Genomic DNA, 144,179 nt, shown 5'->3' with positions numbered 1-144,179 from the left:
GGGAGTTGTAGTGTATGTACTTTGCAGAAGGAACTATATTCTGCAGCCCCTGTATACTGCAGTACCAGTAGTGACCACCCCTGTATATAAGCCTGTGTCGTAACTTTGCATAGTAGTTCCAGTTTTGTCTCCACTCAGTAAACACCTGTTGTAACCAACTCCTACAGTCCATGTCTAAATTACACACGGACATAATACTGGCGACGAGCAGATCCAAACTTACCTACAGTTCTGCACCACCTCATGGGGATCCATCCCTGAAGCGAAGTTGTTAGAGGTCGAGGCCAGAAGGAAGAAAAAAAAACAAACAGAAGAAACGGGCGTCGACCGTGGGCAACCGCCTCTGATTCATCGGAGTTGAAGGTTTGCAGGAGAGGCTGTCGAGAGCGGGGCTTGGTTATCCTGTTTATGGTGTTCCAGCTAATCGGGCTGGTGGCAGGTAGTACACTGATCCTTCCTGGGCTGCGGCGGGCTAGAGCTCGATCGGGTGGCTTTTCAACGGCGCCGAGCAGCGTTGTCGGGAAGAGGAGAGAGAGAGAGAGGGTGGAGCACACAGGGCACGGCCGGTGCTACAAAGCCGGGCAGCGTACAGACCCGAGAAGAGGGAGGAAAGTGTCCCGTAGGGTTTGCTCTGACGACGGGAAAATAAAAGAAATTAGAAGCGCAGGAAGCCGCGAGGAGCTGCAGTTTGCCACGGGGACCGCGGGGAGCGGCGTTAGCAGCAGCGCGAGGGGGAAGTGCGCGAAGACCATAGGGCGTTGCCATCAAGGCATAAAAACGCCAGCAACAGCGCTAGCAGCAGCGGAGAAGACAGAAAGTGCGGGAAGCGCCATCTTAATCCAGCAGGGAAGAAGGCAAAGTGCGGGAGGCGCCATTTTGTTCAATCGGGGAAGAAGGCAAAGCGCCATCTTAGATTTCCAAAATGCCGAAGACTGGCAATATCACTGCCTTCAATAATGCAATAGAAGACTGGACCATGTATGTGGAAAGAGTCGAAGTATATTGCAAGGCAAACGAAGTAGCCGATGAGAAAAAGGCATCGGTACTACTAAACTTAATGGGCGCAAGAACGTACAGCCTATTGCGGAACCTGATCACTCCAGCCAAACCGATGGCGAAGAGTTTTAACGAAATTGTTGATATCCTACAGGAACACCTAAATCCTACACCGCTGCTGATAGCAGAAAGATTTAAATTCCACAAGAGAAATCAGCATAAAGATGAGAGCAATGCTGATTACCTTACGGAACTACGCAAGCTATCAAAGCACTGACAGTTCGGAGCAGGACTGGCAGATACCCTACGGGACAAATTTGTCTGTGGACTCCTGAGTGAAGGAACCCAGAAGAGGTTACTCTCAGAGAAAGAGCTGAAGCTAGATAAGGCTTTCAGCGTGGCAGTATCGTACGAAGCAGCAGCAAGGGGAGCTGCGGAAATACAGCAAAAGCCACAGGAATACGGCACCCATGAAATGACACGGGGATTTGAAAAATGTTATCGGTGTGGCAGAAGGACTGCTGGTCCAAGGACAAAATATGCAGGCAATGCGGAAAGATGGGACACATTGCACGAGTTTGCAGGTCTGGGAAGAAGACTAACAACAACAAAAAGGCTACTAAGGAACAGTACAGGAAAGTACAAAAGATGACGGACAGTAGTTCCGAAGACCAGAAGAGCGATAGTGAATCCGGGAACAAGAGACTAAGCTGTCTCAAACTTCACAACGTAATCGCAAAAGAGGATCACCGAACCATTTGGGTCACCCTCACAATAGCAGGGTCCCAAGTCAAAATGGAATTGGATACAGGATCAGCCCTGACCTTCATGAATCGATGAGACTACGAGCAGCTATTCTCACACATACCCTTGAAAGAGACATCCATTGTCTTGAAGACGTATACAGGGCAGAAAGTATACCCCAGAGGGAAAATAAGGGTGCCTGTCGAATACAACGGCAAGGAAATACAGAAATTGTATCTGTACATACTGCAAGATGGTGGACCACCGTTATTGGAATGTGAATGGATCAGAAAGATAAGTTTAGACTGGCACTCAATTCAGGCACTGACTGTGGCTGGTAAAAAGGATGACGACGTCACACCTAGACGATTGTCAAAAATCTTAGCTAACGCTAAAGAGGTATTTCAACAAGAACTGGGAACTCTTAAAGGCATAACCGCCTCAATAAAAATAGAAGAGAATGCAATTCCCAAGTTTTTCAAAGCAAGACCGGTACCGTATGCAATTCGCCCAGCCGTCGAGGCAGAGCTGGAGAATCTGGAGAATGCAGGTGTGTTATCTAAGGTAGACTGGAGCGAGTGGGCGACAACCATCATTCCTGTCATGAAAAAAACGTTAAACAATAAGTCTGAGGAGCCAAGGAAAGTTCGCATCTGTGGGGACTTCAAGGTGACGGTGAACCCAGTCCTTCACACAGTACAGTATCCCCTCCCGAGGATAGAAGATATTTTCGCCTCACTATCTGGAGGGAAGCATTTTACAAAAATTGACCTAACACAAGCATATTTGCAGATGGAGGTTGAAGAATCCTCTAGGAAGTATCTCACGATAAACACTCACAAAGGTCTTTACCAGTATAATTGACTGGTATTCAGAGTAGCATCAGCTCTGGCGACATGGCAAAGAGCGATGGAACAAGTCCTGCAAGGGATTCCGGGGACTCAGTGTTACTTGGACGACATCCTAGTGACAGGTGAAAATGACAGTGAACACCTTGCCAACCTAGAGCAGGTGCTCACTAGACTAAGAGAACATGGGCTACGAGCCAATCGCCGCAAGTGCGAGTTTTTTAAGAAACAGATATCGTATTGTGGCCACGTGATTGATGAAGAGGGGTTACATAAGTCCCCTGACAAAATTGAAGCGGTAGTTAAGGCTCCAGCGCCTGAAAATGTGTCGCAACTGAGGTCATTCCTCGGATTGGTGAATTACTACCATAAGTTTTTGCCGAATTTGTCCACAATTCTGCACCCACTGAACGCCCTACTACAAACTGGAGTAGCATGGAAATGGAGCGATGAATGTAAGCGGGCCTTTCAGAAGAGTAAAGACCTAATCACTTCAAGAGAAGTATTGGCTCACTACAACCCATCACTACCGATAAGACTGGCATGTGATGCGTCTCCCTATGGCATTGGAGCGGTACTGCCACATAAATTCCTTGATGGTTCAGAGAGGCCGATAGCTTTTGCGTCACGCTCGTTAACTTCAGCCGAGCGTAACTACGCCCAGATTGACAGAGAGGCCCTCAGCCTGGTGTGGGGGGTGAAGAAGTTCAATCACTGCCTGCACGGTCAGAAATTTACTCTACTAACTGATCATCAACCTCTTGTCTCCATTTTCAACCCTCAGAAGGGCGTCCCGATAATGACAGCACAACGGCTACAGAGGTGGTCCCTTTTCCTAGGGGCACACCAATATGACATCAAGTACAAAGGAACTAAACAGCATGGGAATGCTGATGGATTGTCGCGCCTACCGTTGCCGACGGTGGAAGAAGCACCTGCAGTGGATCCTGTGGAGATATTCCACTCGACCATAGTCGAATGTCTACCTGTGACGAATGCAAACATAGAAAAGGAAACACGAAATGACCCGACACTCTCCAGGGTCTATGATTTAACGGTGAAGGGATGGCCAGCACATGGCGAACCACTGTTGCCAGCATTCTCGCCGAGAAGAGAACAGCTGTCAGTGTGCAGAGGAACCTTGATGTGTGGGCCCAGAGTAGTAATTCCACCCAAATTGAAGGATAGAGTGCTCAATGAGCTTCATGAGGGTCATCTGGGAGGGGTAAAAATGAATAACTTAGCCAGAGCGTTTGTGTGGTGGCCGGGAATCGATAGAGAAATCGAAGAGATGACCAAGAGCTGTACAGGATGCCAGAAGGTCCAAAACGCCCCACCACAAGCCCCTCTACATCCATGGGAGTGGCCCTCATCTCCATGGCAAAGGGTACACATTGATTTTGCTGGTCCATTTATGGACTCGATGTTTTTAATTGCGGTGGATGCACATTCAAAGTGGCCAGAGGTAATAAAAATGTCTTCAACCACCACAGAAAAAACTATCACAGTCTTACGAACCATATTCGCCAGAAATGGGCTGCCTGAACAGATTTGCTCCGACAATGGACCACAGTTTGTGTCTGAAGAGTTCCGGAGGTTCTTAAAGAACAATGGTGTTAAGGATTACACATCCGCCCCATATCATCCAGCCACCAATGGATTGGCTGAGAGGTTCGTTCAAACATTGAAGAAGGCTATCAAGGCAATGTGTAATGAAGACATACCCCTACAACACAAGGTGGATAACTTCTTGTTTGCCTACCGGAATGCGACACATGTGGTTACCAACCAAACTCCAGCCATGATGTTCTTCAATCGAAGACTACGATGCCACTTGGATTTGGTTAAGCCAAACATCAGAAGAGATGTGGAGAACAGGCAGTTTCAGAATATGAATGAAAGGCCGACCAGGAGTTTTAAGATAGGTCAACCAGTTTTGGCCCGGGACTACCGCACAGAGAAATGGCAGCCAGGAACGATCTGCACACGGCAAGGACCTCTAATGTATACCGTGGACGTTGGAGAGAGCATTGTAAGACGCCATGCTGACCAGATTCTAGAGTCACTGGAAAACGTCAAATCCACACCACGATCCGATACACCTGGTGATGAAACCGAAGTACCAATTACATCTACCTCAGAATCGGTGATATTGGAAGCAGGCGAACCAAACAACGACGTTGATCCCGAATCAACTTTGCCAGAAGAACCTGATACCCCAAAGAGGCGTTATCCAGACAGAATTAGGAAGCCTCCTCAAAGACTGAACTTATAATTGCTTAACTTCAACTAATGTATCTAGCAACCGTAATTGTAAATATGTTATTTGATTATTAATCGAATGTTATGTACTGTTTAGCTAAAAGGGGAGGAATTGTAGTGTATATACTTTGTAGAAGGAACTATATTCTGCAGCCCCTGTAGTGACCACCCCTGTATATAAGCCTGTGTAGTAACTTTGCATAGTAGTTCCAGTTTTGTCTCCACTCAGTAAACACCTGTTGTAACCAACTCCTGCAGTCCGTGTCTAAATTACACATGGACATAATAGGAATCTCGTATCGGGCATGCGGACGATCGGAGCTGATCGAGTGTGGTCCATCGGAGCTGATCGAGTGTGGTCAAAGCTTCAATGCTGGGGATGTTGGCCTGAGCGAGAACACTGACATTGATGCGCCTATCCTGCCAATGGATTTGCAGGATCTTGCGGAGACAGCATTGGTGGTACCTCTCCAGTGCTTTGAGGTGCCTGCTGTACATGGTCCATGTCTCTGAAGCATACAGGAGGGCGGGTATCATTACTGACCATGAGCTTGGTGCTGGGTTTGAGGTCCTGGTCTGCAAACACTCTCTTCCTCAGGCGACCAATATTTATCCCTCAACCAACATCACTAAAAAAATAATTATATGGTTATTATTATATTGCTGTTTATGGGAGCTTGCTGTGCACAAATTGGCTGCTGCGTTTCCTACATTACAACAGTGACTACACTTCAAAAGTACATCATTGGCTGTAAAGTGCTTTGGGATGTCCTGAGGGTGTGAAAGGCTCTACAGAAATGCAAGTCTTTCTTTTATTACCAGACTGCTTGGAACAGCTGCATTCGGACCACTCGACCACTGAGAATCTGGGCAAATACCACAATCCCACCACAACCAGGATGATGGCGATGGGTTCACCACTAGAAAAAACAAATGCATAACCACCAACCCATTACGGGAAATGAATGAATGACTTACCTTTACATTAACTCCTGGATGTCAATATCTGCCATGGTGGAGGCAAAATGGCACCTTTTTATATAAAAGGGCAGCAATAATTTCTGACTTTTTGAAATAAATTTAAGTTAATGCAGTTTGAAGTTTGTCACTGATTCAAACAGTCTTTTTTTATAGAAACTCTTGGTAAAATGCATCACATCTTTAAACAAAGGGCAGAAAAACCAACTGCAGTTTAAGACCTTAACCTAATTATTTAAATTGGTACATCAGTAGCAGAGCATCGTGGCTGTTCACCGAGACCAGAGCTTGAGTGGGCAGACGTGTACATAATGCACACGTGCAGCCTGTGTGCGCATATGTGGTGAATGAAACTTTGCATTTGAATTTTTTGCATTGCATGTATATTTTGTTCTGGGTGAGCCAGTTGAACCTCTTTTAGTTAATCTGTATTTGTGTGTATTGGAGGGAGAAAAATAACAGCAGAGAAAGGGTTAACTAAAAAGAAGGAAACCCTGGAAGCACTGTACCACCTTTCAGTTTTAGATAATTGGACCGATTTTCCTCCCCCTCTCATATTGGTTGTGCATTAGAAAACCATCTGACTTGAGCGTAGCTAAATCCAGATGAATTTCTAGGTTTGGCTTGTTTGCATATTGTCGCTCTGCTCTGGACAGGATTTCCGTCTGGGATACAGCTCACATCCAATAGTATGAAAAAATTGATGTGCTACATAAAAAGGAGGTTAAAAAGCCCATAAATAAAGCAAACCAAGCACTGGTGTTCATTTCTAGAGGGATAGAATTGAAAAGCAGAGAATTTGTGTTAAACTTGTATCGAACCTTGGTTAGACCACACTTGGAGTACTGTGAACAGTTCTGGTTGCCATATTATAAAAAGGATAAATAGACACTGGAGAAGGTGCATAAAAGATTCACAAGGATAATGCCAGAACTGAGAAGAAATACTTATCAGGGAAGGCTGAAAAGAGAAGACTGAGGGGTGTCCTGATAGAGGTCTTTAAGATTATGAAGGGGTTTGATAGGGTAGACGTAGAGAAGATGTTTCCACTTGCAGGGGAGACCATTTGGCTGTCTTCTCCAACCACAATCACTTGGACTCCACAGCCGCCAAGGACCATTGCATTCTGAGCTGAAAACACTCTTCTCGTAATCTGCTTACAGAAAGCTAAAATCTTTGGTTTTTTTGGTTTTTAGGCCAAAACCATGCTTTCAAATCAACAGTTTGCCTACAGCACAGGTCTTTTAAAATCTGAAAATGTATATTTGTTCTCCTTCAGGGACCAGAGAAATTAATTTTCAAAGTTAAAGCTCAATTTTCATCCAGTTCCGGCAGCCCTATTTAACTTAGCTTATTCTGAAATTCTAAAATTAGAAGTATGGTTCCTTAGAGAATCCACTTAATGCTTTCAACGTGATTTACAGGGACAATGTCAAGTCTGTGTGAAAAAACATCAACCATACTTGTCCAGGTTTGTCAACAATGTGGACTGCATGTGATGATGTTATTAAGTGTCAGAGAGTGTATGATTACATTAAATCACCTCACGTATGCTAGTCCCAGATGGTCCAATAGGTTCCCTCCATCCTGAAAGGAAGTTCCCCATCTCCCATTGTCTGAATCCCTGGTGGTCTCTTTAGAGTTAAATGTTCTGAATAGTAATGAAAATAGATTTATGAAGGAAGCAGTGGGGAACAGCCAGTAAAGTGTTTGCTGTAACATAAGATAACAGCTCTCCAATGATGGTTATAGTGCCTTTTCAGTGCAGGCTCCAACTAACTGGAACAGTCCCCAACAAGATGCCTTCTTAACGTAGGAATTATTAACCCTTTTAGTGCTGAAGGACCTTTGCAGATTATCGGTCACTGGCCCCATGCCTGGGAGCAGTGTGAATTTCCTGCTTTCCTGCATTGAAAACCTCCCGTAGATAGTAGAAACATTGGAATCTAGGAACAGGAGGAGGCCCTTCAGTCCCTCGAGCCTGTTCCACCATTCAGTTAGACCATAGCTGATCTGTATCTTTAACTCCATCTACCCACCTCGGTTCCGTAACCCTTAATCCCCTTGCCTAACAAAAATCTAGCAATCTCAGTTTTGAAATTTTCAATTGACCCCCAGCCTCAACAGTTTTTTGGGGGAGAGAGTTCCAGATTTCCACTACCCTTTGTGTGAAGAGGTGCTTCCTGACATCACCTCTGAACGGCCTAACTCTAATTTTAAGGTTATTCCCCCTTGTTTCGAACTCTCCCCTCCAGAGGAAATAATTTCTCTCTATCTACCTTATCAAATCCTTTAATCATCTTAAACACCTCAATTAGGTCAACCCTTAATCTTCTATACTCGAGGTAATACAAGCCTGGTCTATGCAACCTGTCCTCATAATTTAACCCTTTTAGCCCCGGTATCATTCTGGTATCATTCTGGTGAATCTCCGCTGCACCCACTCCAAGGCCAATAAATCCTTCCTGAGGTGGGCTGAAGCTTGGATTTATGCATGCAAACAATTATAGGTGTGAAACTGCAACCCACTATCCCACAAGGCAATAAACAAGAATTACAAACCGTAAATTTCAGGTGCTAAACTGAAGGTTGACCATGTGGGGAATCATTACTGATAGAATTATTGAAATTTAATATTTAATAATTCCTATAAACAAAAATAGCCACTGTATTGTCTATATTTTTTAATTTCGGTACCAAAAACACTATTATACAAGGCCACCTGCAGCATTTTGTCTACGATAACATTTGGTTAGGTTAGGTTTAAACTAGTATGATCATTATTAGATGCCTTTATACTGTCGAACTCTGGAGTTTAGATGAATGAGTGGTGATCCCGAAACGTGTAAAATAGGCCATTTATGTCTGAGATGAGGAGAAATTTCTTCACTCAGAGGGTGGTGAATCTTTGGAATTCTCTACCCCAGAGGGCTGTGGATGCTCAGTCAATGAGTATATTCAAGACTGAGATCGATAGATTTTTATTAGCCTGTGTCGCTACTTTTAGTGATTTTTGTATCTGTACCCCTAGATCCCTTTGCTCCTCTACCCCATTCGGACTCTTGGGGCACGGTTTTAATAGCCCTGAGGAGGCGGTTTTGGAGGCGGGTCTGTAGTGAAAATCGGAATAAATGGCTTCAACCCAACCCGCTTCCATCCCGCCCCCACCCAATTTTCGTGAGTGTCTGTTCAACCGCTCCCAAACTGACCCGACTGGAACCGGTGGGACAGGTAGTTAAGGCCTGTTAACTGCCTTGCTAATCATATTTTGATAGTGGTTTCCCATTTTCGTGCTTCTGGCTCCTGTTTCCCGTCTTGTCAGAAACAGGCCAGCTTCAAGGAGACGAGTTGCTGGAGGACATGATTTGTACTCATTGGTGGAGCACTTTAAAAGCGCCCTGAAACATGGCTGACACTCAAATGCACTTTGCTGTTGTAGGTATGGGATAAGATTTTGCACATCTACTGACCTTGTGACTGTTCAAGATGACACCCATCTGCAGTGTGACCTGAATGGAGTAATTTCAGGCCACTTCGACTGTGCGCTCGCAAGCTTATTGCTTTCATTGGTGTTCACACAAGATCATTAAACCTTTTTCTGCACTGGATCCATGAGCGTGCATATATGGACCTTGCGCTGACCTCCTCAGCAATGCGCAGCCAGGCTGCCTTGGTCTGCTGAGGAGGCTTCCTCTGGCCATCCGGAGGGAAGAGAATCTCCCTGCGCCCTCTGACAGCATCCACAAGAGCATGGAGGGAGTCAGCATTAAAACGAGGAGCTGCCTTGCCTCTGGAAGAACTCATTGCGTATAAATCAATATCAATGAGTCCAGGAATCCACAAGAGAAAGATTAGGCTGAATGGGAGCTTTAAAAGCAGCAGCTATGATGACGTCATCAGAGGCGGCCAGCCGATCCAATCGCACTCATTGGACCGGCCAGCGTGCCCCAATGAAATCAACAAGCTCATTGAATCAAAATTGGACAACAGCAACTGATCTCCCCAGAAGCGGCTCTGGAACCTGCCCACCACGGAACCCGACTCCAACCCACCTCGGCAATTAAAATTGAGCCCTTGTTATCCAAGCAATAGTAGAAATCATCATGTTAGGGGACACAACAGCAATAGTACTTCCCTTTTAAAATAATATATTTTTATTGCAGTCTATTTTACTGAGATACATGCAGTAAATTTGAAGATTGTCTTTGTTAAAATATTTAATTTAAAGTAACTTCACAATTATGTCATTGGTTCAGTTAGCAAATGCATTCCTGGTGTGGAACTGAGCTGAACAGATCAGTTCGGAGTCTGGTTCAAACCCTAGTTTTTTTTGAGTTAGCTGATTGATGTGCCAAATAACTGCCCGAATCCGTGAAGTTAAAGCTTAAGACTGAAGCCTTTTATTAAGTAAGAATCATGGCAGAGTTAACAGAGTTCATCATCGACCGAGCCCTTGGTAGAACATACCAGAAGAGGGGCGGGGCCAGGGAGGAGCATTAGTGGTTCCCCCCGGTGGAACATTCCAGACATTACAAGTACAAGTACAAATATCAGTACACAGAGTTATTTCATCACATTCACCCCCTGCTATAGATTCAGTCTGTCAGGAGGTCTGATAATCCTCTGGGAATGACGTAACTCTTGCTAAGGCTACTCCCGGAGTACTAACTCCAGTTCATTCGAATTCCCAGAATCATCAGTATTTTCCACACTGAGGGTTTGTGTCTCTGAAGGTCCAATACCACGATTGAAAACTCTACTCTCAGAGTCGAACTCTTTTCGAGCTCCAGCAGGTGCAAGATCTTTAATAGAGACCGTATCCTCTCGCCCATCCGAATATTGAATATACGCATACTGGGGATTAGCATGGAGGAGTTGTACTTCCTCCACCAGTGGATCAGTCTTGTGGCCTCTCACATGTCTGCGCAACAACACAGGGCCCGTGGTCGTCAACCATGTGGGTAACAATACTCCATTAGTAGCTTTTCTTGGAAAACTAAACATCCTTTCATGAGGGGTGGCATTCGTCGTTGTACACAAAAGAGACCTTATGGAATGCAGCACGTCTGGCAGGACATCCTGCCAGCGAGAGGTCGGCAGGCCTCGTGACTTCAGAGACAGTACGATAGCCTTCCACACTGTCGCATTTTCTTTCTCGACCTGCCCATTACCACGAGGGTTATAGCTGGTAGTTCTACTCGTTGCAATCCCCTTCGATAGCAAAAACTGTCGTAATTCTTCACTCATAAAGGAAGAACCCCTATCACTATGTATATAGTTAGGCATGCCGAACAAGGAAAACAGTTGGCAGAGGCATTTAATTACAACAGCACTAGTCACATCCGGACAGGGGATAACAAAAGGGAACCGAGAGTACTCGTCTATAATATTAAGAAAATAGACATTACGGTCGCTCGATGGAAGGGGACCTTTAAAATCGAGACTCAAACGCTCAAATGGTCGAGTTGCTTTAATAAGATGAGCTGGCTCGGACGGCTTATAGAAGCGTGGTTTGCATTCAGCACAAACATGACAGGTTCTGGTCATTGTCCGGGCCTCCTCAATAGAGTAGGGTAGATTGTGGGACTTAATGAAGTGGTTCATTCTGGTTACCCCAGGGTGGCAGAGTGCGTCGTGGAGACTTTGAAGCTTATCTGTACCTAGACTAGCACATACTCCTCGTGACAAAGCATCCGATGGCTCATTAAATACTCCAGGCCTGTACTGAATATCATAGTCATATGTTGACAGTTCTATTCGCCATCTTAAAATCTTATCATTTTTGATCTTGCCTCTCTGCTTAGTGTTGAACATAAAGGCCACGGATCGCTGGTCAGTAATAAACGTAAAACGTTGGCCAGCGACATAATGTCTCCAATACCTGACTGCTTCGATAATTGCCTGTGCCTCCTTTTCCACTGAAGAATGTCGAACTTCTGGTCCTTGCAATGTACGAGAGAAGAAAGCTACTGGTCTACCAGCTTGGTTAAGAGTTGCTGCCAACGCAAAATCAGATGCATCACTTTCCACTTGAAAAGGGATCTTCTCATCCACGGCACATACCACTGCCTTCTCAATGTCCCATTTGATATTAAGGAAAGCCTCCTGAGCTTCCGCCGATAGCGGAAAAGACGTCAACTTAATAAGAGGTCGGACTTTATCTGAGTAGCTAGCCACCCATTGGGCATAGTACGAGAAGAATCCCAGACACCTTCTTAAAGCTTTTACAGTGTGAGGTAAAGGTAATTCCTTAAGTGGGCGTAATCTTTCAGGGTCTGGCCCGATTACCCCATTCTCCACAACGCAACCAAGAATACACAAACGTGTAGTATTGAAGGTACACTTGTTTTCGTTGTAGGTCAGGTTTAACCTCTTTGCAGTCTCTCGGAACTTCGCGAGATTTTGATCATGCTCCCCTTGGTCATGCCCACAGATGGTAACATTGTCCAGGTATGGGAATGTTGCTTCCAACGCGTATTCATCCACCATACGATCCATCTCTCGTTGGAAGACGGATACCCCATTCGTCACTCCAAAGGGCACCCGAAGGAATTGGTACAGGCGCCCATTAGCTTCGAAGGCCGTATAAGGTCGGTCTTCTATTTTGATGGGGAGTTGATGGTAGGCAGACTTTAAATCAATGGTGGAGAACACGCGGTACTGAGCTATCTGGTTCACCATCTCAGAAATACGAGGCAAAGGATAGGCGTCTAATTGGGTATACAAGTTTATAGTCTGGCTATAATCGACCACAAGTCTTTTCTTCTCATTAGTTTTAACCACCACCACCTGGGCACGCCATGGGCTACCACTGTGTTCGATGATTCCCTCCCGTTGAAGCCTTTCCACTTCCTCTTTTATAAATGTTTTATCTTCTGAACTATACCGTCGACTCTTAGTCGCTATAGGTCTACAATTAGGAGCAAGGTTCGCAAACAAAGAAGACGGGCTTACGTTTAAAGTAGAAAGGCCGCAGACTGTGAGCGGAGGCTGGGATCCACCATACTTAAGGGTAACGCTCTCATGCTGACACTGGAAGTCCAAGCCTAATATTAAGTTCACACACAACTGAGGTAATATGAGGAGTTTAAAGTCCTTATACTCCGTATCCTTAACGGTCAATGTGACTTTACAATATCCAGTTACCTCCGAAGTAAGGGATTTGGACGCCATCACAATTTCACTTCGAGTAGGATACACCTTCAATGAACAGGAGTTAACAAGGTTGGGGTGTATAAAACTTTCAGTACTGCCACAGTCTATCAAACACCCAGTAGGACGACCATTAATCTTAATGTCCATCATAGATTTTGACAAGGAACACGGTATGGTCTGGTCAACCGTAGCCGAGGCTAGAGTAAAACGATAGGCGGCAGCAGAGAAGACATCGGGTACAGGATTACCCTTACACACTTTACTAAAATGTCCCCGTTTCTTACATTTAAAACAGGTAGCCTCTCTGGCTGGGCAACTTTGCCTGGGGTGTTTAGATTGTCCACAAAAATAACACTTAGACCCATGGGGCACAGCCGCAACAATAGGATTAAGTGGGGGCTCCATTGGTGTTATGGATGCCTCCATACTCGGAACACACGAGAGAGATGCATGGGCTGATGCATACACTTCTGAATTCTTCTGGGCTACATCTAACGATCGAGCAGCAGCGACGACCGTTTTTAAAACTAACGAGTCGTTCTCGAGGAGTCTCTGTCTAATATAATTAGAGGCCAGATATGAAAGAATCGTGGATGGCTTCTTCCTGATACACTATGGCAGAGACAGCCTTGTAGTTGCAACCCTTAGCCAAAGCCTTAAGGTCCTGCAGGAAATCGTCCAGAGATTCCTCAGGTAATTGCCTGCGAGTAGACAGGAGATACCTGGCGTATACTTCGTTAACCGACTTAAGGCACTGGGCTTTAAGAGCTGTGAGGGCCTCTTCATATGTAGTAATATCTTCAATTATAGAGTAAGTTTGATGACTTACCAAGTTGGTTAGAAGACCCAACCGTCGGATCGGTCGATGATGCGATGAAGTGTTCAAAACATTGGAGCCAATGCGTAAATTTCTTCGACGCGTCTGCCGAATGGGGATCGATATCCAGACGCTCTGGTTTCAAAAATCGATCCATCTTCCAAAAGTTGTTAGTTAATAAAATTGATGTGCCAAATAACTGCCCGAATCCGTGAAGTTAAAGCTTAAGACTGAAGCCTTTTATTTAGTAAGAATCATGGCAGAGTTAACAGAGTTCATCATCGACCGAGCCCTTGGTAGAACATACCAGAAGAGGGGCGGGGCCAGGGAGGAGCATTAGTGGTCCCCCCCGGTGGAACATTCCAGACATTACAAGTACAAGTACAAATATCAGTACACAGAGTTATTTCATCACACTGATCTTAGTGGTTAGCCTTTATTACAAAGGGATTGGAGTATAAGAGTAAAGAAGTCTTACTGCAACTGTACAGGGCCTTGGTGAGACCACACCTGGAGTACTGTGTACAGTTTTGGTCTCCTTAACTAAGGAAGGATATACTTGCCTTAGAGGGAGTGCAACAAAGGTTCACTAGACTGATTCCTGGGATGTGGGGATTGTCCCATGAGGTGAGCTTGAGTAGACTAGGCCTATATTATCTGGAGTTTAGAAGAACAAAAGATGAATTGAAACATATAAAATTCTTAAGGGGCTTGACAGGGTAGATGCTGGGAGGATGTTTTGCCTGACTGGGGAGTCTAGAACGAGGGGGGTCACAGTCTCAGGATAAGGGATCGGCCTCTTAGGACTGAGATGAAGAGGAATTTCTTCATTCAAAGGGTTGTGAATCTTTGGAATTCTCTACCCCAGAGGGCTGTGGATGCTCAGTCGTTGAGTATATTCAAGACTGAGACTGATAGATTTTTGGATATTAAGGGAATCAAAGGATATGGGGATAGTGCGGGAAAGTGGAGTTGAGGTCGAAGGTCAGCCATGATCTTATTGAATGGTGGAGCAGGCTCGAGGGGCCGTATGGCCTACTCCTGCTCCTAATGGGCCAGAAATTCGGGTCGGAGGCTTCCCGCAGGTGCAAGCCCCCGACCTGCGCTTACCTAGCGCGCCTGCCGTTGTGCTGTGGGCCCACGTGGGATTCCGATCCTGGGCCTCCTCCAGGCCTGTCTTCCAGTCAAATCTATGAATAGAGATTGGCCCCAAAACCTAACTAAAACTTCAAATAAATAAAAAAAATCACATTTTTAAAATAACTATAAATTACATAAAAAAACTATTTTAAACAATAATTTAAATTTTTGAAATAATTAATTACAGTTTTTAACGGGGCTAAAAATAAATTTAGCTTTCTTTAAAGTATTTAAAAATAATAAACCTGTGGAAAAAGTGTTTTAATTTTACTTAATTCACCACTTACCTTGTTAAAAGCAGGCCTTGCGACTGCTTTTTAAAAGCGCAGCTGCTAGAAACTTACCCTCCCGGAGAAACCTGTAAAAAAAACGTGAAGTTCCAGGCGTACGTGCTGCCTCTCCAGCACACGCGTTCGACCTGTGAACCCCTTCCTTCAAGGGAACGGAAGTTCCGGTTTCCCATGTATGCGCAGTGCTTGCACGAAACCGGCACTTTCATTGGCCCTATGCGTGAGTACCCAGCGCGTACTCACCCGTGGGGACCCGAATTTCTGGCCCATTATGTTCTTATGTTCGTCTGCTCTTCTGAAAGCACAGACCTCCACAAATGCTGACCACCCTCCAGGAATTCACGCAAGCCGTCGTTACTTTGTGTGAGCCTTGGCAATGAGTTTTGGCAGGATATTGATTGTGGGGGAAAGGGATGCATCATAGCTGAGCACCATTCTATCCTCTCCAGGTGTCCCATACAGGCTTCCAGCAGGAGTCACTAGATAACCATCATAAGTGGAAAACCTTAATCATTTCCCCCCCTCGCTAGACTGGAGGTACTGAGGCCAATGAGAACATAAGAAATAGGAGCAGGAGGAGGCCATTCGGCCTTTCGACATTTAAAAAAAACTTTACGTAGATGTGGACCAGGCCAGAACCATCAACTGGATTTGATCAGCTGCTGCAGTGATTCCAGAATTGTAGTGTATGTGCCTTTAAGAGCCCCATGTGTACTGTAATGCCGGTAATGGCCACTCGGGCTATATAAGCTTGTATATTGTGTTGTATCAGTTAGTTCCCCTCCAGACTTTGTTTAGTAAACACCTATGAAACCAACTCCTGTCTTCAGTGTCTCTATCAACACACAGACACAACAGTGGCGACGAGGATGGGATACGGACTTACCTGCAATTCGGCAGCACCTCAAGGACATCGATTCCTCTGGCGTCCAAAGTTGAAGAAAAATCAAGAAAAAGAAAAAGCTGTGGTTTCACCAGCTAGCCAAGCTGGTGGCAGGTACTGCAATAATCCTTCCTGGGCGTCGGGCTGGGGCTCCAGCGGCTGGCTCTGCAGCTAGGCCAAGCAGCGAAGGCGGAGGCAAGCAGTAACAGATGGGGAGGGAGCACTCGGGAGACGGCCGGCGCTGCAAGCAGGTCGGCGTTCAGACCTAGAGAGAGAGTCCGGCGGGAACGAGTCTCCAACTGTAAATAAATAAATAAAAAGAACGGAAACCGCGGGAAACAGCGTTGTCATCGGCAGCAGCGGCGGGGAAGCATGGGAAGCGCCATATCTTTTCTGCAGAAAAGAAAGAAAAGCGCGGGAAGCGCCATTTTTTTCTAGGATGCCTAAGTCTGGCAATATTGATGCTTTTGATAATGAGATAGAGGATTGGACCACATATGTGGAAAGAGTGGAGGTATATTGCACCGCAAATGGAATAGAAGATGAAAAAAAAGCTTCAGTACTGCTAAATCTAATGGGCGCAAAGACATACGGGCTGTTACGAAATGTAATCACTCCAGCCAAACCAAAGGACAAGAATTTTAAAGAAATTGTTGATACCCTACAGGAGCACTTAAACCCAACGCCGCTGCTGATAGCGGAATGATTCAAATTCTTCAAGAGAAATCAACACAAGAATGAAAGTAACGTTGATTACCTCACCGAATTAAGAAAGCTATCAAAACACTGCCAATTCGGGGCAGGACTAGCAGATTATCTTCGAGACAAATTCGTCTGCGGTCTCTTAAGTGAAGGAACACAGAAAAGGCTGCTTTCTGAAAAAGATTTAACACTGGACAAGGCTTTCAGTATGGCTGTATCATACGAAGCAGCCGCAAGAGGAGCTGCAGAGATACAACAAAAGACACAGGACTTCGGCACCCATGAAATGACACAGGGTTTCGAGAGATGTTATCGCTGCGGCAGATCCACCCATGACCAGAGGGACTGCTGGTTCAAGGACAAAGCGTGCAGGCAATGCGGAAAGGTTGGACACATTGCACGGGTATGCCGATCTGGACAAAAAAAATCCACAGACAGGATAAAAAAAATCAATAAAGAAAAGTACAGAAAGGTACAAATGATGACGGACAGTAGCTCCGAAGACCAGAAGAGCGATAGCGACTCCGGAAACAAGAGACTAAGCTGTCTCAAATTACATAATGTAATTGCCAAAGATGATTACCAGACCATTTGGGTTACCCTCACGATAGCAGGGTTCCCAGTTAAAATGGAGCTAGATACAGGATCAGCTCTGACCGTCATAAATCGACGGGATTACGAGCGGCTATTTCCGCATATACCTTTAAAAGACACATCCATTATCTTGAAAACATATACGGGGCAGAAAGTATATCCCAAAGGAAAAATAAGGGTGCCTGTTGTATACAACGGCAAGGAAATACAGAAGTTGTATTTATACATTCTACAAGATGGTGGTCCACCGCTGTTGGGACGTGAATGGATCAGGAAAATACGTTTAGACTGGCACTCCATTCAGGCACTGACGGTGACCAGTAAGAAAAAAACCGATGATGACGTCATACCTGAACGATTAAAAGACATCTTGGCCAACGCCAAAGAAGTGTTTCAACAGAAACTAGGAACCTTGAAAGGCATCACTACCTCAATAAAAGTGGAAGATGCAGCAATTCCCAAGTTTTTTAAGGCAAGACCGGTGCCATACGCAATTCGTCCAGCAGTCGAGGCAGAGCTGGAGAATTTGGAAAAGGCAGGCGTATTATCCAAAATAGATTGGAGCGAGTGGGCAACACCCATCGTTCCAGTCATGAAGAAAGCATTGAATAATGATAAATCTGAAGAACAGAGAAAAATTCGCATCTGTGGAGACTTCAAGGTGACTGTAAACCCAGTCCTTCACACGGTACAGTATCCTCTTCCGAGGATAGAAGATATTTTCGCCTCACTATCCGGAGGGAAACGTTTCACCAAAATTGACTTGGCACAGGCATATCTACAGATGGAAGTTGAAGAGGCCTCTAAAAAATATCTTACGATAAATACACACAAAGGTCTGTACCAGTACAATCGACTGGTTTTCGGAGTAACATCCGCTCCAGCTATCTGGCAAAGAGCTATGGAGCAAGTCCTCCAAGGGATTCCGGGGACTCAATGCTACCTACACGACATCCTTGTAACAGGAGAAAACGACAACGAGCACCTTGCCAATTTGGAGCAGGTGCTCACTAGGCTGAGAGAACGGGGCCTACGAGCAAATCGCCCCAAGTGCGAATTTTTCCAAAATCAAATATCATATTGTGGCCACATAATTAATAAGGAAGGGTTGCATAAGTCACCTGAAAAAATTGAAGCGGTCATAAAAGCCCCAGCACCTGAAAATGTTTCACAATTAAGGTCGTTCCTGGGATTAATAAATTACTATCATAAATTTTTACCGAACTTATCAACTCTTCTACACCCTCTTAATGAACTGCTACAAACAGGAGTAATTTGGAAATGGAGCGAAGACTGTAAACGTGCCTTCCATAAATGCAAAGACTTAATCACGTCCAAAGAAGTTTTGGCTCATTACAACCCATCACTGCCAATCAGACTGGCGTGAGATGCATCCCCTTACGGCGTAGGAGCAGTATTATCACATAAATTCCCTGATGGCTCGAAACAGCCGATAGCTTTTGCATCACGCTCATTGAACTCAGCTGAGCGTAACTATGCCCAAATCGACAGGGAAGCACTCAGCCTGGTATGGGGAGTGAAGAAATTCAACCATTACCTACACGGACAAAAAGTTACCTTGTTGACTGACCATCAACCCCTCATCTCCATATTCAACCCTAAAAAGGGTGTTCCCATTATGACAGCACAAAGGCTACAGAGGTGGTCCCTTTATCTAGGGGCACACCAATACAACATAGAATACAAAGGATCAAAACAGCATGGGAATGCTGACGGGTTATCGCGCCTACCATTGCCAACGGTAGAAGAAGCACCTACCGTAGACCCAGTGGAGATTTTCCACTCTACCATCGTCGAATGTCTACCAGTAACAAATTCTGCCATTGAAAGGGAAACTAGAAATTACCCGACTCTCTCACGAGTCTACGATTTAACAGTGAAGGGATGGCCAGCACATGGCGAACCACTGTTGCCAGCATTCTCGCAAAGAAGAGAACAGCTGTCAGTGTGCCGAGGAACCTTGATGTGTGGATCCAGAGTGGTGATTCCACCCAAACTCCAGGATAAAGTTCTAAAGGAGCTTCACGAGGGGCATCTGGGTGGAGTGAAAATGAAGAACCTAGCCAGGGCGTTTGTATGGTGGCCAGGTATCGATGGAGACATCGAAGAAATGACCAAGAGCTGCCTAGGATGCCAGAAGGTCCAAAACGCTCCACCCCAAGCCCCTCTACATCCATGGGAGTGGCCCTCATCTCCCTGGCAAAGGGTACACATCGACTTTGCTGGTCCATTTATGGACTCAATGTTCTTAATCACGGTTGATGCACACTCCAAGTGGCTGGAGGTAATAAAGATGGCCTTCGCCACCACGGAAAAAACCATCACAGTATTAAGGACCATATTTGCCAGGAATGGGCTGCCGGAACAGATATGTTCTGATAATGGACCGCAATTTGTGTCCGAAGAATTCAGGAAGTTCTTAAAAAACAATGGGGTTAAGCACTACACGTCCGCCCCATACCATCCCGCCACCAATGGATTGGCTGAAAGGTTTGTCCAGACCTTCAAGAAGGCCATAAAGGCCATGGGTAATGAAGACATAAAACTTCAGCACAAGGTGGATAACTTCTTGTTCGCATACAGGAATGCAACACATATGGTTACAAACCAAACTCCCGCCATGATGTTCTTCAATAGAAGCCTAAGATGCCGGCTGGATTTGATCTAGCCCAACATCAGAAGGGACGTGGAGAACCAGCAATTTCAAGGCATGAATGAAAGGCCAACTAGAACCTTCCAGATAGGTCAACAAGTTTTGGCCCGGGACTACCGTACCGAGAAATGGCAGCCTGGAACTATCTGCACACGACTAGGACCGCTGATGTATACCGTGGACATCGGAGAAAGCATAATAAGGCGCCATGCTGACCAAATCATAGAGTCATCCGAAAAGGGACAACCTACACCACAACTCTATACGCCTAACGATGAAGTAGAGATACCCATATCTACCTCCGATCCGGTGATACTGGAACCCGATGAACCCGACACTGGCATTCAAGCCGAATCAGCCTTGCCAAAAGAACCTACTACACCACCAGAAACTACTACACCACCGAGGCGTTATCCGGACCGAGTCAGGAAGCCTCCAGAGAGACTGACTTATAATTAATTAACTGCAGCAATGTGTAGATTATTTTTCTTGTAACATGTAATTAATAATTACTTAAAATACTATGTACTGGTTGGCTAAAAGGGGAGGAATTGTAGTGTATGTGCCTTTAAGAGCCCCATGTGTACTGTAATGCCGGTAATGGCCACTCGGGCTATATAAGCCTGTATATTGTGTTGTATCAGTTAGTTCCCCTCCAGACTTTGTTTAGTAAACACCTATGAAACCAACTCCTGTCTTCAGTGTCTCTATCAACACACAGACACAACAAGTTTCAGTCATGGATGCAAAGCATTTCATTTTTGCTTTATTTATTTTTACTTAATCAAAGACACGAATGTGACACACTCCAGGGGCTTGATTCTAATCAGCACTTGGGTGTCTTTACTTGGTGTACTCCATCGAAACTTAAACTTAAAGCTAAGGTTGCCCAAAAATTCTATTTTTTTAAGCAGCGAGTTGTTATGATCTGGAATGCACTGCCTGAAAGGGTAGTGGAAGCAGATTCAATAGTGACTTTCAAAAGGGAATTAGATAAATACTTGAAGGGGAAAATTTGCAAGGCTATGGGGAAAGGGCAGGGGGAGTGGGACTAATTGGAGAGCTCTTTCAATGGTGGGCCGAATGGCCGCTTTCTGTGCTGTAGAATTCTATGATTCTATGATTCTTCTGTTTAAACGTGTTATACTCAGAAACCTACCTGCTATAAAACATGATCCATTCTGACGATGCTTTTTTTCTTTGGAGTGGACCACATTTGCAATCCGAGTTTTAGAAGCTAATTATTTTAAATGAATGTACCATTGAAACTATTTCTTTTAAATGAGGCTGTTGTAGGTTCACAACAGCTGAGAGCTCGTCACTAGGTTTCAGTCAAGTAGTTATTAAGTTTTTCCAGATGGCCCTATTGTGAAATACAACATCCGAAAAACAGTTACACTAATGGCTGATGTAATATTACAAATGCAGAAAAATCAAATCATTCAAAATAATAATTCAATAAGAACGACTTAAACAGGGCTGAAGTCAAATCTATGCTGTTTGTGTGGCACTGCATGACAGAGTAACAGTAGGAGCTGTCTAAAACCATTCCATATTTTCTTTATTAACTCAAAGAAATCTCTCCTTTTTGAAACTTGGGGGTATATTCATTTGATATTAATTATCACATGAACATAGCCCCAATATGATATTAATTATAACTAAAATACATAGGTAAACCGGGGTAGTTCAAAAGCACGCTACCTCAATAATTAAAGAGTCATGGATAGAATAGTTTCCTAATTTGTTGAGGAAACAATATAACCATGACTTTTTAATGGGGGAAGCTCTAAACAAGTTCTGTCTTTCGGAAACTAGGACTATATAATTGTTGTGCTGTTAGTAATAGCAGATTTATGAACTATATTAATTTGACTTAATTTATGAATGCAAATGAAATTAATTTGAACAATAGACTTTTCCTTATAATCATATGCCTAATCTGAATGAAACTCTGATTATATTCCATAGATTACTATGGATAAGCTGTTGATAAATTGCAATAATTATATATAATTTGCATATTTATTTCAGACTGCAAAAATAGCTATTCCTCTATAAATCAATACCACCCTTGTTAAACATACCGTGGAATTGGCGCGTTTTAATGCTGAAGACTCTTTTCCAAAAGTTTCTTTTTCCATTTTCTGTCCTCCTTATCTTTAACTTACTGACTCGCGCGGGCATGTGGTTCACCAAACACGAACCATCCTCCAGCGCTGGGTGCAAGTGGCCAATCTCTTCTTCATCTTTCGTATGGTAGTAGCAAAAAACAAATGAAAAATCAATATCCAATGGCCACTCTTCATGTCCAAGCCTGGGCAGGGCAGTCCAGCAGGTTGTTCAAGTGTTGCGTATGCCATAACCCAGGCCAATCCTTTTACCTCCAAGCCCAGGCGTACTGAGGTTTGATTGTAACATTCCCCACCGCTGCCCTGCCTAGGATCAGCCAACTCAACATGGACTGGAAATATAAAGCTGAATTCTTCATTTTAAGGAATATTAAGTAATACTCACAACAATTGTACTGTAGACCTGAGCAAGCGCTTGAACAAATCTGATATTTGCCAGATCCAGAACGAATAGGTAAGGTTTCCATCAGCTCATAGTGGGACAAATACATTTATGTGCATTACGTGAGTTGGTCGTATACTTTGCATGAGGTTGTATGTGTAATCTCACACTAAATGAAGTTGACGGCACTCCAATCATGCCCAGAATATGACACTTTAGATCATGTTTGGGCAATTAAAGTTTCTGGACTGTTCAAAGGTTTGCTTTAACTTTACCCTAGTACTAAATAAACGTATAAAATGAAGACTCACTCTCTCACTCCCTAATGTCTCTGAGGTTGCTACCAATTTTTTTGGGTGTGCGACCCTTTAACAGGCTGTGAGGCCCATTCAGATCTCCGCACATGTGCAGTTTTTCCATTGGAAAGCCGGCAAACGGCCTGCGCGGGACGTCCAGACCGCTGCGCAGCCACGTGGCTGGGCAGCTTAAAGGGAACAATGGTTGTTACCAAACAGAACACATACAGACTGTGTAATGACCTGTGGCAAACAGGTAAATCACCACACTGCTGAGCACAGCAGCTGTTTGTCAAACAAACTGTCTTCAAATCTTTCAAGTGATTTCAAATTTTACATCCTGGTCAAAAGGCCTATTAAATGAAGCACTAAATCAAAGGTAAGATTTGTGAAATGTTCTTTTAATTAGGATCCCTTCTTTAAAGCTTTCACTGACCAAGCCCAATCATGCACATGTTCTGACAATGGCACTAAGTTCTTGGTGTAATGAAATTTTTAACTGATAATAAAAACTTAGTTGGGAGGAGGGGATTTCTTACTTAATTGCTTTCTTTCTATTTAATATTAAAGCTTATTCTTTCAGCAAAAATATTAAGATAATAATGAAAAAAAGTAATTTAGGTTTCTGTATTGTTGTCCTGGATAGATGTACTGGGAGTGGTGGGGGGTGGGTGGAAGCGGTGGTGGGTGTGGAAAGGGTGGATCTGTGTTCATTTGCACTCCCAGCCGTGGCTCAGTGGGTAGCACTCTTGCATCTGAGTCAGAAGGCTCTGGGTTCAAGTTCCATTCTGGAGCCTTGAGCACAATATCTACGCTGACACTTCAGTGCAGTACTGAGGGACAGCTGCATTGTCAGAGGAGCTGCCTCTTCAGATGAGATATTAAACTGAGGCCCCATCTGCCCTCTTAGGTCGATGTGAAAGATCCCATGGTCACTATTTTGAAGAAGAGCAGGGGAGTTATCCCCGGTGTCCTGGCCAATATCTATCCCTCAATACACGTCCTGAGGTCATGAAAGGCGCTATATAAATACAAGTCTTTCTTTCTGGTTTGTTGCTGTAACGTGAAGTTGAAAATCAATATTTTTACCAGTCATAGTACAGTATAAGTGAGTTGTCCTTATACTACCCTTCACCCACATTCCCAGTTCCAGAGATTTTGTCCACCATCCTTTTAGTTCCAACAAAATGGTTAATATAATTTTTTTTTTTTAATCATCCTTTGTTAAAAACAGAGAATAATGCAACTCCACTTTATTTGGAAGCTTTGCTCTTGCTCATGAACTTGAGCCTCATAGAGATTAGCAAACCTTTTTAGCGAACCTAGGACCCACTGAAAATTCACCCAGCAATGTCACAACTCCCCTAAAGATATTTATATGTGTGTGTGTGTGTGTGTGTGTGAGTTCCTGCCTGGGTCAAAGGTCAACACAATGATGCCTAATGATCTGTACATTTTGTCAAATTACATAAAGACAGCTCAATATCTGGTGTAACCCGACACAATTTATGTAATGGTATATTGGATTTTTTTTTTGTAGGCTGAACATTTGACCTGCACTGTTTTTCTCAGTCTTGTGTTCCAGCTACGATAATTCATCGGGGTTTGTTTAACCCAATTTTGTCCACTACATAGGCTAAGTTTTGAAATGGAGTAAATATATATTTATAATGAAAAACACAATACAGTATTATCAGAGCGATTAGAACATTCCCAAGCTTTCATCTACTTAGACTTTCTCGTAGGAAGGCAGGAAAAATGGATTAGTCATTAAAAGATAAAGGGGGAGAAATTCAGTATCGCCACGTTTGGGGCGTTATACTCGAGCGGGCGCGAAATTTAGCGCCCGGCGCAAATTATCGCCACCTACTGCTAAATTGACCTGCTTCGCCCCAGGAGGTGCTTGGAGCACTAAAACAGGCGTTGCACGACTGTCTTAAGGCGCTAAGCCAGAGAAGCGAGGTGCTACCACCGAGGGCGGGCGCAGCGCATGTGCGGCCAGTTAGCGATTGCACGCAGGCACGCTGGCGCCAGTCAGCTCTTAAAGGGGAGGTTCAATCTTGGATTGCAGCCACACCCTGCGCATCGGAGCCCTGATTCTCGGCCTGGACGGACCTGCTGCCACATTCTAACGCCTAGGACCATGGAGAGGGCCAGGGAGCGAGCGCAGCGGTTCAGTGAAGGGGCCCTGGAGGTTCTGGTTGGCGCAGTGGAGCGCAGGCGATCTATTCTCTTTCCGGACAGTGGCAGGAGGCCGCTGCCCAACGACTATCGCAAAGCTTGGAGGGAGGTGGCTCACAGAGTGACCTCCAGCAGCATGGTGCCTAGGACCCCTGTGCAATGCAGGAAGAAGTTCAACGACCTCACTCGGGTCGTCAGGTTGAGTACCCTTTTCAGTATCCTCTTCATCCCTGCATTTCCACCTCACTTTATGGCCAAAGGGTCCTGAAAGCCTCAATGCCCTCATCCAACACCTATGGGCCTTTCATGAAACTCACATGCACATTCAGCACTTTACACACTGTAAGGGTTAATCGACCATGGGAGGCAGTGCAGCCAAGATCAGGGCTACACACTGTAAGGGCTAATCGACCATGGGAGGCAGTGCAGCCAAGATCAGGGCTACACACTGTAAGGGCTAATCAACCATGGGAGGCAGTGCAGCCAAGATCAGGGCTACACACTATAAGGGCTAATCGACCATGGGAGGTAGTGCAGCCAAAATCAGGGCTACACACTGTAAGGGCTATTCGACCATGGGAGGCAGTGCAGCCAAGATCAGTGCTTCACACTGTAAGGGCTATTCCACCATGGGAGGCAGTGCAGCCAAGATCAGGGCTTCACACTGTACTCAGAGCCCGTCCTTTCTCTTGCAGGGCAAGCTGGCCCATAACAGGAGGCAGCAGCAATGGACCGGGGGAGGCCGGCCTCACCTTCAAGACCTCAGCGATCTGGAGCATTGAGTCCAGCGGATTATAGCAGGCCGGATGATTGGCCCCGTCGCCACTGGAGATGCCGACCCCGTTCTGGACAGCAATGGTAAGGTCATCACCTTTTTGACCTCTCTCCTTCCACTTGTGCCTCACACCAGCATCATTTGCCACTATCGAACCAATGCAGTGCATTGCAGCACTCATGCCTCCCTCGCTGCCGCCCTGTCCTCACGCTAAAGCAACTCTTGTACCTCCCTGCTTTCAGATGCTGATTCGCCAGGTGAGGAGGCGGGCCCTCAAGCTGCCACTGTGAATGATTCTGAAGGCGAGGAGGAAGAGGAAGCCGGACCATCAGTGCCACCCTCAGCTGAGGCAGCCCATGGCCATAATGGGGACACGTCTTCCCTGGAGGGGAGCAGGGGGGAAGGGTCTGAGGAGGGTGAAGCTCCGGGGCCCAGCGGCCTGCAGCAACGCGGGTGGGTTAGGGAAGCTCGGCGGCCTTCTCCCCAGAGGGAGGGTCTGGCCTCGAGTCCTGCTACAGTGAGCACAGAAGAGGTGCGGCTCCTCGCTGAAATGGGCGCCCAGGCGGAGCAGAGGCACACTGAGCTCATGGCTGCAGTGGCAAGGATGCCCAAATCCATTGAGTCACTGGCAAGGAGTGTCCAGGACTTCGGCGCAGCACAGGCAAGGAGTCTGCAGGGCTTCGGCACAGCATTGGCAAGGAGTCTGCAGGATTTCAGTACAGCACAGGCAGCACAGGCGGCTTCCACGCAAGTGCTTAGTGGTGCAATGCAGTCAGTGGCTGGTCTGATGCAGACACAGATTGAGGCCACACGAGCACTGACTGCTGCCACCCTCGCTGGATCGGGCACGAATCGCCGGGGCCCTCGCCGCGCCGCAGCAGGCCAGCAGTCTGTGCTTCAGAAGATTGCTCCGCATGCTGCAGTGCTGCCCCGTGGGAGTTCCAGTGTGTCATCCGACCAGGGAGTTGCTGCCCTCTGTCAGGATGGCAGCATTCCTGCTGCCAACACTGTCACTTCTCCACTGCAGCTGCCACCACCTGTAAGACAGACTGCTGCCGCCCATGCAGAGTTGGAGCAGTCAGCAGCCAGGCCCTCCAGGCCCAGAGCTGGTCCAGGCCGTACCTCAAGTGCATCTGCCGACTCAGTTTCTGACACTCAGCAGCCTTCCCCCAGCCTTGCTGCAGCCACTGGGGTCCCATTGTGGAGGAGCTGTAGGGTGGGAAGGGGCCAATCTCGCAAGCGAAGCAGATCACCCTCGAAGGCCAAAAAGTAGGAGGTGTGGCAAAATGCTGTTAATTTTTGAAGTGAAGGCCAAGGATCGTGGTCATTTTTTGTTTACTCTTTTGTTCATTGTCTCCAGGTTGTGAGAGCCAGTTATGTGTCTGACTGCTTTTTTGGGGGTTTCTCTCTATTACTTTGTCATGCGGGAAGGGCACACAGTTTGTTAAATAAAGAAGTGTAGGAACGGTGGTTCCTAACTAAATAATTCAGCTCAACTCGGTGGATTAAAAGACTGGAATTTAATAACAACGAAGTTTGCTGGATGTTACAAGGAGGAAATCAAAACACATTCATTCAAGATGCCAGGTAGTCGAAGACTGCTGGAAAGTTCTCTAAGCTGATGTCATGACGTCCCCACGTTCTTCGCGCCACTGGTGGTCACGTGATTGGCGTCATGACATCACCACGCAGGATAAAGGCAAACTCACACTGTAAAGGTAACAATCAGTTTAAAGGTGCAGTCCCTGGCTGCACTATAATACAATTAAGGGGATTATACTAAAGTACACTGAGTCTCTTGTGGCTCCTCCACAGGCGCCCCCCCAGAATCCCCGTTAATGTCCAGTGTCAAACGAACAGGGGGCTTGATGGTTCTCTCCGAGCGTCGACGACCCTCAGGTGGCGGAAGTGGAATGTCGGGAGAAAGCATGGAGCCTGGCTGTGGTTGCTGCGGCGTGTCAGGTGCGGCAAACGCAGTGTCTGACTGTGAAAATGACAGTGAGGCATCTGTAGGCGGTTCGACGGCTGGCTGTTGTAATGATGAATCGGCATGCAATGGCGGTCGTCCTCGGCGAGGTGGCTGGGCAGGCACTATTGTTTCAGTGCGATCGAGGTGAGCGGCCTTCAGACGGTCGATGGAAACGGCATCCGGTCTGCCGCCTACGTCGACGGTGAAATATTTCTCACCGGCAGATATGACACGAAATGGGCCGGCGTATGGTGGTTTAAGTGGGTCTCTGTGCGTGTCGTGCCTGATGAAGACATAATCGGCGGACATGAGGTCCGCAGGAACATGAGGCCTCTGTAAGCCATGATGCGAGGTCGGAATGGGCAGGAAGTTCTTGGCCGCCTCGCGATGCTGGATAAGCTGCTGAGTTGCAGACCACGGTTCTGTATGCGGAGGCAGGAAGTCACCAGGGACCCTCAAAGTTTTCCCGTAAACTAACTCAGCTGATGAAGACTGAAGGTCTTCCTTGGGAGCCGTCCTTAGCCCCAGCATCACCCAAGGCAATCTGTCTACCCAGTTGGATCCGCGCAGGCTGGCACGAAGGGATGCCTTAAGCGACCGATGGAACCTTTCGCACAGGCCATTCACCTGCGGATGGTAGGCGGTGGTACGGTGTAGCTTGGTACCTAAGCCGTGTGCAACGGCGTTCCATAATTCGGAAGTCAATTGTGGACCTCGGTCCGATGATATGTCGGATGGGACGCCGAAGCGAGCCACCCACGGCGACAGGAATGCCCTGGCAATATCAGCTGTAGTGGTAGTGACCAACGGAATCGCCTCTGGCCACCTGGTGGTGCGGTCCACTCTTGTGAGGAGATGCGTGAAACCCCACGAACTGGGTAGAGGACCCACTAGATCCATGCGCACGTGGTCAAACCGTCGCTCTGGCACTGGAAACTCAGCCAAAGGGGCTTTAACATGCCGGTTGACTTTCGCTTTTTGACAATCAATACAATTGTTTGTCCAATCTCGGACATCTAAGTGCATGCCCTTCCACACGAACTTGTGGGACATGAGACGTTGCGAAGCTCGCATCCCTGGGTGCGACAATCCGTGTATCGCCCGAAAGACTTTCTTGCGCCACTCGACCGGCACTATGGAACGAGGCACTCCCATGGACGTGTCGCACAAAAGGGTGGTTCCTGCTGAGTGGAACTGAACGTCAGCGACTTGCCAACTGGAAGGCGTGGTCCGGTACGCTTGAAGTTCGGGGTCAGCCAACTGCTCTTCCGCTAAACCAGCGAAATCAACGCCCAGGTTAACTGCCAGGACAGGAGCGCGGGAGAGGCAATCGGCCACGAGATTGTCCTTGCCCGAGACGTGTCGTAGATCGGTGGTGAATTCCGAAATGAAGGTGAGGTGGCGCTGTTGCTGCACTGACCAAGGTTCAGACGTTTTGGCCATGGCAAACGTGAGTGGTTTGTGGTCCACAAACGCGGTGAACGGGCGTCCTTCTGGCAGAAAGCGAAAATGTCGAATAGCCAAAAACAGGGCAAGCAACTCCCTATCGAACGTGCTGTACTTGCGTTCGTTCTTGCGTAGTTGGCGGCTGAAAAAGGCCAGCGGCTGCCAAGTCCCGTCTACCCACTGCTCCTGCACCGCTCCAATGGCGTAGTCCAAAGCATCTGTCGTGAGAGCGATGGTTGCGCCTGGAATAGGGTGTGCCAGCATGGTTGCATCTGCCAGTGCTGCTTTGGTATCTAGGAAGGCCTGGTCCATCTGGGGAGTCCAGTTGATGAGGTCTTTGCCAGATTTCCCTTTCAGTGCTTCATACAGCAGTTGCATCAACTGCGCAGCCTTGGGGACAAAACGATGGTAAAAATTAACCATCCCCAGGAATTCCTGCAAGGACTTAACAGCGAGGGGACGTGGAAAAGCTGTAACAGCCTCAACCTTGGTGGCTAGTGGAACGGCGCTGTCCAATGTTATCCTGTGCCCCAGGAAATCGATGCTGGTGAGACCGAATTGGCATTTGGCCGGGTTGACAATGAGGCCATGTTGGCTTAACCGAGTGAAGAGCTGGCGTAGATGTAACAAGTGTTCCTTGGGGTTCTTGCTAGCGACGAGTATATCGTCCAGATATACGAAAAGGAAAGGCAAATCCCGTAAAATAGAGTCCATGAGCCGCTGGAAAGCCTGCGCTGCATTTTTTAACCCGAAAGGCATTCTGAGAAATTCGAAAAGGCCAAAAGGTGTGATGACCGCCGTCTTGGGAACATCTTGGGGGTGCACCGGAACCTGGTGATACCCACGGACGAGATCCACCTTTGAAAATATTGAGTTTCCAGCCAAATGTGCTGAGAAATCCTGGATATGAGGTATGGGATACCTGTCAGGAGTCGTGGCATCGTTTAGTCGTCTGTAGTCACCGCAAGGCTGCCACCATCCAGCTGGTTTTGGGACGATATGCAATGGAGAGGACCAAGAACTGTCGGAGCGTCGGACGATCCCGAGGCGCTCCATTGTTTGGAATTCGGCTTTAGCCGCCGCGAGTTTGCTGGGTTCTAACCTGCGCGCCCGGGCATAAACCGGTGATCCATTCGTGGTGATATGGTGTGCCACACCATGTTTCGTGACTGCTGCCGAGAAGGTAGGCCGGGTGAGCTCTAGAAAATCGCTGAGTAGGCGTGTAAACCCGTCTTGAACTGGTACCGCACAGGCGACCGACCAGGACACGGCGGTGCTGCGGTGGCAGGGCACCGCGTGGTAAGTGGACGCGTGAATAAGGCGACAGTTTTTGACGTCGACTAGAAAACCATTTGCACAAAAGAAGTCAGCTCCTAGTATGGCCTGTGACACTGTGGCAGTGATAAATTGCCAGAGGAACTGCTGACCGCCAAAAGTAACGGTAACCGTCCATTTCCCAAAAGTGCGAATCGCCGCGCCATTGGCTGCCTCAAGTGCAGGGCCGCGGCCACCGGATTGTAGATCCAGCTGGAAGCTGGCAAAATGCTGCACTGGGACCCAGTGTCGCAGAGGAATCGCCTCCCCGTTGTGGAATCCGTAACATAAAGTAATTTCCCCGGTGAACCAACCGCCATGGTAAATTGAACATGCTTTTCAGGGCTTGTCGTCCTTTTCGAAGGGCGATGGCTTGCTGAAGGATTTTTTTGTGGGGAGAAACTGCAGGGAGGCTTGCAGCATCGAGCTTTGGCGCCAAAATGGCGTGGTACGTGCACCAGCCTGCTGGAGGAGGGCTGGGCTTCACACGCGCAGGAGAAGGGCGCCTCGTGGCTGCACAGCACTGCTGTGAGACTGCAAAAAAAAATCCTGCCTCTGCCGCGAGCTTAACACAGTCAGTGATCTCAGAGCTGGCCAAGGCTGTCTGCACTGCGTCAGGTAGCTGGCAGAGGAAAAGTTCTCGGAATAAAAAACATTGGCCTAGAAATTCAGTATAGCCACTTTTGGGGCGGAAAATCGGGCGGCTGGTAAAGTTTGCGCCCGGCGCAAAGTCGAGGCCACTTCGCCGATATTCAGTAGCTTCGCCCTAAGAGTTTGCTCGAGCGCTAAAACTGGCGTTACACAACTATTTTTAGGCGCAAAGCCGGCGGTGCTGAGCTAAACCGCCGAGGCCAGGCGCAGCGCAGGTGCGGTCATTTCTTGATTGACAGCAGACACCCTGGCGCCGGCCAGCTCTTAAAGGGGGAAGGATCGAGTTCGTCTGCTGCCACGCCCTGGACACTGCAGCCCTCCAGCTAGGCCTAAACACTGCTGCTGAACAGAAATAGCGCCGGGAAAGATGCAGAAGGCCCGTGAATGAGCGCAGCGCTTCACTGGCCATGATTTGAGGGTGCTGGTTAGGGCTTTGGAGAGGAGACGCAAGCTCTTGTTCCCGGACAGTGGCAAGAAGCCTGCCACCAGCGTCTACAGGAAAGCCTGGAGGGAGGTCGCCCACAGGGTCACATCCAACAGCGAGGTCCCCAGGACTGGTGTCCAATGCCGGAAAAAGTTCAATGACCTCACAAGGATTGTCAGGGTGAGTCCCCTTTCCAGTGTCCTCCTCATCCTTGCATGTGCACCTCACATTATGGGCAAAGGGACCTAAAAGCCCTAATGGCCAGCCCTCATCCAGCAGCTCTGGGACTGGCATGAACATCAATTGCACATTCTGCACTTTACACACTGGCCAAGCTATTCGACCATGGGAGGCAGTGCACACAAGATCAGGGCACCACACTGGCCAAGCTATTCGACCATGGGAGGCAGTGCACACAAGATCTGGGCACCACACTGGCCAAGCTATTCGACCATGGGAGGCAGTGCACACAAGATCTGGGCACCACACTGGCCAAGTTATTCGACCATGGGAGGCAGTGCACACAAGATCTGGGCACCACACTGTACTTAGAGGCCGTCCTTTCTCTTGCAGGCCAAGCTGGCACACAATCAGAAGAGCCGGACTGTGACCGGGGGAGGCCGTCCCCAGATCCAGCAGCTCAGTGACCTTGAAGAGCGCGTGGGTAGCCTCATGGGTGCCCGGGTGATTGGCCCCGTTGCATCTGGAGATGCCGACCCTGTTCTGGGCACCAATGGTAAGGACATCACCTTTTGGACCTCTCTCGTCCCACTTGCGCTTCAGATCTACATCCTTTGCCACTGTCCGACCAATGCGCTGAATGCCACCACTCATGCCTCCCTCGCTGACGCCCTCTCCTCACTCTAAAGCTACTCTTGTGCCTTCCTGCTTTCAGATGGTGAGGAGGAGGTCCCTGAAGCTGCCAGTGACAGCCCCTCGGAAGAGGAGGAGGAGGAGGAGGAAGAGGAAGAGGAAGGCGGCCCATCAGGGGAACCCTCAGCTGCGCCAGGGGATGCCAATGGAGGGGACACGTCTTCCCTGGAGGACAGCCAGGGGGAAGTGTCGCAGGGGAGTGTAGCTCCTGTGCCCAGTGGCGTGCAGCAACGCGGGAAGGGTCGGCCAGCTCGGCGGCCTTCTTCCCAGAGGGGGGAAGGGTCGCAGGGGAGTGTAGTTGCTGGGCCCAGTGGCATCCAGCAACGCGGGAAGGGTCGGCCAGCTCAGCGGCCTTCTCCCCAGAGGGAGAGTCCGGCCTCCAGTCCGGAGACGGTCCTCGCCAAGGAGGTGCGCCTCCTCGATCAAATGTCCGTGGACTCGGATCGCCGGCACACCGAGTTCATGGGGGTTGTGGCACGGTTGCCTGAGGCCATCGAGTCCCTGGCTCAGTGTGGCCGATTTCGGCGCCTCACAGGCCAGGAGTTTCGAGCAATTCGAAGCAGCACAGGCCGCGAGTCGGGCCGAATTCGGGGCAGCACAGGCCGCGAGTCGGGCCGAATTCGGGGCAGAACAGTCCGCAAGTCGGGCCGAATTCGGGGCAGAACAGTCCGCGAGTCGGGCCGAATTCGGGGCAGAACAGTCCACGAGTTGCCAGGTGATCAGTGGTGCCGTGCAGTCACTGGCTGGTCTGATGGGGGCCCAGACCAGGGCAGTACGGGCACTCACTGCTGCCACACTCGCTGTGTCAGCCAGGCATCGCCAGGGCACCCGCCGCGCTGCAGCAGCACAGCGGTCTGGCCTTCAGCAGATTGCTGCGCATGCTGCAGTGCTGGCCCAGGCGAGTGCCAGTGTCTCAGGTGAGCAGCGAGCGCCTGCCATCAGCCAGCTTGCCCCCATTCCTGCAGCCGCCACTGCCACTCCCCCAGTGGAGCTGCGACGAGCTGCTGGAGAGACTGCTGCTGCCCAGCCACAGCTGCAGCAGTCACCAGCCGGCCCCTCGAGGGCCAGAGCTCGTCTAGGCCGACCCCCAAGGGCATCTGCCGTCACGCCATGTGCCCCTCAGGAGCCTTCCCCCAGCCTTGCAGCAGCCACTGGGCACACTTTGAGGAGGAGCAGCAGGGCGGCCAGGGGCCACAAAAGGCTGGTCAAGGAATCGCCCTCGCGGGCCACAAAGTAGAGGGTGTGGGCAAATGTGTTTTTATATGGGGATAGTTGTTTTTATATGGGGATGGTTGTTTTGTTTATGGGGATGGTTGTTTTTGTAAGGCCGAGGATGAAGGCCATTTTTGTGGAAATGTTTTGTTATTCCTCCCCAGGTTGTGGGAGTGAGTCATGTGTGTGACTGTTTTTTGGGTGTGTTGTCTGTTTTTGGGTTTCATGTGGGAAGGGCCCTGAGTTTGTTCAATAAAACATTTTATTTATTCAGCTTGTCCATGTTTGATGTTTGAAGTGGTTGTTGCCTTAACTGGCTGAGGGCTTGCGGAGCGGCTGCATTCAGGTCCCTTCATTGCCACAAGCCATTCCCTGACAGGGGGCCTAGAAGTGACGTTCAATAAGCCGTCGACGGGCGGCCCTTGGACCTTATGCCTCCCTCCTGGGCTGGTACTCCTCCTCCTCCTCCTCCTCCTCCTCATGCTCCTCCTGCTCCTCCTCCTGAGGTGGTGCTCCAGCGTGAGGTGGCAGTGCCTGAGTCCTGCGGATAGCCAGGTTGTGCAGCATACAGCAGACGACCACGACCTGGGAGACTCTCTCCGGCGAATACTGCAGAGATCCTCCGGAACGATCCAGGAGGCGGAACCGTTGCTTGAGGACGCCAATCGTTCGTTCTATGATGTTCCTAGTGGCTTGATGGCTTTCGTTGTATGCCTCCTCAGCAGGGGTCCTGGGCGCGCGGAGCGGGGTCATGAGCCAGGTACACAAAGGATAGCCTTTGTCCCCGATAAGCCATCCTCTTGGGGGAGGCTGTGCCTGGAACATGTCAGCCACAGTAGTCTGTCGCAGGATAAATGCATCGTGGCTGCTGCCTGGAAAGCGGGCATTGACAGCTAGGATGCGCTGCCTGTGGTCACACACCAGCTGTACATTGAGGGAATGGTAGCCCTTCCGGTTGCGGTAATCCTCGGCATTGTCGCTAGGTGCCCGCAAAGCCACATGCGTGCAGTCAATGGCGCCCTGCACCATGGGGAAGCCCGCTGTTCTCGCAAATCCCACTGCACGCTGCTGCTGCTTCTCCAGGGTCATGGGGAAGGAGATGAATTGGTGTCTCCTTCTGAAAAGGGCATTGGTCACCTGGCGGATACAGCAATGCACGACGAACGGGGATATGTTAGCAATGTCCCCAACAGCAGCTTGGAAGGAGCCGCTTGCATAGAAGTTCAGAGCCACTGTCACCTTCACTGCCACCGACAGAGACGTCCTGTACCTCAGCTGTGGACGCAGATCTCTGTGAAGCAGCTGGCAGATCTCTGCAACCACCTCCCTTCTGAAGCGCAGCCTCCTAACACACTGCGCGGCAGGCATGGTGAGATAGGACACCTGCTGGCGGTGTTTCCTGAGTGGGTAAGGCCTAGGTTGCTGACGCCTGTTGCCCCCTCTGCGTCTAGCCAGGGCTGCCCCTCTCACACAGCGTCTGCGAGCCCTTCGCACATAATGCTGAAACTGAGGGTTGGCACCCCATGCAGCACCCATAATATACTGGCAAACAATGACCTCACAATGAAGGCGAATTGCCAAGCTCTGGCCTGAAGCCAAAAATACCTCTCCTATGTTGGGCCAAAGCAGTAAGCTCTCTTCCTTGGTCTCTGTCCAGAAATCCGTTGCACAAGAGTGATTGCTGCAAAATGGCTGGCCTTTATAGTTCAGGGCAAGTGCCCTTTAATTTGCGCTGCCCGCGGCCCGCATGGCCTCTGCTGCGTTCCAGTTCACAGTTCTTAGGAGCGCCACGCCCACATTGGGCGGGCGCGACTGAAGTTCCGGATTGGGGCGCACAAAGGGCATTGCACGAGGAAATGACGTCATAATCTGCGCGCGCAGCTGAGCGCGCGCAAACACTTTGCGCCGGCGCTAAATGTCTACTGAAGTTGGGCGTAGGCGCAGATCGCGCTGCGCCCGGCCGCTAAGTGCCTAGCGCTCGAGATCTACTCCTCCTAAGGCGCTAACGGCTGGCGCACGCAACTGAATTTCTAGGCCATTGGTCTTCCGAACCAAGTAGGGTGAGCATTTGCCTCATTAATTCCGAAGGCTTTGAGTCCCCGATGCCTGGCATGGCAATGAGCATGCGTGCGCGCTCTGATTTGTTAAGGCCAAATATTTGCAGTAAACGAGCTTTGAGAGCCTCATACTTGCCCTCGTCTGGTGGACTGCTCAGTAGGCTGACGACCCTCGAGGCTGTGGCGCTGTCGAGAGCGGAGACCACGTAAAAATAACAGGTCGAATCCGCTACGATCTCCCGCAGGTGAAAGTGTGCTTCCGTCTGTAGGAACCAAGCTTAAGAACATAAGAACATAAGAAATAGGAGCAGGAGTAGGCCAATCGGCCCCTCGAGCCTGCTCCACCATTCAATAAGATCATGGCTGATCTGATCCTAACCTCAAATCTTCTATCACTCTCCATCCACCCGAACCCATGTGATCTCCCAGAGAGGTGAAAAACCAGATAAAAAACCCAATGGCCAATTTGGGAGAAAAAATCTGGGAAATTCCTCTCCGACCCATCTAGGCGATCGAAACTCGTCCAGGAGATCACTGTCCCTATATTTTCTACAGTACTTACCTTCTGTAAAGGCGATCTCCACCCCAGCCAGGAACAGGAATAAAATCATCTCCTGAAATCTAACACAGAATTAGAACACAAGAAGTAGGAGCAGAACCAGGCTACACGGCCACTGGGCCCACTCCACTACCCACAGGGCCATGACCATTCCGAACCTAGACTCATGTCCAATTTCCTGCCCGCTCCCCGTAACCCTTAATTCCCTTTACTTCTAGGAAACTATCTATTTCTGTTTTAAATTTATTTAATGATGTAGCTTCCACAGCTTTCTGGGGCAGCAAATTCCACAAACCTACCACCCTCTGAGTGAAGAAGTTTCTCCTCATCTCAGTTTTGAAAGAGCAGCCCCTTATTCTAAGATTATGCCCCCTAGTTCTAGTTTCACCCATCATTGGGAACATCCTCACCGCATCCACCCGATCAAGCCCCTTCACAATCTTATATGTTTCAATAAGATCGCCTCTCATTCTTCTGAACTCCAATGAGTAGAGTCCCAATCTACTCAACCTCTCCTCATATGACCACCCCCTCATCCCCGGGATTAACCGAGTGAACCTTCTTTGCACTGACTCGAGAGCAAGTATGTCTTTTCTTAAGTATGGACACCAAAACTGTATGCAGTATTCCAGGTGCGGTCTCACCAATACCTTGTACAACTGCAGCAATACCTCCCTGTTTTTATATTCTATCCCCCTAGCAATAAAAGCCAACATTCCATTGGCCTTCTTGATCACTTGCTGCACCTGCATACTAACTTTGAGTCTCGTGAACCAGGACCCCCAGATCCCTTTGTACTACAGTACTTTCCAGTTTCTTGCCATTAAGATAATAACTTGCTCTATGATTTTTCCTGCCAAAATGCATAACCTCACACTTTCCAGTGTTGTATTCCATCTGCCAAATCTCTGCCCACTTACTTAACCTGTCTATATCCCTTTGCAGGGTTTTTATGTCCTCCTCACTCACTACTTTCCCTCCCATCTTTGTATCATCTGCAAACTTTGATATGTTACACTCGGTCCCCTCCTCCAAATCGTTAATATAGATTGTAAAGAGTTGGGGACCCAGCACTGACCCCTGCGGAACACCACTAGTTACTGATTGCCAGTCTGAGAACGAGCCATTTATCCCAACTCTCTGCTTTCTGTTAGAGAGCCAATCCTCCACCCACGCCAGAATATTACCCCCAATCCCGTGATTTTTTATCTTGAGCAATAATCTTTTGTGTGGCACCTTGTCAAATGCCTTTTGGAAGTCTAAATACACTACGTCCACTGGTTCCCCTTTATCCACCCTGTATGTTACTTCCTCAAAGAACTCAAGCAAATTTGTCAAACATGACTTCCCCTTCATGAAACCATGCTGAGTTTGTCCTATTAAATTATGTTTATCCAAATGTCCCATTACTGTCTCCTTAATAATGGACTCTAACATTTTACCAACCACAGATGTTAGGCTAACAGGTCTATAGTTTCCAGCCTTCCGCCTACTACCCTTTTTAAATAAGGGTGTTACATTAGCAGTTTTCCAATCTGCCGGGACCTTTGCTGAGTCCAGGGAGTTTTGGAAAATTATTACCAATGCATCCACAATCCCTAACGCCGCTTCCCTCAAGACCCTAGGATGTAAGCCATCAGGTCCAGGGGATTTATCCGCCTTGAGTCCCATTATTTTACCAAGTACCACTTCCTTAGTGATTTTAATCGTATTTAGCTCCTCCCCCCCGAGAGCCCCCTGTTTATCCAGTGTTGGGATATTCTTAGTGTCCTCTACTGTAAAGACTGATACAAAATATTTGTTCAGCGTTTTTGCCATCTCCATGTTTCCCACCATTAATTTCCCGGTCTCAACCTCTAAGGGACCAACATTTACTTTAGCCACCCTTTTTCTTTTTATATAACTATAGAAACTTTTGCTATCTGTTTTTATATTTTTTGCTAATTTAATTTCATAATCTATCTTCCCTTTCTTAATCAATCTTTTTGTTATTTTTTGCTGTCTTTTAAAGACTTCCCAATCTTCTATCCTCCCACTAGATTTGACTACCTTATATGCCCTTGTTTTTAGTCGGATACTATCCTTAATTACTTTACTTAGCTACGGATGGCTATCTTTTCTTTTACACCCTTTTTTCCTCAATGGAATATATATTTTTTGGAAGTTGTAAAATAACTCCTTAAATGTACACCACTGATCATGTACCGTCTTACCCTTTAATCTATTTTCCCAGTCCACTCTAATCAATCCCACTCTCATACTTTCATAGTCTCCTTTATTCAAGCTCAGCAAGCTTGTTTGAGATCCAACCTTCTCACCCTCTAATTGAATATGGAATTCAACCATGTTATGGTCACTCATTCCAAGGGGATCCTCTACTAGGACATTTTTAATTAATCCTGTCTCATTACACAGGACCAAATCTAAGGTTGCTTGCCCCCTGGTCGGTTCAGTTACATACTGCTCAAGAAACCCATCCCTAATACACAATGAACTCATCCTCAAGGCTGCTCTGCCCAATTTGATTTGTCCAGTTAATATGATAATTAAAATCCCCCATAATTATAGCTGTTCCCTTATTACAAGCCTCAACTATTTCCTGATTAATACTCCGTCAAACAGATTTGCAACTGTTCGGAGGCCTATAGACTACGCCCACTAGTGTTTTTTTCCCCTTATTATTCCTTATCTCCACCCAAACTGTTTCACTATCCTGCTCCTTTGACCCAATATCATTTCTCTGTATTATAGTGATTCCTTCCTTTATTAACATAGCCACCCCACCTCCCCTCCCTTCCTGCCTGTCCTTCCTGATTATTAAATAACCTGGTATGTTTAATTCCCAGTCATGGTCACCCTGCAGCCATGTTTCTGTAATGGCCACAAGATCATACCCATATGTAGTTATTTGTGCCGTTAATTCATTCATTTTGTTATGAATGCTACGTGCATTCAGATAAAGAACTTTCAAATATGTTTTGTGACACTTAGTTCCTGTTTTTTCCCCTTTTAGTACTTTACCTTTTACTCCATACCTTCTGTCCCTTCCTGACATGCTCTGGTTTTTAATTCCCCCACTGCTACCTAAGTCTATGACCTTCTCCGTTGTCATTTCTATTATTTGCTCTCTAGAAACCTTCCCCCCACTTATTAGTTTAAAGCCCTCTCTACAGCCCTAGAAATATGATTCGCCAGGATTCTAGTCTCAGGACTGGCCAAGTGGAATCCGTCCCAACGGAACAGCTCCCTCCTGTCCCAGTACTGGTGCCAGTGTCCCAAGAAGCAAAACCCATTTCTCCCACACCAGTCTTTGAGCCACGCATTTAACTCTTTAATTTTATTTATCCTAGCCAAATTCGCTCGTGGCTCAGGTAATAATACAGAGATTATTACCCTTGAGGTTCTGTTTTTTAATTTGACCCCTAGCTGCTCATACTCCTTTAACAGAACCATCTTCCTTGTCCTATCTACATCGTTTGTACCAACATGGGCCACGACAACTGGATCCTCCACCTCCCACTCCAAGTTTCTTTCCAGCCCAGAAGAGATGTCCTTAACCCTGGCACTGGGCAGGCAACACAGCCTTCGGGACTCCCGCTCTTGACTGCAGAGAACCCTATCTATCCCCCTAATGATACTATCCCCTACCACTACAACATTTCTTTTTACTCCCTCCACTTGAATGGCCCCCTGTACCACGGTGCTGTGGCCAGGTTGCTCATACTCCCTGCAGTCCCCGCTCCCGCCCTCACAGGGAGTAAGAACCTCGATCCTGCTTGACAAGAGCAAGGGCTGTGGCTCCTTCAACATTACCTCCTGGATCCCTGTACCTGCCTCACTCGTAGTCACACCATCCTGTCCCTGACCACGGACTACATCTGCACTAATTAATTTCATAGGTGTGACCACCTCCTGAAACAGAGTCCAGGAGCTTCTCCCCCTCCCTGATGTGTCGCAGTGTCTGAAGCTCGGTCTCAAGCTCTTTAACATGGAGCTTGAGTTCCTCTAGCAGCAAACACTTATTGCAAATGTAATCACTGTGAGCCTCAATGGGGTCCACCATCTCCCACATTTCACAACAGTGACACATCACCTGTTCACCCATATCTATGTAATTAATTAAATTTCTTATTATTAGTTATGAAGACCCTCTGCCCCGATATAGATGATAATATTACACCACTATTCAATAGGACTTACCAATTTAAAGGTATAAAAGAGAAGGAAGAAAACCATCCAACCAGCTGATCACCAACCTCCTCCTTGAATACTGTCTGTGGGGCCTGTTTGGTTGACTCGTCTCGCTGCTCTGCTTCCGCAGTGCTGTCTAAGCCTGGGAGTGGGGAACAAAACAGAGCAAAAAACACACCCTCACCTCCCACTTGCCCGAACTCTCCCACTTACCAAACTCTAGCAGCACTCAATGCCACAGCACTCTGTGCAACAGCACTAGTCCCGCCCCTTTTATACCCAGATTCTACTTCCGGTTTAAACTCCCCAGCAGTTTAATATACACTTAAAAAATTAAACTCACTTCAAATAATTAACTTTTTAACAAACTAAAATTCACAAAATACACTTAAATGACTTTTCTCCCACTTACCAAACTGTAGCAGCACTCAATGCCACAGCTTCTGGTTGCTGCTCCCAGAACTGAGGCAATTTGAGGGCGACGGCATTTGTGCTCATGTTGAATTCTCTTCGAAGTTTGTTCGAAGAGATCAGGGTCACCAATGTAGGAACAGAGGTTCCTAACTAAATAATTCAACTCAACTCGGTGGATTAAAAGACTGGAATTTAATAACAACGAAGTTTGCTGGATGTTACAAGGAGGAAATCAAAACACGTTCGTTCAAGATGCCAGGTAGTCGAAGACTGCTGGAAAGTTCTCTAAGCTGACGTCAGGACGTCCCCACGTTCTTCGCGCCACTGGCGGTCACGTGATCGGCGTCATGACGTCACCATGCAGGATAAAGGCAAACACACACTGTAAAGGTAACAATCAGTTTAAAGGTGCAGTCCCCGGCTGCACTATAATACAATTAAGGGGATTATACTAAAGTACACTAAGGCCTAGAAATTCAGTTGCGTTTGCCAGCCGTTAGCGCCTTAGGAGGGGTAGATCTCGAGCGCTAGGCACTTAGCGCCCGGGCGCAGGCCGATCTGCGCCTACGCCCAACTTCAGTAGACATTTAGCGCCGGCGCAAAGTGTTTGCGCGCGCTCAGCTGCGCGCACAACTTATGACGTCATTTCGTCGTGCAACGCCCTTTGTGCGCCCCAAACCGGAACTTCAGTCGCGCCCGCCCAATGTGGGCATGGCGGTGTTAAGAACTGTGAAGTGGAACGCAGCAGAGGCCCTGCGGGCCTCGGGGAGCGCTAATTAAAGGGCACTTACACTGAACTATAAAGGCCAGCCATTTTGCTGCAATGACTTTTCTGCAACGGATTTCTGGACAGAGACTAAGGAAGAGACCTTACTGATTTGGCCCAACATAGGAGAGGTATTTTTGGCTTCTGGCCAGAGCTTGGAAATTTGCCTCATTGTGATTTCATTGTTTGCAAGTATATTATGGGGGCTGCATGGGGTTCCAACCCTCAGTTCCAGCATTATGTGCGAAGGGCTCGCAGACGCTGTGTGAGAGGGGCAGCCATGCCTAGACGCAGAGGGGGCATCAGGCGTCGGCAACGTAGGCCTTACCCACTCAGGGAATACCGCCAGCAGGTGTCCTATCTCACCATAACTGCCGCGCAGTGTGTTAAGAGGCTGCGCTTCAGAAGGGAGGTGGTTGCAGAGATCTGCCAGCTGCTTCACAGAGATCTGCGTCCACAGCTGATGTGCAGGACGTCTCTGTCGGTGGAAGTGAAGGTCACGGTAGCTCTGAACTTTTATGCAAGCGGCTCCTTCCAAGCCGCTGCTGGGGACATAGCTAACATCTCCCAGTTCGCCGTGCATCGCTGCATCCGGCAGGTCACTGATGCCCTTTTCACAAGGAGACACCAATTCATCTCCTTCCCCATGACCCTAGAGAGGCAGGAGCAGCGTGCAGTCGGATTTGCGAGGATCGCCGACTTCCCCATGGTGCAGGGCGCCATTGACTGCACGCATGTGGCTTTGCGGGCACCTATCGACAATGCCGAGGATTGCCGCAACCAGAAGGGCTACCATTCCCTCAATGTACAGCTGGTGTGTGACCACAGGCAGCGCATCCTAGCTGTCAATGCCCGCTTTCCAGGCAGCAGCCACGATGCATTTATCCTGCACCAGACTACTGTGGCTGACATGTTCCAGGCACAGCCTCCCCCAAGAGGATGGCTTATCGGGGACAAAGGCTATCCTTTGTGTACATGGCTCATGACCCCGCTCCGCGCGCCCAGGACCCCTGCTGAGGAGGCATACAACGAAAGCCATCAAGCCACAAGGAACATCATAGAGCAAACGATTGGCGTCCTCAAGCAACGGTTCCGCTGCCTGGATCGCTCCGGCGGATCTCTGCAGTATTCGCCGGATAGAGTCTCCCAGTTCGTCGTCGTTTGCTGCATGCTGCACAACCTGGCTATCCACAGGACTCAGGCACTGCCACCTCACGTTGGACCACCACCTCAGGAGGATGAGCAGGAGGACCATGAGGAGGAGGAGGAGGAGTACCAGCCCAGGAGGGAGCCACAAGGTCCAAGGGCCGTCCGTCGGCGGCTTATTGAACGACACTTCTAGGCCCCCTGTCAGGGAATGGCTTGTGGCAATGAAGGCACATGAATGCAGCCGCTCCGCAAGCCCTCAGCCGGTTAACGCAACAACCACTTGAAACATCACACATGGACAAGCTGAATAAAGAAAAAGCTTTATTGAACAAACTCAGGGCCCTTCCCACATGAAACCCAAAAACAGACAACACCCCCAAAAAACAGTCAAAAACATATCTCACTCCCACAACCTGGGGAGGAATAACAAAACTTGTCCATCCAAATGGCCTTCATCCTCGGCCTTACCAAAAGAACCCCCCCCATAGACAAGACAACCACCCCCATATAAAAAAACATTTGCCAACACACTCTACTTTGTGTGCCGAGAGGGCGAGTCCTTGTCCAGGCTTTTCCGGCCCCTGGCCGACCTGCTGCTCCGCCTCAACCTGGGCCCTGTGGGTGCTGCAAGGCTGGGGGAAGGCTCCTGAGGGGCACATTGCGTGACGGCAGATGCCCTTGGGGGTCGGCCTAGACGAGCTCTGGCCCTCGAGGGGCCGGCTTCTGACTGCTGCAGCTGTGGCTGGGCAGCATCAGTCCCTCCAGCAGCTCATCGCAGCTTCGCTGGGGGAGTGGCAGAGGCGGCTGCAGCAATGGGGGCAAGCTGGCTGATGCCAGGCGCTCGCTGCTCGCCTGAGACACTGGCACTCGGCCGGGCTGGCACTGCAGCAAGCGCAGCAATCTGGTGAAGGCCAGACCGCTGTGCTGCTGCAGCGCGGCGGGTGCCCTGGCGATGCCTGCCTGACACAGCGAGTGTGGCAGCAGTGAGTGCCCGTACTGCACTGGTCTGTGCCCGCATCAGACCAGCCAGTGACTGCACGGCACCACTGATCAACTGTCCACTCACTGCCTGTGCTGCCCTGAATTCGTCCCGACTCGCGTCCTGTGCTGCCCTGAATTCGGCCCGACTCGCGTCCTGTGCTGCCCTCAATTCGGCCCGACTCGCGTCCTGTGATGCCCCGAATTCGGCCCGACTCGCGTCCTGTGATGCCCCGAATTGTTCGAGACCCCTGGCCTGTGCGGCCGCGAGTTTTTCGAAACCCCTGGCCTGTGAGGCCCCGAAATCGGACACACTATGAGCCAGGGACTCAATGGCCTCAGGCAACCGTGCCACAACCCCCATGAACTCGGTGTGCCGACGATCCGAGTCCACGGACATTTGATCAAGGAGGCGCACCTCCTGGGCGAGGACCGTCTCCGGACTGGAGGCCGGACTCTCCCTCTGGGGAGAAGGCAGCTGAGCTGCCCGACCCTTCCCGCGTGGCTGCATGCCACTGGGCCCAGCAACTACACTCCCCTGCAACACTTCCCCCCTCTGGGGAGAAGGCAGCCGAGCTGCCCGACCCTTCCTGCGTGGCTGGACACCACTGGGCACAGGAGCTACACTCCCCTGCAACACTTCCCCCCTCTGGGGAGAATGCAGCCGTGCTGCCCGACCCTTCCCGCGTGGCTGGACGCCACTGGGCACAGGAGCTACACCCCCCTGCAACACTTCCCCCTGGCTCTCCTCCAGGGAAGACGTGTCCCCTCCATTGCCATCCCCTGGCGCGGATGAGGGTTCCCCCGATGGGCCGCCTTCCTCTTGCTCCTCCTCGTCCTCCTCTTCCGAGGGACTGACACTCGCAGCTTCAGGGACCTCCTCCTCACCAGCTGAAAGCAGGAAGGCACAAGAGTAGCTTTAGAGTGAGGACAGGGCGTCAGCAAGGGAGGCATGAGTGGTGGCATTCTGCGCATTGGTCGGACAGTGGCAAAGGATGTAGATCTGAAGCGCAAGGGGAACGAGAGAGGTCCAAAAGGTCATGTGCTTACCATTGGGGCCCAGCACAGGGTCGGCATCTCCAATTGCAACGGGGCCAATCACCCGGGCACCCATGAGTCGACCCACGCGCTCCTCCAGGTCACTGAGCTGCTGGAACTGGGGACGGCCTCCCCCGGTGACAGTCCGGCTCTTCAGATTCTGGGCCAGCTTGGCCTGCAAGAGAAAGGACGACCTCTAAGTACAGTGTGGTGCCCTGTTGTTGTGTGCACTGCCTCCCATGGTCGAATAGCTTGGCCAGTGTGGTGCCCTGTTGTTGTGTGCACTGCCTCCCATGGTGGAATAGCTTGGCCAGTGTGTAAAGTGCAGAAAGTGCAATTGATGTTCATGCCAGTGCCATAGCTGCTGGATGAGGGCTGGCCATTAGGCCTTTGAGGTCCCTTTGCCCATAATGTGAGGTGCACATGCAAGGATGAGGAGGACACTGGAAAGGGTACTCACCCTGACAATCCGAGTGAGGTCGTTAAACTTTTTCCGGCATTGGACAACAGTCCGGGGGACATCGCAGGTGGCTGTGACCCTCTGGGCGATATCCCTCCAGGCTCTCCTGTACAGCCTGTTGGGAGGCTTCTTGCCACTGTCCGGGAACAAGATATGGCTTCTCTTCTCCAAAGCCCTAACCAGCACCTTTAAATCATGGCCAGAGAAGCGCTGCGCTCGCTCACGGGCCCTCTGCATCCTTCCTGGCACTATTTCTCTCCAGCAGCAGTGTTTAGGCCTAGCTGGAGGGCTGCAGTATCCAGGGCGTGGCAGCAGACCAAGTCGACCCTTCCCCCTTTAAGAGCTGGCCGGCGCCAGGGTGTCTGCTGTCAATCAAAACATGACCGCACCTGCGCTGCGCCCGGCCTCGGCGGTATCAGTCTGCACCGTCGGCTTAGCGCCTAAGGATAGCCGTGCATCGCCAGTTTTAGCGCTCGAGCAAACTCCTTGGCCAAAGCTACTGAATTTCAGCGAACTGCCCTCCACTTTCCGGCGGGCGCAAACTTTAGCGGCCGCCCGACTTTACCGCCCCAAAAGTGGCTATACTGAATTTCTAGGCCTAAGTCTCTTGTGGCTCCTCCACAGAAGTGTCTTTATTCAGATTGTGCATGTTTGCTCTTTGAACTATTTGTTGTCTTGACCGGCTCAGGGGTTGCGGAACAGTTCCATTCATGTTCTTTCAATGGCACAAGCCATTCCCTCAGAGGGGGCCTAGAACCGACTTGCAATAAGCTGCTGATGGACGGCCCTTGCATTTTGTGCCTCCTTCCGGTCCTGGTGCTCCTCCTCCTTCTCCTCCTCTGCTGGTGCTCCAATGTCTGGTGGCAGTGGCTGAGTCCTGAGGATTGTCAGGTTATGCAGCATGCAGCACACTACAACGAAATGGGAGTCTCGCTCAGGTGAGTACTGAAGGGCTCCCCCGGAATGGTCCAGACAGCGGAACCGTTGCTTTAGCACGCCGATTGTGTGCTCAATGATGTTCCTGGTCGCTTGATAGCTCTCATTGTATTGATCTTCAGCAGGGGTGCTGGGCGCACGGAGCGGGGTCATCAGCCAGGTGCACAGAGGATAGCCCTTGTCCCCGAGAAGCCAGCCTCCTGGGTGAGCCGGGGCTTCGAAAAGGTCTGCCACAGAAGTCTGGCGCAGGATGAAGGTGTCGTGGCTGCTGCCTGGAAAGCGGGCATTGACAGCGAGTATCAGCTGTCTGTGGTCACACACCAACTGGACGTTCAACGAATGGAACCCCTTCCGGTTGCGGTAATCCTCGGCATTCTCTTGCGGCGCCCGCAAAGCCACATGCGTGCAGTCAATGGCGCCCTGGACCATGGGGAAGCCCGCTACTCTTGCAAATCCCATTGCACGCTCTTGCTGCTTGTCCAGGGTCATGGGGAAGGAAATGTACTGACGTCTCCTTTTAAAGAGGGCATTCGTGACTTGGCGGATGCAGCAATGCACCGCAAACTGGGAGACATTGGCAATGTCCCCAGTAGCGGATTGGAAGGAGTCAGTGGCATAGAAGTTGAGAGCCACTGTCACCTTCACTGCCACCGACAGAGACGTCCTGCTCCTCAGTTGAGGCTGCAGATCTGGCTGAAGCATGTGGCAGAGCTCAGTGACCACCTCCCTGCTGAATCGAAGCCTCCGAAAACACTGCTCCTCAGACATGTTGAGGTATGAGAACGGTTGGCGGAATACCCTGGGAGGGTAAGGCCTCCTGTGCCGACGCCTGTTGGCCCTCCTCCATCTGGCCATGATTGGCACTCTCTCTCGGCGTCTCTGAGCCCTCTCAATGCAATGGAGAAACCCAACGTTTCCACCCATTGCAGCCCCCATAGTATGTGGCCACTCAAGGTTATGCCAGTGAAAAATCAAACCAACTACAAAGTTCTGGGCCGAAGCCAGAAGTACCTCTGCGAGCGCTGACTCAATGCAGAAAGCTCTCTGCAAATCTCTCTCTCTCTCACAGAAGAAGTGGTCCAAAAATGGCTACCACAAAGAAGACGGGAAGAGCCCCCTTTAAATAGCGCCCCCCCAGCCCCACAGCGACTGTGAACCATTCCAGTCAACCAGTTGCTGGGAGCGCCAGGCGGAAAGGATGGGGGCGCCACTGAAGTTCCGGTTCGGGGCGCCCCAAGGGCATTGCACCATGAAATGATGTTAACATCTGTGCGCGCAACTGAGCGGACGTTGCGGTTTTGCGCCGCCGCTAAATGTCCGCTCAATTTCGCGAGAGGCACAGGTCTCACCGCACCCGGGCGCTAGCTGCATTGCACCACACTTATCGCCCTCTTAAGGCGCTAATGGGTGGTGCTAACTGAATTTCTCCCCCAAAGAGATTCTGACATAGAAAGTACTGTCAGAAAACTGTAAGTTAAGATGACCTGATGTCTGCTCATAATGAGGATGGTTGTTAATGATGCTAGATTGAGCATTCCCTTTTGCTACGCTGATGATATCATAAAAGCTCCTTTATAAATTTTCAATGGTTATCATGCTCATGCTGTCATCATGCTTTAGCTATCATTGAGACCTGAAGCGTCGATAAACTGCTGACAGGTCCCTAAGTACTGCTCTATTTCTTATACCTAATCCGAGGCAAGTGGTTGCTACCATCAGTAGTAAAAATGAAAGCTAACCCGCGCTACTTCCTGTTAGTGTAAATCCTGAGATCGGACATGCTGCAGTCTCATAGTTGGTCCTACCCCAATTTTTTTTCTCTTTCTCCCCTCCCTCCCCGCCCCCCATTGATTCCTCGTTAGGTTTACAGTTCCACAGGTGCTGGCTAGTCTCTGGTACCTCACCATTCTTCATGCATGAGGCTTTATAGTAAACATTGGTAGGTAAGTTGAACAAAAGGGGCATCAGAGCCAAACTTGAATCTGTTCTCAGCTATTCATCCTCATGCATGTCCACGTAAGTCATTGGTTAACTGGAATATTGTGTACAGTTCTGGGCACCGCACTTTAGGAAGGATGCCAAGGCCTTAGAGAGGGTGCAGAGGAGATTTACTAGAATGGTATCAGGGATGAGGGAACTTCAGTTACGTGGAGCGACTGGACAAGCTGGGGTTGTTCTCCTTAGAGCAGAGAAGGCTAAGAGGAGATTTAATAGAGGTGTTCAAAATCATGGAGGGTTTAGATAGAGTAAATAAAGAGAAACTGTTTCCAATGGCTGAAGGGCCGATAACCAGAGAGCACAGATTTAAGTTGATTGGCAAAAGAACCAGAGGCGACACAAGGAAACAGTTTTTACGCAACGAGTTGTTGTGATCTGGAAGGCACTGCTTGAAATGGTGGTGGAAGCAGATTCAATAGTAACTTTCAAAAGGGAATTGGATAAAGACTTGAAGGGGAAAAATTTACAGGGTTATGGGGAAAGAGCTATGGGGAGTGGGACTAATTGGATAGCTTTACCAAAGAGGCGATACAGGCATGATGGGCTGAAAGGCCTCATTCTGTGCTGAGTCAGTGGGGAGGAGGAATTCCAAATTTGTCAAGTTCTGTCAAGTTTAATATCAACAGTTCAGCCTGTCAGTAAAGATAAGATTATTTTTTGCTTGGTTTTAACAGTACATTCCATGCTTGATATAGGTGCAGCAAATTGGTGTGCCAACACGTAGGCCGCGATTTCCCCTACCTCGGTGGATCCGTGGCGGGCGACGTCGGTGGCAGGTCCCGACCCCACTGCTGCTTCCTGCCCACTGTGTAGAATGATTTTAATCCCGCCCAGCGTGTTTGACGCGTCATCAGCCGGTTTCCTTAAAGGGACTATGTGCAAATTGATTTAGACAGTTGTGCTGTCAGTGTTCTACAGCATTTAGGTGCTGCAAACACTGACAAGCATAGCACAAAGGCACAGGGCTGCACCCAGGCTATCCCATAACTCCCTCCATATGCTTATGGAGGGAGTCACAGCATGCAGGGAGGTCCTCTTCCCTTCCCATGGGCGGAAGAGACTTCCCCAGGAGACCAATGCAGACTGATTGCACAGGAGGGCACAAGAAGGGATGTCATCAGGAGGACCAGGCTGCAGTGGCGCAAACCTTTCAATGATCTCAGTAGATCACGAAACGTTACTGCAAAGCCACACTCAACCTCATCCTGCTGTGCCTCTCATCACATCCCCATCACTCTGCCTTCCCTCCCCTACTCCTGCACATCCTTACTCACACCAACTTACCTTGCACCTCCACCCATCCCTCTCTATCTACATTATCACTTCCCCATCTCACTAGCTACCCCTCACACTCACCCTCAACCTAGTGCAATCGTACCAACTAACAACACACAAGGGTAGACACTTGTGTGTTTTAGCCAATGTCCATGTAAAGTTTCTGTTAATGTGTTGTCAAACCTAAAAATCTTTATTTTCAACACTTTGCATTCTTGGACAGATTTGTGTGCATCTTTGGAAGTGGCTTAGTGAGTTACAGTGAATGGTGAGACATAACGGAACCCCCTCAATGGTGATGAGTGTGAAAGGAATGGCTTGGGCATTGTAGGGATGCTTTATGGGGTTGGTGTGGGGTGGTGCCAACCTGGCACATCATGTGGCAACCAAGGTGTACAGCGTCAAGTGAAGTAAATCTGGCCATCTTGAGGCCATCCCTGACCTCCCGGGCAGCAATGTGATCGGGTGCTGATGCCCTGTGTCCTGTGCAGCATTAGTTGATTACGGAGAAGGTTGGTGTTGTTGTTGGTGCTGTTGGTGTGCCTGGTGCTGCTAGTGTTGGGGCTGATCGTGGTGGGATTCTGAGGACCTAGTTGAGATAGCTTCAAGGGCACCGATGCTGATGGAATAGATGGCAGATGAACTTGAGATGACAGAAGTGATCTGTTAATGGTGGGAGGGGTTGTTCCAATGAGGTGACACTGGATAGAGAGTTTGCTCCAAACACTTGCAAGCTACATAAAGCTCAATCTGTCTTCCAAATGCAGTAAGCAACAGCTTCTAACATTGGAATGTGAACAGATGTGAGATGGAAGCTTTTATAGCACATTTGCAGCTGTCAAGTAATGAGATGATTCTATGGTCATACAATTCTGACCTCCTTACCTGACGTGACGAGTAGCGTGGACCCCGTGGGCGACCTCGTAAAATTGTACGGTAAGCTCAAAATACTTTTTAATGGGCTGTTAACAAGGTCATACTGACCTGAATTCCTCCTCTGCCGCTGCATGTCGGGTCTGTTCAACTCCCGACCTGCTTACCTGATGTGATCCCTGAGCAGTGTGGACCTCGTGGGTGACCTGGTAAACTCTAAAGGTGAGCATGCAGCACACCAAGACGAAATGGGACACCCACTCTGGCAAGTACTGGAGGGCTCCTCTCGAGTGGTCAAGGCAGCGGAACCATTGCTTGAGCACCCTGGTGGTCTGCTCAATGATGTTCCAGGTGGCGGCATGGCTTTCGTTATGTGAGTGCTGGGCAGGAGTGTTGGGGTTGCGGAGGGGAGCCATGAGCCAGGTGGAGAGTGGATACCCCTTGTCTCCGACCAGCCAGCCGTGAGCTTGATGTGGTGGCTGGAAGAGTGCTGTCACACCGGCCTGGTGCAAGATGAAAGCATCATGGCTGCTGCCAGGATAGCAGGTATTCACATTGAGGATTCGCTGTCTGTGCTCACACACCAACTGCACGTTAAGTGAGTGGTAGCCTTTGCAGTTATGGAAGATCTCAGGATTGTTATGCGGTGCCCACAAAGCCACGTGGCTGCAGTAAATGGTGCCCTGCGCCATGGGGAATCCCACTATCCTGGCAAAGCCACATGCACGCTCATCCTGCTTCTCTCTGGTGATGTGAAAATGTAGTCCCTTCTCCTACTGTAGAGAGCCTCTGTGACCTCCCCGATGCAGCAATGGATGGCAAAGTGCGAGATGTTACCTATATCTCCTGTTGCAGACTGGAAGGATCCGCTGGGGAAGGAATTGAGGGCGACGATGACCTTGACTGCCACTGAGAGAGCCGTCCTTGTCCTGATCTGAGGCTCAACGTCTGGTTGCAGGAGGTGGCAGAGTTCTGTGACCACATCCTTGCTGAAGCAGAGCCTTCTAAGACACAGCTCCTGGCTTAATTGCTGTCGGAAGACCCTCGGAGGGTAAGGCCTCCTGTTGAGAGCCCTGATGGCCCTCCTCCTCCTGCTGTTCCAACCTTTCTCGCTGCCTGCACTCTCTCCGTAGTAGATCCTGGAGGGCGAGGTTGACTGCCAGTACAGCCCCCATTAATATAAGGAAGTGCAGCACTTTGATATTTTGTGAGAATAAATGTAACTAACTTTTAGAAGTCGCAAAACTCCAGAGACTAATCAACCTTTGAATGACTGAATTCAACTCTTGAACTATCTCAAACTGACAAGGAAGCAGTGAAACACCACTAACCTGACAATTGTGACTCATTACTAAAGATCGCTTTAAATAGCGCCCCTGGAATTGGCATCTGCCTGCTTGGTGCCTCCTCTCCCTGTCGCTGTCGGGACCAGGTGCTAAGGCAGGGGGCGATACTCAATTTGGTAGATCGGGTGCCGCACGCTCGTTGACGTCACGATCTGCCTGGTGCTGAAGTCCCTGGCGCTAACTCATAGCGGCGGTGCTATGGGGGGGGGCGAATTTGGCGTGTGGCGCTGGATTCACCTCGCCGTGGCGCTACTGCCTCAGCGCCCCGTTAGCGACCCCACCAGGCGCTAACTGGAGGTGCTAAGTTACTGGATTTTTCCCCCAATGACTTAGGTAGGGGGACTCCAGAAGAACATAAATACCAACTGAGAGCTGAAATATTCATTAGAATTTTTTTTTTTCATTACTGTGCAACTATTGAAGTTCTGGTGCGCCTACAGTTACATTTTAGAGTGAGCAAGCTGCCAAAGATTATATTGTTAAAAGATAAAAAGGACTAGGTTTGAAAAAACTTTAAAGTTTACGCCATTTGTAGGCAATTTTGGAATAAATCATGGGATCACCAGCTCTGTGATTTTTGCTCGAACAGCATGAAAGCGTGAACATGTGCTCCATTGTAAGATGTAAGGCACAGTTCAAAGTCGCCATCAAGCAGCATCAAATTACAATCCCTATTATATTTCTTCCAATTTGTGTGGAGGCACAGATTAAGGTAAAAGCTGTTTCATTATTTTTAATGTTTTAGAGCTGTGCAGTGCAATTTTTGAATTTTAAAAATGAACAAATAGCTTTGAACATGTGCCTTTAAGAAACAAGCAGAAGGTGGAATGATCTTTATCTTAGAGTTGTGATAACTGTAGTCTTAACTTCTCAAGCGGGTAGATCTTGGACTTTGTGCGATAGTGTAAAACGGACGATGGCGAATCGGCCGCCGGTTTCTACACCTCTCCTGATTTTTATCTCCAGCTTCAATGGAAATAAAAATCGGGACAGATGTAAAAAGGTCTACTGATTCACTATTGCCCACTTTACACTCCTGCACAAAGTTAAAACCTACCCCATGGTCCCAAGCATCAATGCAAGTCATAATAATAATGTTAAAAATGATTGCTTATATATTATATAATAAAAAGGTTAATGTTTTATATTGACTATTCTACAATCACAAATCTTTTAAATTCAAATTTGACATTTTATTTCTGCTCATCTAACACTTCACCAAGTTTTGACCAAATTAGTGAGGTATAGGCACTCATTTATACACAGTGGCAATAATGGTGAATCCTTATATCAAGGGTCAGAATTCACTGTGGGCTAGTAGTCTTAGGTCACTGAGAAGTTAGTTTTTGTTTGCAACAGATCCTTGTAGCATGCAATGAAATGAAACCCAGTACAGGCCACTCCTCTTAAGTCAAAAAATCTGAGAATTCATTTTTAAGCAGTGAATTTCCACTTTCCTGCTTTATTCAAACTATTGGATCGTTCACTTTTGAGGGCAAAAAGCAACATTGAGTTATCAGAAGCTGTGGGTATACTGGAATTCAGATCATGGAAAATCAGTCCAAACCATATGATTCAATCGGGAGAGTCCACTATCCATTGAGGCAGCCTTAGCGATGGCATCAAAATGGTAGCAAATAATTAAAAATGTATATAGTGTAATAACACAGGCAGGAGCCAGTTTCAAGCACAGGGCACACAAGTGACATTTAACTGCTCAAACTTCACTCCTGCGGTTTATGATGTCTTCGGAGCCTCTTCGTATGTTACTGACTGCTAAAATCAACCTCTCTTTTACCACGTGGAAAGCTGAAGTTAACTTGCCCGATTTTTGTCGAGCTCCCCAATGTCCACAGGTCGTGACCACAGGAGATAGTCACTATTATATTACCCATGTGGTAATAAATGGCGGAGTTTGTCATGCTTGAGCCCTGCAGAGATGGTTACCAGCTATCAAAGTATACCCAACACCCTGAAAGAGCAGAAGGGATAAATATGCTTGCTTAGGATCCAATGACTTGAGCTATTATGATTTCTGGTGCACTGCCAGACATAGGAGCTTGACTGACTGCAAAAAACAAAGATGTTTTAAAACAGAATTGTGAATCGCAAAGAAAAGGATGGAAGATAAAATCACTGGTAGGATCGAGAGCTCCATTTACTGTAGGATTTGCGGACCCTCCATCTATATTATAATACTATATAATACTCATAATATGAAAGTGCTGCTTGTAAAGAGTGTTTTAATAATGCTTTTAAGAAAACAGCTATTTACTTACAGATTATCAGTGAGATGGTGTGCCTGCTTCTCACACCAATTTTGGGTACTCTGCAGCAATAGACGGCTACTATTAGCCACTTACTGCTGGACAATTTTTGATGCCAGCAGCAGGCTGGCCAAGGTGAGTAAGGGCACGAGCACCCATGCAAATGCTGGGATGCTGCTGGAAGCATGACTCACTGCCATACTGTCCCGCTGGCATGTTCTGCAACAGCTGCACTGTAGCATTGTATGTGTTTGCGTGAACACGTTCAGGCACGTGTTTGAAGGGCCCCACAGGTGCTTTGATCACGTGTCTGGAGGATGGCACAGGGTCACGGCACCAGAGAGAGGAATCGGCTCGACTAGCAGGGAGTTGCAAAGTGAGTGAGAGCTGTGGGCCTCTGTGAGGAGCAGGCCCAGCCATTGAGAATAATTTGCAAGAACTGAATCAGTGTCAGTGTTATAAAGAGAAGCAGGCTTGAAATTACCTCCGGCCGCCTCCAGTCGCAGACCCCTGGAAAGTCTCTACGGACCCCCAGGAGTCTGTGGACACTGGGCTAGGCAACCCCACCAAAAATTCCAAAAAAGCTGTTTCGTTTATGGGTAAATTTTCTTCCTACATTGTTCTGTTTTTTTAAAAACTAATAATAAGGACCATAAAATTCAGCATTCAAGCACAGGTCTGCCTTTCGCTGTATAGACATAGGTGGGTTAACAGCACTGCTATCAAAGTATGTGCTGATAGGATTTTCAGCAGCAATGTCCATGTGGCCTATTTTAGTGTCATACAGTGCCAGTCAGCTACCTAAACTAGTTTAGCTGAAGTAAACTAGTTATAATGATGATGACTGTCTATAGTTGTATGCCCTTGGATCAAAATAAAAATGATTGCATACAGTAACTTTGTTCGCTGTATTGCTGTTATGGTACACTGCAAGTTTCATGTTGAACGTTTACACGGTGGATGGAAGAGAAAAACAACAGCAGTGTGAGTGATTCCCATTGACAGCGTATGTTGTTATGGGCATCAGGGTGTTGAGGCCTGGTTCAGAGTAAGACAGATGGATACATCAGTTAATTAGTAATGCAATGGGAAGCCAGGAACGGGTTGGATGGATGTTGGCATATGCATTCGGATACCCTTCTTGTAACTGACATGGAAATTGGACGACGGTGACCACAGCATTAAAACAAATCTAACCAAAGTACAAATGGCATCCAGTATGGTTGTGACTGTGGTGTATTATCCCTCCTTGACCTCTCTGCAGCTTTTGACACATTCAACCAAACCATCCTTCTCCAACACCTCTCCTCCATCATCCAGTTCAATGGGACTGTCTTCGTTTGGTTCCTCTCTTACTTATACAATTGTAACCAGAGTATCTCCAGCAACGGCTTCTCTTATTGCCCCTGCATTGGTACCTCCAGAGTCCTCCAAGGATCTATCCTTGGCCTGCTCCTCTTCCTCATCTAGTTGCTGGAATGGGTGGTATCATTAGAAAAGTTGGAGGATTAGCACCAGGCGCTAATGCTTTAGACTGCATGCAAAATTCATGCTCACTGCTCAAAAAAATGATTGGAGTCCTAAATCAAGTCTTAAATCCAAGCTCATTGGCGTTACACGCAAAGGGTGGACCAATATCAGGTGCAGTCTAATCACAAGTCTTGATTGCCACAGGTTTTTTTCAGTACTTAAAGGGGAGGTTCAATGATACTACAGAACCTCATTCTCAGCATTGCTGGCTGTACAGCTGCCTCAGCAAGCAGGAGCAGCAGGAGCAGCAGCAGGAGCAGCAGCAGGAGGAGCAGGAGCAGGAGCAGGAGCCGGAGCCGGAGCCGGAGCCGGAGCCGGAGGACTGAAGCAGCTGTACTCATGGCAGATCCACACCACAGGGTGAAAGCCCGCAGATTCTACGATCAAGCATTGGAGGTGTTGGTGTTCGCTGTGGAGAGACGGAGGGCGGTGCTCTACCCGACAAATGGCAGGAGGCCCTCGCTGAAAGTCTTCCATGTGGATGGAGGTAGTCACAGTGCAGGACACCCCCCGCACTCACCCACCAGCAATCTCTACCTACCAACTCTCACACCCACATCTCACACCTTGCACACAATGACAGCTATTCAATTATGGCAGGCACATCACCCAAATACATTGCTCCACACTCACACACACACTTTCCTTTCTCTTGCAGGCAAGGTAGCTCACAACAGGCGGGAGCAGCAGCGCACAGGTGGGGGACAAGCTGGCACCCAGCCACTGTCTGCTGGAGAATCGAGTGTTGCAGTTTATTGAGCACCAGGTGGTGGGCGCCATGGCAACCAGCGACATTGACCCCCTTGGGGACAACAATGGTATGTTCATCCCTACTCCTTCTTCTCACCTCCCACTTCCCCCTCACCCCACAAGCGTTTTACACTTTCCAGCTAATCATGCTGTATGCATGCCTTTCTCCCTTCCCGCCCCCCTCCCCTCACCTCAACCCAACTCTTGTGCCTTTATGCTTTCAGGTAATGAGCAAGCATCTGAGCAGCCTGGCCCTGAGGGCATGGTAGAGAGCGAGGCGGGAGAAGAGGAGGAGGAAGAACACAACGCGTCACTGCATGTCTCATCCGCAGGCACCAGCTCAGACACTGGCACTATGCATTCTTTAGAAGCTAGTATAGCGGGTTCTGCACAGGGTGAGGCAAGTGGGCTGCAGCAAGGCCAGGGGGAATGGATAGCTCGGGGGCAGCTTCCCGGAGGGCGAGTTCGCACACGAGTTCTGCTGCATAGGACTCGGATGAGGACCTCGATAGGAAGGCGTTTAGAAGACGGGTGATGGGCGTGCACATGGAGATGATAGGTGCAATGGCAAGGGTGCCCGAGAGCCCCTCAGCAATGATAAGGAGTGTGGAGGAGTCCACCTCCAACATTGCACAAGGCACTGTGCACACCATGGAGCCCATCATTTCCAGTCTGCAAGGAATGGTGGACTCCCAGAAAGACCGTGGCGACCCAGACCTGATGCCGTGTGTGATGGGCGATCTGGCAGCTTCCATTGCAGCACAGGCGGAAGCGACGCAACATCTTAGTGCTGTAATGCAGTTTATGCTTGGTGCCATCGATTCTCAGACTGCTCTCATGCAGTCTCAGCTTGATGCCATGCAAGCTCTGACTGCCATCGTGGCTGGGTCTACCACCATCAACTAGAGCTTTCACGGTGTCGCAACAGACCAACAATATTTTTGTTGTAAATATGTGTTCACTGATTTTTGATAAATTTATTAATTCAGTTTGGATTCTTTTGTGGTATCATTTCAGCTTTGCACAGTGATATGGCCTGCGACAGGGATGGAATGATGGGGATGTAGTGAGCAACGGGGATCTGGGGTTTAATTCATTCGAATCGCAGTCTAATGAGGCGATCACAGATCGCCCTTCCGGAAGTCCAATTGAGTGGCTGCCTCCTCCCTCACTCCTGTTCCTCCTCCTTGTCCTCGTCTTCCTTTTCGTCCTCATCCTCCTTCTTCTCCTCCTCCTCTCCCTCTTCCTCCTCCTGAGGTGGTCCCGCAATCCCTGGTGGCAAGCGCTGAGCCCTCATGGTGGTCATGCAGCAGACCACCATGAAATGGGACACCCACTCAGCCGAGTACTGGAGGGCTCCTCCCGAGCAGCCAAGGCAGCGGAGTCGTTGCTTCATCAGGCCGATGGTCTGCTCGATAATGTTCCTGGTGGCAGCATAGCTCTCATTATATGAGTGCTGGGCAGGAGTGTTGAGGTTGTGGAGGGAGTCATAAGCCAGGTGGAGAGCGGATAGCCCTTGTCTCCGACCAGCCAGCCGCGAACTAGATGTGCTGGCTGGAAGAGTGCTGGCACACCGATCTGGTGCAGGATGACGGCATCGTGGCTGCTGTCAGGATAGCAGGCATTGACATTGAAGGTTCGTTGTCTGTGGTCACACATCAACTGCTCATTAAGTGAGTGGTAGCCTTTGCAGTTACGGAAGATCTCAGGATTGTTATGCGGTGCCCGTAAAGCCACGCGGATGCAGTCAATGGCGCCTTGCACCATGGGGAATCCCGCTATCCTGGCAAAGCCACATGCACGCTCATCCTGCTTCTCTCTAGTGATGGGGAAGGAAATGTAACCCCTTCTCCTACCATAGAGCCTCTGTGACCTCCCGGATGCAGCAATGGACAGCGAATGGCGAGATGTTAGCTATGTCTCCTGTTGCAGACTGGAAGGATCCACTGGTGAGGAAATTGAGGGTGATGGTAATCTTGACTGCCACTCAGAGCCATGCTCGCCCTGATCTGGGGCTCGAGGTCTGGTTGCAGGAGATGGTAGAGTTCTGTGACCACCTCTTTGGTGAAGCGGAGCCTTCTAATACACTGCTCCTCGCTTAATTGGAGGTAGGAGAAGTGTTCTCGAAATACCCTCGGAGGGCACGGCATCCTGTTGAGAGCCCTGATGGCCCTCCCCCTCCCTCTGGCCACATGTTCCAGTCTTTCTCGCTGCCTCCGCTCCCTGCACAGTAGATCCTGGGTGGTGAGGTCGACTGCCAGTACAGCCCTCATTAATGTAACCAAGTGTAGCAGTTTGATATTTTTAAGAATAAATGTATACTTTTTAGTTGCCACAACACTCCTGATAAACAAGAATATTTACATTACTGAATGAAACTGTTGGACTATGTGAAACTGAAAGAAACTACTGAAACTCCACTAACCTGACAGCTGTGACTCATTACTGATGATCCCTTTAAATAATGTCCCTGGAGCCGGCTTCCTAGTGCTTCACACCAGCTCTCCCTGTCGTTGTTTACTCCAGGCATTAAGGTAGGTGGTGACAATCAATTTCGCAGATAGGGCGGTCAGTGAGTGTTGCACACTCACTGACGTCGCAATCCACCTGATGTTGAGACTCCCAGCGATAGCTGTTACCGGCGGCGCTGCGGGGGGGGGGGCAGGATTTAGCATGTGCCGCTGGATTCGCCTCGTTCCAGCAATAATGCTCTAGCGCCCCATTAGTGCCAGCTGCTGGCGCTAATGGGTAGGTGCTAAGGTACTGAATTTTTACCCCTTTGTCTTTTATTGCACAGAAGCTATAGGGATAATTTTTCATGGGGCGCACTGTAATGCATGAATGTTGAAAGGTGTGCTGGAACCAACAGTAGCTCCAGAATAGATGTGCGTGCTATGATGATATGCACTTGTCACAGAGGTGGCTTCTTGCTAATTTCTAACATCTGGATGTTCTGTATGCCCTTCCAGGAGGAAGCTGCTGACAACCACCATAAGCAGATGTGCATTGGTAAAGGACCTCCAAGTGTCAAAGAGCTGTCCCGATTTTAGGAGATGGCCCAGATTCTGTTGAACAAGTAGGGGCAGGCAGGTTTGGAGGTATCTCCATCAATGACTTCTCCTCCCGTTATCGTTCCCCCAATTACCCATCCTTGGTCCTGCCTCTTCTTCATCTATAAGATAGAAAGAAAGGCTTTCATTTATATAGTGCCTTTCACAACCACCGGATGTCCCAAAGCGCTTTACAGCCAATGAAGTACTTTTGACATGTAGTCACTGTTGTAATGTAGGAAACGTGTCAGCCAATTTGCGCACAGCAAACTCCCACAAACAGCAATGTGATAATGATCAGATAAGCTGTTTTAGTGATGTTGATTGAGGGATAAATATTGCTCTGGACACTGGGGATAACTCCCCTGCTCTTCTTCGAAATAGTGCCATAGGATCTTTTACATCCACCTGAGAGCAGACAGGGCCTCAGTTTAACATCTTATCCAAAAGACAGCAGCATCAACGGTGCAGCACTTCCTCAGTATTGCACTGGAGTGTCAGCTTAGATTTTTTGCTGAAGTCCCTGGACTGGGACTCAAACCCACAACCTTCTGACTCAGAAGTGAGGGTGCTACCCACTGAACCACAGCTGTGAATGATGTCCCATAGTGGCATCATTCAAGACATAGGATCAGCTTCCATCTTCCATGCCCATCAGGCAGCCTGCTTTCACTAGTCTGATTGTTAACTTTACTCATTGTCTCAAGCATTAACACAGCAATGACTTGCATTTGTATAGCATCTTTAATGTTTCATAGTGGAGAAAAGGAGACAGCATGAAGGTGGTTGTGGAGTCAAGAGATGTGGTGGGGCTGTGGAAGCTGACCCTGTGCCTATAGATATGTTACTGAGGAGCAGAATGTAGATGAAAAAGAGGAGCAGCCCAGGATGGATCCCTGAACACCAGAGGTGGCCATTTGGGAACTGGAGAAGTGTTAAAGCTGCACTCCCTGTGTTGAGACAGACAGGAGTGGAACCACACAAGGACAGTCCCACTGAGGTAGACCATGGAAAAGAATTGGTGGAGGAAGATGGTGTGTCAACCATGTCAAATACTTTTGAGATCGAGAAGCAGCTACAGAGGACACCATTGGTGACTTTGACCAGGTGATTTTGGTGGCATGGGCAGGGCAGAAACCAGAGCAAAGAGAAAAGGACCTGTGTTACAATGGTTTCAGTAAAGACTGCCTTCTAACAGAGGTAAGTTGCAAGTATATTGTGTGCCATGCTGCTGTTGTATAACGTATTCATGTGTGCTAATGAGTGAGTGAATAACGGGAACAATAAGTCTTGTACAAGGAGGATACTTGCACTAGGTAACCAAGCTCCTCCTTTGTCCATAGCAGTCTTCAAAAGGGAATTGGATAAATACTTGAAGGAGAAAAAATTGCAGGGATATGGGGAAAGAGGGGGGGAGTAGGAGTAACTGGTTTGCCCTCCCAAAGAGTCGGAGCAGACCCGAAAGGCTGAATGGCCTCCTTCAGTGCTGTTCTATTCTATGATTCCATGATTCTATCTTATTAAATGGTGGAGCAGGCTCAAAGTGCCAAATGGCCTACTCCTGCTCCTATTTCTCACATTCTTACATAAAAACTGAATTAATGACTCAGCATTGTTGAAGTTTAAATCATTTCTCTCTCCTGTATCCAATGAAAGTGGTAACATTGTGTAGAAATAAGCAAGGTACAGAAATTTGAATTTTGGTTGGTATTTTTACTAGATCTAAAGGAACAGCCACCAATGCAAAACTAGACTACAATGTCCCATCTTTGTCACAGGTGGTTGCTATTTTTGATGTCCTCCTGTGACGTCTGAGGGGGTCACTCCTCTCAAAGCAGCTGAGGAATCGGAAGTTCTATGATCTACTTCGAGTCCAGGTTCACTCTTGAAGGTAATGTGCAACGTGTTCCTGCAAGCAGAGACAAAATATACAGATGTGGACTTTGAAAAGCAGAGATTTGCCAGCTCTGTGCCCAGTCTACATCTCCTTGTGTAAGCTCATTATAATGCAGTATGGATATTTGTTTCTGGTGCTCTGCTGGTTAGAGACAGTATTTAGGTGTGACACGTGGGCAGAGTAGCCTGCATAGGTTGCCCCCACAGCAATACAGACATGGAAGTATGTGTGAAAGAGGTGCAAGATTAGTGCAAGATTGTCTCTATGCTTTGCATGTTGCCTCACTGAAGATGCACAGCAGTATTTCTGGCATTCAGGCCTCAGCTCAATACTAATAAAGATGAATTTTACAATTTCACTACATTACTGCAAAGCTTTGCATGATGGGAGTGTGTATCAGGAATTCGGGTCTGGAGGCAGCGTGCCAAACTTGCAGTCTGCAAGGTTTTCTATCAGCTAAAGTCAAGCTCATCTCTGCACCAGAAGTTTAAGAGTTACCCCATAATATTCGAGATCTGGGTAGTCTTACCTTTACACTCCTCCTGATGCCTGTAAATCGCTTTCACATTTGCTCTCATGCCCTGGGACAGTGCATTGTACTCACTCACCTCCCCCAATCCCACGCTAATCCAGACAATTTGTACCTCAGATGTCACAGGAGGACACCAAAAATAGCAACCACCTGTGACAAAGATGGGACATTGTAGTCTCAAATCAAATCAAAATCAAATCAACTTTTATTGTCATTGTTAGTGCACAAGTGCAGTACAACGAAATGTAGGCTTGCGGCTCTCGAGAGTGTACATTTAGATTAAGACATTTAAACATTCAACATACATTTGGCTTGTAATACATTAACATAAGCATAACCATAATAAAGTGCATTGGCAGATGTGCAGGCTTTAGAGTTTTTGTGGAGTTCAGTAGGATGACAGCCCTGGGGAAGAAGCTGTTCCTAAATCTGGTCGTACGGGTGCGAATGCATCTGTAGCATCTCCCAGATGGCAGGAGGGCGAACAGACTGTGACTGGGGTGGGTAGGGTCTTTGATGATGGACCGTGACCTCCGTAAACAGCGTTTCTGGTATATGTGCTCTATGGTCGGGTGCCGGTAATGCGTTGGGCAGTTTTGACTACCCGCTGCAGGGCTTTCCGGTCATAGTAGCTACAGCTGCCATACAATACTGTGATACAGTTTGTCAGGATGCTCTCTATTGTGCAGCGGTAAAAGTTAGAGAGGATCAGGGGTGACAGGTTACATCCCTTCAGCCTCCTTAGGAAATATAGGCGCTGCTGGGCCTTCTTCACCAGAGAGGAGGTATTGAGGGACCAGGAGAGGTCTTCCGTGATGTGGACTCCGAGGAACTTAAAGCTGTCCACCCTTTCCACCACAGCCCCATTGATGTGGATGGGTGTGTGACTTCTGCCTTTAGACTTCCTGAAGTCCACAATGATTTCTTTGGTTTTCTTGATGTTCAGGGCCAGGTTGTTATCGGCACACCACTTCACGAGATGCTGGACCTCCTCCCTGTAGGCTGACTCATTGTTGTTGGTGATCTGGCCTACTACCGTGGTATCATCCGCAAACTTGATGATGGTGTTGGAACCATGAACAGCCACACAGTCGTGGGTGAAGAGGGAGTAGAGGAGGGGGCTCGGCACACATCCTTGTGGGGCCCCCGTGTTCAGGGTCAGGGGCGGGGAGGTGTGGTTACCTAATTTGACAGACTGGGGTCTGTTTGTTAGGAAGTCCAGGGTCCAGTTGCAGAGGGAAGTGTTCAGGCCAAGAGTGTGGAGTTTGGTGGCCAGCTTGTTGGGGACGATAGTGTTGAATGCTGAGCTGTAGTCTATGAACAGCATTCTGATGTAGGTCTCTTTACCATCTAAGTGATTCAGTGCCGAGTGTAGAGCAGTTGTGATTGCATCCTCCGTTGATCTGTTTGCACGATAGGCAAACTAGTTTTGCATTGGTGGCTGTTCCTTTAGATCTAGTAAAAATACCAACCAAAATTCAAATTTCTGTACCATGCATATTTCTACACAATGTTACCACTTTCATTGGATACAGGAGAGAGGAATGATTTAAACTTCAACAATGCTGAGTCATTAATTCAGTTTTTATGTGAGAAATAGGAGCAGGAATAGGCCATTTGGCACTTCGAGCCTGCTCCACCATTTAATAAGATAGAATCATGGAATCATAGAATAGAACAGCACTGAAGGAGGCCATTCAGCCTTTCGGGTCTGCTCTGACTCTTTGGGAGGGCAAACCAGTTACTCGTACTCCCCCTCTCTTTCCCCATATCCCTGCAATTTTTTCTCTTTCAAGTATTTATCCAATTCCCTTTTGAAGACTGCTATTGAACCTGCATCCACCACCCTATCAGGCAGTGCATTCCAAATCCTAACCAGTCATTGCGTAAAAAAAGATCATGGGTGACCTTCAACCTCAACTCCATTTTCCCACCCTATCCCCACATCCCTTGATTCAAATCTATCAATCGCAGTCTTGAATATACGCAATGTTACCCCACTATTCAAAAGATAGCTAATGTTACCCCACTATTCAAAAAAGGTGGTAGAGAAAAAGCGGGGAATTATAGACCGGTAAGCTTGACATCGGTAGTGGGGAAAATGCTAGAGTCCATTATAAAAGATGTAATAGCAGAGCACTTGGAAAGCAGTGACTGGATCGGACAAAGTCAACATGGATTTACAAAAGGAAAATCATGCTTGACTAATCTACTGGAATTTTTTGAGGATGTAACTGGTAAAATAGATAAGGGAGAACCAGTGGATGTGGTGTATTTGGACTTTCAGAAGGCTTTCGATAAGGTCCCACATAAGAGATTAGCGTGCAAAATTAAGGTACATGGGATTGGGGGCAAGGTATTAACTTGGATAGAGAACTGGTTGGCGGACAGAAAGCAAAGAATTGGAATAAACGGGTCATTTTCCGAGTGGCAGGCAGTGACTAGTGGGGTACCGCAAGGATCGGTCCTAGGACCCCAGCTGTTCACAATATATATTAATGATCTGGACGAGGGAATTGGATGTAATATCTCCAAATTTGCAGACGACACAAAGCTGGGGGGGAGGGTAAGCTGTGAGGAGGATGTCGTGAAACTCCAGCATGATTTGGACAGGTTGGGTGATTGGGCAGAAACATGGCAAATGCACTATAATGTGGATAAATGTGAGGTTATCCACTTTGGTGGCAAAAACAGGAAGGCAAATTATTATCTGAATGGCAGTGGATTGGGAGAAGGGGAAGTGCAAAGAGACCTGGGTGTTCTTGTACACCAGTCGCTGAAGGTAAGCATGCAGGTGCAGCAGGCGGTTAAGAAGGCAAATGGTATGCTGGCCTTCGTAGCAAGAGGGTTCGAGTACAAGAACAAGGAATTCTTGCTGCAGTTGTACAGGGCCTTGGTGAGACCACACCTTGAGTATTGTGTGCAGTTTTGGTCACCTTACCTGAGGAAGGACGTTCTTGCCATGGAAGGAGTGCAGCGAAGATTCACCAGGCTGATACCTGGGATGGCAGGAATGACGTATGAGGAGAGATTGTGTCGATTGGGCTTATACTCACTGGAGTTTAGCAGATTGAGAGGGGATCTCATCGAAACCTATAAAATTCTGTCATGCCTGGACAGACTAGATGCAGGAAGGATGTTCCCGATGGCCGGGGAGTCCAGAACCAGGGGTCATAGTTTAAGGATAAGGGGTAAGCCATTTAGGACTGAAATGAGGAGGAATTTCTTCACCCAGAGAGTGGTGAACCTGTGGAATTCTCTGCCACAGAGGGCGGTGGAGGCCAGTTCATTAAGTATATTCAAGAAAGAGTTGGATATATTTCTTAAAGCTAAAGGGATCAAGGGATATGGGGAGAAGGCAGGGACCGGGTACTGAATTTGGATGATCAGCCATGATCTCATTGAATGGCGGAGCAGGCTCGAAGGGCCGAATGGCCTACTCCTGCTCCTATCTTCTATGTATCTAATGACTCAGCATCCACAGCCCTCTGGGTTTGAGAATTCCAAAGATTCACAACCCTTCAAGTGAAGACATTTCTCCTCATCTCAGTCCTAAATGGCCGACCCCTTATCCTGAGACTATGCTCCCTAGTTCTAGACTCTCCAGCCAGGGGAAACAACCTCTCAGCATCTACCTCGTAAATTCCCCTCAGAATCTTATATGTTGCAATGAAATTACCTCTCATTCTTCTAAACTCCAGAGAGTATAGGCCCAATCTACTCAATCTCTGCTCATAGGACAACCCTCTCATCCCAGGAATCAATCTAGTGAACATTCGTTGCACCGCCTCCAAGGCAATATGGCTGGCAGTTCCTTTCTAAGTTTGAGTGGTAGGGCATTTGAACTCCAAGAAGACCTGGTAACGTTTCTGGGATGTAAAAATAACATTTGCATTTGAATCGAGGAGTTGATTTGAAAATCTCCGGGAGAAGCTACTGGTCAGTTTGGTACTCCTGAAAGAGAGAGATCTTGCTGTGCAATTTTCAAGGAACAGTTTTAGATTAATATTGACTCCCACAGTGGCAAGAAGTTCAAGAATGAAAAGAAACACTATTATTTTTTAAACGTTATACACTTAGGGTTAGCTTAATACTTCGAGCTCTATTTTTTAAAGTTATTTTGTCCACTCAAGGAGTTACATAGAAACAGAGAAGATAGGAGCAGGAGTAAGCTATTCGGCCCCTCGAGCCTGCTCCACCTTTCAATGAGATCATGGCTGATCATCCAAATTCAGTACCCTGTCCCTGCTTTCTACCCATACCCCTTGATCCCTTTAGCCTTAAGAAATATATCCAACTCCTTCTTGAATTTATTTAATGACTTGGCCTCAACTGCCTTCTGTGGTACAGAATTCCACAGGTTCACCACTCTCTGGGTGAAGAAATTCCTCCTCATCTCTGTCCTAAATGGCTTACCCCTTATCTTTAGACTGTGACTCCTGGTTTTGGACTCCCCCGCCATCAGAAGCATCCTTCCTGCATCTAGTCTGTCTAGTCCTGTTAGAATTTTCTAAGTTTCAATGAGATCCCCTCTCATTCTTCTAAACTCCAGTGAGTATAAGCCCAATCGACCCAATCTCTCCTCGTACGTCATTCCTGCCATCCCAGGTATCAGTCTGGTGAATCTTCGCTGCCCTCCCTCCATGGCAAGAACATCCTTCCTCAGATAAGGCGACCAAAACTGCACACAATACTCAAGGTGTGGTCTCACCAAGACCCTGTACAACTGCAGCAAGACACCCTTGTTCCTGTACTCGAACCCTCTCGCTACTAAGGCCAACATACCATTTGCCTTCTTAACCACCTGCTGCAACTGCATGCTTACCTTCAGCGAATGGTGCACAAGGACACCCAGGATTCGTTGCACTTCCCCTTCTCCCAATCTATTGCCATTCAGATAATAATCTGCCTTCCTGTTTTTGCCACCAAAGTGGATAACCTCACATTTATCCATATTCTACTACAACCTGTCCAAATCATACTGGAGTTTCTCAGCATCCTCCTCACAGCACACACGCCCACCCAGCTTTGTGTCGTCTGCAAACTTGGAGATATTACATCTAGTTCCCTCGTCTAGATCATTAATATATATTGTGAATAGCTGGGGTCCTAGGACCGATCCCTGCGGTACCCCACTAGTTATTGCCTGCCACTTGGAAAAAGAGCCGTTTATTCCAACTCTTTACTTCCTGTCTGCCAACCAGTTCTCTATCCAAGTCAGTACCTTGCCCCCAATCCCATGTGTCTTAAATTTACACGCTAATCTCATATGCGGGACCTTATCGAAAGTCTTCTGAAAGTCCAAATACACCACATCCACTGGTTCTCCTTTATCTATTCTACCAGTTACATCCTCAAAAAATTCCAGTAGATTAGTCAAGCACGATTTATCTTTTGTTGACTTTGTCCGATCCTGTCACTGTTTTCCAAGTGCTCTGCTATTACATCTTTTATAATGGACTCTAGCATTTTCCCCACTACTGATGTCAGGCTTACCAGTCTATAATTCCCCGTTTTCTCTCTACCACCTTTCTGGAATAGTGGGGTAACATTAGCTACCCTCCAATCCATGGGAACTGTTCCAGAGTCTATCAAATTTTGGAAGATGACCAGCAATGCATCTACTACTTCTAGGGCCACTTCCTTAAGTACCCTAGGATGTAGATTATCAGGCCCTGGGGATTTATCGGCCTTCAATCCCATCAATTTCCCTAACACCATTTCCCTACAAATACTGATTTCATTCAATTCCTCCCTCTCATTAGACCCTATGTTTCTCGACATCTCTGGGAGGTTATTTGTGTCCTCCTTTGTGAAGACAGAACCAAAGTATGTATTTAATTGGTTTGCCATTTCTTTGTTCCCCATTATAAATTCCACTGATTCTGACTGCAAGGGACCTACGCTTGACTTCACCAATCTTTTTCCCTTTACATATCTATAGAAGCTTTTACAGTCAGTTGTTATGTTCCCTGCAAGCTTACTCTCATACTCTATTTTCCCCCTCTTAATTAATCCCTTTGTCCTCCTTTGCTGAATCCTAAACTGCCCCCAATCCTCAGGTTTGCGGCTTTTTCTGGCCAATTTATATGTCCTCTCCTTGGATCTTATGCTATCCCTAATTTCCCTTGTTAGCCACGGTTGAGTCACACTTTTTGTTTTATTTTTATGCCAAACAGGGATGAACAAATTCTGTAGTTCATCCATGCGATCTTTAAATGTTTGCCATTGCTTATCCACCGTCAACCCTTTGAGTAACATTCCCCAATCAATCCTACACAACTCGCGCCTCATATCATCGTAGTTTCATTTATTTAAATTCAGGACCCTAGTCTCTGAGTCAAATACTTCACTCTGCATCTTAATGAAGAATTCGATCATATTATGATCGCTCCGCCGCAAGGGGCTTCGCACAACAAGATTGCTAATTATTCCTTTCTCATTACTTAATACCCAGTCTAAGATGGCCTGATCTCTAGCTGGTTCCTCGGCATATTGGTCCAGGAAACCATCCCGTATACACTCTAGCAATTCCTCCTCCACAGTATTGTTACTAATTTGGTTAGCCCAATCTATATGTAGATTAAAGTCACCCATGATAACTGCTGTGCCCTTATGGCACGCGTCTCTAATTTCCCATTTAATGCCATCCCCAACCTCTGCATTACCGTTTGGGGGTCTGTATACAACTCCCAGTAACGTTTTCTGCCCTGTGGTATTTCTCAGATCTACCTATACAGATTCCACTTCATCAGAGCTAATATCCTTCCTTACAATTGTGTTAATCTCCTCTTTAACCAGCAATGCTACCCCACCTCCTTTCCCTTTTTGCCTGTCTTTCCTGAATATTGAATACCCCTGGATGTTGTATGGGGTGGTGTGAGAGGTCAGCTTCACCTCTGACTCCCTGAGCAGTTCGAATCGCTCCCATTCCTTTGGTTCTAGACTTTGGACTTATTTGGGGGTTGTAATGAAATTGCAACAGACACCTGGGTTGATCAAAAGAATTGAGATTTTTATTTTTGAGACAGGAGAATATACAATAAAATACATCTTATCACTCTAAAATGGGGAACACTCGGAATATGCGAGGGAGAATTACAATAGACCAAATCCCTTACCCTCCCAACCCCACTATCCTAACTAGGTTGAAATCCAGAGGACCAGGGAATGCTCACCAAACAACTTTCTTGACAGATTGTAGAGGTTCGCAATTTCGGGGTTCTCTTTAGTTGTGGCGGTTGGGGCCTGCCGTACCCCGGACGTGGTGGAAGACTGCACCTGTGTTGGGTCTTCAGTCTTGGTCTGTCCGCTGATGCGTTTAGCTGTGTAGTTGGATTTATCGGGTAAGTACCCAATTTTCTTTAGTTAGGTAAAGTTTTTAGGGTCTTTTGTGTCAAATCTTACCCAGGGGTAAGTCAGACTAGCCTGTAGAGTGGAAACAAGTTTGTGATTTTCGAATTCTTGGTGGTTGGTTTCTTGTTGGTCACGGTGGCCCACTATTACCTGGTTGGTGGTAATATTGGTAGTTGTTGGTTTCTTGAGGCCTTTGGTTGCCGCGATTTCCTTTTCCTTCTGTTTCGTTCTTCTTTCTTCAAGTCTCCGATTGAACTGTACTGTCTTTCAAACACAGCGATGATGTTGATCTCTCTTGGATGTTACCATGCTGTCTTGTCGATGAACTTGAACCAACATCTGACTGTTTCACTGAACTGTACTGTGAACTGTCTGTTTCGCTGGACAAGCAGGCCTCAATTATACTGTTTTGAGGCCTGGCTTATCTGACCGCCAAATCTCTGGTTCTTTTGTTAAGTTTTGGTGGGCTCGTTTTTTTTAATATGTTTTAAATCTTAAACGAGCTTCGGGGATGGCCCATCTATCTTTAATTGGCCTTTAACTGGTTTCGGGATTGCCTTGAAACCAGTTTAAAATGTGTAAAGCCTTTTGGAAATCTTTCTGATGGGTTTTAAACTGCTGTTTGATTGTCTTTTCCTGCTGGGGCCATGTTTGCTTTTGTTGACTGTTGGCATGTATTGTTTTATTCATGTTCTTGGTGGCTCTGTGAGCTTCGGCAGGAACAGTTTTTATTGTCTTTATGTAGAAAGGTTGGGGTGGCCCAGAACATACCCAGATGATCCAATACTCAAACTGTCTGTGTCTTGGGGGCCCATCCCACCTCCCCTTTGTCACAGTTTTCCACAGGCCTGAACATACCTTTTAAAACTGGTCAAATCTTCCTGGGGTTTTGATTTTAAGCCCCTTTGGCCCAATATTAACTCAAACAGTCCAATATCTCTTCTTTTCTTACTTTGGGGGAACTTGTATAATTTTGTGAGCCTTACACACACCTCCCCTGTGATACTCTATAACACTATAGTATCATGTAGTTGTGAGCAAAATTTTCTGATCCTCGGGAGCCAACCTTCCCCTGTATTATCTAACTAAAACCCAAAACAAAACACTCTCCTGTTCCCTTTAGGTATATAGTGTACACAGATATATACAAGGTACGAAAACTTTTATTACATCCATATCCAAGCATGGAGGGGGTCCAACACCCCTGCACCACTTGGAAAAATCACATACACATAGGAAAAATAATGACACACACACTCGTCAAACTTTATTTTTAATAACGGTTAAGGTTTGTTTTATACTTGGTCATAGACTTTATTTTTGTTTTTGTCCCATATTCCCTCATGTTGAGAGCGGAGCATCTAGTCCCTTCCTTTGCACTTTGTACACAACAGGTAGAAAACTATGCCGAGCTGGCAAACCACTAAAATGTGTGAAGCCAGTCTAATCCAAGAAGGGACCTCTATATTTTCAAAAATGTCCCACCAAGGTGGAACTACAATATCCAAGATTTTGGCCCCTATCTCGACTGTCTTCTGCTCTAATGTATAGAAACGTTTCTGTGAGATGACCACTGCTTTTAATAGGACGGTAAGATGTTCTGGTAGAGGGGGAATCTCATAGCCGAAATGTGTTATGTAATTTTGCAGGTTGATAATATTTTCCCTGACAGTGAGGTGAACAGTTGAGGGTTCAGGGATGGGTACAATCCGTTCCTGGGCCACTTGAACTTCTGCCTCGGGTTTAAAACAGAAACTGCTGTCACTCACCGGACACCAGATGTGCTGTCCATGCCGGTAGTGGGGTGCACTTGTGGTGACAAAATATGTCCCACCCCCTATGAATGCTACCTGTTGGGAAACATGGGGGTCGATTTTCCTGAAGTTGTCGGGAAGAAGGTGGGACTACAACTTTTGGGTTTTAGACCCGTCTACTTCGACGTCCGGCCAATCCGCGCGATTTTCCCTTGATTGACCTTGTTGAGCCAGCCCAGCAGGCTCAGCAGGCCAATTAAGGGCCACCTGGCAACAGGTGACATCACAGACTGCAATTTCATCTGTCACGAGTTCTTGACAGATGAAATATCAGTGTTTCACAGCTGTTTGAAGCTGTGAAACACTGACAGTCTGAGTTTTAACATGAGTCCTTCTGCACAGGCTCAGTTAGAACTCTCAGCAGCACTCAAAGCTGAAGGCTGTCACTTTTCACAGATTGCAGCCGTTCAGCTTTAAGTGCCGGCTGAGTGATGGGCTCCCGACGGCTACAGGAAGAAAGGCTGTTAAGGTAAGTACAGGTAAGTAAAAGTCCTTTACACACTTTAGACACACCAAACACACTTACCTTTGCACTCATGCACCCATCACTCACCTGAGCAGCGACTTCGCGACCCCTCCAACTCCTTCAACCCGACGGCCCGCCTGCTCTAACCTGGCGTGGTTTGGAGCCATCGGCAATCCCAAACGAAACCCCTCAAAATAGGGATTAGGCTAAAAACTGCCTGTTAACTACCTGTTAACAGGCAGTTAATTGGCACTAATCCCTTCCCTCCTGGTTTCGGCAGGTCCCAGTGCAGGGCGGGTACCCGCCGCCCCTGAAACTTGCATGGAGCGGGGTTTTGGGCGGGATGGTGTCGGGACCCCCAAATTCGGGATTTCCCCCGCCCCACATGCCTGAAACCCTGCCTGACGGCTCCAGGAAAATCGACCCCATGGTCTTGTGCCATTACCTCCATGGTACAGTTCACAGGTTGTGCGCCAGCAGCTTTAAACCCGCACTGTGGTCTCAAATAGGCATTCAAATGCTGGGGACACAGTATTATGTGTGCTCCCCGGCTCCGGCACCCGAAGAGGTCTGTACCTGTCATAGCGTGCTCCCACTTTATGACATAAGGTGGGACCTCTGCAAAGTGGACGTGTGCACCCCCTTGAATGATCCCAATGTTCTCCACCCTGTATACCGGTGCGGGTCGGGCTGTCCCACCCATGACCGGCATCATCACTACTACCCCCATGATAGTGTGATTGGAACATCCACAATCCACTGGGACAGGGTAGGCTTCAGAGGCTAGGCGGAGCTGACACCGGCTCAGCGAATTAATAAATGGGTGGAGGGCTGCGAGGTGCTTGTTGCTAATCCAGGAGGGGACTAAACCTTGTTTTAAATCCTCCAGGTTGCTGCGGCTCTCGCCCAGCAACCATGCCCGGTATAGCACGCTCACCTCATTCTGTGCAGCTTGATCTGAAGCATTCCTGTCCTCCCGTATGAGTGCATTTACTGTTTTAGCGTGTCTCTCTAGCTCAGCAATTATTTCTTTTAAATGGACCGTCATGGCCTGGTCCTCGTGTAGCTCTGAGCCTACCACTGTGTTCTCCTCTGTTAGGATTTTTCTTAACCGGGTCTTTAAAACATTTATCTGAGTTTGTAACTCTCTAGGCTGTTTATTACTGAGGATCCTGTATTATAAGCAGTGAAAATATTATTCCAGGTCCCCTTCTTTGTCTCCCCACGCCCATATTATGCTCAGGATGTAAACTGTACAGTTTCGCTTTGTCTACACTGGCAAAGTCGAATTCATAAAATTTTCTAAACATTTCCTTCAGCAGGGCTAGGTACAACTGTTCTGTCTCCTTAGGGCACCACTCAGGTAAGTGCACCTTGGTCAGGTTCAGGATCACTGAGGCCACTGCATAGTGTACCCCCTGGTACAGCAGCTTATCTGTTGGTACTAGGACTAAACCATTCCCTGGTCCCTTGGTGGTGGTAGTACACCTCTGCACTATAGTCCGTGAGGTCGTGGTCGTGGGCAGGGGCTTTCAGGGGCGGGTGACAAGTTCGGTGGCGTTGACTGGAATCGGGGAGTGTGGGATCACGCACGCATGCAGGCTGGAATCCCACTCCATCCCCTCCCCGGCATCTTGCCATTGCCGGTGGAAAATGATGGATATGCCTGTGGGGCAGACTTTCTCTGACCCCCACATACAAACATAAATTCCCAGATCCGGTTCCCACCACTTGTTCCAGCACACACTCAATCCCCCACAGGTCCCAGTAATCGTCCGATGGGTATTGTTCCCCAATCGTTCCCAATCGACTGCGGGGTTTCCTATATCCTTGCTCAGCTTTCTGAGCCACCACCACCTATCCAAAGGAACCTGTCCCTTACATGTCCAACACACACGTTTTCTCTCAGTGACACTGACCCTTGTTGCAACGACCTGTACCCTGGGGCACAGGAGGGAGGCCTCCCCGTACGTGAACCCGGTCTGGCTGGAGTACTGGGTCGAGTTAGACCCCAGCCACCCTGGCCACCTTCCCTCGTGGAAGTAAATGGCGAGCTCCTCCACACCCCGTTCGCCACCCACTGTGGTAAAGATCGGTGCTCTCTCCCAAGCACCCAAAGATGTGGGAGTCCTCCACTTTTCCTCGGTCACCGATGCTCACCCCTACCAGGGCGAGCAGGAGCAGAACCTTTCTCATCCCGATTTCCTCTCTGTAGGGGGACACAAACAAAATAGTCATGTCCCGAGAAGGTTCTCTGGCCTGACACAGTTACCAAAATTCAAAACTTAAACTTATACTAAACCAAATTAAACCACTAAAATCCCAAACTTCCAAACTGTAAAACACATTTAAAATACTTCAGAAAGCTATATACACCCACCACCCGTCTCCGGACGGCCAGGCTAATTCCTGATAGGCCTGTACCTTTTGTGGAATCTGGGCAGCTTGTACGCCTGGGCGTAAGGTGACCTGTGCCACCGGACTCGGAGAGTCCTCCTTAAAAGACCTGGGAGTTTTCCTGAATCCCAATTAATTGGGGGAGTGTGCCCTTCTGTGCTGCAGCACACTACCCCCTTCGGTGTGGCTGCCGAGTCCCTATCCTGTCCTGTGGGTTCCCCGCAGCCTGATGCCACAGGCTGGGGACCCTTGTCTCTCTCTCTGCCCAACACTACCTCTCCTGTGAGTCCCTCACCTTTGGAGGCTGTAGGCTGGGGATCTGTATCCTTAGACCTGTCCCTGACCTTGTGTTTTCCCTTCCTGTTAAGGGTTCTCCTGGGGCTGGACCGTTTAAAATGATACTCGGGTGACCATGGTGGTTTAGGCTGTGGTATGCGAGGAGACCTTCTTAAGGCTCCGGCTACTGGGGGTGTACCTGAATCCCACTTAATTGGTGGGAGGGCCTCTCCAGTCACACACTTCACTGCCCCCACCTTTGCTGTCTGTGAGTCTGTCACAGCTGCAGGCTGCTGCTCTCTAACTTTAACACGGTTCGCCCTTGCTGGCCGTTCTCCACTCTCAGTCTTGAACAGCTTGCACTGATTAATGTGGAACCACTTTGTGCGGCGGGGCATCTTGATGGCATACACCATGGGGCTTGCCTTGCCCACAATGCTGTATGGTCCCATATACAATGGTTCGAAACTTCCCAACCGGGCAAAGTTCCTTACCATGACCTGATCCCCTATCTCCCACTCGTGGTGCCTGTTGGGTTCCAGCAGCAATCAGTTACTCCAATGCTGCTTTCCCACTGTTACTAGCAGCCTGCCAGTGAATCTGTTTAAGGTGTTCAAACAGATTCCTGACAAAGCTGTCCCGGTTCAACTCTCTGAGCTGGCCTTCCGTGAGCACCGGGGCTAGCACATGGGTGGGGGTCCGCATAACCCTGCCAGTCATCAGCTCGTGTGGGGAATACCCCGTGCCTTTTGACTGGCTGGCCCAGATCCCCATTAGGACCAACGGTAAGACTTCCATCCACTTCTTGGGTGAATCTCCCGTCTCTTTGCGCAGCTTTTCCTTTATAGTGCGGTTTAAACGCTCTACAGGACCCGATGACTGTGGGTTGTAGGCGACGTGCCATTTCCCTTCAATGCCGAGTACCATGAGGGTCTTTTGCATGACCTGTCCAGTAAAGTGACTCCCTTGGTCAGACTCCACATACTGTGGGAGTCCCCATTGTAAGAACACTTCCCTGACCAGGATCTTAGCTGTACCCAATGCGGTAGCTGTACGGCAGGGAAAAGCTTCTACCCACTTTGAGAACACATCCACCAGGACTAGGCAATACTTGTAGACTCCCTGGCGGTGGGTGGGGGCCCGATGTAATCGATCTGGATCGACTGCCATGGTCCCTCTACCTTCCTGATGTGTCCCAAAGATACCTTCCTTTTCTGGGAGTCAGGGTTTTTGGCAGCGCACACACCAGACAGCTGGCACAGAACTCGCGGACCTGTTCCCTCAGTCCTGGCCACCATCCTGCCTGCTCCACCCGCTGCCAGGTGGGCTCAGGCTCGGGATGCCCCGCTCCTGGACCCTCATGGGCCAGTTGGAGGAATTCCCTTTGGTGCTGTTGCGGCACTACCCATTGCTCCCCGCTGAACAGCATGCCTTCCTTGACGGTGATGGCTGCTGTACCGTATGGGCCCTCTACTTTCTCTCCTTTTGTGAGCGCGTTCAAGACGGCTCTGAGGATGGGATCCTGTGCCTGGGCCTGCTTTAGGTCTGGGACCAAGGCTACCCCTTGTGTACCTCCCTTGTCCCAGATTGCGGCTACCGAACCTGTCTGGTAGGGGTCCCAAAACTCTCCTTCCCTAGCTCCCTGCTTGGCCAACTCATCTGCCCTTTGGTTGCCCTCCCTCATGGGTTCTGTCTTCGAATGGGCCTTAACCTTATGGATATAGACCTTCCCTTCCTCTCCTATGGCTGTCATGATTTTCTCCGGCAGAGGCTTGATGGCCAGGGGTCTCCCGTTGGCGGAGGTGTATCCCCGACGGGACTATTATGTCCGTGTGTAATTGAGACACGGACTGCAGGAGTTGGTTACAACAGGTCTTTACTGAGTGGAGACAAACTGGAACTAACTATGCAAAGTTACTACACAGGCTTATATACAGGGGTGGTCACTACTGGTACTGCAGTATACAGGGGCTGCAGAATATAGTTCCTTCTGCAAAGTACATACACTACAATTCCTCCCCTTTTAGCTAAACAGTATATAACATTCGATTAATAATTAAAAAACATATTTACAATTACAGTTGTCATATACATTAGCTGAAGTTAAGCAATTATAAGTTCAGTCTTTGAGGAGGCTTCCTGATTCTGTCTGGATAATGCCTCTTTGGGGTATCAGGTTCTTCTGGCAGAGTTGATTCAGAATCAACGTCGTTGTTGGGTTCGTCTGCTTCCAATATTCCCGATTCTGAGGTAGATGCAATTGGTACTTCGGTTTCATCACCAGGTGTATCGGATCGTGGTGTGGAATTGACGTTTTCCAGTGACTCTAGAATCTGGTCAGCATGGCGTCTTACAATGCTCTCTCCAACGTCCACGGTATACATTAGAGGTCCTTGCCGTGTACAGATCGTTCCTGGCTGCCATTTCTCTGTGTGGTAGTCCCGGGCCAAAACTAGTTGACCTATCTTAAAACTCCTGGTCGGCCTTTCATTCATATTCTGAAACTGCCTGTTCTCCACATCTCTTCTGATGTTTGGCTTAACCAAATCCAAGCGGCATCGTAGTCTTCGATTGAAGAACATCATGGCTGGAGTTTGGTTGGTAACCGCATGTGTCGCATTCCGGTAGGCAAACAAGAAGTTATCCACCTTGTGTTGTAGGGGTATGTCTTCATTACACATTGCCTTGATAGCCTTCTTGAATGTTTGAACGAACCTCTCAGCCAATCCATTGGTGGCTTGATGATATGGGGCGGATGTGTAATGTTTAACACCATTGTTCTTTAAGAACCTCCGGAACTCTTCAGACACAAACTGTGGTCCATTGTCGGAGCAAATCTGTTCAGGCAGCCCATTTCTGGTGAATATGGTTCGTAAGACTGTGATAGTTTTTTCTGTGGTGGTTGAGGACATTTTTATTACCTCTGGCCACTTTGAATGTGCATCCACCGCAATTAAAAACATCGAGTCCATAAATGGACCAGCAAAATCAATGTGCACCCTTTGCCATGGAGATGAGGGCCACTCCCATGGATGTAGAGGGGCTTGTGGTGGGGCGTTTTGGACCTTCTTGCATCCTGTACAGCTCTTGGTCATCTCTTCGATTTCTCTATCGATTCCCGGCCACCACACAAACGCTCTGGCTAAGTTCTTCATTTTTACCCCTCCCAGATGACCCTCATGAAGCTCATTGAGCACTCTATCCTTCAATTTGGGTGGAATTACTACTCTGGATCCACACATCAAGGTTCCTCTGCACACTGACAGCTGTTCTCTTCTCGGCGAGAATGCTGGCAATAGTGGTTCGCCATGTGCTGGCCATCCCTTCACCATTAAATCATAGACCCAGGAGAGTGTCGGGTCATTTCGTGTTTCCTTTTTTATGTTTGCATTCGTCACAGGTAGACATTCGACTATGGTTGAGTGGAATATCTCCACTGGATCCACTGCAGGTGCTTCTTCCACCGTCGGCAACGGTAGGCGCGACAATCCATCAGCATTCCCATGCTGTTTAGTTCCTTTGTACTCGATGTCATATTGGTGCGCCCCTAGGAAAAGGGACCAGCTCTGTAGCCGTTGTGCTGTCATTATCGGGACGCCCTTCTGAGGGTTGAAAATGGAGACAAGAGGTTGATGATCAGTTAGTAGTGTAAATTTCCGACCGTGCAGGTAGTGATTGAACTTCTTCACCCCCCACGCCAGGCTGAGGGCCTCTCTGTCAATCTGGACGTAGTTACGCTCGGCTGAAGTTAACGAGCATGACGCAAAAGCTATCGGCCTCTCTGAACCATCAAGGAATTTATGTGACAGTACCGCTCCAATGCCGTAGGGAGACGCATCACACGCCAGTCTTATCAGTAGTGATGGGTTGTAGTGAGCCAATACTTCTCTTGAAGTGATTAGGTCTTTACTCTTCTGAAAGGCCCGCTTACATTCATCGCTCCATTTCCATGCTACTCCAGTTTGTAGTAGGGCGTTCAGTGGGTGCAGAATTGTGGACAAATTCGGCAAAAACTTATGGTAGTAATTCACCAATCCGAGGAATGACCTCAGTTGCGACACATTTTCAGGCGCTGGAGCCTTAACTACTGCTTCAATTTTGTCAGGGGATCTTATGTAACCCCTCTTCATCAATCACGTGGCCACAATACGATATCTGTTTCTTAAAAAACTCGCACTTGCGGCGATTGGCTCATAGCCCATGTTCTCTTAGTCTAGTGAGCACCTGCTCTAGGTTGGCAAGGTGTTCACTGTCATCTTCACCTGTCACTAGGATGTCGTCCAAGTAACACTGAGTCCCCGGAATCCCTTGCAGGACTTGTTCCATCGCTCTTTGCCATATCGCCGGAGCTGATGCTACTCCGAATACCAGTCGATTATACTGGTAAAGACCTTTGTGAGTGTTTATCGTGAGATACTTCCTAGAGGATTCTTCAACCTCCATCTGCAAATATGCTTGTGCTAGGTCAATTTTTGTAAAACGCTTCCCTCCAGATAGTGAGGCGAAAATATCTTCTATCCTCGGGAGATGATATTGTACTGTGTGAAGGACTGGGTTCACCGTCACCTTGAAGTCCCCACAGATGCGAACCTTCCTTGGCTCCTCAGACTTATTGTTTAACGTTTTCTTCATGACAGGAACGATGGGTGTCGCCCACTCGCTCCAGTCTACCTTAGGTAACACGACTGCATTCTCCAGATTCTCCAGCTCTGCCTCGACGGCTGGGCGAATTGCATATGGTACCGGTCTTGCTTTGAAAAACTTGGGAATTGCATTCTCTTCTATTTTTATCGAGGCGGTTATGCCTTTAAGAGTTCCCAGTTCTTGTTGAAATACCTCTTTGGCGTTAGCTAAGATTTTTGACAATCGTCCAGGTGTGACGTCGTCATCCTTTTTACCAGCCACCGTCAGTGCCTGAATGGAGTGCCAGTCTAAACTTATCTTTCTGATCCATTCACGTCCCAATAACGGTGGTCCACCATCTTGCAGTATGTACAGATACAATTTCTGTATTTCCTTGCCGTTGTATTCGACAGGCACCCTTATTTTCCCTCTGGGGTATACTTTTTGCCCCGTATACGTCTTCAAGACAATGGCTGTCTCTTTCAAGGGTATGTGTGAGAATAGCCGGTCATAGTCTCGTCGATTCATGAAGGTCAGCGCTGATCCTGTATCCAATTCCATTTTGACTTGGGACCCTGCTTTCGTGAGGGCGACCCAAATGGTTCGGTGATCCTCTTTTGCGATTACGTTGTGAAGTTTGAGACAGCTTAGTCTCTTGTTCCCGGATTCACTATCGCTCATCTGGTCTTCGGAACTACTGTCCGTCATCTTTTGTACTTTCCTGGACTGTTCCTTAGTAGCCTTCTTGTTGTTGTTAGTCTTCTTCCCAGACCTGCAAACTCGTGCAATGTGTCCATCTTTCCGCATTGCCTGCATATTTTGTCCTTGGACCAGCAGTCCTTCTGGTCATGGGTTGTTCTGCCGCAGCGATAACATTTTTCAAATCCCCATGTCATTTCGTGGGTGCCGTATTCCTGTGGCTTTTGCTGTATTTCTGCAGCTCCCCTTGCTGCTGCTTCGTATGATACTGCCACGCTGAAAGCCTTATCTAGCGTCAGCTCTTTCTCTGAGAGTAACCTCTTCTGGGTTCCTTCACTCAGGAGTCCACAGACAAATTTGTCCTGTAGAGTATCTGTCAGTCCTGCTCCGAACTGGCAGTGCTTTGATAGCTTGCGTAGTTCCGTAAGATAATCAGCATTGCTATCATCTTTATGCTGATTTCTCCTGTGGAATTTAAATCTTTCTGCTATCAGCAGCGGTGTAGGATTTAGGTGTTCCTGTAGGATATCATCAATTTCGTTAAAACTCTTCGCCATCGGTTTGGCTGGAGTAATCAGGTTCCGCAATAGGCCGTACGTTCTTACGCCCATTAAGTTTAGTAGTACCGATGCCTTTTTCTCATCGGCTACTTCGTTTGCCTCGCAATATACTTCGACTCTTTCCACATACGTGGTCCAGTCTTCTATTGCATTATCGAAGGCAGTGATATTGCCAGTCTTCGGCATCTTGGAAATCTAAGATGGCGCCTCCCATGCTTTGCCTTCTTCCCCGATTTAACAAAATGGCGCCTCCCACTCTTTCCGTCTTCTCCGCTGCTGCTAGCGCTGTTGCTGGCGTTTTATGCCTTGATGGTGATGCCCTATGGTCTTCGCGCACTTCCCCCCGCGCTGCTGCTAACGCCGCTCTCTGCGGTTCCCGTGGCAAACTGCAGCTCCTCGCGGCTTTCTGCGCTTCTAATTTCTTTTATTTCCCCGTCGCCGGAGCAACCCTACGGGACACTTTCCTCCCTCTTCTCGGGTCTGTACGCTGCCCGGCTTCGTAGCACCGGCCGCGCCCTGTGTGCTCCACCCTCTCTCTCTCTCTCTCTCTCTCTCCTCTTCCCGACAACGCTGCTCGGCCCCGTTGAAAAGCCACCCGATCGAGCTCTAGCCCGCCGCAGCCCAGGAAGGATCAGTGTACTACCTGCCACCAGCCCGATTAGCTGGAACACCATCGACAGGATAACCAAGCCCCGCTCTTGACAGCCTCTCCTGCAAATCTTCAACTCCGATGAATCAGAGGCGGTTACCCACGGTCGACGCCCGTTTCTTCTATTTGTTTTATTTTTTTTTCTTTCTTCCTTCTGGCCTCGACCTCTGACAACTTCGCTTCAGGGATGGATCCCCATGAGGTGGTGCAGACTGTAGGTAAGTTCGGATCTGCTCGTCGCCAGTATTATGTCCGTGTGTAATTGAGACATGGACTGCAGGAGTTGGTTACAACAGGTCTTTAATGAGTGGAGACAAACTGGAACTAACTATGCAAAGTTACTACACAGGTTTATATACAGGGGTGGTCACTACTGGTACTGCAGTATACAGGGGCTGCAGAATATAGTTCCTTCTGCAAAATACATACACTACAGGGACCAGATGGCCAGGTATTCCGTACATGAACTGTACGTGAACATGCTGTCCAAGCAAATCATGTATGGGGTAGGGAATTTTTCGGTGTGTAATCACATACACTACCACGGACAGTTCAGCCTGCTGGGCGCTCATGGTGCTGGGGAGTTTAATTGCCAGGGCAATGTCTGCCCCTGGGTCATAAACTCCACACCCTGTGAGTCGTTTCCCAGCAGATACTGTGCTGGAACCGTCCACATAGATTTTGCGGCCTGTGGGGTGTATCCCGGCCCGAAAACCTATGTTGACTTCCCATACCCCTTCAATGGGCCGTCCCTGGATAAATCATATTGGCTGCGAGCTTTGGCTCGCAGAGACCTTTCACCCTTAGGTCCATCTGGGAGAGAAGCAGGGTCCAGCGAGCAATGCGAGCACTGCTCACTGTCCCATCTTTAATTCTCCCATCTAGGAGCATCTGGGTGGGCATGTGATGGGTGAGGAGGGTGATGGGTGAGGTGCCTGTGAAGATCAATGATCTCTTCACAGCCCAGTGAGTGGCGAGGAGGTGCCTCTCACAGTTGGAATAGCCCTTTTCCACATCCGTGAATATCCTGGAGGAGTAAACCACTCCTGGTGCAGCACTGCACTCAGACTGTCCCCGCTGGCTGCTACCTCCAAGAAAAACTCTTTCTCCCCAAATGGCCCCTAGAGCTGGTGCGGTCTGCAGATTTTGCTTAAGGCTTACAAATGCTGCCTCGCAACCCTCATCCCAAACCCACTCCACTCCCTTGTGTAGGAGTCGGAGCAGCGGGGCTGCTGTGGCGGCCTAATCTTCAATAAAATCTCTGCAGTACCCGGTTAGCCATAGAAAAGATCTTACTCCTGTCACTGTATTGGGGGCTGGTAACTCCTGCACTGCTTCCCTTCTGGCTTTATCTATAGCCCTTTCCCCTGCTCGTACAGCCAGCCCTAGGAACTTTACTTCCTTTTGGCCGATCTGTACCTTCTTGGGGTTTACCTTAAAACCTTCCTGCTTTAGCAACTCCAGCAGTTCAGCCAGGAGTGGACCGTGTTCCTCTCCTTCATCAGTGAATAGGAGCAGGTCGTCCACATACTGGACTAACTGTCGGGGTTGGCTGAAGCACTTTAAACAATCTGCCATGCACTGGTGGAAAATACTGGGGCTATTGTGGAACCCCTGAGGTAGGCAGTTCCAGGTGTATTGTTGGCCTTTAAACGTGAAGGTGAACTTGTACTGGTCCTCTCTCCGTAGAGGGATGGACCAAAACCCGTTGGAAATATCCAGCACCGTGAAGGTGGTCGCGGAGGCTGGAATACTTCCAATGAGGTCGGCGACAGCTACGACCGTGGGTGCACAGGCGGGGATGTTCCTATTGAGTCCTCGATAGTCCACCGTGGCTCTCCAGGAGTTGTCCGGTTTCCTAACCGGCCACAGTGGAGAGTTTACATGGGTGGCTATTGGTCTCAATACCCCCTGTTTGACCAGAGAGGTCATGGCCGTTTCCATGTCTGCCTCCGCCTCTTTGGGGAAATTATACTGCTTTTGTGGTCGGGTCATGGGGTCCCCATCTACACTTACTTCGACCCCATTCACCCTCCCACAATCATGCTTGTGAGTGACAAATGCGCCGAGGTGTGCTCGCACAAATGCCTGGTACTCCACTGGAGTGTTACTGACCATTTGCTCGAGGTCATAACCCTCCTTGGGTTTTAGGGTACACAAGGTCCCCTTGCCCTATTTTCATGGGATAACTGCCACTTCACTCTCTTTGCCGCTGCATGCTCCCAACACAGTGGTTCCTGAGATCCACTAGAATCCTGTGGCCTATAATAAAATCAGCCCCCAGCATCCCTTTCCCTTCCTGCTCCCACTTCATTAAAACACAAGTCCACTTGGTGTGGAGTGCTCCCAAATGAATGGACAGCGGGATAGCGAACGAGCCAACCTGCTCGTTACCTGTGAACCCCACTAAGCTGTACGGGACCCCGTTACACAGAGGTGAGGCAGTGGGGTTATCTGAATAGACTATGGTGCTCGAAGCTCCTGTGTCCAACAGATAGGTCCCTTTCACCTTTTCCACTTCCATCTTAACAAGCGGTCTTTTCCATACATCGTACTCAAGGGGACACAGATAGACAGGCTGCACTGGCTCTAGTCATAAGTCTGTGTTTGGTGGGGCAGATGGAGTTAAAGCACCCGTGGTTGTGGCTACCCTCCCTGGGCCAGCCAACAAAACTCGAAGTGCAGCTACTAACGAATCAACTGTGGGGGGAGAGGTCGGTGTTTCGGTCTTTGGGGCGGGAGCTGGAGAATTCTTTCCTGCACTATCCTTCCAAGGATTTCTACAGTCCCTTCTCCAATGTCCACTTTTCCCGCACCCGAAGCAGTTACACCTCGTATCGGAAGGGATACCCCCTTCCTGGTGCCATTCCTTCTTACCCTGGCCGGGTTTTAACTCATGCACTTTCCCTTTAGCTTGTGGTTCTTCCACCCCTTTACCGTTGCGGTAAGCCAGGGTCAGTTGTCTGACCACTGTCTCCTCGGTGACTTGGGGGCCCTTTGGGTTGAACCACAGCTCGGCCTTGGCTCTGATCTGTGGCAAGCTGTTTGCCACCAGACTCCGGAGCAAGTGAGCCAGCTCATCCTGGTTCAAGTTAGCCCGGTCAAGATCCCCATTACAGGCACTCCTGTACACAGGCCACAGCCTGTCTGCGAAAGCCTGTGGGGTCTCCCCTGCTAACTGGGTAGTCTTCTCCACCCGGGAGAACGGACTACCATCATTCATCCCCATCACCTCCAGAACTTGATACCGGATGGCAGCATACCCTCCCTGTCCCTTCTTGCACTCAGCAGAGAGGGACTGGTACAGCTTGCCATCCAAGGTGAACAGAAGCATCTTGGCCATTTCTGAGTCGTCGCACTCATTGATGCCTGCTGCTTGTTCCACTTCCATAAAGTGGACTGAGGGGTCTCCCTTGTGGATGAGTTTGTTCAGGTGGCTTACCATAGCCCTAAACTGTTGGGTCCCATGGGGAATCAAGAATTGGCTTTCAAGGGGCCCCTGGCCCCCACCAACCCCGGGTGCGCCAAACTTTTGCTGTCGAGCCGGGCACATCGGCCCCGGCTCCGACCTTTCCTGCATTTGTTTGCCCACTTCTGCCTGCTGCCAAACCGAGTCAAAACCCAGTGCCACAGGTGGTGGTGGTGTGCACTCCTCCCTGCCCTTCCTACAGATTGCTTGTCCCTCCTGCTGCTCAACCGGGTTGTTCCCCAGCGCCACTGGTGATGTCTGAACAATTTCTACTTCTACTTCCAAGTCTACCCGGGCCGCACCCGGGCTTACTAGGCATACCATTGTAGGGGGTTTCTCTTGCTCGTTCTGGTCTCCTGCCAGGCTTCGTGCAATAATTACCCTTGAGTGGTTCGACCCACTCCCCCTACGGTTCTAGACCTTGGACTTAGATGCAGAGAACAGTAGTGCAGAGAAAGAACTCAGTAGACCAGGTTGAATAGCACGAAATGGATGCTTTTATTTTTAAACAGTTTGAAGCATTACAAAATACATGTCATAGGCACAGATTAAAGTTACTATAATCATACACAAATTTATGAACTTAACTCTATGGAAATGGGAAACACACGGCACATCGTAAAAGGGGAAACACATTACGATTACCCTTAACTCCCTCCCCTATACCTAAACTAAGTTTCGACCTGGGGAACTTGGGATCATGCTCACCACTCTTGTAATCGCGAAAAAGGGGGGTTCGCAGCCTTTTGGCACCGCTTTCCGTCGTCACGTGGATTTGGAAGCTTCTGGCGCAGTCGATATTCTCTCTCCCTCGAGGCGGTGGGGTAGACACAGCCTCGATGAGCGCTCGTCAGGGTTGAGATCCACTATCGTGGATTTGGGTTCATGGAGCAGACCTCAGATGCAGGCTGTTGAAGAAGTGCATGTACATGGAAGAATCTTTCCGGCCTGGATCGCCGGTTCTCCAGAGGGTTTCTTCTCCGTCGGCCTGGGTCGTCGATGATCTCCCGACCCCAGTACCCGGGCCACCCTCGTCGTGGCCGAGCCTTGTTCGGCTGAACACCGACCACGTTGTCTTTTCACCGAAGTCGTCCGTCTTTAAAAAGACGAAAACGTCTTCATCGATTCCGCATCTGCCGAAGTGGAAGAGGCACCTAGCCTGGCACCGTCCGTCCTTTGTTCGTTCCTTGTAGAAGGAGTCCTTGAAGAAGTAGAAGTCTGAAGTCGCCCAGCGTAGCAGAAGTCGAGGAAGAAGTCCGAAGTTGTTCCAGTAACTTAGATGGACTTTCAATCCATAGTTATACCCTTTTGGGACAGTCTTATCTCCCGCCAAATCATAGTCCTGTCTTTGTATTAATTTTGGAGGGCAGACATCTCTGCAGGGGCGCTTTGTCTTGTAACGGAGCCGGTGATAACTTAAACTGGCCTTCCTGGCCGATAATGTCTTTTAATGTCTTTTTCATTGTCACCGCGACTCGGTTCGCATATTGATCGGTCCGGAGATTTTCCTTGATGGCTGCTAAACGGTTTCTCCTTTGTACAATAAATGGGTATAAGTGTTTTTGCATTGTCCGCCCATATCTTGATGGGCCCCATCCTGTACTTAGAATTCATTGAATATGTATGCTGTTTCTCTGAGTTTCAGTTTCCAGATACTGGCTTTCGCGGGCTTACTGTCTTCAATCCACAAGCCTGTCTGGCTTGCAGTAACAGAAATAAAATGGGTCAGAAACTGATCACGGGGCCCGGCGGCCATTTTGTATGCCCTTTTATCAAAGGTTTTTCTGTGCAAGCTTACTTTGGTCAATAAACAGTCTTATTTTATCCGGTTTTCTTGCGTGATTTTTGCTGAAAATTTCGAATCTTACACCATGCCTTTTGCCCTGAACAGAGCAAGTTTTAAGCTGTCTATCTGCTTTTGACAGGGGCCGTGATCTCCCGCTTCAAAATCCCTAGTGCTTGCTACTTTATAAACTGCCTTCACATCTCTGAACCTTTCCTCCTGTTCCTTTAAATGTCTGGTTAGGTGAGCGTTCTCCTCTTTCAGTACTAGCTCATTGCTTTTTGCTTCGGTGACTTGACACCTAAAATACTCCTGCCTGTTTCTGTGTTTCTCTACTAGCTGTAATTTCTCTTGATTTTGGGCTTGTAATTCCTGCAATAGTTCTTCCCCTGCTGTAGCTCTTGCCTGAGACAGTTTGGCTGCCTCCTGCAGCTCTGCTGTCAAAGTTTTAACCTGCTGATCTAAAAGCTGGATCTGTCGGAGGGCACAGACCAACCAGATGGCCTTCTCTACCAACTTCTTATGATCCTTGCTCTCAGTCCATTTGGCTGCAGCGTCCATGGGACACCCAGCATGCAACAGACTGGTCACCCATTTCTTGGTGATATTCACTTTCTCAAAAACGTAAGAGGAAATCCTCTCTTCCATCTTCGTTCTTTCATCAAACACAGGGTCTATTGCATTACATTCCTTCTGCCAAAGTCCTGTCGCGCTCGCCATTTTCTGTAAGGGGTGGTGTGTCTGGTCAGCTTCACCTCTGACTCCCTGAGCAGTTTGAATCGTTCCCACTCCTTTGGTTCTAGACTTTGGACTTATTTGGGGGTTGTAATGAAATTGCAACAGACACCTGGGTTGATCAAAAGAATTGAGATCTTTATTTTTGAGACAGGAGAATATACAATACAATAAATCTTATCACTCTAAAAGGGGGAACACTAGAAATATGCGAGGGAGAATTACAATAGACCAAATCCCTTACCCTCCCAACCCCACTATCCTAACTAGGTTGAAATCCAGAGGACCAGGAAATGCTCACCAAATGACTTTCTTGACAGATTGTAGAGGTTCGCAATTTCGGGGTTCTCTTTAGTTGTGGCGGTTGGGGCCTGCCGTACCCCGGATGTGGTGGAAGACTGCACCTGCGTTGAGTCTTCAGTCTTGGTCTGTCCGCTGATGCGGTTAGCTGCATAGTTGGATTTATCGGGTAAGTACCCAACTTTCTTTGGTTAGGTAAAGTTCTTAGGGTCTAATGTGTCAAATCTTACCCAGGGGTAAGTCAGACTAGCCTGTAGAGTGGAAACAAGTTTGTGATTTTTGAATTCTCGGTGGTTGGTTTCTTGTTGGTCACGGTGGCCCACTATTACCTGGTTGGTGGTAATATTGGTAGTTGTTGGTTTCTTGAGGCCTTTGGTTGCCGCGATTTCCATTTCCTTCTGTTTTGTTCTTCTTTCTTCAAGTGTCCGTTTGAACTGTACTGTCTTTCAAACACAGCGATGATGTTGATCTCTCCTGGATGTTACCGTGCTGTCTTGTCGATGAACTTGAACCAACATCTGACTGTTTCACTGAACTGTACTGTGAACTGTCTGTTTCGCTGGACAAGCAGGCCTCAATTATACTGTTTTGAGGCCTGGCTTATCTGACCGCCAAATCTCTGGTTCTTTTGTTAAGTTTTGGCGGGCTCGTTATTTTTAATATGTTTTAAATCTTAAACAAGCTTCGGGGATGGCCCATCTATCTTTAATTGGCCTTTAACTAGTTTCGGGATTGCCTTGAAACCAGTTCAAAATGTGTAAAGCGTTTTGGAAATCTTTCTGATGGGTTTTAAACTGCTGTTTGATTGTCTTTTCCTGCTGGGGCCATGTTTGCTTTTGTTGACTGTTGGCATGTATTGTTTTATTCATGTTCTTGGTGGCTCTAAGTTTCGGCAGGAACAGTTTTTATTGTCTTTATGTAGAAAGGTTGGGGTGGCCCAGAACATACCCAGATGATCCAATACTCAAACTGTCTGTTTCGGGGGCCCATCCCACCTCCCCTTTGTCACAGTTTTCCACAGGCCTGAACATGCCTTTTAAAACTAGCCAAATCTTCCTGGGGTTTTGATTTTAGGCCCCTTTGGCCCAATATTAATTCAAACAGTCCAATATCTCTTCTTTTCTTACTTTGGGGGAACTTGTATAATTTTGCGAGCCTTACAATGTTGAGTTCCCAGCCTTGGTCACCCTGGAGCCATGTTTCCTTAATCCCAATCATATCATATCCGTTTACATCTATTTGCGCAGCTAATTCATCCACCTTATTACGAATGCTCCTCGCATTAAGACACAAAGGCCTAGAAATTCAGTATCACCACGTTTGGGGCGCTACAGTAGAGCGTGCACTAGATTTAGCGCCCGGCGCAACTTCGCGCCACCTTCAGCGAAATTGAGTTGCATCGCCCCAAGAGGTTGTTGCTGCACTAAAGCAGGTGGTGCACGACCATCCTAAGGTGCTAAGCCAGCGAGCCGAGGCGCTACCACCGAGGGCGGGCGCAGCACAGCGCAGGTGCGGCCAGTTAGCGATTGCAGGCAGACACGCTGGCGCCGGTCACCTCTTAAAGGGGGAGGGTCGATTTGGCTTGCAGCCATGCCCTGCACATTGGAGCCCTGATTCTAGGCCTGAACAGACCTGCTGCGACATCGTTACGCCTACAACCATGGAGAGGGCCAGGGAGCGAGCGCAGCGCTTCAGTGAGGGGGCCCTGAAGGTTCTGGTTGGCACAGTGGAGCGCAGGCGACCTATCCTCTTTCCTGACAGTGGCAGGAGGCCGCTGCCCAACGAATATAGAAAAGCTTGGAGGGAGGTGGCACACAGCGTGACCTCCAGCAGCATGGTACCCAGGACCCCAACGCAATGCGGGAAGAAGTTCAACGACCTCACTCGGGTTGTCAGGGTGAGTACCCTTTCCAGTATCCTCTTCATCCCTGCATGTGCACCTCACTTTATGGCCAAAGAGTCCTGAAAGCCCCAATGCCCAGCCCCCATCCAACACCTATGGGCCTCGCATGAAACTCACATGCACATTCACCACTTTACACACTGTAAGGGCTAATCGACCATGGGAGGCAGTGCAGCCAAGATCAGGGCTTGACACTGTCAGGGCTATTCCACCATGGGAGGCAGTGCAGCCAAGATCAGGGCTTCACACTGTACTCGGAGCCCATCCTTTCTCTTGCAGGGCAAGCTGGCCCACAATAGGAGGCAGCAGCAACAGACCGGGGGAGGCCGTCCTGAACTTAAAGACCTCAGCGATCTGGAGCAGCGAGTGGAACGGATTATGGCAGGCCGGCTGATTGGCCCCGTCGCCACTGGAGATGCCGACCCCGTTCTCTACAGCAATGGTAAGATCATCACCTTTTTGACCTCTCTCTTTCCACTTGTGCCTCACACCAGCATCCTTTGCCACTATCGAACCAATGCAGTGCATTGCAGCACTCATGCCTCCCTCGCTGCCGCCCTGTCCTCACGCTAAAGCAACTCTTGTACCTCCCTGCTTTCAGATGCTGATTTGCCAGGTGAGAAGGCGGGCCCTCAAGCTGCCACTGTGAGTGAATCAGAAGGCGAGGAGGAGGAAGAGGAAGCTGGAGCATCAGTGAAACTCTCAGCCGAGGCAGCCCATGGCCATGATGGGGACACATCTTCCCTGGAGGGGAGCAGGGGGAAGGGTCTGAGGAGGGTGAAGCTCCGGGGCCCAGCGGGCTGCAGCAACACTGGGGGGGTAGGGAAGCTCGGTGGCCTGCTCCCCGGAGGGAGAGTGTTGCCTCCAGCCCTGCTACAGTGAGGGCAGAGGAGGTGCGGCTCCTTGCTGAAATGGGTGCCCAGGCGGAGCGCAGGCACACTGAGCTCATGGCTGCAGTGGCAAGGATGCCTGACTCCATAGAGTCACTGGCAAGGAGTGTACAGGAATTCGGGGCAGCACAGGCAAGGCATCTGCAGGACGTCGGTGCAGCACAGGCAAGGAGTCTGCAGGACTTCGGTGCAGCACACGCAGCTTCCAGCCAAGTGCTTAGTCGTGCCATGCAGTCAATGGCTGGTCTGATGCAGACGCAGATCAGGGCCACACGAGCACTAACTGCTGCCACCCTCGCTGGATCGGGCAGGATTCGCCGGGGCCCTCGCCGCGCCACAGCAGGCCAGCAGTCTGTGCTTCAGCAGATTGCTGCGCATGCTTCAGTGCTGCCCTGTGCGAGTGCCAGTGTCTCATCCGACCAGGGAGTGCCTGTGCTCTGTCAGGTTGGCAGCATTCCTGCTGCCAACATTGTCACTCCTCCACTGCAGCTGCCCCCACCCGTAGGACAGACTGCTGCCACCCAAACAGAGATGGAGCAGTCAGCAGCCGGGCCCTCCAGGCCCAGAGCTGGTACAGGCCGTCCCCCAAGGGCATCTGCCAACTCACTATCTGACCCTCAGCAGCCTTCCCCCAGCCTTGCTGCAGCCACTGGGGTCCCATTGCGGAGGAGCTGCAGGGCGGGAAGGGGCCAATCTCGCAAGCGAGGCAGATCACCCTCGCAGGCCAAAAAGTAGGAGGTGTGGCAAAATGCTGTGTTTTTTTTTGTGAAGGCCGAGGATCATGGTCATTTTTATTTAACTCTTTTGTTCATTGTCTCCAGGTTGTGAGAGCCAGTTATGTGTCTGACTTTTTTTGGGGGTTTCTCTGTATTTGTTTGTCATGCGGGAAGGGCACAGAGTTTGCTAAATAAATAATTGCCTTTATTCAGATTGTGCATGTTTGCACTTTGAACTATTTGTTGCCTTGACCGGCTCAGGGTTTGCGGAGTGGGTCCATTCATGTTCTTTCAATGGCACAAGCCATTCCCTGAGAGGGGACCTAGAACCGACTTGCAATAAGCCGCTGACGGACGGCCCTTGCACTTTGTGCCTCCCTCCCGTCTTGGTCCTCCTCCTCCTCCTCCTCCTCTGGTGGTCCTCCAATGTCTACTGGCAGTGGCTGAGTCCTGAGGATAGCCAGGTTGTGCAGCATGCAGCACACTACAACGAAATGGGAGACTCACTCAGGCGAGTACTGAAGGGGTCCCCCGGAATGGTCCAGACAGCGGAACTGTTGCTTTAGCACGCCGATTGTATGCTCAATGATGTTCCTGGTCGCTTGATGGCTGTCATTGTATCGCTCTTCAGCAGGGGTGCTGGGCACACGGAGCGGGGTCATCAGCCAGGTGCACAAAGGATAGCCCTTGTCCCCGAGAAGCCAGCCTCCTGGGTGAGCTGGGGCTTCGAAAATGTCTGCCACAGAAGTCTGGCGCAGGATGAAGGCGTCGTGGCTGCTGCCTGGAAAGCGGGCATTGACAGCTAGTATCAGCTGCCTGTGGTCACACACCAACTGCACGTTTAATGAATGGAACCCCTTCCGGTTGCGGTAATCCTCGGCATTCTCTTGCGGCACCCGCAAAGCCACATGCACGCAGTCAATGGCGCCCTGGACCATGGGGAAGCCCGCTATTCTTGCAAATCCCATTGCGCGCTCCTGCTGCTTGTCCAGGTTCATGGGGTAGGAAATGTACCGATGTCTCCTTTTGAAGAGGGCATTCGTGACCTGGCGGATGCAGCAATGCACCGCGAACTGGGAGACATTGGCAATGTCCCCAGTAGCGGATTGGAAGGAGCCGGTGGCATAGAAGTTGAGAGCCACTGTCACCTTCACTGCCACCGACAGAGACTTCCTGCTCCTCAGCTTAGGCTGCAGATCTCTCTGAAGCAGGTGGCAGATCTCAGTGACCACCTCCCTTCTGAATCGAAGCCTCCGAATGCACTGCTCCTCAGACATGTTGAGGTAGGGGAAGTGCTGGCGGTATACCCTGGGAGGGTAAGGCCTCCTGTGCCGATGCCTGTTGGCCCTCCTCCATCTGGCCATGATTGGCACTCTCTCTCGGCGTCTCTGAGCCCTCTCAATGCAATGGAGAAACCCAACGTTTCCAACCATTGCAGCCCCCATTATATGTGGCCACTCAAGGCTATGGCACTGAAAAATCAATCCAATTGCTAAGCTCTGGGCTGAAGCCAGAAGTACCTGTGCAAGCGCTGAGTCAAAGCAGAAAGCTCTCTCCCTTTGTCTCGCTACAAATCTCTCTCTCTCTCACACAGAAGGAATGGTCCAAAATGGCTACCACAAAGAATGCAGGAAGAGCCCCGTTCAAATAGCCCCCCCCCCCCAGCCCCACAGCGACTGGGAACCGTTCCACTCAAACAGTTGCTGGGAGCGCCAGGCGGAAAGAAGGGGGGCGCCACTGAAGTTCCGGTGCGGGGCGCACCAAGGGCGTTGCACCATGAAATGACGTCAGGATTTGTGCACGCAGCTGAGCGGGCGTTGCGGTTTTGCACCGCCGCTAAATGTTCACTCAAGTTCGCGAGAGTCGCAGATAGCGCCACGCCCGGGCACTAGCCACTTCGCGCCCCACTTATCGCCCTCTTAAGGCGCTAACGGCTGGCGCTACCAACTGAATTTCTAGGCCAAAGCCTTCAGGCTTGTTTTTTTAACACTCTTAGGGGGAGAAATTCAGCTGCGGCACGGGGAGGGCCCTGGGGAAACCTGCCCGATCCAGTGAGGATGACATCAGTTAGTGCTCGCGTGGCCTCAATCTGCGTCTGCATGAGATCAGCCACTGACTGCATTGCAGCACTTAGCATTTGCGTGGCAGACGCCTGTGCTGCACCAAAGTCCTGAACACTCCTTGCCAGTGACTCAATGGATTCGGGCATCCTTGCCACTGCAGCCATGAGCTCAGTGTGCCTTTGCTCCGCCTGGGCAAGGAGCAAGGAGCCACACCTCTTCTGCGCTCACTCTAGCAGGACTCGAGGCCATACTCTCCCTCTGGGGAGAAGGCCCCCGAGCTTCCCTACCCCCCTCGCGTTGCTGCAGCCTGCTGGGTCCTGGAGCTCACAGCGTCGGCGGGAATCTTGAGCGACAGAGCAGGGCTATAAAAGGCCCCAGAGACCAGGTAAGGCCTCACAGCGTTGGCGGGAATCTCGAGCGGCAGAGCGAGGCTATAAAAGGCCTCAGAGACCCGGTAAGGCCTCACAGCATCAGTGGGAATCTCGAGCGGCAGAGCGGGGCTATAAAAGGCCCCAGAGACCAGGTAAGGCCTCACAACGTCGGCGGGAATCTCGAGCAGCAGAGCGGGGCTATAAAAGGCCCCAGAGACCAGGTAAGGCCTCACAGCGTCGGCGGGAATCTCGAGCAGCAGAGCGGGGCTATAAAAGGCCCCAGAGACCAGGTAAGGCCTCACAGCGTCGGCGGGAATCTCGAGCGGCAGAGCGGGGCTATAAAAGGCCCCAGAGACCAGGTAAGGCCTCACAGCGTCGGCGGGAATCTCGAGCAGCAGAGCAGGGCTATAAAAGGCCCCAGAGACCAGGTAAGGCCTCACAGCGTCGGCGGGAATCTCGAGCAGCAGAGCGGGGCTATAAAAGGCCCCAGAGACCAGGTAAGGCGTACCAGTCTCCAAACTCGGAACTCGGAGGGAAGGAGAAAGGTAAAAAGTAATCCAAGTGTGACATCACCAGAAAGTGGGTAAGTGATTGGTTGGTAAGTATTTCTCTCTTTTTTAAGCTTAAACTCTGTGGTTTATAGTTTCTAAGGTGTGATATTCATCATCTAGAATCAGGGCAGCGGGTATTTAAAAATAATATTAATAAATTTAATTAATTACATAGAATGGGAGATCAGGTGATGTGTTGTTGCTGCAATATGTGGGAGCTGGTGGACACCATTGATGCTCACAGTGATCACATTTGCAGTAAGTGTTGGCTGCTCGAGGAAATCCGGCTCCGTGTTGAAGAGCTGGAGTCCGAGCTCCAAACACTGAGACACATCAGGGAGGGGGAGAATTACCTGGACTCTGTGTATCAGGAGGTAGTCACACCAATTAGATTAATTAATTCAGATGTAGTCCGTGGCCAGGGTCAGGATGGTGTGACTAGAAGTGAGGCAGGTACGGGGATCCAGGAGGTAGTGTTGGAGGAGCCGCAGCCCTTGCTCTTGTCCAACAGATTTGAGGCTCTTACTCCCTGTGAGGATGGGAACGGGGACTGCGGGGAGGATGAGCAACCTGGCCACAGCACCGTGGAGCGAGGGGCCATTCAAGTGGGGGGGAGTTAAAAGAAATGTTGTAGTGGTAGGGGATAGTATCGTTAGGGGGATAGATAGAGTTCTTTGCAGCCGAGAGCAAGAGTCCCGAAGGCTGTGTTGCCTGCCCGGTGCCAGGGTTAAGGACATCTCCTCTGGGCTGGAGAGAAACTTGGAGTGGGAGGGGGAGGATCCAGTTGTCGTGGCCCATGTTGGTACCAACGCCATAGATAGGACAAGGAAGGAGGTTCTGCTGAGGGAGTTTGAGCAGCTAGGGGCCAAATTAAAAAGCAGAACCACAAGAGTAATAATCTCTGGATTGCTACCTGAGCCACGTGCAAATTTGGCTAGGGTAAATAAAATTAGAGAGTTAAATGCGTGGCTCAAAGACTGGTGTGGGAGAAATGGGTTTTGCTTCCTGGGACACTGGCATCAGTACTGGGACAGGAGAGAGCTGTTCCGTTGGGACGGACTTCACTTGGCCAGTGCTGGGACTAGAATCCTGGCGAATCGAATAACTAGGGCTGTAGAGAGGGCTTTAAACTAATTAGTGGGGGGGAGGTTTTAAGAGAGCGAAAAATAAAAATGACAGCGGAGAAGGCAATAGAGCAAGGTAGCAGTGGGGGAATTAAAAACCAGAGCGTGTCAGGAAGGGACAGAATGTATAATGATAAAGGTAAAGTAGTAAAAGGGGTAAAAGCAGGAATAAATTGTCAGAAAACATATTTGAAAGTTCTTTATCTGAATGCACGCAGCATTCGTAACAAAATTGACGAGTTGACGGTGCAAATAACTACACATGGGTATGATCTGGTGGCCATTACGGAAACATGGCTGCAAGATAATCATGACTGGGAACTAAACATACAAGGGTATTTGACAATTAGGAAGGACAGACAGGAAGGAAAGGGAGGTGGGGTTGCTATGTTAATCAAGGATGGAATCACTGCAATAGTCAGAAATGATATTGGGTCAAAGGATCAGGATAGTGAAACAGTTTGGGTGGAGATAAGGAATAATAAGGGGAAAAAGTCACTAGTGGGCGTAGTCAATAGGCCTCCTAACAGTTGCAACTCTGTTGTTCGGAGTATAAATCAGGAAATAGTTGGGGCTTGTAATAAGGGAACAGCTATAATCATGGGGGATTTTAACTTTCATATTGACTGGACTAATCAAATTGGGCATGGCAGCATTGAGGAAGAGTTCATAGAGTGTATTAGGGATGGGTTCCTTGAGCAGTATGTAACTGAACCAACCAGGGGGCAGGCAATCTTAGATCTGGTCCTGTGTAATGAGACAGGATTAATAAAAAATGTCCTAGTAAAGGATCCCCTTGGAATGAGTGACCATAATATGGTTGAATTCCAAATTCAGTTTGAGGGTGAGAGAGTTAGATCTCAAACCAGCGTACTAAGCTTAAATAAAGGAGACTATGAAGGTATGAGAGTAGAATTGACTAAAGTGGACTGGGAAAACAGATTAAAGTGTAAGACGGTACAAGAGCAGTGGTCTACATTCAAGGAGATATTTCACATCTTTCAAGATAAATATATTCCACTGAGGAAAAAGGGAAGTAAAAGAAAAGACAGCCATCCGTGGCTTAGTAAACTAATAAAGGATAGTACGATAGCAAAATACTGCAGATGTTGGAAATCCGAAATAACAACAGAAAATGCTGGAAAAACTCAGCGGGTCAGGCAACATCCGTGGAGAGAAATTTGAGTTGACGTTTCAGGTTGGACCCTTCTTCAAAACTGGAAAGAAAAGAACAAGGTTGAAGAGCCAAACGGAGATCCCGTCGAAGAGAAGAGCAGAACTTCTTCAAGGTAGGCATTCCTAGAAGAGGTGTGGCAGTGAACCAAACACTAGTACGATATAGTATTCGACTGAAAACAAGGGCATATAAAGTAGCCAAATCTAGTGGGAGGATAGAAGATTGGGAAGCATTTAAAAGCCAGCAAACAATAACTAAAAGATTAATTAAGAAAGGGAAGATAGATTATGAAAGTAAACTAGCAAAAAATATAAAAACAGATAGCAAGAGTTTCTACAACTATATAAAAAGAAAAGGGGTGGCCAAAGTGAACGTTGGTCCCTTAGAGGATGGGACCGGGAAACTAGTGGTGGGGAACATGGCGATGGCAAAGACGCTGAACAAATATTTTGTATCAGTCTTTACAGTAGAGGACACTAAAAATATCCCAACACTGGACAAACAGGGGGCAATGGGGGGGGGGGAGGAGCTAAACACGATTAAAATCACTAAGGAGATGGTACTCAGTAAAATAATGGGACTTAAGGCGGATAAATCCCCCGGACCTGATGGCCTACATCCTAGGGTCTTGAGAGAAGTGGCGGTAGGGATTGTGGATGCATTGGTGATCATTTTCCAGAACTCCCTGGACTCAGGAAAGGTCCCGGCAGATTGGAAAACTGCTAATGTAACACCCTTATTTAAGAAGGGAAGTAGACAAAAAGCTGGAAACTATGGACCAGTTAGCCTAACATCTGTGGTTGGCAAAATGCTGGAGTCCATTATTAAGGAAACAGTAACAGAGTATTTGGATAAACATAATTTAATAGGACAGACTCAGCATGGTTTTACGAAGGGGAAGTCATGTTTGACAAATTTGCTCAAATTCTTTGAGGATGTAACATACAGGGTGGATAAAGGGGAACCAGTGGATGTAATGTATTTGGACTTCCAAAAGGCATTTGACAAGGTTCCACACAAAAGATTACTGATCAAGATAAAAAATCACGGGATTGGGGATAATATATTGGCATGGGTGGAAGATTGGCTATCTAACAGAAAACAAAGAGTTGGGATAAATGGTTTGTTCTCGGGCTGGCAATCAGTAACTAGTGGTGTTCCGCAGGGGTCAGTGCTGGGACCCCAACTCTTTACAATCTATATTAACAATTTGGAGGAAGGGACCGAGTGCAACATATCCAAGTTTGCCGACGATACAAAGATGGGAGGGAAAGCAGTGAGTGAGGAGGACATAAAAAACCTGCAAAAGGACATAGACAGGCTAAGTGAGTGGGCAGAGATTTGGCAGATGTAATACAGATCGGTCAGGGCTTGAAGGTGAGGCCAGCCTCCCCTGGTCCATTGCTGCTGTCTCCTACTATGCACCAGCTTGCCCTGCAAGAAAAAGGACGGGGTCTGAGTAAAGATGCAGCCATGATCTTGGCTGAAATGCCTCCCATGGTGGAATAGCCCTTACTGCGTGCAGCCATGATCTTGGCTGAAATGCCTCCCATGGTGGAATAGCCCTTACTGCGTGCAGCCATGATCTTGGCTGAAATGCCTCCCATGGTCGAATAGCCCTTACTGTGTGCAGCCATGATCTTGGCTGAAATGCCTCCCATGGTCGAATAGCCCTTACTGTATGCAAAGTGCTGAATGTGCATGTGAGTTTCCTGAAAGGGCCAAAGGTGTTGGAGGAGTGCTGGGCATTAGGGCTTTCAAGACCCTTTGGCCATAAAGCGAGGTCGAGATGGAGGGATGAAGAGGTTTTTGAAAAAGGCACTCACCCTGACGACCTGAGTGAGGTCGTTGAACTTCTTCCTGCATTGCACAGGGGTCCTAGGCACCATGCTGCTGGACATCCCTCTGTGAGCCACCTCCCTCCAAGCTTTTCGGTACTCGCTGGGCAGAGGCCTCCTGCTACTCTCCGGGTACAGGAGAGATTGCCTGCGCTCCACCGCGCCAACCAGAGCCTCCAAGGCCCCCTCGCTGAAACGCTGCGCTCGCTTCCTGGCCCTCTCCATGGTCCTTGGCTGCAGGATTTGGCAACAGGTCTGTCCAGGCCTAGATTCAGGGCTCCAATGTGCAGGGTGTGGCTGCAAATCAAGATAGACCCTCCCCTTTAAGAGCTGACCGGCGCCAGCATGTCTGTGTGCAATCGCTAACTGACAGCACCTGCGCTGCGCCCGCCCTCTGAGTTAGTGCCTCGCTCCTCCGGGTTAGCGCCTTGAGAGTCGTGCAGCGCCTGATTTAGCGCTGCAATCGGATACAGGGGCAAAACAGACCAATTTTGCAGTAGGTGGCGATAATTTGCACCCGGCTGAGAATTGCGCCCCAAATGGGGCGATACCGAATTTTCCCCCTTTGACCTTTTAGAATTATTGGCCAAGAAGTTCTGGTCGGGGGCTTCCCGCGGGTGCAAGCCCCCGACCGGCACTTACCTTGCGCGCCGGCAGTTGAACTGTAGGGCCCTGTGGAATTCCGATGCGGGGCCTGGCCCAGCTGTCGGCGCGCAGTGCTTGCGTGTCCCAGGGGCGCAGTTAGTTTGATGCGTCCCCTGGGAAGTGCTGTCAAGACTTATAAATACTACGGCCCCAAAATAGCAGTAAACCTTCAAATAAAAAATTTTTTAAATCACATTTTTTTTTAAAAACTATAAATTACATTAAATAACTATTTTAAACAATAATTTAAATTTTTGAAATTTTTTTTAATATTCTAACAGGGCTAAAAATAAACTTACCTTGCTTTAAAGTATTTAAAAATAATAAACCTGTGGGAAAAATGTTTTAATTTTAATTAATTCACCACTTACCTTGTAAACAGCAGGCCTTACGCCTGCTTTTTACATTTCTAAATTCTAAAGACTTACCCTCACGGAAAAACCTGTTTTTAAAAAAACAAAAAAAAACAAACGTAATTCAAAGCGCACACGCAGACTCCCCCACACACGCGTTCGACCTCTGAACCTCTGCTTTCAGAGGAACAGAAGTGCCAGTTTCCCGCGCATGCGCAGTGCATGCAGGAAACCGGCACTTCCATCGGGCCTACGGGTGAGTACCCAGTCCATACTCACCCGTGGAGACACGAATTTCTGGGCCATTATTTACTGTGGCCATGTTTGATTTAAACCTTTGATTTCTCTGACTGCCACTTTTGCTTTTCTCCTTCCTGTCTTTTGCCTCTATTCTTGTTTCCCTTTCCTCTGTCTCCCTGCAAAGGTTCCCAACCCACTGCCATTTTAGTTTAAACCCTCCCCCACAGCATTAGCAAACACCCCCCCCTAGGACATCGGTCCCAGTCCTGCCCAGGTGCAAACCGTCCGTTTTGTACTGGTCACACCTCCCCCAGAACCGGTTCCAATGTCCCAGGAATTTGAATCCCTCCCCCTTGCACCATTCCTCTAGCCACGTATTCATCTGAAATATCCTTCTATTTCTACTCTGACTAGCACGTGACACTGGTAGCAATCCTGAGATTACTACTTTTGAGTCCTATTTTTTAATTTACCTCCTAACTCCCTATATTCAGCTTTTAGGACCGCATCCCAGTTTTTACCTATATCGTTGGTACCTATATGCACCACGACAACTGGCTGTTCCCCTCCCCTTCCAAAATGCTCTGTAGCCGCTCCGAGACATCCTTGACCCTTGCACCAGGGAGGCAACATACCATCCTGGAGTCTCGTTTGCGGCCGCAGAAACGCCTATCTATTCCCCTTACAATAGAATCCCCTATCACTATAGCTCTCCCACTCTTTTTCCTCCCATCCTGTGCAGCAGAACCATCCACGGTGCCAGGAAGTTAGATAATAGGCTTTCTCCTGTAAATGTAGCACTTTTATTATATCACTGTTAGATTGTTTTTTATTTTATTTTATACATTTTCTGAGTATTTTACACTTAAAACAAGGTCAGATATGATGCTCTACCGCTCGGAAGAGAAAGCCCCTGAAGGCATGCAATAAATTCCAGAATGGATTTCTCATTCATTTCCTTGGCATTGTGGCGGAGCCACTAAGGGACTCCAGTCAATTGTATATAATTCCCTTTAATAATATGTTGGCTACAGCCTGAGTCTGTATCTTTGTTTTCACTGTTTACATGTACAGAGTGCGATCACTTTAATAGCGCGGGTAAACGCGATGACGTCATGCCGTTCATCACGTGATCCCCCACCGGCGGGAAAAATGTCATGACGTCAGCCACGGGACCGCCCTAGCAGTCCTCGTGGAGCCTCCGAACTGACTAGACCTATATTCGATGTTCTCCTGTAGTTATCTGTTAAATTCTGTTACTTTTCATTAAACCTCGTTTATTTGATTGCCTGAGTGGACCTCAGTCTTTTGGATAGGAACTAGACATTCCTACAGCATACTATTTAAAGTGTACCTAGGCAAGGAGAGGCGCTCTTGAAGGTATGGAGAGGTGGGATTCACTTATGAAAGTGAACTAAGATACGAGTACCAAAATAATCTAGAATAAGAAGGGTAGAAATGACCCAGAAATGTAATATTTAATTTGCAGCATCTCTGATGATGTGTATGGTACTTGCATATTGTTAACTGAACACTCAGTGACCCCCCGCTTCCCCCCCCCCCCCACTTCCTGCGATGGGAGTAAGCATTGTAGCAATTACACTCCAATGTCTTCTCTTGTTATTCTTCGACAGGAACATTATAGAGGGCCTGGAAATAAAAGCAGTTTGTTATTACCACACCAATTCAAGCCTTTATTCAGACATAGCAACATCTTTCAATGGAACAGTATTGGGCAAATTCTTGGCCCCCGCCGTTACACAGCAACAGGAAACAATTGCCTCGTTGGGTTTTAGGCCCACCTAACTCCCTCCCCCTCCCCCACCACCACACGAACAATCAGCTCACTCCCTGAGTTCATGGAGCCCTACGAGTGTTGCCAGCCCTCCAGGATTGCCCTGGAGTATCCAGAAATGCAAGACTAATATATAGGACGCTGCTGCGAGCAACCCAGGAGAAAAGTCATGGGACAAAAAAAAAGATTGTCTTTGAAGGCTTTTATTTAGTAGTTATTAAAATGTTGGAGGTGGGGAAAAATGACTGTTTGACTGACACTCAAGAATCATCCAATCTGGTAATGGAGAGTCTATTCTCTTTCTGATTGGTGTAGGAAGGCGGAGCACCACGAGGATGGACCTGTCGGGCGACCAATGGTGGGAGAGTGGCATGGTGGTTGGAGGCAGGAGGTCATGTGATGAAACCTCCAGAAATATGTCCAACCAGAGTTGGCAACGCTAAGCCCCACACAGGGAGCCTATTAAAATTAGTTCATGGGCTGAGCGTGCAAAATCTAGTAACTCACTAAGACGGTCAAGTCACTGCACTTCTAGTGATTGCACTCCTAGTGACACTCCCAGAATCCGAGAATGCAAAATAAACCCAAGATCCTCTCCCCACTTAAAGGAGCTATCTGGCTCGCTGCTGTGAAAGATAAGTAACACACTTCCTTGTTACTCTGCAGGATTCAGAGTATTTCCAGATAATATTATAGTGAATTTGGCTATGCATATTTCATATACGCTAGAAGCTGAACATTACCTCTGCTCTGCTGAAGTGTAATGAATGCAATGACTGCTCTCAGACTGTATAAGTAAAGACTCTCCTCTGTAAAGTATACAGGAGCACTTTTCTACACTATGTAAGGAAGGGACATTAAAAGGCAAAAGTGACTTACCAAATCAAATGCACTTCTGAAGTTGTAATACTCTCCCTTTCCCAGACCTTTTAAGTTAAATGGTCTATCTTATTAGTTGCTGTAATTACTTTCTCCTGAGACCACTCTTCAATCTGATAAGTGGATTTCTTCCACAGATATCCTTGAGCCATCTCATAAATTAAAAGATTAATTTGAATGATAAATTCTTGGTGATTTAAGTTTGTATTTGTTTTGTTTTGAGTGAGCTCATCCAAAACTCTGCTGCCAGTATCCTAACTCTCAACAGGTCCCATTCACCCATCATCCCTGTGATCGCTGACCTACATTGGCTCCCGGTCCAGCAACGTCTCAATTTTACAATTCTCATCCTTGTTTTCAAATCCCTCCATGGCCTCACCACTGCCTATCACTGTAACCTTCTCCAGCCCTACAAGCCTTCGTGATCTTTGCGCTGTTCCAATTCTGCCCTCTTGCGCATCCCAATTATAATCAGTCCACCATTGATGGTTGTGCTTTCAGCTGCCGAGGCCCTAAGCTCTGGAATTACTTCCCTAAATCTCTCCGCCTTTCTACCTCTCTTTCCTCCTTTTAAGGTGCTCTTTAAAACCTACCTCTTTGACCAAGCTTTTGGTCACCTGTCTTAATATCTCCTTATGTGGCTCGGTGTCAAATTTTGTTTGATAATCGCTCCTATGAAGCGCCTTGGGATGTTTTACTGTGTTAAAGGTGTTATATAAATGCAAGGTAGAAAGAGGGATGAGGTCCTGCAGGCAGGGTTTAGGGAGCTAGGAAAGAGGTTAAAAAGCAAGACCTCAAAGGTGGTAATCTCTGGATTACTACCAGTGCCACGTGCTAGTGAGTACAGAAATGGGTTGATAGAAGAGATGAATGCGTGCTTGGAAAAAAAAATTTGAGCAGGCTCGAGGGGCCGATTGGCCTACTCCTGCTCCTGTTTCCTGTTTCTTATGTAAGTAGTTGTTATTGTTGTTGTGTAAAAAGAATCTGTGGAAAATTATACTATTCCTAACTAGGTTAATAACTAAGAGAATGATCGTGGCAAAAGGGATTAGTGTTGAAGGTGGGGGAGCCAGGCAACTATTTAGATATTGGGTAAATTGTTTTATTGTTAATTTTCTAAACCTCAGTCAGAAAATATAAGTCACTCATATCTCAAAAATTAGCAATGAAACCTTTTCTTTCTCAGTCAGCATCGATAAACAGGTTTGAAATAGTTTGTTGGAAAAAGAACTCTTATGGTGTGAAGTGATGAACAGTATTAGTTGCTAAATCTCATGGTTAAATTGTTTTATTGAATGTGAAATTGCTTTAAAATTATTTTATTGAATGTGATATTGTTTTTAAAATGTTTATTAATCCCTCCCCAGTTCACGCTAATGCACTTCTCACTTTCCTTTCAGTTCCAGTTCCCTTTTCTCCCCTTCCTCCAGTTCATGTGGCACACTTTTACCCCACCCCCCACCCCCCCCACCCCACCACCCCACTCAGATATCTTCTCTCCACAACTGTATCACCCATCTCCTGGCTGAAGACTCTGCATCACCTTATCAAATGTAAATATCATTATCAGAGCAAGGTACAGTATGAGAAATAATTCTCCATTAAATGTGAAATTGTTACATTATACATGGGTTGTTGGGTTACAAATGCAGTAAGCAACAGCTTCTGAGCTTGAAAAGTGAACAGCTGTGAGGTGGGAGCTTTTATAGCACATTTCAAGCTGTTAAGTAATTAGCTGATACAATGGTCATTCATCTCCTGCCTCAGCTTAACAGACATGACCCCCAAGCAGCGAGGACCTTGTGGGCGAGCACGTAAAGTCAAAAGGCGAGCTCATTTGTATTCTTAATGACCTCTAAACAAGGTCACAATGAGCTTAATGGGGTCCCCTGCTCAGCACTGACAGACCCGACATTGGGAAAGGTGCATGGCGGCTGGTTCACAGCGGGGTCCCAACTTACTATGGAAAAAAAACACTTTCCCACCCAACCCGCCACCAATCGCACCTGCTGACCCCCCAGAAAATCCAGCCCGTGAACTCTGTTTCTCTCTCCATGGATGCTGCCTGACCTGCTGAGTATTTCCAGCATTTTCTGTCTTCTCAGCGGCCTTCCTTTACCATGCAAGGCCTTGCAAGCATCCAGCAGCACTCCCTGCATTCCTTGCACACTTAAAAAACTTTTTAGCATGTATTGCATCAAGCCACTACTTCAATAAAATAAAAATAATCCAGCCCAAATGCTTAAATGCAAACTTACCTGAAAGATATGTGTGTCCCTTTAAGAGATGCTGACAGTGGGCTGGATTTTCATTCAGGAGTCGGGTAGGAGGCGGAACTACAACCTTCAGGGTTGTAGTCCCGCCTCCATCGAGATGTGGCCAATCCATGCGATTTTAACTTGATTGACCTTGTTGTGCCCGCCCAGCGGGCTCAGCAGGCCAATTAAGAGCCACCCAGCAACAGATGACGTCACAGACTGAAATTTCATCTGTCAAGAGGTTTTGACAGATGAAATATCAGCATTTCACAGCTGTTTGAAGCTGTCAAACACTGACAGTCTTACTTCTAACCTGAGTCCTTCTCCACAAACTCAGTTAGAAATCTCTCCTGCACAGAAAGCTGAAGGCTGTCACTTTTGACAGTTCGCAGCCATTCTGCTTTCTGTGCCGGTGAGATGAGAGACTCCCAAAACCTAGAGGAAGGAAGGCTGAAAAGGTAAGAAAAGGTAATTTAAACTTCTTTAAACACTTTAGACACACCAAACACACTTACTTTTGCACTCATGCACCCATCACTCACCTGAACACCGACATCTCGACCCCTCCAAGCCCTTCAACCCGACAGCCTGCCTCACAAACTTGGCGTGGTTTAGAGCCATCGGGAATCCCACACTTCAGCATTAAAAATAGGGATTAGGCTAGAAACTGCCTGTTAACTACCTGTTAAAAGGCAGTTAATTGGCACTAATCCCTTCCTGCCTCGGGTAGGCGGGTCCCAGTGCGGAGCGGGTACCCGCCTCCTTTGAAACTGGCATCGAGGCGGATTGGGTGCGGGATGGGGTCGGGACCCCTGATTTCGGGATTTTAACCCCCCACACACCTCCAATCCCGACTTCATGGCCCAATGAAAATCCTGCCCACTAGTGTCTCTGTCAGTCTGCTGAACGCTCGGTTTTCAGAGCAAACTTAGGAACTAGCATTGAACTCATTGTTAAGGTCAAAGTTTGCTGAGGTGACATTAAGTAGGCGTGCCATCATGCTCGTTTCATTTACATGTCCAGGGCCAGTACTTCTATCGGCCCTCATGAAATTGGCGGCCGCTAAGTCCCGTGCCAGAGAAGGGCACTAGAGTGGCGGCCACCATTTTTCGCCAGGACAGCGGCGCAAATGGGTGGTGGTAAGTAGCCCAATTTCTAGTCCTCAGACCCCTAGTTCTGGACTCTCCAGCCAAGGGAAACAGCCTCTCAGCATCTACCCTGTCAAGCCTGAAAGTTTCAGTTAATATAGGTCCAGCAAAGAGAGTTGGGGAGAATAAGAGGTAGGATCACAACTGATACTCCTATGTTTTCTCTCCAAACCATAATATTTGAGGGGTGGAACTTGATGCTGTGGTAACCTCTGGAGCCATGAGCTGCTGAAGCTTCAGTGTCCTACAGAGGTCTAAAATGCATTTAATACTGAAATATAGGAGATTCCCCTTTCTTCCTATGGGGGTACCCATTCCTAATATATAATTCCTTGATTTTATTGATATTACTCATCATTTCTTGTGCCTGAAGGCTCATGTTGGGTAAAGTTCCATTGTCAATACTCACCCAAGATACCATTCTTTTTGTGTGAGTTTTGGTAGGATATTTGACTGTGGTGTTATCACGGCCAAAACCGTCCTGCCCTTATATGACAATTCACACAAAGATACTAGCAGAGGCCACTGGACAATGATCAGAAGTGGAACCCTAGCTGACTTTCTCCTCCCTAACTATGGCTGAGATCAGCTAACTTGGGAGTATCAAACATTTTGGAACAAGGGGCAGGATCCATGCATCACAACGACTGGATTGGCTACTAATGTTTAAACTAATGATTAAACCGCAAGGGCTTCCACTCCCTCAATGTGCAGCTCGTCTGCAACCATAGGAAGATCAACATGCATGTGTGCGCCAAGTTCCCTGGCAGCTGCCATGACTCTTCGTTCTGCGCCAGTCCACCCTTCCTCAGCTCTTCGCTCCTCCAAACAGACTTACCGGCTGGCTGCTTGGAGACAAGGGTTATCCACTGAAGACGTGGCTCATGACACCTTTGAGGAGGCCAAGTACTGAGGCTGAGGAACATTATAATCAAAGCCACATCTCTACCAGATGTGTCATATAGCAGACAATAGGGTTGCTCAAAATGCGCTTCAGATGCCTTGACAGATATGGATGAGCCCTTCAGTATGCACCAGCCAGGGTCTCCAGAATCGTCGTGATCTGCTGCGCCCTGCACAACATAGCGCAACAGCGAGGATTAGCGCTGCACGAGGAGCAAGACACTGAGCACACAGGCTCTTCAGAGGAGGAGGAGCAGCAGGTGGAGGACGAGGAAGACCTAGAGGAGCCGGCGGTGCAGATTCCACCAATACCCGACCACATTGTTGCCCGTGAGGCCAGGGATGGCCTCATCATGGCCAGATTTACTTAACTTTATGCAGCACAGCCATGTGGCTGGCACATGCGTCGCCAGGTTGGTTACACTCCACATCCATACCATAAAGCATCCCTACAATGACCAGTCCATTCTTTTCACCGTCACCACCATTGCTGGAGCTTAAGGTAGCCTTGACCATTCACTCTGCCACATCCAATTGTGCACACAAATTTGTCACAGACCCTAAACATTTGAAAATAAATGATTTAATACAAAAGATGATTTGAGCTTAAACTTTACAATAACATTAGGAAAAGACCCAAGTGACTACCCTTGTGTGGCATCTTTCTTTTCCGTGCGCTTCTACGAGGTGCTACCCTTGTGGCTCAGCAGAGGTAGAGGCTGTAGTGTATGTACCTTTAAGGGGAGAACTACTTTTTACAGCTCCTGTATACTGTAGTACCAGCAGTGACCACACCTGTATATAACCCTGAGTAGGGATCTGTACTGTTTTTAGAGTAACCCTCATCCAGTAAACACCTGTTGATTGTTCCTCTGCAGCCTCTGTCTATTTGTTGAAGGACACCATACATCAAGATTCACGGATTTAACATTGGCGACGAGGCGATTCGAACCTACCTGCAACTCTGCAGAAGAAGGCCGATTCCAGGGACATGGGCATCGACCATCCGGCAGAGACTCCAGCGAGACGGGCTGGCAGCAGGTACGGCGCAGACCCCTTCCCGGATGGCGGCGGCTGGAGCCGACCGACGGCACAGGGGAAGGCCGAGCAGCGTCGACGGGGTAAGAGAGAGGGTAAAGCGCACAGGGCGCAGCCGGGGTTGAAGACCGAGTGGCATCGACGGAAAAAAAAAAGAGAGGGTAGAGCGCACAGGGCGCAGCCGGGGTTCAGGACCGAGCGGCGTCAATGAGAGAGGCACGCAGGAAAATGCACAGAGCGCGGCCGGTGTTCAAGGGCTGAGCAGCGTCCGCGGGGGAAGAAAGGAAAGCGCGGGAGACGCCATTTTGAGCCAGCGGAGAAGAAGGGAGAGTGCGGGAGACGCCATTTTAAGCCAGTCTAACCACACCCAGGGATGCCGAAGAGTGGCAGTGTCACAGCGTTCGACAATGAAGTCGAAGATTGGGCGACATATGTAGAATGCATAGAAGTGTACTGCAAGGCGAATGAAGTGCCAGATGCCAGGAAAGCACTGGTATTGTTGAATTCCATGGGTGCAAAAACATATGGCTTACTGCGAAACCTAGTAACTCCAGAGAAGCCAGTGGAAAAGGATTTTGAAAGCATAGTGGCAATCCTACAGGACCAGGTAAACCCCACGCCGCTGCTGATAGCAGAAAGATTTAAGTTTCACAAAAGGAACCAGCATAAAGACGAAAGTAATGCTGAGTATTTAACGGAACTGTGCAAGCTATCGAAACACTGCCAGTTTGGAACGGGACTAGCAGATACTTTAAGGGACAAGTTTGTGTGTGGGCTTCAAAGTGAAGGAACCCAGAAACGGCTTCTGTCAGAAAAGGATCTTACGCTGGACAAGGCTTTCAGCATGGCAGTATCACACGAAGCAGTCGCACGGGGCGCTGCAGAGATACAACGGAGACCGCAAGAATATGGCACAAATGAAATGTCATATGGAGCAGTGAAGTGTTATCGCTGCGGCAGAACAACACACGACCATAAGGATTGTTGGTTCAAGGACCAAGTGTGCAGAGAGTGTGGAAAAGTAGGACACATAGCAAGAGTCTGCAGGTCGGGAAAGAAAACCAGCAGCAAGAAATCTCCACAGGAGAAGTACAAAAAGGTACATAAGGTGACGGAGAGTAGTTCAGACGAACAGAAAAGTGATACAGACTCCAGAAGCAAGGAGCTGGGTTGTCTGAAACTACATAATGTAATCAAAATGGAGGATCACCAAACTATCTGGGTCACGCTCAAGATAGACGGAGTCCAAGTGAAAATGGAATTGGACACAGGATCAGCCCTAACAGTCATAAACTGAAGGGACTACAAGCGGCTATTCTCACATATACCCTTGAGAGATACAGAGATTGTCTTGAAGATGTACACGGGGCAAAAAGTCTACCCCAAAGGAAAAATAAGGGTGAACATTATATATAACGGCAAGGAAACACCAAAAATGGACCTATATGTATTGCCAGATGGAGGACCACCACTATTAGGACGTGAATGGATCCAGAAGATACAGCTAGATTGGTATTCCATACAAGCACTGACTGTAGATGCTAAAAAGGATGACGACGTCACACCTGGGCGACTGTCAAAAATGCTAACTGACGCATAAGAAGTGTTCAAGGAGGAACTCGGAACACTAAAAGGCATAACAGTGACAATCAAAATAGAGGAAAATGCAAGCCCAAAGTTTTTTAAGGCCAGACCGGTACCTTATGCGATCCGCCCAGCCGTCGAAGCAGAGCTGGAAGGTTTGGAACGTTCAGGAGTACTGTCCAAAGTGGACTGGAGCGAGTGGGCTACACCCATCGTTCCTGTAATGAAGAGGTCGTTGAGTAATACGCCTGGGGAACCAAAGAAGGTTCGCATCTGTGGGGACTTTAAGGTGACAGTGAACCCTGTCCTTCACACGGTACAATATCTGCTTCCGCGGATTGAAGATATTTTCGCCTCGCTATCTGGAGGAAAACGCTTCACTAAGATTGATCTGGCCCAGGCATACCTGCAAATGGAGGTAGAAGAAGCCTCGAAACAGTACCTCACGATCAACACTGATAAAGGTCTCTACCAATACAACTGGCTGGTGTTCGGGGTAGCATCAGCTCCGGCTATTTGGCAAAGGGCAATGGATCAAGTCCTGCCAGGGATTCCAGGGACCCAGTGTTATTTGGACGACATCCTGGTCACGGGCGAAAATGACAGTGATCACCTCGCCAACCTGGAGCAGGTGCTCACTAGATTGCAGGAATATGGGCTCCGAGCTAATCACCACAAATGCGAGTTTTTCCAGAAGCAGATCTCGTATTGTGGCCACGTTGTTGATGAAGAGGGGTTACATAAGTCCCCTGAAAAGATTGAGGCAGTAGTCAAGGCTCCAGCACCGGAAAATGTGTCACAACTGAGGTCGTTCCTCGGGCTGGTGAACTACTACCATAAGTTCTTGCCGAATTTGTCTACAGTACTACACCCACTGAACACCCTACTGCAAACGGGGGTACCATGGAAGTGGAATGACGAATGTAAACGAGCTTTCCAGAAGTGCAAAGAATTGATCACATCAAAAGAGGTGTTGGCTCATTTCAACCCAGCACTACCAATTCGGTTGGCGTGTGATGCATCACCCTATGGTATTGGAGTGGTGCTGTCGCACAAATTCCCGGACGGCTCGGAGAGGCCAGTAGCTTTTGCGTCTCGGTCACTAACCTCAGCCGAGCGTAACTACACCCAGATTGACAGGGAGGCTCTCAGCCTAGTGTGGGGAGTGAAAAAGTTCAACCACTATCTGCACGGGCAGAAGTTCACCTTGCTGACCGACCACCAACCACTTGTCTCCATCTTTAATCCAAAGAAGGGCGTTCCGGTGATAACTGCGCAACGGCTACAAAGATGGACCTTTTTCTAGGGGCGAACCAATATGAAATTGAGTATAAGGGCACGAAACAGCATGGAAACGCTGATGGGCTATCACGCCTGCCACTGCCTACTGCGGAGGAAGCACCAGCAGCGGACCCTGTCGAAATATTTTATTCGACTATAATTGAACGCTTGCCAGTAACTAACGCGGATATAGAGAAGGAGACCCGAAATGACCCGACACTGTCTCGGGTATATGATTTGACGGTGAAGGGATGGCCAGCACATGGCGACTCACTGTTGCCAGCATTCTCATCCAGAAGAGAACAGCTGTCAGTATGCCAGGGGACCTTGATGTGTGGATCCCGAGTGGTAATTCCACCCAAGTTAAGGGAGAGAGTGCTCAATGAGCTTCACGAAGGCCATCTGGGAGGGGTGAAAATGAAAAGCCTTGCTAGGGCTTATGTGTGGTGGCCAGGGATCGATCAGCAAATCGAGGACCTGACAAAGAGCTGCTCAGGATGCCAGAAGGTCCAAAATGCACCACCACATGCCCCTCTACACCCATGGGAGTGGCCCTCCTCTCCATGGCAACGGGTGCATATTGATTTTGCTGGTCCATTCATGGACTCAATGTTTTTAATAGCCGTGGATGCGCACTCGAAATGGTCTGAGGTGATCAAAATGTCCTCCGCCACCATGGAGAAAACGATTGCGGTCCTACGGACCATATTTGCCAGGAACGGCTTGCCAGAGCAGATTTGCTCTGATAACGGACCACAGCTTGTGTCCGAAGAGTTTCGGAAATTTATGAAAAGGAATGGGGTAAGGCATTACACATCCGCCCCGTATCATCCAGCCACAAATGGATTGGCTGAGAGGTTCGTACAAACCTTTAAAAAGGCAGTAAGGGCCATGTGCGATGACGACATTCCACTGCAGCATAAGGTGGACAATTTCCTGTTAGCCTACAGAAATGCGACACATGCAGTCACCAACCAGACCCCGGCCATGATGTTCTTTAACCGAAGGTTGAGATCTCATCTGGATTTGCTCAGACCAAATGTACGAAGAGATGTTGAGAATAAGCAATTCCAGCACATCAATGAGAAGCCGACAAGGAGCTTCAATGTAGGGCAACCAGTTTTGGCCCGCGACTACCGAACAGAGAAATGGCAACCAGGAACGATATGCACACGGCAGGGGCCACTAATGTACACAGTGGATGTTGGGGAGAACATTGTGAGACGCCATGTCGACCAGATCCTAGAGTCACAGGAACGAGTCAACCCCATGTCTCGCGTACCTTGTAATGAACCCAACATACAGGTAGCATCTACCCCAGAAACAGTAGCATCGGAAGCTGATGAACCAACCGACGACAGGGGGCCAGAATCGCCTCCGCACCAAGAGCAAGACACTCGGGAAAGGCGCTATCCAGAAAGGATCAGGAAGCCGCCCCAAAGACTGAATTTATAAATGGACTATTTTCAGTTAATGTTGCATGTTAAAAGTGTTAATTGTTAAATGAATGTTATGGCACTGTTAATCTAAAAGGGGAGGAATTGTAGTGTATGTACCTTTAAGGGGAGAACTACTTTTTACAGCTCCTGTATACTGTAGTACCGGCAGTGACCACACCTGTATATAAACCCTGAGTAGGGATCTGTACTGTTAGTTTTAGAGCAACCCACATCCAGTAAACACCTGTTGATTGTTCCTCTGCAGTCTCTGTGTATTTGTTGAAGGACACCATACATCAAGCTTCACGGATTTAACAGAGGCAGCCTGATCACTTCCCTGCTGTGCCTGCTTAGACGCCTTTGGCGGTCATCCTCTGGGTTTTGGAGCCTGTGAGGGCCCCATCAAAGTCTGTTCTTCCTGCGACTGTGCAGGGACAGACTCAACCATTGCTGTCTGGGGAGGCATCTGGGGCTCTGACCGAGGGGTTGGCAAAGGGGGAGAAGTGTGAGCGCTTGGAGAGGAGCCCCCACTTCCATGTCCCCTCCCCCGACCATCATCCCTCTCATGGGCCACCCTCACTTCCCTGCGCTGGAGAGCACCTTGCTGCACATCAGTGGGGCCATGAGGACCCATATCTACACTGACATCCCTCCTAGAAAGGACGTTTATGAGCCTCTGGTTTCTACCCGCCATAGATGTCCATTTATTTTCCATCGATAGCCATCTATCCTCCATAGATGCCCATCTATTTTGCATAGTGCTCGTGCGACTGGCGCAATAGGTCCTCCATGCAGGTGGCCACCCTATCCATGGAGGAACCTACAGCTGCCATTGCCTGCGCCACGGTGGTGCGCATGTTGGAGAAGGACTCCTCGATTCTCTGAGCATTCACACTCACTGCGCTTGCAAGACCTGTCAGAGCCTCCTGCACTTGTTCCTGCAGCTCCAGGATCGCCCTCTTTCTGGATGGCCCCTGAGGCTCAGTGTCTGCATGCAGCTGAGCAGAGCTAGAAGACTCCTGCGCCCTCCGATGAGTCTCCACTGCTGACCCTATCTACACCATCTGCTCTTTCTCACGTGTGCTGTGTAAGACACCAGGTGACAACACTACTGTATGTCGTGACGGCCCCACCGAGGTGTGCGTATCTGTGCTGGTGCTGGCTTGCCTTGTCTCAGGTGATGCTGCACCCTCAAAGGTGGGAGGCTCCTCTGAGGTGTGCTCTCGCTCTTCCCCCTGGACAGTGGGGGGAGGGGTGCTCTTGATGGACTTGTGGGAGAGTAAAGAGATGAGTTAGATATATCATATGTAGATTGTATACAGATACCATTATGCACATGATGAGCATTCAATGGCCTAGAAATTGGGTTTTGGCTTAGCCAGAGCTTTAGCGCCGGAAGTTAGTGCCGGCGCTAAGTCCCCCTGCGCGCGCCAAAAATTCAGTAGCGCCGCGCCCAAACGGCTGCCGGCGCTACTGAAGGGTCTTAGCGCCTGGAAAAGGGCGCTAACTGCCGTTTAGCGCCGCAATTCCGGCGCTGCGGCACCCGATGCGGTGCGGCAGGCTGGGGAAGTGCAGGCCTCCTCCTTCCGTTAAGGAGGAGCTGCCTGCACCCGGCCGCGGCCCGCGCAAATCTGTTTAAAAATGAGCCCGGCACCTCGGACAATTGCTGGGCTTGCATCTGTTCCGGGGGGGGGGGGAGAAGTCCGGGGAGGGAGCTGCGGGCAGGCGGCCGGCGGGAAAGCGGCCGGCCGCCGCGGGGCCTTTAATGCGCCGGCGCAAACACATGTTGGACTCTGTTGCCAGAGTCTTAGTTGCGGCTGCCACGGGCGAGGCGGCCGCAACTGAATTTCGGCGCTGGGGCCCGTCGGCATGGCAACCGGGACGCTGCGCACACCGATGACGTCATTGGTGCCGGCGCAGCGCTACCGGTGCAACGCCGCTTTAGGGCCCCAGGGAATTTTTCAACTGGCCATAACTCTGGCGCTAGTCCCTCTAGCGCCTCAAAAGCGGCGCTAAGGCTAGTGAATTTCTAGGCCAATGTCTCTTGATATCAGCCCCCATATGAGTGACTGATGAATGCCATGTAGCTGTATGGAAACTGATTCTGACACCAGGTTGTAGTGATGAGCCCCTCTCGCCGCCCCCCACTGCTGCTGGTTGCCCGCTCCAGTGATCTCCAGGGCAACCTCCTCCGCACTGGTGATGGTCGTGAGGGATGCAGGGCCTCCTCTCATTCTCTGCCTCTCCCTTGTGTTGTGGGCTCTCTTTTCCTGCAAGGAGGGAAAGAAGAGAAGATTGAGTTAGAGCGATGGAATGAGTGTAAGGAATGGATGGGTTACATGTGTAGAGGGAGACTATGATGGAGCGGGGTGGCAATACCAAGTGGCCTCCTTGTGTGTTGTTAGTTGGTATGATTGCACTAGGATGAGGGTGAGTGTGAGGGGTTGTCTGTGAGATGGGAATGTGATAATGTAGATAGAGAGAGAGGGATGGGTGGATGTGTAGGGGATGTTGGTGTGAGTAGCAATGTACAGGAGTAGGGCTGGGAAGGCAGAGTGATGGGGGTGTGATGAGAGGCACAGTAGAATGAAGGTGAGTGTGGCTTTATACTCACTTTTCCTGATCTTAAAAGTTATTGAAATGCTTGCGGCACTGCACCCAGGTCCTCATCACCACAGACCAGCTGGTCACTTCCTGCGCAATCTGGAGCCAGGCTGCCTTGGTCTCCTGGGGAGGTCTCTTGTGGCCACTGGCAGGGAAGAGAACCTCCCCGAGTGCTCAGACTCCCTCCACTAGCACATGGAGGGAGTCATCAGAGAATCGTGGAGCAGCCCTCTACCTCTGCGAACTGATGTTAATTACAAACAAGCACTCACTGTAGCTTCCACACTCCTAGATGAACCTTCAAATGTACTGTGGCCATGGCCCCTTTAAATATACCGGCACCAAACGCGTCAGCGCTGATGTCACCAGACCCGTACCTTTTAATTGGGCCAGGCAACGCGCTGGGGATGCTTAACAAGCCCCATTACGGCATAATCTTTTTTGCAGCAGGATGCAGGCAACAATGGGCTCGTGGCCTGCCACGGACCCTGACGGCAATGGACCCGTCCAGGTAGGGAAAATCACAGCCCACGTCTCAGGTCGAGATGCTGCCTGACCTGCTGAGTATTTCCAGCATTTTATGCTGTCATTTCAGATTTACAGCATCTGCTCACAGAGGGAAGAGGAAGATGCAGAAGAGGAGGAAGCAGAAGGAAGGATGCAACCCAGACAGCCCCTTCCTGGCCGGGATATCTGGGATGGAATCATCCACCTGCAGTACCAGTGGCCACCACCCCAATTCCCCTTTCAACATTTGTCCCACACCTTACCTTCCCTCTGTTACTGACCATCACAGTGCCCTCTTGGCCACAATGCTGAAATAAAAGCCAGCACAAACTTTCCAATCCAACATTATACATCTATCCATCCAATATGACATCAAGAAATCAACTCATCACTTTTATGCATTCTCTTGGTGTCTGTCTTGTGTGTGCCTTTGCCTATCCTACTGATGTCACGCAGTGCTCCCCCAGTGGCTGCTGCATGGCTGGTGGAAGGCTGCTGACTTTCACTTGGGGACACTGCAAAAGGCCTTGCTGGTCGATCTTGAGGAGCTGGAGCTGGGAGTGTCAAATCGAGTGACAGTGTTTCTTTTTCTTCTCTTTCACTCTCCTCTCCCTCTTCTTGGTCAACCACTGGCTGGACATGCTGTATTTCTTGGGTGTGTGAAATGAGGAAGGCACAAGGGTGGAGTTGTGCTAAGGGGAGGGCAGGAAAGCAAGAGGTGCATGCCAGAAGGAGGATAATGTATGAGGATACCAGCATCTTTTATCCTTTCAGCCCCGCCGCTGACCAAGGGCTCAGCCATGCTCCTGCCAAGAATGGCTTGCACCGTCTCCTCCAAGGGGGTGAGGTGAAGCTAGAAATGGGAGGTGTGCCTCGTGCTTGGTACAGATTGCTGGTAGGTGAGTGATTGGGGCGGGGGGGGGGTTGTACATTGAGCAGTGTGTGAGGCTAGTGATGCAGTTGGTAGGAGCCGGCTTTTGAAGATGCATTCACTGACCTTGACCACTGGTTTGAGGCCATGAAGCTTCTTTGGGCACTGCAGCCAGGTGGTGGGGGCAACACTGCTGGCAGTGATGACCTTGGTTATGTGGTCCCACATCGTTCTTTCTGGAGGGCCCCCTGGCCCCTGTGGGTAGAGGACCTCTCTTCCAGTGTTGACCCCCTGCACAAAGCTGGAGTGCTGTGTGCGAGACCTTGGGTGCCCCTTCCCTGGCTTGCTGAGCCATTTGTGTTCATGCTGAAGCACTTTTCCCATTTTGCTAGGTGCAGAAGGTATTTCAGCTTTAAGAGCTGATGACGTCTATTTAGGAATTCTTTTTACTGTTAATTTTTTTTTCAGAAGGCAGTTGAGCTGTAAGGGCTAAAAACTGCCTATTATCCATGATTTTTATTTTTTTCATTTCAGAAGGCGGTGCTCCTTTAAGGGACTGATAATGCTTTCTGAAATGACAGCCTCGTTTTCAGAGCAGGCTGTTCTAACTGCAATGAAGCTATGGCCACACTACATTGGGGCCTCCTGCTGGATGAACACCACCAGGACGACGTTGCACAATAAGTTTAGCGCTGGGCTAATGTTAATTGGGCCCCAGCAGCAATTTTTCAGTCCTACCAGCGCCGCCATTTTTGGCGACAGCTTTTGTGGCGTTCATGAATTTCTAGGCCATAGACTCAGTATAAGGGGTCGGCCATTTAGGACTGAATTGAAGAGAAATTTCCTCACTCAGAGGGTTGTAAATCTTTAAAATTCTCTGCCCCAGAGGGCATTGGATGCTTAGTTATTCAATATATTCAAGACTGAGATCGATAGATTTTTGGACACTAAGGAAATCAAGAGATATGGGGATAGGGAGGGAAATTGAAGTTGATGTAAAAGTTCAGCCATGATGTAATTGAATGGCGGAGCAGGCTCCAGGGTCCATATAGCCTATTCCTGCTCCTATTTCTTATGTTCTTATGTAACTCTATAAGGTCAATGGGAGATGGAGACTAAATGCCTGAGCAAAAGATAGGTGAATCTATCGATTAAGGCTCAGTCAGTCCAAACCATTAGTTTATGTTCCCTTGAGTTTAGAAGGGTAATCTAATTGAGCTCCTATAAGATAAATGGATTCAGTAGGGTAGATGCAGCGAAACTATTTCCTCTGGTTGGGGAATCCAAACAAGGGAACACAATCTTAAAATTTGAGCTAGGCTGTTTCGGAGTGAAATCAGGGAGCGCTTCTTCCACAAAGAAAGCTTGTGGAAATCAAGAACTCTTTCCCTCAAAAGGCTGTCATTTGCTTTTTATTGGGTATGGGTATCAAGTGATATGGATCAAAGGAGGGCAAATGGATTTGAGGTACAGATCACCTATGATATAGTTGACTGGCAGAACAGGTTTGAGGGGCTGAATGGCCTACTCCAGTTCCTATGTTTCTAACAGGATACATGTCTAAAGCACTGTGTGAATGCATTGCCAACAATCATGCCCATTCCACTGAAACAAGACCAGGCTCCTAAAGACCTAGATGAGTTGAATGGCCCTTTTCTGGTTCTTCCACTCATATTTTTATAAATCACTGGTTAGGCCTCAGCTGGAGTATTGTGGACAACTCTGGACACCACACTTCAGGAAAGAGTACAGTGGAGAAATGAGTACACCAGAATACACCAGGAATGAGGGACTTCAGTTATGAGGAGCGGTTGGAAAAGTTAGGACTGTTCTCCTTGGAACAGAGAAGGTTAAGACATGACCTAATAGAGCTTTTCAAGATGATGAGAGGCTTTGATGGAGTAGATAGAGAAAAACTATTCCCTCTGGGGAATGGGTCAATAACTAGAGGTTATAGATTTAAAATCATTGGTAAAAGACCTAGAGGGGAGATGAGGAGAAATTTTTTCACTCAGACAGTTGTCAGGATCTGGAACGCTCTATCTGAAAAGGTGGTGGAAGCTGATTCCATAAATAATTTTAAAAGGGAGTTGGGCAGGTACTTGAGGATGAGGATCTTGCAGGGTTACGGATAGAAAGCAGGGATGTGGGACTAAGCACGACTGCTCTTTCAAAGAGCCAGCACAGGCACGACCGGCCGAATGGCCTCCTTCTCTGCTGTAAGTTTCTATGATTTTCTATATACAATTTTGCTTGAAAGGAGTTCCATTGTTCCCCTTTCCCCTTAGAAACAAACAGGATAACCCACAACCTGTCACCCATCCCCTGGCCAACCATTAATTTATGCATCAATCTAACTGTATAACTGTTATTTCTGTGGATATTCATTTTTAAATTTCCTCCAGCCATTATTTTAATCGCAGGTCTCACTTGCTGCAACTGAATAATTCCGTCATGTGCGGACAACAGCAATAAGAACTCAATTAGGCATATTTTCTTCCTTAAATACAGTTTCAACTAAATGGAAGAGCAGAAATATTGAGACAAAAAGGTAGTCAAGCATTTTGAATTAGATCTGCCATTTTATTATTGAGAAAATGTGTATTGCTGCAATGAACTACATATTTCATTAGGTTCTGAACTCTTTTCTGAACCATGAATATGAAATAATGTAAGAAGCACATTTCAATCGAATTTAATTTTTCATCATCTGCGAGTCCTTATGTGAAACAGAGAAATGTCCATTAGTTGCATGTGATTATTAAATTCGTCCATTCTAAGAGAAAAGCCAGGTTAATTCAAAAGACAATGGAAAGTTTACATGAAAGTTACAATGTCACCCTTTGAGAATTGTTGGCCTATTTTGCATCAAGAATATCCTTAATTACATTAATTCCGTGTGTTTTTTAAAAATGTATTGTCCTGGATTTTGAGGTCAGCAGCGAAGGAATGACGCTGACCTCGAAAAAGCTGCCTACAAAGATTTAGCGGGCTCTGTAGTGTCAATTTCCCCTATTGCGACATGGCTTTCAATTTGGCACCATCTATGAGATCTGTGGCATCCAGCAACAGTGAAGTCATCAAACAGGCAGAGCAGCCAATCAAACTGAAGAATTCTCACAGACAGCAAACCAGGAGGTAAAAAGCACTGATTATCATTCACTTTTTAATCATTTTACAGAGAGCAAAATAAAGATTGGGACATATACATGGGATTAAGAGAGAAGATGAAATATCATAAACATTGAAAAAATAAAATTAAATTTAATTTTTATCATTTTAAAAATCTATAGAATTTTTATCATGGAATACAGGGAATGACACTAATTAAAAAATTAGTTTTTCAGGGCCAAAGAGGTTGCTCAGTAGTAATTATGACTTATTACGCGGTTAAGCAATCAGTTACACCTCATTCAACGAGGCTTAACGTTTTCAATGGTTTTTACAGCGAGAATAGTGCCTAAAAAGTTGAAATTCACATCAACTCACTGATTCTGTGTGGATTGCATTTGTGAAGACTGCAACAGCGCACCCTGCGAAAGAGCAGGTATTACTGACAGCAACTTCTGGATTTCTGCACTTAACTACGCATGTACGGAAGCCAGAAGTTGCTGTCAGTTTTACACAGTAATGACGGCGAGCGCTGACGGTTTTGCTATCATTACAACCACAAAATCCGGGCCAATGGCTTCCATGGAAAAGAAAAATCACAGAACTCTCTTAACTGCATAATATGTCAATTTCAGTTCATTTACATCTGACCATATTTTGCGACCCCTACGGGTGTGTACGAGGTGCGTATGCGGCGTAGGTGCTGCTCAAGTTCCAGGTTTAGGCATGCGAAGTGCTTACGCTAAAACCTGGAACTGGTGAACTGTCAAGAATCCTCTTGACAGATCCTCCGCATCCCTGGGAGATGGGCCTCTGCGAGTGAAGAGTTGCTCTATTTGTCCAAATTCCGCCCGCTAAGTGCCTATGAAATTCTTATGCCTGGTAAAAGCAGGCGTAAGGCCTGCTTTTACCAGCATAAGAGTTTTAAAAAATCAAAAAACAAAATGTTATCACTCATTTAAACATTAAAACCCCTGTCCAATAAAGTAAGTTTATTTTTAGCCCCGTTAAAACATATAGGCCTGTATTTTCCGACCCCCATGGGTGTGTACGAGCTGTGTACTCACCCGTAGGGGTCTCGTAAGTGCCGGGTTCAGGCATGGGAAGCGCATGCGCTGAAAACCGGCACTTCCAATCTGTCAAGGCTCCTCTTGACAGATCGGACGCCTGCCCAGGAGAAGGGCCTCTGCGGGTGGAGAGTTCCGCTTTCTGCACAACCTCCGCCCGCTGAAAACCCTTAAAAATCTTACGCCTCTTAAAAGCCTGCGTAAGGCTTGCTTTTACCAGCAAAAGGGTTAAAAAAGTAAAGAAATTAAAATGTTTTCACTCATTTATCATTTAAAAACACTTTTAAAAAAGGTAAGTTTATTTTTAGCCCCGCAAAAAACTTTATTTTTTTTTTTCAGAATTAAATTTTTTGTTTTACATTAATTTAATGTAATTTTAACTCATTTTAAATGCGTGATTTTTGAAAAAAATGTATTTAATGTTTTAGTGTGTTTTTTGAATGATCCCCATTCATACTTTTGATGGATCTATGCGGAGAGACCTGCCAAAGTGTGAAGGGGGGATTCACTTCTTTGATTGGTTCCCCATGGCTCACGTGATCCCAGGGATGCTTGCGAACTGCCTGCGCCTCTGGGATATCTGGGCCTCTGCGCGCGCGGACCAGGAGAGGCCCAGGATCGGGACCTACGGAGCCAGCAGGTAGGTTCGTAGATTTTTCCAGATCGGAGGCATCCGCACACAGGAAAACTCTGATCGGAAAATCAGGCCCGTAATTTTTTTTCCAAAAATTAAATTTTTGTTTAAAATATTTAATTAAATGGCATTTTAATTAATTTTAAATATGTAATTTTTTTCCATTTATTTCATGTGTTCGTGTATTTTTTCAGTGGTCCCCATTCATACAGAACTCCCATAAGTATGAATGGGGATTCCCTTCTTTTATTGGTTGGGCCGGCCGCATGCACCCCTGGGATACGTGGGCCTCTGCCCGCATGTACCCAGAGAGGCCCAGGATCGCAAGTCTCCGTACCTCCCGGACCACCAGGTAAATTCATAGATTTTTTACAGGTCGGAGGCATTTTGGGCCACTGTGTTCACATCATACACATATTTCTGGCAGTGGATATGCTGGCAAGGTTCTGTGGGTTTGAGTCTCGCTGTACATTGAGGAGTGTAAGAAGATTGACTTGTGGGGAATTGGGGGGCAGGAAACATATGAGTGGCAATCTCAGTGGGAAGTGTTGCTCTTTTTCACTGCTTCAGTTAAGCGGGGCAGGAGGGTGAGAGAAGGAAGTGCGCGTGTTGTGCTTTGAGCCTCCGACTCCGCCCCTGCCTCAGTTCATCCGCTGCTGAAACCCTTGCCCTTGCCCTTGTTACCTGTAGACTTGACTATTCCAACACTCTCCTGCCTGGCCTCCCATCTTCCGCCCTACATAAACTTTAGCTCATCTAAAACACTGCTACCCATTTCCTAACTATCCTGTTCACCCCTGTGCTCGCTGACCTACAATGACTCCCGGTCCAGCAACACCACGATTTTAAAATTCTCATCCTTATTTCTAAATCCTTCCATGGCCTCACCCCTCTCCCAATCTATGTAACCTCCTCCAGCCTCCGAGATCTGTGCGCTCCTCCAATTCTGGCCTCTAGCGCATCCCCTATTTTAATTGTACCACCATTTGCAGTTGTGCCTTTAGCTGCCTTGGCACTAAGCTCTTGAATTCGCTCCCTGAACCTCTCCACCTCTCTACCTCCCTCGCCTCCTTTATGATGCTCCTTAAAACCTACCTCTTTGACCAAGTCTGTCCTAATATCCCCTTATGTGGTTCGGTGTCAAATTTTGATTGATAATCGCTCCTGTGAAGCGCCTTGGGACGTTTTAGTAAGTTATACAAGGTGCTATATAAATGCAAGTTGTTGTTGAGTGATACCATTTTACTTCTTCCTCAGCCATTAAATACACCTGTAATCTGTTTTATAAAATCAGATTTTCTGAGGTACATATGATCATTTAAAAATAAAGATTTGAATGTTGTTCAGGAAAACCTTGTGGAGATAAATGACAACCTACAACACCTAGGGAAGAAAAATAGCCATCTCCACAACCTTGGAAGGGAAGCATCTATGTATCCAACCTTGGGAAGGGAGGCAGCGATCAAGATGGCCTCGAGCAGTGGTGCAATAGTCAAAGGGATGCAGTGGTCCAGGTGGCCTTGGGGAGGAAGCACTAATTAATTAGAGTGGCTGATAGAAGGCTAAATAAAATAAGGCTGTAGAGGATATTTTCTGGTCCCAATGCTAAAGTAGTGAGATCAGAATGCAGCCAAGTTTCTGCCAAACTGACCTACCAGGATTTAGCAGGATCAGCTCTGATGAATTATTCAGAGCGAATTCCTAATTCGTATTGGGCATAGCACTGGGAGCTTGCAAAAGGAGGGGGTAGGAAATTGCTGCCCTGAATTTCCCTTCCTGTTTACGTATGCCTTGAGGTTTTCATGAGAAACTTGACAGCTTATTGGCCTTCTTTCTTGGGAAGCCTGCCAGGTGACATAAACTCTATATGCCTCTCCATTTGGGATCCTCTTTTATCTCCTTATGTGGCTTGGTGTCAAATTCTGTTTGATTACCCTCCTGCCTTGGGAAGTTTTACTATGTTAAAGGCACCACATAAATGCAAGTTGTTATTGTTTGACAGGCTTATTGTCCAGTGTCTCATGTGATGGCTTGGAAGGAACCTGTTGCGTAAAAGCTTATTGACCTTAACCACAACAGGAAGTGTCCTTGACACTGTAAGTCAGGCTGCAGTGGATGGCATAGCTTGATCACTGCATTAGCAATGAAGTGGAGATGTCAAGGGCATGACTCCTCTGACGTGCCAACGTCACAATAGCATGGTTTGTACCCACAGGCCTTGGGAACATGGTAAGAGTGCACAGAGCATCCGAGGTGTTTTTGCATTTGCAGACTGTTATAAATCTCATCATCAAGAAACTACTTATGAAATAACGCTGGCCGGCCAGCTGGTGGTGCCGTCCAAGGAGTATAAATACTCGGGCGTGGGCCCCAGTTTGCCAGGGACATTTTGTAAAGACAAGGAGCTAGTGGATACAACTAGACTTCCATGTTCTGAAACAAGTTGATTAAAGCCTTGCTTTATGCTCAAACCAAGTGCATAGTGAGTTTCATTACGTCAATTTAATCAACTTGATATCGACTCCACGCTTTGGGTGATTTCAGGAAAAGCCAGCTACGACTCGAACCGTAGAAGGGAACTCAGACAAGTAATCGATCCATCATGGAGAAACTACACAGCCCCGCCCGTCTCGACCTGGACCCGAATTCACTTACAGCTGCTAAGGTATGGAAACACTGGTATCGTACTTTCAGCAACTTCCTCAGAGTGTGTGGTGAAAATGTTCCTGATAAATTAGAGATACTTGCGAATTATGTATCCCCTCGTGTTTGATTATATCATAGAAACATAAAACATAGAAGATAGGAGCAGGAGTAGGCCATTCGGCCCCTCAAGCCTGCTCCGCCATTCAATGAGATCATGGTTGATCGTCCAAATTCAGTACCCTGTTCCTGCCTTCTCTCCATATCCCTTGATCCCTTTAGCCTTAAGAAATATATCCAACTCCTTCTTGAATATATTTAATGAATTGGCCTCTACTGCCAATTATCGAATATTTAATGAATTGGCCTCTACTGCCAAATATCGAAGACTGTGTAGACTATGACGCCGCTATCCAAATACTACAGTAGCTATATGTCAAGTCCCCAAATGAAATTTTTGCTCGGCATCTACTGGCCACAACTCAACAACAACCCGGGGAATCACTTGACGAATTCCTTCAGAAACTTCACAGGCTCAGCAAGGATTGTAATCTTAAAGCTGTTACAGCTGAGCAGTACCAGGAGGAGTTAATTTGTGAATCCTTTATTAATGGGATTGCGTCTCCCTTCATACGTCAGCGTCTGTTGGAGAATAAAACCCTCAAGTTACAGGCTGCCTATGACAAGGCATGTTCTCTGAACTTAGCAAGGAGGAATGCAAATACCTATCTTTCACCACGTGCACGGGCTGCTGCTATCACTTTTAGTGACTCCTTTGATAGGCCTCGGGCAGAAGCCCTCATGGATGATGACTCCAACCTGGCTGATGGCAACCCTACCCTAGAAACCTACACTGATGACAACCCCGCCCTAGTGGCATCTTGGCAATCCGGAAGGAAGTGTTTCTTCTGTGGAGGTGCCTTCCATTATAGGAAATTTTGTCCTGCTCGCAATGCAACCTGCAATCATTGCAGCAAGAAAGGACACTTTTCTAAGGTATGCCAGTCAAGAGCCACTGTTAGTAAGAAAGGCCACATTTCTAAGGTATACCGGTCGAGAGCTCCTGTTAGTTTTGCAGCTACTATCTATAAAACTGCTCCTCCCCCGAGAGCCACTACTAAGGTTACAGCTGCAATCTATAAAACTGCTCCTCCCCCAAGAACCACTACTAAGGTTACAGCTGTCAAGGGTAAAACTGCCCCATCTCCCATCACAGCTGCTTTTCCCTAAAGTCTGTCCCATGCAGCCATGAAGGTTTCGGTAAATGGACACATTTTGAGTGCACTAATCGACTCATGCAGCTCTGACAGCTTCATTAGTGAGCGGGTTGTCAGTAGGTTAAAACTGCGTATTTACCCCTCGGACAGGGAAATTGCAATGGCTCTGACGACACTGACCACCAATTCTTCCGGCTTTTGTCTTGTCGACCTTATCCTCAATGGCCGCACTTATTTCTCCACCCGGCTCGGGGTGCTCAAGAACCTATGCAGTGATGTGCTCCTGGGACAGGATTTCCAGAAACAACACAAAGACTCACTTTCGAGTTTGGAGGGTCAAAGCCAGAGCTTACTATTTCCAAAGTACCGCTATGTGCGCTTTCGGCAGCTTCGCTCGACGAGCCCTCCTTGTTTGCCAATCTTTCCCCCCCGATGTAAGCCCATAGTCACTAAATCACAACATTTCAGCCAAGATGATCGATCCTTTATCGAGGCAGAAATCGCTCGCCTTCTAGCTCACGGTATCATTGAGCCATGTTCATCTTCCTGGCGGGCTCAAGTCGTCATTGTTAAAAATCCTCTGAAGCAACACAAGAAACATCTTTGCATCGATTACTCGCAAACTATTAACCAGTATACCGACCTGGATGCCTACCCACTACCACGCATCGATGACATGGTCAATAACCTTGCCAACTACAAGGTATTTTCAACTTTTGATTTAAAGAGCGCATATCATCAAGTACCGTTAAAGGACTCTGACAAAAAGTATACAGCCTTTGAGGCCAATGGTCGGCTTTACCAGTTTTCTCGCCTTCCATTTAGGGTCACCAATGGGGTGGCCGTCTTTCAACGGGCAATGGATAGCCTAGTCAAACAGGAGAACTTAACGGACACTTTTCCATATCTGGATAATATCACCATTGCTGGTCATGACCAGAAGGAGCATGATGCCAACCTCCAGAAATTTTTTGACGTTCTCCGTCGTCACAACTTAACCTTAAATGAGTCCAAATCTGTGAAATCAGTACCATCAGTCAACATCCTTGGCTACTGGGTGGGCAACGGTGTCATCAAACCGGATCCGGAGCGACTTCGTCCGCTTCAGGAGCTCCCTCCTCCTACGAATCTCGGCTCTCTTTGTCGGGCACTCGGCATGTTCGCCTATTATGCGAAATGGATACCCCGCTTCTCCAACAAGATCCAGCCCCTGCTTCATGCTAAGTCATTTCCATTGGAGGCAATGGCTATTTCAGCTTTCAACCTCCTCAAGCAACAACTGGAAAAAGCCACGCTTCGTTCCATTGATGAAAATCTTCCTTTCGTGGTCGATTGCCATGCATCGGATGTGGCAATCTCTGCTACCTTGAATCAAGGTGGTCGACCCGTTGCATTTCTGTCCGGAACTTTGCAGGGTAGCGAGCTCCATTATCCCCCTGTTGAGAAGGAGGCTACGGCCATCATCGAAGCGATACGTAAATGGAGTCATTTTCTCGCTCGTCGCCATTTCACACTTATAACCAATCAGCACTCCGTGGCCTTTATGCTGGATAACCGGAAACGCACTAAGATCAAGAATAACAAAATACAACTCTGGAGGATGGAATTGGCTGCCTTTGGATACACCATACATTATCGACCCGGCAAAGAGAATGTGGCCCCGGATACCCTCACGCGGGCATTCTGCTCTTCTATGTCAACTTCGACTCTTGCGGATCTTCATACTGACTTATGCCATCCTGACGTTACCCATATGTTGCACTTTATGCAATCTAAAAATCTCCCATTTTCTACAGAAGATGTGAAAAGAACGTGCTCCTCCTGTAAAATTTGTGCGGAGTTAAAACCGCAATTCTTCCGTCCATTGGATGGCTCGCTCATACACCCTATGCAGCAACTCAGCATTGACTTTAAAGGGCCATTGCCTTCCTCAACACGAAACACCTACTTACTGACTATGGTGGACGAATATTCACGCTTTCCCTTTGCTTTCGCCTGTCCCAATATGCTTACTTCCACAGTGATCAACTGCCTTGATCAAGTCTTTTCCCTTTGCGGTACAGCCAATTTCATCCACTCTGATCGGAGTCCCTCCTTCATGTCAAGCGAACTCAAAAGTTATCTCTCCCAACGGGGAATCGCCACAAGTAAAACAACACCGTACCATCCCATTGGTAACGGACAGGTTGAGAGATACAACACTATCATGTGGAACGCTGTCGTCTTGCGCTGAGGTCACGCAATCTACCAGACCAGCAGTGGGAAACTATGCTCCCTGACGCGTTGCATTCCATCAGGTCTCTCCTTTCTACTTCTACCAATGTCACACCTCACGAGCGATTCTTCAGCTTCCAGCATCGCTCCACCCATGGGATGTCTCTACTGTCATGGTTGGCAGCTCCTGGCCCCGTGCTGCTACGAAGATTCGTCCGATCATCGAAAACCGATCCTCTAGTCGACGAGGTAGAACTTACGGATGTCAACCACACGTATGCACATGTGCGGTACCCGGATGGCCGGGAGTCCACCGTTTCGCTCCGGGACCTGGCTCCCTGTCCGGCCGGTTCTGCGGACCCAACTGATGGAGGGACCCGCGGGGATGAGGCTGACACTCTGCACTCCCCCGAGGATGACGCCCTACCTGGGACATCGAGGGATCTGCCGGCTGCCCCGCCGGATCTGCTCAGGGAGCCGAGCGCTCCCCATGGGATGGCCACCCCGGGCCAGGACGCCAGTCAATCCCCGGCTAACCAACGGGACGAAGCCAGTTCTGCGCCTGTGGGGACCCGCACCCGGAGTCACGATCTCCCCAGTCTCCCTCAGGTCGATCAGAGCAACACGGGCCCTGTCGATCCACCGGTACGTATCAAGCGGCCCAGGGATCAAGACATGGTCCGGGGAGACGTGCCTTCTGGCCATAAACAAAAATCTAAAAGACTGCGGCTATTCGTGGTCCACCTAATCCGTTAAGGGGAAGTCGTCGGACTTCCAAATCTTTTAGGCAGGAAGAATGTTATAAATCTCATCATCAAGAAACTACTTATGAAATAACGCTGGACGGCCAGCTGGTGGCGCCGTCCAAGGAGTATAAATGCTCGGGCGTGGGCCCCAGAGCGCCAGGGACATTTTGTAAGACAAGGAGCTAGTGAAATACAACTAGACCTCCATGTTCTGAAACAAGTTGATTAAAGCCTTGCTTTATGCTTAAACCAAGTGCGTAGTGAGTTTTATTACGTCACAGATGATGTCCCATCATGAAGTGATCCTTCTCGTCCAGATCAAGCAACAGATTAGGGGTTAAAATCATAGAATAATAGAATGGTACAGCACAGAAGGAGGCCTTACAGCCCATCTGTGCTGGCTCTTTTGAAAAGCAATCCAGTTAGTCCCACTCCCCCGCTCTTTCACCAAATCCCTACAATTCTTCTCCTTCAAATATTTATCCAACTCCCCTTTGAAGGCTATTATTGAATTTCTTTCCACAACCCTATCAGGCAGTGCTTTCCAAATTCTAACCACTTGTTCTGTAAAAGGTTTTTCCTCAGGTCACCTCTGGTCTGTGCCCTCTGGTTATCGACCCTTCAGCCATTGGAAACAGTTTCTCTTTATTTACTCTATCTAAAAGCGTTCATGATTTTAAACACATCTATCAAATCTACTCTTAGCTTTCTCTGCTCTAAGGAGAACAACCTCAGCTTCTCCAGTCTATACATGTAAATGTAATCCCTCATCACTGGAACTGTTCTAATAAATCTCTTCTGTACCCTCCACAAAGACGTCACATCTTTCCTAGTCACCCTTACTGGTCCATCAAAATAAGCCCTGCACTATTGGGGATCTGGGGTGGAGAATGTTGCACGGAGTAGTCGTGTGTAATAGCTTTTTAAGTACCTTCACAGACTCCCAGGCTGCATGTGATTTTTGGGGCTTTGCAGAGTCCTTGTCCACTGCAAGAGATAGCAGGTTATTTGAAGTGGCTGCTCTTCCGTTGCTGGCTGTATTTTAGCCCCACGCTCCAAATCTTTGGCCACCCGGTGCGGAGGAGGATTGACACATTCAGCGCCCTCCTTCCAACCTTCTTGTGTGTAACTGGTATTGCTGCAGCTACCTGGCACTTTAAATGCACGAGCCCCTCATTGAAAAACCCAACAAATCGTTGCAAAATCTTCAATGCACAAGCATCAAGATGTTCCCAGTCAAAGTAAGAACAATATTTAAATGAAGCTTAAACAACAGCACACTACTCAATACTGATTCATCCATTCTTAATGGGTGAGACTAATGCTGTTGGCAGGCCTCACCCCAGCTCATGACATTCGGTGTGGAAGCATTTAGTTTAATTTAACCATTTAAATGAGGCCCACTATGCCCTTCAAAACTGCCCAGAAAGTCATGCAATGTAAGGTCCTTCACTCAATTGTCTAACACCTCTTGAAACTTGGGCTACTGTTCCTGCAACTTGCATTGAAGTCAGTTGATAAGTGTAGCAGGCCAAGGAAGGGAAGGTTTAGAGTAGGAAAGTCGTGAGCCACAGGGAGATCAGGATCAAAGCAGTCACCAAATTTGCATTTGTCTCCCTAGTGTAGAACTGATTGAATTGTAAGTAATGAATAGAGTAAGCTAGATCAGAGGAAGTAAATATAAATTGCAGCCTTTCTTGTAAGGAGTGTTTGGGGCCCTCTGACAATGGTGTGCAAGAGGTGAATGAACAGCTGTTACAAGAAAAAGTGCCAGGAAAAAGGCAGCTGAAAGTCACGGTGATGCTGGAATGGACAAGGGCATCCCAGAGGGAACAGTCCTTCAAGAAAGCAGAGAAGGGAGAGGATGGAAAAATGTGCCCCTGGTGGTGGGAATCATGTTGTAGATGGTGAAAATGACAGACTGGCAATCTGGCAAATATGGACCCTGTTTGAGAGGAGGGCTGGGGGTGTCAGCGGAGAAGAAAACAGGCGCAATCAATGCTCTTCCCACCACAGCCAAGGGGAAACTGCAGCTAAAGAAAAAAAGAGGACATTTCAGAAGCTATGATATGGAAAATGGAGTCATTAAAATAGATAGACAGAACTCATAGAATGATACAGCATAGAAGGAGGCCATTCAGCCCATTGTGCCTGTGCTTTGGTAGAGCTGTCCAATCAGTCCACTCCCCTGCTCTTTCCCCTTAGCCCTGTAATTCCAGTTCCCTTTTGAAAGTTACATACTGAATCTGCTTCCACCACCCTTTCAGGCAATGCATTGCCTGGTCACCATTGCTGTTACTAGCTTTTTATTCCAGATTTATTTAATTAACTGAATTTAAATTCACCAGCTGCCATGGTGGGATTATGAAGTCACATCTCCAGATCATTAGTCCAGGCCTTTGAATTACTAGCCCAGTAGCATAGCCACTATGATACCGTGACTTGGTGTGAGTTAGAATATGGGCAGCAGAGATTTGGATGAGTTAAAGTTCATGGAGGGTGGAAGATGGGAGGTCAGTCAGGAGAACATTGGAATAGTCAAGTCTAGAGGTAACAAAGGCAAGGCTGAGGGTTTCAGCAGCAGATGAGCTGAGGCACGGGCAGTACCAGAAAAGCAAATGGGACAAATGGGCTCAGGAGGCAATAAGATTGCAGGATATAGTTTAAAAAAAAGGATAGATGTGTTAGAGATCAACCAAAAAGGGATTGACTGGTTTGGTCAAATAATGTTTTCCTTGCAACATTAAAAAAAAGTTCTGTGGAAAGCAATTGTTAAGATTTTAAGAAAGAAAGCATTCCAAAATGGCCAAAATATATTTTAAACTTAATTTCTGGAAACAGGTATTGATTAGTAGCATTCCCTCGTGGAGGGCTGTCAGGAAGCAAAGTATGAAAGAGGTCATTAAGTAGGGTACAGAAAAAAATGTCAAAACAGTGCAATCCACATTGAGCGCACAACGCTAATTAAAGGCTTTTTGTAGACGGCCTCATTATGTTTGGAAGTCAAAACTGTGTTAAATAATTCTAAAAAAGAGTTGGATAAGTATCTGATAGGAATGTGATTGAGAGTTAATAGAAATATGGACAAAGATAGTCAAACACTGCATGGAATATGAAAACCCACGTGTTGCTGGGGGCATGGGATTCATCAGTGCAGTAGATCACTATTTTAAATTCATATCTTGATTTTCAGAAAATCATTTTAGAGGAGAAAATTTCATGGAGTTTTAAAAGTTTCACCTGTGGTTATTCACTGCTTTTAGGTCCATATAAGGTTACTGCACTGAAGGAGATGATTTGGCCCATAACATTTGTGCTAGAGCAATCCAAAAGTAATCCCACTGCCCTACTCTTTCCTCATAGTCGATACATTAGAACCAGTTAATTTACCAGACTGAATACATTGGATCCATAATGCAGCATGGTCTGTGGAAGAACTAAGCTTGATGAGCCCAATTATGTGCTTTTTTATATGTTCTTAAGTCTTTATTTGGTCGTCTTCTTCACTCAGGGGATTGTGAATTTTTGGAACATTTGGAACACAGCTAAAGATTACAAGTGCAGCCTAGGAATAGATATACGTCAGCTGCAACTTGACGCTTTGAGGCAGTGACGTCTGGCTTGGTCATAAAGACCGATTGGTGGTGAATCTTTGGCATTCTCTACCCCAGAGGACTGTGGATGCTCAGTCGTTGAGTATATTCAAGACTGAGATCGATAGATGTTTGAGCACTCAAGAAATCAAGGGATATGTGGATAGGACAAGAAAGTGGAGTTGAGGTCGATGATCAGCCATGATCTTATTGAATGGCGGAGCAGGCTCGAGGGGTGGCATGGTCCACTCCTGCTCCTATTTCTTATGTTCTTATCTCCTGTCACAATTACACTTAACGTGCCGTTGAGGAAGCCCTTATTCGCTGACCTTGACTGTTAGAACTGAAAGCTACAATTAACCAGAACATTGTAGCCAAAGGCAATAACTAACTGATTTTTACCAGAACAGCTATTAATAATTTTCAACTGAAGTAAACAACATGCATAGCACAAAATTTGTTACATTTTCTTCCTCCCTCAGACTGTACTGCTAAATGAATGATTAAAGGGATGTCTGACAACAATTTGCAAATTGCTTATTTGCAACTGAAATTTATAGAAATTGTGAGCCAAGTGTAATATTTCTTAATGTGTTTAATATTTCTTTACACACAATTGCAATTATTGTTTTGCAAGAAAAAAGAAAGACTTTCATTTATAAAGAGCCTTTCACAACCTCATAACGTCACAAAGCGCTTCACAGTCAATGAAGTACTTTTTTTGAAGTGTAGTCAATGGCCCAGAAATTCGGCTCTCCCCGGGTGAGTACGCACGGGGTACTCACCCGCAGGCCGAATGGAATTGCCGGTTTCCTGCATGCACTGCGCATGCGTGGGAAACCGGCACTTCCGTTCCCCTGAACGAAGAGGTTCAGAGGTCGAACGCGTGCGCAGGAGAGGCTGCGCGTGCGCTTTGAACTAAGGTTTTTTTTACAGGTTTTCCCGGGAGGGTAAGCCTGCAGGATTTACACATTTAAAAAGCAGGCGTAAGGCCTGCTTTTTGCAAGGTAAGTGGTCAATTAATTAAAATTAAAACATTTTTTCCACAGGTTTATTATTTTTAAATACTTTAAAGCAAGGTAAGTTTATTTTTAGCCCCGTTATAATATAAAATTATTTTTTTCAAAAATTTAAATTATTGTTTAAAATAGTTATTTAATGTAATTTATAGTTTATTTAAAAAGTGTGATTTTTTAAAAATTTATTTGAAGGTTTACTGCTATTTTGGGCCCGTAGTACTTATAAGTTTTGACAGGTCTACCTGTCAATCTTATGAATGGGCTTTTCCCTCCTCCGATTGGCTGCTCATGGCTCACGTGATCCCAGGGGACGTATCGCACTAACTACGCCCCTGGGACACGCAAGCACAGCGTGCCGGCAGCTGGGCCAGGCCCCGGAGCGGAATTCCACGGGGCCCTACAGCTCAACTGCCGGCGCGCAAGGTAAGTGCAGGTCGGGGGCTTACACCCGCGGGAAGCCACCGACCCAAATTTCCGGGGCACTGTTGTAATGTAGGAAATGCAGCAGCCAATTTGCGCACAGCAAGCTCCAACAAACAGCAGTGAGATAATGGACAGATAATCTGTTTTTAGGTGTTAGTTGAAGGATAAATATTAGCCAGGACAATGGGAGAACGCCCTTGCTCTTCTTTGATATAATACCATGGGATCTTTTATGTCCACCAGAGAGGGCAGACTTCGATTAATGTCTCATCCAAAAGACTCACTCCTCTGTACTGCACTGAAGTGTCAGTGTAGATATGTACTAAAGTCCCTAGCATGGGACTTGAACCCACAACCTTCTGACACAGAGGCAAAAGTGCTACCCACTGAGCCACAGGTGACACATGTCAGATTCCACTGTGTCTGTACCCTGCCAATTGTTTGGTGGCTGGTGTATATAATGGAATCTGAGAGCTCTTGAAGCTGCACTTCATTGAAATGTTCTAACATTGTCAGTGCTGTGCCTCCATGCCAGCAAAGTTAACAAAAAGGCCGTGTTTTAACGATTGAAAGTTCTGTTACTCACCAGATCTTAGATGGGATAAATAAAAGATAAGCCACTACTCATACCAGCTTTATACAGTTCTTAAACTTTTAGTCAGCTCAGGTATTACCTGTGACTGGTAACCTGGCCACCTCCAGAAAGTGCTAATGGCTTCGGGTAGGATGAGTGCCTAGAGGAGGGGAATGGAACCCTTGATGGAGAAAATGCCATCAAAAGGGAGATGAGCTAATCATTGAATCAGCTAATTGTCTCCACAATTTGCAAGCCGTGACATAGCTGCAGTACATAGCAAGTCAATGAAAGAGAAATCCTGCACAGTCTGAAACACGCCACCAGGTTTTTTTTTATTCGTTTATGGGATGTGGGCCTCGCTGGCAAAGCCAGCATTTATTGCCCATCCCTAATTGCCCTTGAGAAGGTGGTGGTGAGCCGCCTTTTTGAACCGCTGCAGTCCGTGTGGTGAAGGTACTCCCACAGTGCTGTTAAGTAGGGAGTTGCAGGATTTTGACCCAGCGATGATGAAGGATCGGCGATATACTTCTAAGTCAGGATGGTGTGTGACTTGGAGGGGAACTTGGAGGTGGTGGTGTTCCCATGCGCCTGCTGCCCTTGTCCTTCTAGGTGGAAGAGGTTGCGGGTTTGGGAGGTGCTGCCGAAGAAGCTTGGTGAGTTGCTGCAGTGCATCTTGTAGACGGTACACACTGCAGCCACGGTACGCCGGTGGTGGAGGGAGTGAATGTTTAAGGTGGTGGATGGGGTGCCAATCAAGCGGGCTGCTTTGTCCTGGATGGTGTCGAGCTTCTTGAGTGTTGTTGGAGCAGCACTCATCCAGGCAAGTGGAGACTATTCCATCACATTCCTTACTTGTGCCTTGTAGATGGTGGAAAGGCTTTGGGGAGTCAGGAGGTGAGACACTCGCCGCAGAATACCTAGCCTCTGACCTGCTCTTGTTGCCACAGTATTTATGTGGCTTGTCCAGTTAAGTTTCTGGTCAATGGTGACCCCCAGGGTGTTGATGGTGGGGAATTCGGCGATGGTAATGCCGTTGAATGTCAAGGGAAGGTGGTTAGACTCTCGTTTGTTGGAGATAGCCATTGCCTGGCACTTCTGTGGCGCGAATGTTACTTGCCACTTATCAGCCCAAGCCTGAACGTCATCCAGGTGTTGTTGCATGTGGGCATGGACTGCTTCATTATCTGAGGAGTTGTGAATGGTGCTGAACATTGTGCAGTCATCAACGAACATCCCCATTTCTGACCTTATGTTGGAGGGCAGGTCATTAATGAAGCAGCTGAAGATGTTTGGGCCTAGGACACTGCCCTGAGGAACTCCTGCAGTGATGTCCTGGGGCTGTGACAATTGACCTTCAACCACCACAACCATCTTCCTTTGTGCTAGGTATGACTCCAGCCAGTGGAGCGTTTCCCCCCCCCCCCGATTCCCATTGACTTCAGTTTTACTTGGGCTCCTTCATGCCACACTCGGTCAGAGTGACTGCCTTGATGTCAAGGGCAGTCACTCTCACCTCACCTCTTGAATTCAGCTTCCTTGTCCATGTTTGGACCAAGGCTATAATGAGGTTGGGAGCCGAGTGGTCTTGGCAGAACCCAAACTGGGCATCAGTGAGCAGGTTATTGGTGAGTAAGTGCCGCTTCATAGCACTGTCGATGACACCTTCCTTCACTTTGCTGATGATTGAGAGTAGACTGATGGGGCGGTAATTGGCCGGGTTGGATTTGTCCTGCTTTTTGTGGACAGGACATACCTGGGCAGTTTTCCACATTGTCGGATAGATGACAGTGTTGTAGCTGTACTGGAACAGCTTGGCTAGATGCACCGCTAGTTCTGGAGCACAAGTCTTCAGCACGATAGTCGGGATGTTGTCGGTTCCCATAGCCTTTGCTGTATCCAGTGCGCTCAGCCTTTTCTTGATATCACGTGGAGTGAATCGAATTGGCTGAAGACTGGTTTCTGTGATGGTGGGGACCTCAGGAGTAGGCCGATATGGATCATCCACTCAGCACTTCTGGCTGAAGATGGTTGCAAATGCTTCAGCCTTGTCTTTTGCACTCACGTGCCGGGCTCCACCATCATTGATGATGGGGATATTCATGGAGCCTCCTCCTCCCGTTAGTTGTTTAATGATCCACCACCATTCACGACTGGATGTGGCAGGACTGCAGAGCTTTGATCTGATCCGTTGATTGTGGGATTGGTAGCACTGTCTATAGCATGCTGCTTCCGCTTTTTAGCATGCATGTAGTCCTGTGTAGTCCCCAGTTTGGCACCTCATTTTTAGGTACACCTGGTGCTGCTCCTGGCATGCTCTTCTACACTCCTTATTGAACCAGGGTTGGTCCCCTGGCTTGATGGTAATAGTAGAGTGAGGGATATGCTGGGCCATGAGGTTACAGATTGTGGTGGAATACAATTCTGCTGCTGCTGATGGCCCACAGCACCTCATGGATGCCCAGTCTTGAGCTGCTAGGTAAAGAGGAGTGGAGGACAATCACTGGAGCTCTAGCCATAGGTGACCATTGATAATGATGAAACACTAAGGGGGAGAAATTCATTATAGCCCAGGAATGAGCACTAACTTTAGAAAAGTTTGAGATTTAGCGCCAGGTGCCAATGATTCAGACTGCACGCAAAATTCAGTCTCATTGCTAAAAGTAAGGATCAGAGCACTAAATCAAGCGCTAATGGCCTAGCTCAGTGGCATTAAACGCAAAGCGCTGACCAATATCGGGTGCAGTCTAATTTCGTCATCCTCTCCACAGGCTTTTCCCAGTACTTAAAGGGGAGGTTAATTGATACTGTAACACCTCATTCTCAGTAATGCTGGCTGTCGAGCTGCCTCAGCAAGGAGAAGCACAACAAGGAGAAGGAGCCGGAGGATTGAAGCAGGTGTGCTCATGGCAGATCCACCTCAGTCGGGTGGTCAGGGTGACTGAATGCTTCAACAAATGCTGCATACCACCATCTGTACCACAAGCTTCACAGACTGCCCAAAGCACCAGACCCCCAGCACTCGCCCACCAACAATCACTACCTACCAACACTCCCATCCACATCTCACACCTTGCACACAATGACAGCTATTCAACTATGGCAGGCACAAGGGTCATTAGTTGTTGGAATGATTGTGATATGTGCGATGTGTTTATGCATAAATTTATTCATGGAGTTTGCAATATTTTGTGGTCTCTCTCATTTCAACTTTGCACCCAGGAGGACTCTGTGATATGGCATGACAGAGAGATGGCATGATGGGCATGTGGTGAGCAAAAGGGATCTGGGGTTTAAGTCATCCTGGTGTGAGATTGGAGGTCTGTTTGGAGGAGGTGGCAGAGTTCTGTGACCACCACCTTGGTGATACAGAGCCCTCTAATACACTGCTCCTTGCTTCATTGAAGGTAGGAGAAGTGCTGTCAGAATACCCTCGGAGGGTAAGCCCTCCTGTTGAGAGCCCTGATTGCCCTCCTCCTCCCTCTGGCCACATGTTCCAGTCTTTCTCGCTGCCTCTGCCCCCTCCACGGTAGATCCTGGAGGGCGAGGTTGACTGCCAGTACAGCCCCCATTAATGTAACCAAGTGTAGCAGTTTGATATGTTGTCAGAATAAATGTAACTAATTATTAGTAGCCACAACACTCCTGAAACTAAAGAACCTTTAAATGGCTGAATTAAACTGTTGCACAATCTCAAACTGACAAGGAAGCAGTGAAGCAGCACTAACCTGACAGGTGCAACTCATGACTCATGGGCCTAGAAATTCAGTTGGGCGCCGTTTGGGGCGCCAAGCTGGCCTGGGCGCCGGAATTACCGCTGCGAGCGGAGCCACTAGCGCCATCCCGATATTCAGTTTCAGCGCCCCAAACGGAAGCGGGCCGCTACTCGAGGCTCCCCGCGCCCTGCTTGGGGCGCTCACACTGAATATCGGCGCGCTAAGGGCCACAGCGCCACACGCTGCGGCACGGCACGCTGCGGTACTGCAGGCCTTCCTCCCACTGTTAAGGGGGAGGGGCCTGCAACAGCGCGATCCCCACTCGCGAGTGCCGGCAAATGAGCCCGGCACCAAGGAGAAGTGCCGGGCTCTTGGGAAACAGCCGGCAATGCCGCGGGGGGGGGGTTTAGGAGGCCAGGGACGGAGGTGCTGGCAGGCGGCCGCCGAAAAAGCGGCCGCCCCGCACCTCCACCTTAACTTGCGCCACCACCGCCACAGGTAGGCCCTGTGAACCGGTCGCGATTTGCGACCGGCGTTAAAGAGGCGGGCGCGACCAAATATGGTGATCGGGGCGGGAGCGGGGCGCTGCGCACACCGATGATGTCATCGGTGGCGGCGCAGCACTACAGGCTAACGCCGGCATTAGCGCCCCGCTAAATATCGCGGGAGCTGTGGCCAGTGGCGCTAAAGCCACTAAGTGCCCTCTTTGGGCGCTAACTGGTGGCGCAGCCCACTGAATTTCTAGGCCATGATCCCTTTAAGTAGTGCTCCTGGAGCCTTCATCCACCTGCTTGACACCTCCTTGCCCTATCGCTGTCAGGGCAAGGCACTAAGGCAGGGGGTGAAAATGAATTTGACAGATTGGGCGGCCAGTGAGCGTTACATGCTCACTGAAGTCACGATCTGCCTGGCGTTGAAGTCCCCGGCGGTAACTGTCAGCAGCGGCACTATGGGGGGGCTGGATTTGGTGTGCAGTGCTGGATTCACCTCACCCTGGTGCTACTGCATCAGCGCCCCATTAGCGCCCCCACCAGGCACTAACGGGAGGCACTAACCAACTAAATTTCTCTCCCTTACTTCTGAATACTTGAAAGCTTTATTATAGGTTCCAATCATAGTATCATAGGATGATACTGCGCAGAAGGAGGCCATTCAGCCCATCGTGCCTGTGCCAGCTCTTTAAAAGAGCTATCCAATTAGTCCCACTCCCTGCTCTTTCCCTATAGCCTTGCAAATGTTTCCTCTCAAGTCTTTATACAATTCCCTTTTGAAAGTTACTATTGAATCCCCTTCCACCAGCCTATCAGGCAATGCGTTCCACATCACAACAACCTGCTGTGTAAAAATGTTTTCCTCATGTCGCCTCTGGTTCTTTTGTCAATCACCTTAAATCTGTGTCCTCTGGTTACCGACCCTTCTGCCACTGGAAACAGTTTCTCCTTATTTACTCTATCAAAACCCTTCATGATTTTGAACACCTCTATCAAATCTCCCCTTAACCTTTTCTGGGTTCCAGGTACATAGATCATTAAAATGTCACGAACAGGTACAGAAAATAATCAAAAGGTCTAATGGAATGCTGGCCTTTGTATCTAGAGGATAGAATACAAGGGGGCAGAAGTTATGCTGCAGCTGTACAAAACCCTGCTTAAACCATACCTGGAGTACTGTGAGCAGTTCTGGGCACCACACCTTAGGAAGAGTATATTGGCCTCAGAGGGAGAGCAGCGTAGGTTTACCAGAATGATACCTGGACTTCAAGGGTTAAGTTACGAGGAGAGATTACACAAATTAGGGTTGTATTCCCTGGAATTTAAAAGGTTAAGGGGTGATCTGATCAAAGTTTTCAAGATATTAAGCAGAACAGATAGGGTAGATAGAGAGAAACTATTTCCACTGGTTGTGGATTCTAGGACAAGTAGGCATAGTCTAAAAATTAGAGGAATTTCAGGAGTGAAATTAGGAAACACTTCTTCACACAAAGGGTGGTAGAAGTTTGGAACTCTCTTCCGCAAACGGCAATTGATACTAGATCAATTGTTAATTTTAAATTGGACTTTGATAGCTTTTTGTTAACCAAAGGTATTCAACGATATGGGCCAAAGGCAGGTATATGGAGTTAGGTCACAGATCAGCCATGATCTAATTGAATGGCGGAACAGGCTCGAGGGGCTATATGGCCTCCTCCTGTTCCTATGCTCTCAGGAGAACAACCCCAGCTTCTCTAGTCTCGCCACATAACTGAAGCCCCGCATCTCTGGTACCATTCTAGTAAACCTCCTCTGCACCCTCTCCAAGGCCTTGACATCCTTCCTAAAGTGATAATTGATTCATCATGTACTGAAATCAACAACACATTAGGGTTTGCTTATTGGGGGTGATATGGGAAATAGTGGCAATTTTGGTTCATTTCTACCACGGTGTCCGAATGAACAGATTTCATCTATATTACCAATGAAGAAATGTTATCCTCTGCAATTCTCCAGTTCTACCATATAGTTGCACCAAAATATAGTGAGTTACTTTTTGCCTGTGTTATATGATACGTGTGCGTTTTAAAATCTGTGAAGGCCATTCATTACTCATACAGTTCATTGAAATTTGCAAGATTAAATGCAACAGTAGATAGAATGTTAATGACATACACTACAGGAACACATTTATCAGCTTCCCCTGAACATAGTCACTTTAACAAAGGATCTGTACTATTCTGGATGACAGATTTAAGTAAAATTCAATAGGATGTGGTTAAAAATAAATTTTAAAGCAGGTAAAATGATGTCTCACTTGACCACATGTCAAGCTACGTTTTGTACAATTTATTGAGAGCTGGAGAAATGCAATCAGCCAACACTACAGGTAGCGGAAAAACTGCAAGAGGCAGCGCATTATCTATGTAGAACACAAAAGAAAATGTTTCTCATGAAATGTTTCACAACCTCCAAGCAGCACATTTTAGTCACATTTCCAAGGAAATGCTTCCATCGTCACGACAAAAAATATTCCGTACTAATTTTCTCAGCAGTGCAACCCATTATTTACAAGCCTACATTAAGTGTCCATTAAAATGAAAGAAAGTAATTGACACTTTCACTTCAAAGTACGTGACATAACTATGCATAACTATCCCTTATAGAACACAGCTAAAGATTACAAGTGCAGTCTAGGATAGATATTCGTCAGCAACTTGACGCTTTGAGGCAGTGATGGCCGGTTTGGTCATAAAGACCAATTGGTGGTGAATCTTTGGAATTCTCTACTCCAGGGGGCTGTGGATGCTCAGTCGTTGAGTATATTCAAGGCTGAGATCGATAGGTTTTTGGACACCATGGGAATCGAGGGATATGGGGATAGTGCAGGAAGGTAGAGTTGAGGTAGAAGATCAGCCATGATCTTATTGAATGGCGGAGCAGGCTCGAAGGACCGAATGGCCTACTCCTGCTCCTATTTCTTATGCTCTTATGGTTCACCTCTAACCAAATGTAAGATAAATATAATAGGGGAAGAAATTCCGATCCCTACGGGTGTGTACGTGCTGTGTACTCACCTGTAGGGACATCGGAAATGCCGGTTTCAGGCATGCACTGCGCATGCGCTGGAAACCAGCATTTCCGATCTGTCAAGAAAGCTCTTGACAGATCGGACGCCTGCCCTGGAGCAGGGCCTCTGAGTGTGGAGAGTTCCGTTTTTTGGAGACCCTCCACCCGCAGAAAACACTTACAATTCTTGCGCCTGGTAAAAGCAGACGTAAGGCCTGCTTTTACCAGGATAAGAGTTGAAAAAAGTTTTTAAAAAAACATCCCACTGATTTATCATTTAAAAATACTTGAAAGAAAGGTAAGTTTATTTTTAGCCCCGTTAGAAGCTTTAATTATTTTTTCAAAAATTTAAATTTTTGTTTAAAATAGTTAATTTATGTAATTTCAAGTCATTTTAAAAATGTGATTAAAAAAAAAAATTATTTGAAGTTTTACTATGTTTTTGGGTTGATTTCCATTCATACATTTGACAGGTCTTCCTGTCAAATGAATGAAGGGAGATTCCCTTCTCTGATTGGCTCCCCATGGCCCATGTGATCCCAGGGACGCTGCAAACTACCTGCGCCTCTGGGATACGTGGGCCCTGCACACTGGCAGTTTGGAGAGGCCCAGCAGCGGAACTCTGCGCCTCCCGGGAGCCTTCAGGTAAGGGCGTAGATTTTTCCAGATCACAGTCCTCAGGAGGCCTGCGAACGGAAAATCTGGGCCAATGTAGTTACCAATCACTACTTCCCCATCCCTTTCTGCCCGGTAGAGCTTGAATGTGGGCATGCATTTGCCTGATTGCAGAATACTGGTGGCAACTTTCCTGCTCACAATAATAGCATTGGTGTCCAAAGTGTTGCCTCCATCATCTGAAATTGCATTGGACGCCTGGGATCATAAAAAGGGCACCCTGATCTGAGATGAATCAAAAGTATGCAAAATCAAGATAAATGCTGGAAGGGTAGTCAAATGACTGGAGTCACTTAAAAGATAGAGAAGACAATACTGTAGTCAAGTGCCCAATTAGCACACTTAGAAATAAAGCAAGACTTGCATTTCTATCGCATCTTTCATGACCTCAAGACGTCCCAAAGCACTTTACAGCCAATGAAGTAGTTTTGAAGTGTAGTCACCTGTTGTAATGTAGGAAAATCGGCAGCCGATTTGTGCACAGTAAGCTCCCACAAACAGCAATGTGATAATGACCAGATAATCTGTTTTTAGTGATGTTGATTGAGGGATAAATATTGGCCCCAGGGCAAACTCTTCTGCTCAATAATGCCATGGGATCTTTTACATCCACCTGAGAGGGCAGATGCAGCCTTGGTTTAACGTCTCATCCAAAAGATAGCTCCTCCGACAATGCAGCACCCCACCAGAGTGTCAGCCTAGCTTTATGTGCTCAAGTTCCTGGAGTGAGATTTGAACCCACAACCTTCTAACTCAGCAGCAAGGGAGCTACCAACTGAGCCACAGCTGACACTAAGTTGAGGAAAAGAAAAAAGAACCAAGAAAAATAATTTTCAGGAATGTCAAAAGAGGGAGAAAGGCTTCTATCCACCGAGGATGCTAAATTCTGCTGAGTCCCTAATTCCTCTCTATCAAAAAGAAAATGATTATAAAATGCCAAAACCTGACGGGCATATTTCACCATAGAAATATTTTAGCTTAGAATATAACAAACTGTTCTACCCATGAATTGCACTATGTACAGTGAGCGATTCCTATTGTGACCTGAGTACCACCTGGTACTGTATATGACAGGAATCTACAGACAGTATTCAGAAAACAGCAAATCTATCAAGGCAATTTGTACAAGCTGAATCATTTACCAGACTCTAGAATTGTCCTATTATGGAAAGGTTACTAATTTGTGCGATTTTTCAGCTGTTCCTTTGTTTGAAGGACATTTATTTTTAGTTACTATAGAAAGAAAAAACATTTTATAGGATCTTCTGTCAATAATTCTTCAACTTGTACATTTGCTTCAGAAGGGACAAGAGAACAAAACTGACTCATGTCCTTACTCATGGCATCCATCATTCTAAACACCATCCCAGAGGTCATTCCACTCTCAGTTTCTCTTTGCAGCCTACATCCCCTTCATAGTCACCTTGGTTCCATTTTGTAAATCTTTCTTGCCCCACCTGTGGTTTTTCTAATTCCTTTGTCCTTTGATTATATTCTTATAGTGGGATGCTTGTTCTTGGTATGGCCCTCAGTATGCCTGAATCTGGTGCTCTCTCAGGATGGTTACATAAGAGACCACACCTGGAGTATTGTGTACAGTTTTGGTCTCCTTACTCTGAGTTGGGGGTGCTGTCTTTCAGATAAGATTTTAAACCTCTCAGGTAGACGTAAAAAATCACTATTCGAAGAAGAGCAGGGAAGTAATCCCTTGCATCCTGGCCAATATTTATCCCTCAAGCAACAAAAAAAACCAGATTATCTGGTCATTATCACATTGCTGTTTGTGGGAGCTTGCGGTGCTCAAATTGGCTGCTGCGTTTCCTACATTACAACAGTAACTACACTTCAAAAGTACTTCATTGGCTATAATGCACTTTGGGATGTCCTGAGGTCATGAAAGGCACTATATAAATGCAAGTCTTTACCCAAGGAAGGCTATACTTGCCTTAGTGGGGGTGCAAAAAAGGTTCATTAGATTGATTACTGGGATGAGCGGGCTGTCCTATGATGTGAGATTGTGTAGAATGGGCCTATACTCTCTGTAGTTTAGAAAAATGAGAAGTGATTTCATGGAAACGTATAAAATTCTTTGAGATATTGACAGGGTAGATGCTGAGAGGCTGTTCCCCCTGGTCTGGAGAGTCTCGAACTAGTCATAGTCTCAGGATAAGGGGTCGGCCATTTAGAACTGAGATTAGGAGAAATTTCTTCACTCAGAGGGCTGTGAATCTTTGGCATTCTCTACCCCTGAGGGCTGTGGACACTCAGTCATTGAGTTTTTTCAAGACTGAGATTGATAGATTTTTGGATACTAAGGGAATCAAGGGATATGGGGATAGGGCAGGAGAGTTGGGTTGAGGTTGAAGATGAGCCATGATCTTATCGAATGGCTCGAGGGGCCTTATGACCTACTCCTACTTCTATTTCTTATGTTCTTATGAGGAATAGCATGAGAAAGGCATACCAAGATCAAAGAGGAGATTGTAAGATGTTACATGGAACCATCCATAACTCTTGCACTGGGTCTATCATTCCTGCCAGAGCTTTATAGGCTCCTGCAAGCTGCAGCAGATGCCATTTTGGCAGGAAATCATAGAACTAAGGGAGTGAATTTCCACAGGGTTCTCCTGCTCGTCCACTGTGATTTCAGCGGAAGAGCTGCAGAGACACCAGATAAACAGCGTAAACACCATTTCTCTGGGATTTCAGTGGCTCTTCCACCAAAGCTACGGCAGACTAACGGGAGAAAATTCTTATGTCATTGGATCTGATGTCCACTTGTTACACGTTTCTGGTACTCATTCCCCGTTCCTTGTTGGTTGAATGCCAATGACTTCTTCTTTAAACTTATCCATTGCTTTTGTACAAGTATTGTAGAGCTGGGCCTGTTTGGCTATTCTCGGGTACAGCTTCTCTTTATGTCGCTTACTATTCCTCGTTTCTAAAGTCAGCTTTCTGTTGCGAAGAATGTTGTGGTTCATCTTTTTAGACAAATACTTTGTGAAGCAGTGTGCTGTTTAGCATCTCTCGGTATATTGTACCCGTCGAGAAAGACATGGTAAGGGTCTGTGCCGACCTCACGTGCTTTTTCCAGGAATGGCTTTGCAATTTTAACAGCGCTATCTGGCTTGTCGTTTGACTGCGGTTACCCTGGTGACCTGATGAGCCAACAAGTCAAATTGTAGTGAAACTCTTGCAATTCCCTTGAGTCACATGGTCTGAAAGAACCTCATTTGGAGTATATGACATGCAAAATGAGCTTCCATCTTGGATATGACTTCTTCCCTTTTTAATCAGTCAGTCTAACTAGAACGTATGAAATCATTTCGACTTCAAACCGATCACATCTTATTTTCTCCCATGGCCTTTCTGGTATTTAGTGGCTAATAAAGGGTTCCTTCTGCAGCTTGGCTTGAATCTGATGCATTATCATATGTACGTCTCAACGCCCTTCACCAGAAGCCAATAAATCACTTCTCTGCCTCTCCGAGGACAAACCTTGAATTGCAACGTGGCCTAAGTGAATGCTGTATTTAATTCTTTTCTCTCATATGCAATGGTATAACTACGCAATATCAAAAACAACTTGCATTTATCTAGCGCCTTTAACATAGGAAAACATCCCAAGGAGCTTCACAGGAGCATTATCAAACAAAATTTGACACCGAGCCACATAAGGAGATATTAGGACAGGTGACCAAAAGCTTATTCAAAGAGGCAGATTTTAAGGAGCATCTTAAAGGAGGAGGAGAGAGAAAAAGAGAGGTGGAGAGGTTTAGGGAGAGAATTCCAGAGCTTAAGTTCATCTCCAATGTTGAAATATACAGCAATTTGGAGAAGCCTTTTGTAGTGTCCGAGGATCAATAATACTCAAACTGCAGGAGAACAAATAAACAGGT

This window comes from Somniosus microcephalus, chromosome 3 (assembly GCF_052327205.1).
Source record: "Somniosus microcephalus isolate GS21.2 chromosome 3, FLI_Smic_1.0, whole genome shotgun sequence".
Lineage (NCBI taxonomy): Eukaryota > Metazoa > Chordata > Chondrichthyes > Squaliformes > Somniosidae > Somniosus > Somniosus microcephalus.
The sequence above is the reverse complement of the archived record's forward strand: the minus strand, read 5'-3'. Positions refer to the sequence as shown.